The sequence below is a fragment of the Lampris incognitus genome, chromosome 4 (genome assembly GCF_029633865.1).
Source record: "Lampris incognitus isolate fLamInc1 chromosome 4, fLamInc1.hap2, whole genome shotgun sequence".
Taxonomy (NCBI): domain Eukaryota; kingdom Metazoa; phylum Chordata; class Actinopteri; order Lampriformes; family Lampridae; genus Lampris; species Lampris incognitus.
In genome coordinates, this window is record NC_079214.1 from 74671580 (window position 1) to 74793475 (window position 121896).

Consider the following 121896-nt stretch of genomic DNA (forward strand, 5'->3'; position numbering starts at 1 on the left):
GCTAGCCCGGGACCCGCCCCTCCAGCTCCGCCACCCTCAGCGCCATCAACTTCGGCTAAGGAACCATGGGTTGCCCCGCCCGATAAGTATGATGGAGATTTTGGACTTTGTCGCCCTTTTTTGATGCAGTGTGAGATTGTGTTTAACCAGCAGCCCCAGTCATATTCCCCGGATGGAGCCAAAGTCGCTTACATCATGGGTCTTCTCCGGGGAAGCGCTCTGGATTGGGCTACAGCGGTGTGGGAGATGCGGGCCTCCACTTCCTCATCCTACGCTGAGTTCACCACTGCTTTTCGCCAGGTTTTTGATCATCCCGTGCGGTGAAAGGACGCTTCAAAAAGACTGATCCCTCTCCGCCAGGGTTCCCGCAGCGTCGCTGACTACTCAGTTGAGTTCCGTACGCTAAGACTGATCTCTCTCCGCCAGGGTTCCCGCAACGTCGCTGACTACCCAGTTGAGTTCCGTACGCTATCAGTGGAGAGCGGATGGAACAACGAGTCCCTCCAGGCCGGGTTTTCCAACGGTCTAAGCGAATCCATAAAGGACGAATTGGTTTCCTACCCCGAGCCTGGAGGGTTGGAGGAATTGGTTACCCTGGTCATTCGTGTGGACAACCGTCTCCGGGAGCGGAGGAGAGAGAGGACGCGCCGCTCTCCTGGTCACAACAACTTTCCACGGGCCACACCTCCAAACTCTGGGGGCCGAGCTCGCTCGACTGAAGCTGACGTCCTCCGAGAAAGCCCGAGGCGTGACTCTTCCCCAGCTTCGGAGCCGATGTAACTCGGCCGCTTCCGGCTCAACCCGGAGGAGCGTCAACGCCGCATCACCGAGATCAGCTGCTTGTATTGCGGTCAGCCTGGTCACTTTCTCGCCTCCTGCCCTCACCGTCCGTCAAAACTAGCAGGCTCACGAGGGAGGGGGAGGATCCTCGTGAGCCCAACTGTCTGCCCTCTGTCTCCTCGTCCACGTACCCAGTTGCAAGCTACCATCAGTTTTAAAGGTCAGTCCACTAAACGTTTGGCTTTAATTGACTATGGAGCTGATGAAAGCTTTTTGGATGCAAGTGTTGTGAAGCAGTTAGGTCTTGCCACTGTGAGTCTGGACCAGCCTCTTGAAGCTAATGCCCTGGATGGACGTCTCCTGGCCCGGATAACCTCTAAGACCGAGCCTGTGCGCCTCCTGTTGCCGGGAAACCATCAAGAGGAGTTAAGTTTTTTTGTTATCAATTCTCCATTTGTTCCCATTATACTTGGTCATCCCTGGCTGGTTAAGCATAGTCCCCATATTGATTGGTCATCGGCCAGAATTTCAAGTTGGAGTCCCGTCTGTCATGCCATATGCCTCCAGTCTGCTCTGCCTCAGTCTGTCCCCTGTCAGGTGTCAAGCCCTGGCTCCAGGAATGCTAAGCCCGATGCTCTGTCTCGTGTGCATGGGAAGGAGTCTGAGCCCAAGCTCCAACCTGACACCATCGTTCCCTCCACCTGTGTGGTTGCGGCTGCGGCTGTCACCTGGAACATTGAAAGGGAGGTCATGGCAGCACAAAATGGCCCAGTCTTGAGTGGCCAAATATTCACGAATACCTCATCGACACACAAAGTCTTTATTCTCGGGAGAACTTGAAAGCGTACACGTCTCTGGATGCATACAACTATGTTACAAGCGGTCATGTCCAGGACATACTATTTCATGATTACAAAGTTGAAAACTTTGTAGGTCTGAGGACTGAGGTGCTGCCTAGCCAAAGACAGGGCAAGAATACGGAGATGTACAAGGTCTGGGTTATTGTGAAAAAGAGAAACAACTGTATTCTGACTGCGAACTGCACCTGTATGGCTCGGTATGTATTTTAAATTAATTTACTAAATACCCTTAGCTTTCCGTTACTGTGCAAAGTGCAAGAACCATTTCCACTACGAATGTGCAAAAATCAAAAGAAAGGTTGTGGATTGGTATTATGAACTGTAAATTATGTACAGTAGTTTGGATAATTGTATGCCCGCCTGGCCAGCAGGTGGAGCCATGGAGACACCAATCTCAGTAATATGAGGCGCATATATGACGTCATCATGCAGCGCAGGCGATTCAGAACGGCGCAAAGAAACGAAGCACATGGTTGCATGGAGTTGAGCTCCCGAAAAATACAAGAGTTAATTAAATGCAATAAAGTGGAAACGGTTAATTTAAATGCGATAAAGTCGAAACGTTGTAGAACCAGCTTCATCACAGCTCAGTACTGCACGTGTACACCCAGTGTATGGTCCCATAGCCGTGGTCAGCATCTCGTCATTCGGCACGCGGTTGTTCAGCAAGCTGTGTGTACAGCTAGCCGTGTATCAGTCAACCAAACGACCAGCTTATGTTAGCTCATGTACAGTTTGGAAACAGCTAATGTTAGCTTGTGTACAGGAGGAAATACATTGGCAACGAACATTTGTGTCATCTCGTCATTTATGGGTGGCGTTCACAACGCCACTAAATCTCAACAATTGCGACAGATAGTAAATCTGTGTCAGTCCAAACGTTTGTAGTTCAAACGTTTACAGTTCAACAGCGACCAAAGTTTATCTGCCATTTTCACAATGTCCGCGGAGGTTCCGCAGCTGAAGGCAAGCCGTAGAGGTATGCGAGGTTTGTGTTGTGACTTCTCTTATGCACGCTATTGTAGTGTTACTATTCGTGGGTTACTAACTTAATCACTAATATATATAAGTACACGGAGACGAAGATGCGGCACAAGTCTGATCTTTACTGACGGAGACATCACACACTACTAGGCTCGACCAGTGTATTACAGAACTCAGTAGTGGTGACAGTCCAACACAATCGAGCACCGAGTGCTCGATCCAATACACCACATTCCTCTTTTCCAACTGAGATGTGGCCTACTCATCAGTTGCTTCAACAGTAGACCCTTTACCGAACCATTAACACTATGGCATTAACACTGAACAAGTATTTTCTACTTGCATACTTCAATGATTAATACAGCATGTTTTTTTAAATGACAGATGACTCACATTAAACAACATAAACCATTTCCTTTTCACATTCTGGTGGTTAGCATGTAAACATTTTGAACATTCAGCAATCTTGCAACATTTCAGGTTAAACACACCTTGTACTCTTTGTTTCACCTTCTTTTTTTCTTTTTTTTTCTTAATAAACACTTGAATGATCACACAAAAGAACCCTGAGGTTAGTCATTGTATCTGGCAGGGCGCCTAACTGCTCTGCCGCACTTTGTGTAGCATGTGGGTGTACTGCCTGTAGTCACCGGAGGAGGGTCGTGTGGTGGCTGGTCATGTTGTGGTGAGTCAACTGGCACAGGCGCTTGTGAGGGTGAGGGTTGTACCTCTGAGTCAAAATGTTCATCACTGTCCGTGTCTCTGAATAGGCTCGGATGTATCTTCCTCAGATGTCGCCTGTTCCTTCTTTGCATCCTCCCAGCCGGTGTCTGCACAGTGTAGGACCGTGGTTCATCTCGCTGTCGGACGACAACGGCAGGCTCCCAGCCGCGCCGTGATTGCATGTGTACTGTGTCTCCTGGGGTCAACACTGGCAGGGGCTTTGCACACTGGTCGTGACGTTGTTTTTGGCGGAACTGCAGGTTCCGGATCTTGCTGTGAATGTGCTGTGGGACTGATTGTGTCAGCACAGCACTGGAGCACGGAAGTGTGCTTCGTAGAACTCTCCCCATCAACATTTGTGCAGGTGATACGTCCAGTCCTGTCACCGGTGTGTTCCTCAGTGACAGCAGCACCAGATGTGGGTCAGTGCCGGTCTGCATTGCCTTCTTCAGCGCATGTTTCACTGTCTTTATGGCTCTCTCAGCCATGCCATTTGAAGAGGGAAAACCTGGGCTGGAGCGTGTGAGCTTGAACTCCCATGAAGCTGCAAATGACTTCATCTCATAGCTGGCAAATGGGACATGGTCACTCACTATCTCCCTAGGAATCCCGTGTCTGGCAAACACAGACTTCATCTTCTGGATTACTGTGTATGCTGTTTTGCCAGATATGTTGAGCACTTCAGGATATTTGGTTAGGTAATCAACTAACAACAGGTATGACTGACCGTGTAGCTCGAAGATGTCAGCTCCGACTTTCATCCATGGCAGTTCTGGGACCTGATACGGCATAAGTGGCTCAGCCTGCTGTTTGGGCTGTAGCTGCTGGCATTGCACGCACTTTTCCACCATTGCCTCTATATCTCGTGCCATGCCAGGCCAGTAGAGAGACTTTCTTGCTCTGGCTTTTGTGCGCTGCACTCATTGGTGTGCAAGATGCAGCTTCTCCAAAATCGTGCTCCTGAAGCTCTGGGGTATGATGATTTTGTCTCCGACCAAGACAATGTCATCTTCCATGCTTATAATGTCCTTTACTGCCCAATAGGCGTGTAGTTTTCTGTCCAAACTTTTCTTTTTCATGGGCCAGCCTTTCTTGTGTTTCCCACACACAGCCTGCAGCACGCTATCTGCTGCCGTTGCTTTCTTTAATTGGCTGAGTGTTTCCTCGCTCAAGGCATCTGTGGCATCTGTGGCATCCAAGGCATACACAACTCTCTCATCACAAGGGTTTTCATCAATATGGTCACCTTCTCTGCTAGCTGTAGCGCGTGAGAGTGTGTCGGCAATGTACATGTGCTTGCCTGGTGTGTATGTTACACTCAGATCATACCTCTGCAGTTGTAAAAGCATACCTTGCAGCCGCGCAGGTGCTTTGCTCAGCGGCTTGCGCATGATGACCTCCAGAGGCTTATGATCGGACTGGACAGTTACTGATCTGCCGTAGACATACTGGTGGAATCTCTTAGCAGCAAACACTATAGCGAGCAACTCTTTCTCTATCTGTGCGTACCTCTTTTCTGTGTCGGTGAGCGCTCGTGAGGCATAGCACACTGGGCGGTCGTCCTGCATCAGACAGGCTCCAAGTCCATCCTTTGAGGAGTCTGCTTGTAGAGTGAGAGGCTGCTTGTGATCGTAGTATCTCAGCACAGGGGCTTGTGTGAGGGTGGTCTTTAGTGCCTTTAGCGCTGAGCTGTGGTGCGGGCACCATTGCCACGCTACATCCTTCTTGAGCAGCTGTCTGAGGGGTGCCGTGAGTGAGTCTTCGTTTGGTATGTATTGCGCTAGGAATTTTGTCATTCCCAGCAGACGTTGGAGACTTTGTTTGTCTTCCGGGGTTGGCATGTTGACAATCGCTTTGATCTTTGTGTCGTCAGCTCTCTGTCCTGCTGCCGTGATGACGTGTCCCATGTACTTTACAGTATCAACTTTAAACTGGATCTTGTCCCTGTTAAATTTCACATGTGCGGTCTTTGGCTCTCTCCATTACTTTCTGCAGGATTTCATCGTGTTCCCGCTCTGATGACGCTGCGATGATCATGTCGTCTGCTATAATGTACACACCTGGGATATCGCCGAAGGTCTCACAGTTCTTTTGTTGAACCACTTCGCTGGCCGATTTGATCCCGAACGGGAGTCTGAGGAAGCGGAACCGGCCCCACGGCGTGTTGAAGGTGCATAGCTTAGACGACGGCTCATCTAGCTTGATCTGCCAGTATCCATCCTTTTCATCTAGGATGGAGAAGATGGATTTTCCTGATAGCCTGCTGCGCACGTCTTCCGGTGTAGGAATGGAGTAGTGTTGACGCTTGACTGCCTCATTCAGGTTGCAAGGATCCAAACATACCCTTAGCGCACCATTTTTTTTCTTTGTGGCAACAAGACTGTTCACCCATTCTGTAGGTTCATTGACAGGAGTTATGACTTTCCTGTTCTGCAAGTCTGTGAGTGTCTCTCTTAGTGAGTCCATGATGGAGAGTGGTACGTTCCTGCACGCGTGAATCACAGGCGTGACGCTGGGGTCAATGTGTATGTGATGAACTCCAGGAAATTCGCCTAATCCTGTGAAGACCTCCGCATACCTCTGCAGCAGCTCCTCTTTGGTGGCCGGAGGTTTTGCTGGTTGTGGGGACTCCACTGCAAGCGCCTCGACTCTTCTCACCAGCTGCAGCTCTTCACACGCATCTTCACCCAGGATTGGCTTGCCAGCTTGGCTAGACACATGGAAGTCCAATATAGCCGTATGCTTAGACGTGCGGCAATCTAGAGATGCAACACCATCTGAGGGTAGTCGTGCACCACCAAAAGCAATCAGCACAGTCTTTGTGGGCCGTAACTGAACGGGACCTGGTAGCTGCCGGAATACGCGCATAGGAAGCACATTTGCATCGGCGCCTGTGTCCAACTTGAAGTTAATTGCTACGCCTCTGACCGTGGCTGTTTCACGCCATACAGTGCCTTTAGCTTGGTGGGCTGCTTTGTTTTTGGATTTTCCAATCATGCCTATATATAAGGAATCAATTTCACTTTCTAGATTATGCACTGTCTTTGTCTTGTAATTGCCGCTTTTTTCAGTGCTTGATTTACACACCTTTGAAAAATGATTGTTCTTACCACATTTGTGGCACACTGCACCATAAGCTGGGCATTGACGGGGCTCATGTTTATTTCCACACTTGTGGCAGAGAGTTGTTGCTACATGCCTCTTGCTGCTCGTTTTGTTCTTGTTCCAGCTGCCCGTGCGCGTTTGCCCTGTTGCTTTCTTCAATGCCTCCACTGAGGCGTCTTGGACAACATGTGACGTCTGCATCGCTTGTATTTGTGACTTAGCGAGCTCGGCTGATCTATATATCTCTACGGCCCTGCGCAAAGTAAGCTCATTATCACGTAACAGTCTTTCTTTCAAACGGGCATCATTTATGCTGAACACTAATTTATCCCTTATCATGTCATCTTCATGTCTGCCAAACTCACAGTCTTTGCTCTTCTGGCGCAGCTCTGTGATGAATCTGTCCACCGATATTCCTGCTGACATCGTGTGCGACCAGAATTGATGGCGTTCGAACACGACGTTCTTCCGACGGCTGCAGTAGTCCTTGGAGGCTTTCAGAACGTCCTCCATCGATTCGTCGTCTCCTTCTGGGATGATGGTGAGTGTGTTATACACTTCTAGCGCCTCCTCGCCGATGGTGTGAAGCAGAATGGCTATTTTAACCGTCTCTTCCTTATCCAACGCACCTGAAGCGATCATGTACAGCTGGAAACGCTGTTCCCATCTCCTCCAGTTTTCTGCGACATTCCCGGTAAGTATCAGCGGTGGTGGCGGCTTGAACTGTTCCATATTTGTGCGCAGGCTAGCACTTGTTAGCTAGCTGCCTCAGCTACCAGCGAACTCGTTGAAGTCCCGCCCTCGAATTATACCGTAACTCCGTCTTCTGACACCATGTTGTGACTTCTCTTATGTACACTATTGTAGTGTTACTATTCGTGGGTTACTAACTTAATCACTAATATATATAAGTACACGGAGACGAGGATGCGGCACAAGTCTGATCTTTACTGACGGAGACATCACACACTACTAGGCTCGACCAGTGTATTACAGAACTCAGTAGTGGTGACAGTCCAACACAATCGAGCACCGAGTGCTCGATCCAATACACCACAGTTTGCTAACCAAGAGGATAAAGGAAATGAATGAATCAGAAGATGATGTCCAGCGGTTACAGAATAGTCTGGATGCCGTGTTAGAAGCTTATGCGAAATTGCAAAGTATTCAAGACCAAATATGTGAACTTTTAAATGAAGAAGATGAGATTGAAGAGCAGCAGGCCTACTTTCAAGGTATAGACCGTGAAGTCCGTGAGCTCAGAGTGAGGACGGAGGAAAAAATAAAGAAACTGAACGAAGGAAAGGTTGTCCCATTCCAGTTCCTAGCTGATGACGTCAGGCCTGAAGATTCTGCGAGCCAGGCCGGTCGCAGCAGTGCAGGAGGTTCGCGGGTATCAAGCTGCAGTGGAGCAGCTAGTTCAAGAGCATCAGGAAGAGCCGCATCCTTGTCTGTCATCGCAGAATCCCTGCAAGAGCGTCAACGTCTGGAGAGGGAGGAGCTGCATATTCCCCAACAGAAGGAGGAGCTGGAGCTGAGGACCCAGTTGGCTGCGGCGCAGGCGGAGATGGCTGCCACAGGGGGGAGCTGGGTGTCAAGCGTCCGATCGAGCAAGGAACAGCAACGGACTTTAACAAACATGGACCGCAAAAAGAACGGCACAATGAATGCTGATGCAGAAGAGTTTTGTCCTCGACCTGCAGCTGTCAAGACTGTTGAGTCTTTACAAGATGTTGCTGAGGCTGTCCGTTTTGGGCAGCAACAGATGTTAAATGTTGTACATGTAATGTCCATAGACGCCTTGTCTTACTGACATAAGAATAATTCAAGAATGAGCCGACTTCGTAGGTTCTTAACTGTGTAGCTTTTACTAGCGTTCGTTCAACATACAACCTTCATAACAAGAGTGTCTAACTTCCTGTATACGTCACACGCACTGCATGTACACCCGTGAGTAGGTCAAGTTAAACACGTGACAGGACCTTCAAAATAATAACCATCTTTCATTCATTACATCTCCCCCTCTAAGATGATTTTCTAAACATTTCTCTGAACATTTACTGCCAACAATTTTAACCTGTATATCACCCCCCTTTTCACAAAAAAATAAAAAATCCCCCACAGTACACAAGTCCATACGCCTCACAAATCCAGCCGGATTGCTGGCTTGCTCACCCTGCCAGAGCGAGTAACATATGGTGTGGAAGTTGGCATTTCTGCTGCTCGGGACTCATCCGTGTTTCCATTCTCCGCTGGAGTGACATGGTCAGGATCCCTGCTGACAAAGGTGAGTGTTTTGGGTGTGGCCAACAGGTGGCGCCTGTTCCTTCTGTAATGTTCACCTTGAGCTGTCTCCACTATGTAGGATCTGGGAGTGGAGCTCTGACTGTGAACAACTGCTGGCATTGTCCATGTTTTCTGTCCATCAAGTTTGGTGAGTACTGCGTCACCCGAGTTCAGTGGGCGCAGTGTCCGCACGCCGTTCCTGCGGTTGTAGTAGAAAGCCTGCCTTGATTTGGCTGCGGCATCAGCGGTTTTGATCAGTTCCTCTTTAGGCCAGGCCGGTTTCAGGTTATGCTGCAATGTGGGTAAGGTGGTTCTGATTCTCCTACCCATGAGCAATTCCACTGGACTGGCTTCAGTGGAAGAAGAGGGTGTAGCTCTATATATCAACAGGGCGAGGAGAGGGTCTTCCTGTCTTAATATGCTTTTGGCTATCTGAACAGCCCTCTCTGCCTGTCCATTACTCTGGGGGTAGTGTGGGCTTGAAGTCACATGGATGAAATCATAATCCTCACTGAACCTCCTCATCTCTTCTGAAACTAGCTGTGGCCCATTATCACTAACTACAATTTCAGGGATACCAAAACGTGCAAATGTAGCCTTCAGCCTAGCTACAACCTGACTGCTAATAGTTGTTGGTAGATTTAGGATCTCCAAAAACCTGGAATAATAGTCAGACACTATCAAGTAGTTTTGCTTTTTGTACTCACACAGGTCTATGCCAACTTTCTGCCATGGTCTGGATGGGAGCTCACTTGTCATTAAAGGCTCATTTCTCTGTGTGTTCTTGTGTTCTCTGCATAATTGACATTGCTGTATCTTTGTTGTAATGTGCTCTGTCATTTTGGGCCACCACACTGACTGGCTAGCTCTCTCTCTGCACTTAACTATCCCCTGGTGCCCGTCGTGTATTCTGTCTAAGATAACCTCCCTCATCTCTGTGGGAATGACGATACGACTGCCTCTGATGACTAAACCATCTACCTCAGATAACTCCCCTCTCACCTGATAAAAGTCTCTGACTGTCTCCGGCACTTTATCGACATACTCAGGCCAGCCGTGTCTGATGAAGCCCAACACTGTCTGGAGCTGCAGATCCCCATCCGTGCTCTGTTTTATCTCCTGCATCCTTTGAGGTGTGGCAGGCACCTGGCACATGATGGCATCGATGTGTGCCGCAACATCATCATGAGAAGCACCATCTCCGTAGCGCTGCTCTGGGCCTCTGGAGAGTGCGTCAGCCACAGCTAAAGTTTTGCCTGGTGCGTATTCAGCCACTGCATTGAAACGCATCAGCCTCATTAACAGTCTCTGGCACCTAATGGGCACATTATCCAAGTCTTTGCTGTTCATGAGAGGCACTAGTGGTTTATGATCGGTGACAAGTCTGAAATTGTCAAGCCCAAACAAGTACTTCTCGAACCTTTCACATGCCCAGACGCTGGCTAAGCACTCTTTCTCGATCTGTGCGTACCTTGTCTCTGCGTCACTCAGCCGTCGGGAGCAGTAGGCCACGGGCTTCCAGTGTTCCCCGTGCTGCTGGAGCAGAACGCCCCCCAGCCCGTAGCCGCTGGCATCTGCTGACACCACCGTAGCCTTAGTGACGTCATAAAAGGTGAGTACCGGGGCGGTGGCGAGTGCTGCTTTAAGGTCTTGGAATGCTGTGTTTTGTGCAGGTCCCCACAGCCACTCTGTCGTTGCTTTAAGCAGTCCATAAAGCGGCTGACCTACAGTGGACAGCTCTGGGACGTATTTTGCCAAATAGTTCACTATCCCGAGGAACCTCTTGAGTTCCGTCACGTTCTGGGGCTGAGGAAAGTTCTCTATTCCGGCCACTTTGTCCGGGTCAGGTCTGATGCCTGCCTCGTCGATGATGTGACTAAGGAAGCGGACTTGTTTCTGTTTGAACTTGCATTTCGCTTGGTTCAGTTTGAGACCTGCTGTTTCAATGACCCCCAGCGCCTCTGCTAGGCGCCGGTCATGGATTTCCTCAGTCTCTCCATGTATAAGGATGTCATCCATGTACACCTCTGTGCCCTCTAGCCCGGTCAGAGTTTCCGCCATCTTTCTCTGGAAAATCTCTGGAGCACTCGTTATACCAAATGTAAGGCGGCAGAAAGCATACCTCCCAAATGGGGTGATGAAAGTGCTGAGCCCCCTGCTGTCTTCATGCAAGGGGATCTGGTAAAACCCACTTGCTGCATCCAACGTTGTGAAGAACTTTGACCCTGCGAGCCTTGGCATTATTTCCTCCATAGTGGGCAGCACGTATTTCTCACGTTTCACCGCTCGATTCAGCCTCCTGAGGTCAGCGCAGCAGCGAACCTCTTTCTTGTTCGGTTTCAGCACCGGCACCATAGCGGCGCACCATTCTGTGGGCTGAGTCACTTTTTCAATAATGCCCTCATTTCCCATGCGCTGCAGTTCTTTCTTAACCAGTGGTACAAGTGGCAGCGGTATCCGTCTGGCTGTATGCACCACGTATGGCTGGGCATCCTCCACCAGAGCTATTTTCACTGGGTCTGTTTTCAGCAGTCCACTTGAACCGAAAACTCCACTGACTTCATCCATCCGCTTCACTAGACCCATCTCCACTGCATCTGGACGACTCAGCAGACAGCTCCCTCTCCCCTTGATCACATACACTGGAAAGGAGTATTGTTTCTCCTTGTAGTTGGTTGTGGCTTGAAACTGTCCTATGCAGCTGATGTTTCCACCTGGGCTTATGAAGCATGTGTCAGGAGGTCCCAGTTTTATGTTTGGATTCAGCTTTTTAAATGTCCCTTGGTTGATAACAGTAGCGTCAGCCCCCGTGTCAAGTTTAAAGGTTATTGGTACATCACTTATTGTTAAACTAACAGTCCAATCTTCCTGACTGCTCTCTTTGCCAACTTCTCCCAGAAAGTACAACTGTTTAACCTCTTTAGTGACTTCTCTCACCGCTTTAGAGTGACATACACGCTCCCAATGTCCCTTTTTATGACACTGTTGCACTTACTGTTCGTTGCAGGACACTTCCGCTCATCGGTGTGCTGCGTCTTGCCGCACCTCCCGCATTCATCTACTTTGTTGGTTGCAGGTCTGCTGCCACCATGACGCTGTCCGCCCTTTTTCTTTTGGCGTCCGTCCCGCCGTCGGACAACATTGACGTTAGCCAGCTGGGCCTCTGGTTGGTTAGCTTGGAGGCTGCGCTGCTTTGTTATTGCCTCCGCCTGGCGCACTTGTTCAATGACTTTCACCAGAGTAAGGTCCGCTGTGAGCTGGAACTGACGGGAGAGCACTTTGTATTTTATGCCCACTACCAGACGATCTCTGATATGTTCATCCCTCTTGTCCCCAAACTCACAGTGTTCAGACAGCTCATACAATGTCCGGATGTACATCTCCGCTGTTTCTCCTGGCTGCTGGCTACGTTGATAGAAGCACGCCCTCTCATGTATGATGTTACGGCGGGGAATAAAGTAGTCGTCGAACTTTTTCAGTACGATATCATAGTCCACTTTATCACCCTCCGCGGCGAAGTCAAACGAGCTGAATATCTTTTCAGCCTCGCCTCCCATTGCATAAATCAGCGAACTCACTTGAATCTCCCCGTCGTCTTTATCCAGCTTTGTCGCGAGCCTGAAGCGCGAAACCGTTGTTTCCACTCCGGCCATTCAACGGGGCAGTCAAACTTGCAGTCAAACTTGAATTCACTCGGCGGATTAAACTTCGGCATGACCGCTCGTGTTCAGATACACAGACTATTCTGACACCATGTAATGTCCGTAGACGCCTTGTCTTACTGACATAAGAATAATTCAAGAATGAGCCGACTTCGTAGGTTCTTAACTGTGTAGCTTTTACTAGCGTTCGTTCAACATACAACCTTCATAACAAGAGTGTCTAACTTCCTGTATACGTCACACGCACTGCACGTACACCCGTGAGTAGGTCAAGTTAAACACGTGACAGGACCTTCAAAATAATAACCATCTTTCATTCATTACAGTACAGTTACCTAAACCAGAGCTTATTTGTTTCGATGGGGATCCATTGAAGTATTGGGTTTTTATCAAGGCTTTTGACAGTAGGGTGACTGCAGTAGATGATGCTGCCAAACTCATGCTCTTGATTCAGTATTGTTCAGGTAAAGCCAAAGCCCTCATAGAGCTTTGTGTGTGTTTAGAAAATGGGTATTCACGGGCAAGGGAATTACTGAAACAGCGATTTGGAGATGACTATACAATTTCACAAGCCTGGGTTAGGAAGGTAGCAGAGGGCCAACAGATTGGACCCAAGGATGCATTTAAGTTACAGGAGCTGGCAGATGATTTAAGCTGTTGCGTTGATACTCTTAGCACTATGGGTTATGTGGCTGAGATAAGTACCCAGAGGGTGATGGTGCAAATTATATCAAGGTTACCCATGTACCTTAGAACCAGATGGTTGAGAGAGGTTCAAAATCTAAGATCTAGGGGTGGTAAGCCACCAGATGTGTTAAATTTAGCTAAATTTCTAGAGAATGCAGCAGGAGAAGCCAATGACCCAGTCTGTAGTGTACTGTATGATAAGCCAAGCAGGCAACAGGGCAGTGCCTTCATGACAGTAGGTCATTCTAATCAGTCTCAGTCAGGTAGTTTGTCAGTCACAGCAGATCGCTCACGGGAGTTTGAGCCTGGTGGTTCCTCTGTGGGTCGTTCAGGTCAAGCAGGTAGGCCGGCTGTAACAGCTAACAAGAGCTGTGAATTGTGTATGAATGGCAACCACAGTCTGTTTGGTTGTGGCAAGTTCAAGGATATGACTCCACAAAGTATGAAGAAATATGTACTTAACAAATGCTTATGTTTTAATTGTCTCAGGACAGGTCATGTGTCATCCAGCTGTACGTTGGATAGGCGTTGTACTGTAGATGGTTGTTCCCAAAAACACACAACGTTCTTGCATATGCCTGAGTCACAAAGGAAGCCAGACTCAGAGTCTGAGAGTACAGATGTTACCATTAAGGCGGGGTGTAATGCAGTCGGTGGAGGCAAATCCAGACTAGCTTTGCCTATTGCACCCGTAAGAGTCAGAGCGCCTGGTAGCAGCCGAACATTTTGCACTTATGCTCTTTTAGACAATGGGTCTACCTCAACGTTTTGCACAGACGGTCTAGTAGAGAGACTGGGGGTGAGAGGAGAAGTTGAAACTTTGATCCTAAATACTGTTGATAGGCCTAATACAATTGATACAAGGGTGGTTACTTTTGAAACATCTGCTGTTAACCATGATGGGTTTTATGTGCTGAATCCTGTGTACACCAGGTCTGCTATCCCTTGTGACAAGACTCACATCGCCACGGAGGCTGATGTGGAGAGATTCCCCCATCTGAAAGGGTTACGTCTACCAGATGTGAGAAGTGATCTGATCAGGTTATGATTCTTATTGGGCAAGACAACGCCGAATTGATGATACCATTGGAGGTCAGGCAAGGAACGGGTCCTGTCATGCCGAACGCTGTTAAAACCAGATTAGGTTGGGCTTTGAATGGGCCACTTTCGCCAGGTACAGGTATGTCATTGTCATCCAATTTTGTAGACTGTCACTTAGAGGACCAGTTGGAAAAGTTCTGGAAGGTTGAGGGTTGGGAACAGCTGAATGGTCCAGAGAAGTCGTTATCATTAGAGGATGAACGTACATTGTGTTTGTGGAAGGGTACCATTACTCAGGATATGGATAGCCATTATGTGCTGCCGGTTCCATTCAGGGGTCAGCCCAGTTTTCCAGATAGCCGTCTTCTTGCTGAGAGAAGACTTCAGTCGCTCCGTAAGAGGTTAGTAAAGGATCATGGACTTAGGGATGAGTATGTGAAGATTATGGCCGCATTGTTCAGGAACGGTCATGCAGAGGAGGTATCAGAGCGTGATGCTGTTGAAGGCTCAGTGTGGTACTTGCCGCACCATCCAGTTGTTTCTCCAAAGAAAGTGAGAGTAGTATTTGACTGTGCAGCACAGGTTAATGATGTTTCGCTGAATAAGCATGTCATGTAAGGCCCAGATGTTACCAATGATTTAGCTAGTGTTCTCCTCAGATTCAGACTTGGACCAATAGCAGTACAGGGGGACATAGAAGCTATGTTTTACCAGGTCAAAGTTTGTCGCAGCGACAGAGATGTTCTCCGGTTTCTTTGGTGTAGGGACGGGGACCTGAATGATGATGTGGTAGTCTATCGCATGATGGCACATCTATTTGTTGGTACTTGGTCACCTGCTTGTTGTGGGTTTGTGCTGCGTCATGTTGCCGACCAGGGTAGTGCCAAATATGGTAGTTTGGCTGTAGAGACAGTGTGGAGTACAAAATGTACTCCATATGCACTCCGTATGTACTCTGTAGTTTTCCACTTCTCTGTGTGTATGAAACTTCTCACTCACTGCAGACACACATAGCCATTGTTCTCATGCGTACCTTCCATGGGGCCACATAGCAACTGTTATCATGCTTGCCTCCCCGTTGCCGCATCCCAGAAACGTCCTGGTACAGCAAAAGACAAGTGCAACAGACTTAGACACTCACGAGGCACAGAACGTGATTAACGTAGATGTTTCCTTCATTCCTTTGTAAGATTACACCTTAGTTGATGCAGGAAACAGTGTATGACGCGACAGACTGTTCTATAAAAAACCACTATCTCCAGCTCAGAGGCAGAGCATATCCTCACAGACGAACCTCTGTGTGGCCTTATGTCTCTCCATCTGCAGATGCATTAAAGATTCTCTGTTTGCTTTAATATTTGTCCGATGATTATTCTCCCGAGAGGTTGCTGGGGCAAGAGCCCATTAGAAGGATAAAGGAAAATCCACAACAATTTGGTGTCAGAAGTGGGATCTCACGTCGCCTGCCAAACGGACAACCGGCTGACTGATCATCTCGGGACAAGGACATAGTCACCGATCTCCCAATAACCTCACCAGGTTTGAGAAGAAGAAAGGGAGAGGCGGGGGGTCCGTTTGATCGGTGTCGCTGAGATCCCTCAGCAAAACCCTGGGAGATTCATCGCACCGGTAAGCAGAATTCTTTAAAGGATAAAATGATCATTTAAAACGCGTACTATTGAAACCAGATGAGGTCGTGCACTGACAATTAAGCGGCTGCTCACCCTCGGTCTCGCACTTATAGAAGTGATCATTTGGTAGGATTGAGTGAATTTTGAGAAGAAAAAAAGAAGGGAAACAAGGGAAGTAAACTGCCCCCGATAGATATGGAGGATCCGATCTATCAGATAATGATAAGGAAACATGGTGAAGACTCGGTAAAATATGTTTTAGACTGGATACAGGATCATGGGTTTCCTGTTGAAGGAACCTTCAGCAAGAATAAATTAATGAAAGTCCGACAGTCCATGGAAAAGGGAAAAGCGAAGGTCTTAGAAAGGAAAAAGATTCCTACAACATGGTTAGAGTATACGACAGAGCAAGAAAGAAATTTGGGAATGTGGGAGAAAGAGTGTGAAAGTAGGGAAAGAAAAAAACTACAGAGGACTATGACGCGCAGCGACGACTCAGACAAAGACAGAGATACGACAGCTCACGTATCAACCAAAGACCCGTTCTCACACACCTCTCCTATTCCATCTCTGACACCCACCTCTCCTAATCCATCTCTCTCACACACCTCTCCTAATCCATCTCTCTCACACACCTCTCCTAATCCATCTCTCTCACACACCTCTCGTAATCCATCTCTCTCACACACCTCTCCTAATCCATCTCTGACACCCATCCCTCCGCCATACTCACATGGCAGCCAGCCTCTCTCTCTCCTTCTGTCTTCCTTATATCCGCAGCTCACAGTGATGTCTCCGGGACACCCCTCTGACGACTCCGGGTGCGTCCAGCAACCTGTCCAACAACGCGGCGCCATGAGACCGATCCTGGGACCACCACCGACACCCCAACCGCCACCAATTCTCTCTCCCCCGTCCACGGTGAGGGGCCAATGGGAAACTCACCTCTGCAAACATTTCCTGGCCGGCCTGCAGGACGGAGTTAGGAAAGCCATAGAAACACACTGCGTAGGATACGGCAAGAGACGACTGGAAGACTTGCTGAGACATGCTGATCATGCCCACGGTCAAATGCAGAAAAAGGCAGAAGAACAGAAGGCAAGGCAGGCTCAGGACAAACATCGCACCTCTCTCTCTCGTCCATGGTGCTGCAGCGGCTTCACCCCACCAACCTGGGCAACAGGGCAGACCCGAGGACCGTTCACGACGTCAGAACAAGTGGCAACACGCCCAGCCCAGCGGCCCCAAACCGGGTGACGACTGCTGCTTCACATGTGGCCAGTCCGGTCACTGGGCTAAAGACTGTCCACTCCGTCAAGGGCATCAACCAAAGGCGCGGAAGAGGCAGAGGATGGGGTCAGAGCAGACCACAAGGCGGAACGGGACGGAGCAACGGACCTCACAACCAGTGGGCCCCACGGGGAGGCTCATACTGGGGTTCGGACTGACGGGCGACACGGGAGGAGGAGGAGGGGGTCCTAGACACATCTGCTGCCACATCAGGTCGTATGAATGCACAGACACAACCACATGCACTGATTAGCAATGAAGACTCTACTTTGCTGTTAGCTTCCCCAGTTGGACAGTATTGTAGCGAAGTTGCTACCCCGTCAGAATTGTGCCAATTGTCCTGTTTTACCCATCAGGCACTGCGTGCAGATTGTCAGTTGTTATTAAATGTTTTGTAAGTGTTTTATGTGGTTTTATGTGTTTATGTGATTACTATTTGTTGTGGTGTAATTGCAGTTGTCATTCTGTTGTGTTGTGTAACCTTGGAACTGAAACCCTGAACAACTTTGTTGTTCGAGTTTATGACACCCATGTATTGTGTCACATTTCAGTAAGTTCTTGTTTCTGTGTGAGTTCAATAAAGGGGCTGCAACGATACCTTTGTCGTTGCTTCTACGTTCGCCACGCTGGTATCAGAAGTGGGATTGCGGCCAATACCCACAAATCGAAGATGGCAACGTCAAGAAGAAGCTTCGATGTAGAATTCCGGCAGATTGAGGACTTCATCGAGTGTCTGGAAAAAGAGCTTTCCCGGGGAGAGAGCATCGCCGCTCGGAAGAAGATGTCCTGCGGAAGAAGGGCGGACGGAGCCAGCGCCCCCAGTCCTTCAGGACCCGACACGGCCGGCCGGTTCAGAGATTCGGAGGCGGCAACTGCCGCCGAGAAGTCGCGGCCTACTCTGATTTCAACAGCCGTCATGCCGCCGCCGGCCGACGCCATGTCATCGCCGGCCGCCGTTGTCTCCACCGCCGTCTCATTGCCAGCGCCGGCCGCCACCCATCCACTATCAACAGCCGCCATGCCGCCGCCAGCCGCCACCATGTCATCGCCAGCCGCCGCCGTCTCCACCGCCGTCTCATCACCGGTGCCGGCCGCCGCCCATCCACTATCAACAGCCGCCATGTCGCCGCCGGCCGCCGCCATTACGTCACCGGTCACCGTCACCACTTCGCTGACCAACGTCACTACAACCCCAGCACCCCCTGCTAATGTGATGCTGCCATCCCCAAGCATCTTCAAGCTCCCACGGTATGCGGGCATCACAGCCCTGGAGCCATACCTAGCTCAAGTGAAACTGGTAGCAAGTCACAACCAGTGGAGCACCCACGACACTGCTGCTCATGTTGCCCTGGCGCTCGAAGGGAAGGCGCTGCAGGTATTGCTCGACCTTATGCCGTCAGAACAGCAGGATTACGAGACACTGGTCGCTGCTTTAGACCGACGCTTTGGTCAACGGGTCTCTACTGACAGCATGCGAGACCGACTGGCCCGCCGGCGCCGCCAAGAGGGCGAGACCCTGGGAACCTATGCAGCAGACGTGCACTTCTTTGCACATCGTGGCTACCCCACCTTTGATCCAGCAGCTCGTGACGAGTTAGCCCCGAGTGCCTTCATCCAGGGGCTCACCCCAGAGAGGTTGAAGGAGCACCTCCGCATCACGGCACCTACAGCCTTCAAGACTGCATTGGAAGAGGCAGAGAGGGTGGAGGCTGTGATGGCCCCACACAACCAACCAAGACCCCGAGTGCGTCAGGCTGAGGTCCACGCAGATGAAGGAGACGTCGAAAGAGGGGTCGTCTGCCAGGCTTGTCCGTCACCACGCCGAAAGCAACCAGGACGACGCCAACCACCCTTCAGACCTTGGTCGCCTCGTGATCCATGCTACCGCTGTGGAGAAGCAGGGCACAAGGCCCGTGACTGCCCTGCCCCTGCACCACGACGCCGTAGCACTCCCCAGTCGGAAAACTAGAATGGGGTGGCACCGCGGGGAGACTGCTACCCAGCCAACCGACCATATCCCCCATTAAGAACTCCTCCCAGATCGGCAAAGTGGGCCTCGCACACGGTCTCTATCTTTGTTGCTCCATTGGTGGACACCGCTGCTGGGCCCTTGTGGACACAGGGTCCACCATCTCCATTGTGCGTCCAGGGGTGCTGCCAGAGACAGAGTGGAGGCCCACCACCTGTAAAATCAGAACTGTGACTGGGGAACTAACCAGCATGCTGGGGAAGAGAGCACTGCAGGTGCGGGCAGGGAAAGTTGCAGCCACCCACGAGTTTTGGTTGGCTGAAATACAAGACCCTTGCATCTGCTCTGGTCGATGTGGTGAGTAATGCCATTCACCTTGGCACAGAGACCCTGGCCCTCCGGCGCCGTCCAGAGAGGAAGGTGGGACGTATCCACATCCAGCCAACTCCACCTGTCACCATGCTGCCGCCGCCGCTCCCACCTCCACTGCCAACCGAGAGGATGACGACACTGCCCAGCCCACCAACAATGACGACGACCCTCATTGAGGCTACCATTCCTCAGACACCCTCGCCGGACACTATTGCTGCCATCCAGGATCTGTATCAGCGGAGCAGTGAAGGGCTGGACCCTCAGCAGACTCAACAGCTGAAAGACCTGCTCCAACAGTTCGCTGAGATTTTCGCTGCACGCGAAGAGGAGTGCACCCAGACCAACCTGGTGCAGCACACAATCGACACTGGTACAACCCCACCCATTAGACTGCGACCCTACCGGTTAGCGCTTGCCAAGCGTGAAGCTGCAGAGCGGATGATTCTAGAGATGGCTGCGGCCGGGGTGATAGAGCCATCCAATAGCCCTTGGGCCGCCCCTGCCATCCTGGTCAAAAAGAAAGATGACACCTGGAGGTTCTGTGTGGACTTTCGTCGGCTGAACAATGCAACTCACAAAGACTCCTACCCCTTGCCCCGCATTGACGACGCTCTGGACCACATCGCAGGGTCACAGTGGTTCAGCTCACTTGACCTACGGAGCGGATACTGGCAGGTGGAGCTGACACCAGAAGCCAGACCCAAGACGGCCTTCACCATCGGTCAGGGACTCTGGCAGTTTCGTGTGATGCCCTTTGGTCTCTGCAATGCTCCCGCCACGTTCGAGAGACTAATGGAGAGGGTGCTGGCTCACATTCCCCGCAACCGGTGCGTGGTTTACCTTGATGACCTTCTGGTTCATGCCGCTGACTTCGAGCTGGCCCTAGAGAACCTCCGTCAGGTCTTCCAAGCCATTCGGGGGGCGGGCCTGCGTTGCACCCCAAGAAATGCAACCTCCTTCGACGTGAGCCCAAGTTTTTGGGCCATGTGGTGGGGGCAGAGGGCGTGGCCCCTGATCCTACTAAGCGGAGGCGGTCGAGAAATGGCCAGTTACGTGAAACGTCAGCGAGGTGCGCAGCTTCACGGGGCTCGTCTCCTACTACCGACGTTTTTTCCGCAACTTTGCCTCCATTGCGAGTCCCCTACACCGTCTCACCGAGAAGGGAAGTAAGTTCCACTGGGACGACAACTGTGCAGCCGCCTTTGCCCGGCTCCGCACTGCCTTGATCACTGCACCCATCCTGGCCCTTCCTGATCCTAAGTGCCGCTTCATCGTGGACACAGACGCCAGCAATGTGGGGCTGGGGGCCGTCCTGTCTCAGGAAGTTGTTGGGGGAGAGAGAGTGGTGGCTTACTACAGTCGTGTCTTGAGCCGCCCTGAACGCAATTACTGCGTTACACGACGCGAGCTCCTGGCGGTGGTCGCGGCGTTCAATCATTTTCGCCCCTATCTCTATGGCCAGACCTTTCTCCTGCGGACGGATCATGCGGCCCTGATCTGGCTGCTCAGCTTTAAGGAGCCCGAAGGCCAGGTGGCTAGGTGGATTGAGGAGCTGCAGAGCTACGACTTCGAGACCCAGCTCCGAGCTGGGCGCCTGCACAGCAATGCAGATGCCCTCTCCCGTCGTCCCTGCAAGGATTGTAGACATTGTGAGCGCCAAGAGGAGCGAGACAGAGCAATCCTCCAAGTGTCCACCACGCGGCAGGTTGAGCCAGAGGAGGCGTGGCTGATGGCAATGGACAAGCAGGAGTGTCAAACAGCGCAGGATAGTGATCCCACCCTGGCCAGAGTGGGACAGTGGGTCGACGCCAAGGCACGCCCCCACTGGCAAGCTGTCTCTGCCATGTCGGTGGAGACCAAGGCCTACTTTTCCCAGTGGGCCACCTTGGCCCGGCGTGATGGACTGTTGTACCGGGTCTGGCAAGCACCGGGCCGGGGAAGAAGTGTGTGGCAGTTACTGGTGCCCAAGGACTGGCGCCAACGAGTGCTACGGGCAGCCCACGGCTCGGTGGGGGCGGGTCACTATGGGGTGGCAAAGACGCTGAAAAAACTGCGCCAACGGTTCCACTGGGCCGGATGCAGGCATTACACTAAACTTTTTGTGCACTGTTGTGATGCCTGCACTGCCAAGAAAGGACCAACCAGACGCTCCCATGCCCCTCTACAACAATATCAGGTGGGGGCCCCCATGGAAGAGGTCGGTGTGGACGTTCTTGGTCCATTTCCCACCACAGACAACAGAAACCGGTACGTCCTTGTGGCCATGGACTACTTTACCAAATGGCCTGAGGCGTATGCGGTCCCAGACCAGAGCGCTGCCACTAGAGCCGAGCGGCTGGTGTGTGAGATTTTCTGTCCGTTCGGTGTGCCCGAAGAAATACACAGCGATCAGGGGCGGAACTTCGAGGCACAGGTATTCGCTGAGATGTGTCAACGCATGGGGGTGAGGAAGACCAGGACAACGCCCCTCCACCCCCAGAGCGACGGACTGGTGGAGAGGTTCAATCGAACGCTCACCACACAACTCGCTATTGTCACCTCACGGCACCAGCGAGACTGGGACTGTCATCTACCCCTGGTCCTGTGGGCGTACCGGTCAGCAGTACAAGAAAGTACTGGGTGTACACCGGCCGCGCTCATGTTCGGGAGAGAACTGCGGAACCCTGTGGACTTAGCCTTTGGCACGCCCCCGGGTACTGACCTTCCCAAGATACCCGGTTTCGAGTACCTGCGGGACCTCCAACAACGTCTGGCCGAGGCACATGAGTTTGCTCGGCAGCATCAGGAACAGGCAGGTGCAAAACAAAAGCGGGCATATGACACTCGTTGTCAGGGCCGCTCCTTCACCCCAGGAGCAAAGGTGTGGGTCTTCAACCCAACCCGGAAGAGAGGAGTCTCCCCCAAGCTCGCCAGCCAGTGGGTGGGGCCCTGTGAGGTGTTGGAGCAGCTTTCGGATGTTGTGTACCGGGTGAAACTGTGTGTCCGGGGGCGGGTGGTAGTTCTGCACCGGGACAGTTTGGCACCTTACCGCCCCTTGGCTGAAGAACCTGTAGATCAGTTTAGCCCACCCGGGACGGTCCCTCCTACACCCACAAGCCCTACCAACCGGACAGACAGTGGGGAACAGGGACCCGTGCCCCCGCGGCGGCGGAGACGGCTTCCCCTTCGCTATAGGGACTTTGTTGTCGGCTGAGGACAGGCGACACGCTGGAGGGGGTAATGTAGCGAAGTTGCTACCACGTCAGAATTGTGCCAATTGTCCTGTTTTACCCATCAGGCACTGCGTGCAGATTGTCAGTTATTCAATGTTTTGTAAGTGTTTTATGTGGTTTTATGTGTTTATGTGATTACTATTTGTTGTGGTGTAATTGCAGTTGTCATTCTGTTGTGTTGTGTAACCTTGTAACTGAAACCCTGAACAACTTTGTTGTTCGAGTTGATGACCGCCATGTATTGTGTCACATTTCGGTGAGTTCTTGTTTCTGTGTGAGTTCAATAAAGGGGCTGCAAAGTTAGGTTCGTCGTTGCTTCTACGTTCGCCACAGTATGTATCTCATGAGCTAGCTTTCCTAAAACTGCCAATATTAACCTTGCGTCTTGCAAATGCTGAGCTGCCTTTCTTGTTAGACACGGGAGCCACACGAACGGTGGTGAGAACCGCCGATTGCCCGTCCACGGTAACACGGAGCAGCCAAACGGTCTTCTCCACTGTTGCGAGTGGTACGTGTGTCGCGGAGCCATTATCCGTTCCTGTGCGCCTCGCTTGCCTGGATGACAGCTCATCAACAAAATTGCCTGTTTTGATTTCTGATAACGGCCCATTTCATTTGCTGGGTAGAGATGGCATGATCCAACTGGGTATTTCTGTTGTTTCCACCTCATCCGGGCTGCACATCACTTCGTTACCAGCAGCGAATATTTTTCTGCATACACATAACCCCGCCCTCCCTCTACGGGTTTACATGTGGGCTCTTACCGCCTCCCAATACACACAGTGGCTCTGCTCCCTTGCTCACGCACGCACAACAGGGGACGCATCGACCTACATGACAGCAGACAACCTACACTGCACCGCTCATGTCACCCTCACATTCGACTCGAACTCCGAACAGCGCTGGCGCACCCAGGGAGAACTAAAGCAGGGGATTGAATTACGACATTTCTATTGGTCATCAGAATGGGGTTTCCTCACGTGTACATTAGACACCGACCAAACTGCGCTGTTTTCGGTTGACGACTCGGTTCCGCACGTCTCCTTGGTAGAACCACGGGGTTCCCAGTGGAAAGATACGGGTCCACGCGCGCGACAAGCTTCTCTGGCATCAGATTGGCTTCCCGCCGACTCTTCACGCGACTGGTCCCCCTCACTAAATTTATATCGGGTAGACCTCAGCGCCACCGTTGCGGTGATTCCACGAATTTTGGCTCTTTCCTCCACCTCACCGTCACTGACTGAGGTCCATACACTGGCACACACACACACTGCACTTGCTCCGGAGCTTCACAACATCCCCTCCCATCTTTGGGCTGACGGGAAATATGATGTAGGTCTATACGTAATTGTGAGCCCGTCATCATTATTCCGAAATCCGACTTCCGACCCCACCAACCTCAGTACCCTTTGAAACCGGAAGCAGTTAACGGTATCCCCCCTGTATTCAATGCCTTGCGTGACGAGGGCATAATTGTCCCTTGCCCCACCTCCCCGGTTTCCACTCCCATCTTTCCCGTGAAGAAGGTACGCCAACCCGGACAGCCCACTGAATGGAGGTTCTTTCAAGACCTTCAGGCAGTAAATGCAGCTGTCAGGGCCCGCACGCCCTGCGTCCCCAATCCCTACACCCTTATGTCTCAGGTTCCCCCTTCTGCACGGTGGTTTACCGTTGTGGACCTTGCCAACGCTTTCTTCAGCGTCCCTTTGCATCCTGACAGCCAACTCTGGTTTGCGTTCCTATTTGACGGTCGGCTTTACACATGGATACGGCTGTGTCAGGGCTATTGTGAAAGCCCCACGATCTACAACGGTGCGCTTCGAGACAGCCTTAGCACACTTACGCTGACGCCCGGCTCAACCTCCTGCTTTGTGCCCCCACCAAAACGCAGTGCAGCCGTGACTCGGTCTCTCTCGTACGCCATCTGGCCCAAGAAGGTCACAAAGCTAGTCTCTCCAAACTCCAATTTTGTCAACAACACGTCACTGTCCTCGGACACTCGGTCACGCCGGAAGGACGCCAAATTGCGCCCTCCCGTGCACAAGTCATTGCCTCCCTTCCACGCCCACACACAAAAAAACCAAAAAAAAGATGATGTCCTTCTTAGGCATGGTTTCCTACTGTCGCTTGTTCGTTCCGGCATTTGCAACCTTTGACAAACCCCTTCGGGCCCTCATTGACTCTCATGCACCCGCCTCACGGGTCCTCTTGTGGACCCCAGAGGCAACTAAAGCCTTGAGGGACTGAAAATCCAGCTCCAAATTGCACCATCTCTTGGCTATCCGGACCCCGCTCAACCGTTCACTCAAACTGTGGATGAGCGCAACGGCTGCATGATCTCCGTCCTCCTGCAGTCTCATGGGGGCAAACTGCGCCCTGTGGCTTACTTCACCGCCGAACTTGACCCGGTAGCGGCTGGCTTGCCTCGCTGCCTTCGAGCCGTAGCTGCTGCTGAAAAGGCTGTGATGGCCTCGCGAGACATCGTGGGGTACTCCGACATTACTCTCCTGGTTCCCCACGTGGTCTCGCTCCTCCTACTTGAACAGAAAACGTCACGCCTGTCCGCAGCCTGGTGGCTACATTATAACACGGTGCTCCTTGACATGCCCAACATCACTGTCATACGCTGCACTGTCCTTAACCCCGCCACCCTTCTTCCCTCACCAGACAATGGTGAACCACACAACTGCGTTGCAGCTGTCTCTGCTTGTTTGTTCACCTCAGCCTGATCTCAGCTCCACTCCTCTTGCCAAACCTGACGTTGTCCTTTTTGTGGATGGGTCGGCTTTCCGCTGTCTTATCACCGGCCAATGTCAGGTTGTTTGGGCCGTTTGCTCTGCCTCCACTTGCCTTGCTTCCAGCTCGTTGCCCTCTCACCTCTCTGCACAGGCTGCTGAACTCACGGCCCTCTCTGCGGGCTGCGAGCTGGCGGCTGGCCAGTCTGTCACCATCTATACGGATTCACGCTACGCTTTCAGCGTGGTACATGACTTTGGTGCTCTCTGGCAACAGACACAGTTTCTTTCTTCTTCTGGTACTTATGTACATGCGCATGCGACAAAGACACTCCAGAGCAGGGCTTAGTCCTTTTGAGCTCTTCCCCAAACCGCTCTTTACGAGCATGATATGCTACAGTACTGCTGTAATCTCTCCTCTGCTCTCTCCCAAGTCTCTCAACAGGTGACAGCTGCTCTCCCCACCCCAGCTGAGAAGGTTCTCCATTTCTACCTCCCCGGCGACTGGGTCATCATAAGGCGTTTCCGAAGAAAGACCTGGCGATCCAACAGATGGGCAGGTCCATTCCAGGTGTTGTTGACGACGCAGACGGCCGTCAAGGTTGCTGAAAGAGCCACGTGGATACACGCCACCCATTGCAGACCAGTCCCAGCTCCAACAGACGACAGCTCCGTTGCTGACCCCGAAGGAGAGGATGCAGAACCCTCAAACCACTCCAGTTCCCCAGTGGTAGACTCAACAATGAGCCAAGAAGCGAAGTGCTGCATGGGGCCCCTTCAGGCCTAGCCTATGGAGCCCTTGGGACCCCTTCCGGCAGTTATGGGAACAACGACTTGTTTTATACTTGTTTCTTCTTGCCGCATGTTTGACAGTAGTGGGCATCCTCCTAGCCCGGACAATTTCACTACTTTGCACCCCCACCCCTAACATCACCCTGTTCCAGCCAGGACGACAGACCACGTCGTCTGGGTGGGACAAAAACACCCCACGCATCTTCCCCCTCTCCACCACTGCTGTTCCCCTCTCCCCACCCCCCGCAAGGACTCTGAATCCTCCTACACCTCCTCCGATGACAGCGATTCCCCCGTCTAAATGATACTTTATGATGAACACTGGTTAACCCTTTCCATTCCGGTTGTTCTGATGTCCGTTTATCATTCCTGTATATACATTTTATGTGTGCAAAAAAGAATAAGACTGTGTGTTGATTTCCATTCCGTTTATTATTCCTGTATATACATGTTATGTGTGCTGATTTCCATTATTTCTATGTTACCTCTTAGTGTTCAATGATGAACAAAAGGGGGAATTGTGGAGTACAAAATGTACTCCATATGCACTCCGTATGTACTCAGTAGTTTTCCACTTCTCTGTGTGTATGAAACTTCTCACTCACTGAAGACACACATACCCATTTTTTTCATGCATACCTTCCATGGGGCCACATAGCAACTGTTATCATGCTTGCCTCCCCGTTGCCACATCCAGCAAAGATAAGTGCAACAGACTTACAGACGCTCACGAGGCACAGAACGTGATTAACGTAGATGTTTTCCTTCATTCCTTTGTACGATTACACCTTAGTCGATGCAGGAAACATAGTGTATGACGCGACGGACTGTTCTATAAAAAAACCACTATCTCCAGATCAGGGGCAGAGCATATCCTCACAGACGAACCTCTGTGTGGCCTTATGTCTCTCCATCTGCAGATGCATTAAAGATTCTCTGTTTGCTTTAATATTTGTCCGATGATTATTCTCCCCAGAGGTTGCTGGGGCAAGAGCCCATTAAAAGGATAAAGGAAAATCCACAACAACAGTCAAAAGGAATTTCTACGATGACAACTGCCTTGTGGCTGTTGACACAGTTGAGGGTGCTGTACGTCTAGTTCAAGATTTGAAAGGTATGCTTTCAGAAAGCGGCTTTAGAATAGCTAAGTTTGCTACCAACTCCCGGGAAGTTTTGGATTTAATCCCTGTAGAGGACAGGGCTAAGGGTGTTCAGCATCTTGACCTTGATTCAGATGAAGTAGCTTATGAGAATGCCCTAGGACTACTTTGGGAACTGGGCTCAGACACTTTGTCATTTAGTGTACGTACTGGATACAAACCTCACACTAGAAGAGGCATGCTTAGTGGGGTTAGTGCTGCGTTTGACCCTCTTGGATTTGTGACGCCATTTGTGGTCAAGGGATGACTCATAATACAGGAAATAGCGAGATTGGGAATAGGTTGGGATGATCAGCCTCCAGATGCTATTGTCACAGATTGGAAGAATTGGTCAGCTGAGTTACCAGTAATGCAAGGGTTTCGAATTGACAGATGTGTGAAACCTACTAGTGCAATGAAGTTTCAGTTGCATCATTTTGCCGATGCATCAACCAAAGCATATGGTTCTGTCGCTTATTTATGCGTCATGTCGGAGGGCAATAGCATTTATAGTCATTTGCTGATGTCAAGGTCCAGACTTGCTCCGTTGAAGCAGTTAAGTATTCCTAGGTTGGAGTTATCTGCTGCATCTTTGGCAGTAAAGGTAGACAGTATGCTACTAAGGGAACTGTGTATTGAGATTGAGAACTCATATTTTTGGATTGACAGTATGATAGTTTTAGGCTACATCAAAAAACCCCAGAAGTGGTATCACACCTTTGTTGCAAACAGGGTTTCGGCCATTCAGGCAGGTTCCAGGCCTGATCAGTGGCGCCATGTGGTTTCTAACGATAACCCAGCAGATATCGTTTCTCGTGGTATAACACTGCAGTCCCTCATTGACAGCAGTATGTGGAAGAAGGGACCATGGTTTCTGGCTAAGCCTGTAGAGCACTGGCCTATGTCAGATGTTAAGTAAATCCAAATGATCCTGAGGTCAAACAGTCACCACAAGTCAGTCTGAGTGTTGCTAGTGACATTGTTCAGGACTTCATTTTGTATCACTCGTCATGGTTTCAACTCAAGAGGAGAGTTACTTTGCTTTTAAGAGTCAAGGCTTGGCTAAGATTCAAGGTTTCAGGTGGCGATGTGCCTGATATCTCCCTGCCAGTTAATTCTCAGGAGATGGTAAAGGTAGAGCTTGCCATAATTTGCTTTGTTCAGAAGAAAGAATTTCCATTGTACTTTGGGAAAGAGTTGCCACAGAGAGGCATGCTAGCTTCTCTCAATCCTTGTTGTCTCTGATGATGACCTATTGGTGGTCAGTGGAAGGATATCACGGAGGGAGTTTGAGGAGACAATGAAGCATCCTCTTATCCTGCCGAAACAACATCACATTGTGGATTTAACAGTGCGTGAAGTTCACCAGACTCATTGTCATGTGGGCCAGGAACATGTATTAGCAATGGTCAGACAGAAATTTTGAGTAATTAGTGGTAGGCAAGCAGTTAAAAGGGTCCTCAGACAATGTGTTACATGTAGAAGGTGGAGTTCCAAGGTAGTTACACAGCGCATGGCAGATCTACCCAAATGCAGATTGGAGGCCACCTATCCGCCATTTAGTGGCGTGGGGATAGATTTCTTTGGTCCACTGACGGTGAAACGTGGCAGAAGTTGTTTCAGTAGGCTATCTTATAAAGAATGACACACACACGAGTTGCTCAGTGCAGCCAAGTATATTCAAAGTGATGTAACATGTTCCTGAGCGCGGGTCATGTGTATCTAAGGTAAACTAGTGGATAGCCGATGGCATCGATCTATCTAGACCCGTAACATCCTCCTTTTCCAAGTATAAACACATACACATGAAGTTAGTGCAAAATAAAATTACTTTCATATACGAACAACCAATAACAGTGCAACAGCAGTAAATCTCTTCATATCCCACACCAGTGTAATAACCACAGTAGCGTATGATAACATTTCTCCTCTTTTCCCCCTCTCTCCCACATAGCAACCATCAACATTATTCAGATTACATAGTGAGTTTCAGCGGAGGTTTAGACAGCCGTCCAACCCTTGTGTAAGTGTGTCCATCCGAACGCGGAGCGCCAACAGGAGTAGATGGCGCCTTGGGCATGGACCTGATGGGGCTCGGCTCGAACACAGCCTGAGGGGTCTCAATGACAGTTTCTGTAGCTGGATCCCCGTCCGGTGTGTGTGCCGCAGCGGGTTCAACAGGATCGTGCGCGGCTCGTGCAGCTGGCTCAGCCACTCTGAGATCGATCCTGTTACGACGGTACAGGGAGCCATCAATGTCCACAAGATAAGACCTCGGCGCAACCCTGCGGAGACAAGTTCCGACTCTCCAGCGGCCGGTGTTATCACCTGGCAGGGGCTTCATCCGTACGACTTCCCCAATTTCAAGTGCCGGCAATTCACGGGCAGATCTGTCATAGAAGGATTTGGCGAGTTGCTTCCTGTGGCGCAGCTTTTCAGTGACGCCCACGACAACAGCTGGTTCCAGGAGCTTGCTTGCCGCCGGGATGGACGTCTTCAACCGGCGGGACATGAGGCGTTGTGCTGGGCTGCTGCCCATGTTTTCCGTAGGTGTATTCCTCCAGTGAAGCACGGCTTTCCAGGGGTCTTCACCATCATGCGCGGCCTTACGCAGAAGATTTTTTACAATCTTCACGGCCGACTCGGCCTTGCCATTCGCTTTCGGGTGTCTGGGAGAGGAGGTCACGTGCTTAAATTCCCACTCAGAAGCGAACCGTGTGAACTGAGGTGTGAACTGAGGGCCGTTGTCTGTAATAACCTTCTCTGGCTGACCATGTCGGGCGAACTGTGCCTTACATCGCTTGATGACTGTCTCTGCAGACATGTCGGGTAGAAGCTCAATCTCCCAAAAATCGGAATAGTGGTCGACTATTAGGAGATAGTCTTTCTGTCTGAAGTTGAATAGGTCCATGCTCAAGACCTGCCATGGCCTGGTTGGTACTTCGTGAGAGAGCATGGTCTCCTTTTGCTGATTGTGGGCGTACACATTGCAGGTCGAGCAGCTGCTTACAAAGTCCTTTATCTCTGACTGCATGTTGGGCCAGTACAATGTCTCTTGAGCGTGTCGGTAGCATGCATCACCCCCTATGTGACTTGAATGTATGCGCGTCAACATTTCTGGGCGGAGTGACTTTGGGATGATGACTTTTTGCCCCCGGAACAGAACTCCGTTCTGCACACTGATTTCATCCCTGAAGGGCCAGTACTCCCTAGCGATGAGGGGCGCTTCCTCCTTTACATCTGGCCAGCCCACGAGAACAGTGTTCTTCAGTGCCTGTAAGCATTCATCTCTGTCGGTGTGTCGTCTGATCTGTTCCAGCCGCTGGTTAGTCACATTCAGGTACTCTGCCTGGTTCACGTGCTGTATGTCTTCCTGCTCTTGTTGCAGAGAGCAGATAGCGTGTCGCTGATATGCAGTCCCTCTGCCGGAGCATCCAGCCGTAGCTCTGCTGAGCGTGTCGCTTATGAACATCTCTGGGCCTGGTTTGTAGATTACCCTCAGGTCGTAGTTCTGCAGAGTCATGAGCATGCTCTGGAGTCTCTTGGGCGCATTGAGAAGTGGCTTGCTGAAAATAGAGATCAGAGGCTTATGGTCCGTCTCTGCTGTGATTGGGTCGCGGCCATATAGGTAATGGTGAAACCTCTGGCAGGCGAAGACGATACTGAGACACTCCTTCTCAATTTGTGCATAGTTTTTTTAGGCTGGGGTAAGAGCCCTCGAGGCAAATGCGATGGGCTGACCTTCCTGCATGAGACAACAACCGAGACCGCTCTGGCTGGCGTCGCTCTGGATTGCGATTGGCTTAGTTACATCATAGTAGCGCAGGACGGGCATGGCTGTCGCCAGCGCCTTAAGCTCATGAACCGCCGCCTCGTGCTTAGGCAGCCAGTGCCAGGGTGTGTCCTTGTCCAACAGGCGTCGCAACGGCTCGCAGACAGTAGATAGATGAGGCATGAACTTGGCTAAATAGTTAGCGAAGCCAATGAGACGCTGCACGCCCTTGGCATCTGTTGGGTTCGGCATGTCAATAATGGCTCTCACCTTCTCTGGATCGGGCTTCAGTCCAGCAGATGAGAGAATGTGGCCATGAAACTGTACCTCAGCCACCTTGAACTGCAACTTCTTCAGGCCGAGGCGAAGCTTGACCTCGCGGCAGCGTTCCATCAACGCCACAAGCTTGACGTCGTGGTCGTCCCCAGCCTCCTTGTCTGTGTCCCCGCAGCCGACGACCAGGATATCGTCTGCAATGGGCTCAACGCCCTTCAGACCGGCGAGGAGCTCGTGCTGCTTGCGCTGATATACCTCGGGCGCCACCGATACTCCAAATGGTAGCTTGAGCCACCGCTTCCTCCCCGAGGGGGTCCAGAACGTGGTCATGAGGCTACTCTCATAGTCCAGTTTGCATTGCAGGAATGCATCCCGAGCGTCCACTAACGTGAAGACTCTGGCCTTGGGCAATTTATACAAAATGTCCTCCAAGGTAGGCATGATGTAGTGAGAGCGCTTTAGGGCTTTGTTCAATGGTTTAGGGTCAATGCATATTCTCAGCTTCTCCGGTTTTTTAACAATCACCATGTTGCTGATCCAATCTGTAGGATCTGTGACAGGCGCAAGGTGGCCGTCAGCCTCGTACTTGTCCAGCTGGGCTTTGACTGCTGCTTTCATTGCGATTGGGACATTGCGAGGGGCACTCTGTACTGCAGCAACACTGGGATCAAGGTCAAAATGGACCTCCCCAGGCACGGATTCCACAGGGGAGTTGAACACGTCACTGTATCTGTTGATAAGCTGTTCTTTAGTTAGGGCTCCTGGTTGTGTGTGTTCCATTTTGAGCACAACCTCTGGAATTGTGAAATGCATGAGCCCTAAGCGTTCACAGGTGGAGCCTGACAGAAGAGGATGTTGGCTGGTCCTCACTATTTCGAATGAGAGCTTGTGTGTTTGGCCTCTCACAGTACAGTCAGTCTCAAAGGTGCCCATAGAGCTCAGTGTTTCCCCCGAATACAGCTTCAGTCTGGTGTCACTTGGGCGGAGAGGTGTGTTTGGGGCCAGCCTTTTCTTGTCTTGAAAGCCCATTACATTGCAGGTGGCTCCAGAGTCCAGCTGACATTGTTGTGGCTTGTCGTGGAGTTTCAGAGTCACAAACCACTTCTTTCCTTTGGTGTGCACTGCGCCGATTGACTCAAACATGTACAGATCATCTGCATCATTACTATGCTCTGGGGGTTCTTCTGTGTATTCCACACAGTTTACCTTGCCCTCAGCATGCCCCTTTTTGCTCTTTAAGCACACTTTAGAAAAGTGATTAAGTGTCCCACATGACCTACATTGTTTCCCGAAGGCCGGGCAATGCTCTCTGCCCCTTGAATGCGAGCTGCCACAATATTTGCAATTGCCTGCATCTCCTGCTGTTCTGGGTGGATTGCTCTGTTTCCATTGGTTTTGTCTGGGTTGCCTAGCAACGGCATGCACTGCCTCCGGCTGCGGTGTTGTTGCAAACTCCATTGCTCTCATACGGATGTCAGTTTGCTCTGCTGCGCGACACATGTCAATAGCTGTGACCATGTTCAAATCCTTCTCTCTCAACAGCCTGCGCCTAACGGCCTCGCTTGCAACTCCCAGGACTATCTTATCACGGATCATTTCATCTTTCAACTGTCCATACTCACAGGTTGCTGCCCTCTCTCTCAGTCTCGTCACAAAGGTATCAAACGATTCTCCTTCCTCCTGCTTGCAACTCCCGAAAATGTACCTCTCGTATATTGTGTTTTTTGCTGGCTTGAAGTATTTCCCCAACTCTCTCAATATGGCGTCAGGATCCTCTTGATCATCTTCTGAGAGGTTCAGATTGTGGCGGTAAATATGCCTGCATTCACTTCCCATCACACTTCTTAGAGCAGCCGCTTGTATTTTCTTGTCGTTGCCAAGTATGCCCGTGACGAGGACGTAGTCTTCATATTCGGCCCGAAAAATGTCCCAATTGACACTCCAATCGCCTGTGAAGCTCATCGGGGACGGTGGTGGAATATTCACGTTAGCTGCCATTGTATGTGATGCTATCGGCGCCGGTAATGCTAGCGTTAGCTCCTCTGTGACAACGTCTTCAGCAGAAGTACTTTGCTCTGAATCGGAATCCTCCGACATGTGACCTACTCAGGCCTACAAACTTAAACATGCGAGCTAGTAAAATAAGAAATAAGCTCTCCGACTTCTGGCACCATGTTTCAGTAGGCTATCTTATAAAGAATGACACACACACGAGTTGCTCAGTGCAGCCAAGTGTAATGTCCGTAGACGCCTTGTCTTACTGACATAAGAATAATTCAAGAACGAGCCGACTTCGTAGGTTCTTAACTGTGTAGCTTTTACTAGCGTTCATCCGACATACAACCTTCATAACATGCGCTTCTCACTTCCTGTATACGTCACGCGCACTGCACGTACACCCGTGAGTAGGTCAAGTTAAACACGTGACCTTTCATTCATTACATCTCCCCCTCTAAGATGATTTTCTAACCTGTATATCACCCCCCTTTTCACAAAAAAAATAAAAAATCCCCCACAGTACACAAGTCCATACGCCTCACAAATCCAGCCGGATTGCTGGCTTGCTCACCCTGCCAGAGCGAGTAACATATGGTGTGGAAGTTGGCCTTTCTGCTGCTCGGGACTCATCCATGTTTCCATTCTCCCCTGGAGTGACATGGTCAGGATCCCTGCTGACAAAGGTGAGTGTTTTAGGTGTGGCCAACAGGTGGCGCCTGTTCCTTCTGTAATGTTCACCTTGAGCTGTCTCCACTATGTAGGATCTGGGAGTGGAGCTCTGACTGTGAACAACTGCTGGCATTGTCCATGTTTTCTGTCCATCAGGTTTGGTGAGTACTGCGTCACCCGAGTTCAGTGGGCGCAGTGTCCGCACGCCGTTCCTGCGGTTGTAGTAGAAAGCCTGCCTCGATTTGGCTGCGGCGTCAGCGGTTTTGATCAGTTCCTCTTTAGGCCAGGCCGGTTTCAGGTTATGCTGCAATGTGGGTAAGGTGGTTCTGAGTCTCCTACCCATGAGCAATTCCGCTGGACTGGCTCCAGTGGAAGAAGAGGGTGTAGCTCTGTATGTCAACAGGGCGAGGAGAGGGTCTTCCTGCCTTAATATGCTTTTGGCTATCTGAACAGCCCTCTCTGCCTGTCCATTACTCTGGGGGTAGTGTGGGCTTGAAGTCACATGGATGAAATCATAATCCTCACTGAACCTCCTCATCTCTTCTGAAACTAGCTGAGGCCCATTATCACTAACTACAATTTCAGGGATACCAAAACGTGCAAATGTAGCCTTCAGCCTAGCTACAACCTGACTGCTAGTAGTTGTTGGTAGATTTAGGATCTCCAAAAACCTGGAATAATAGTCAGACACTATCAAGTAGTTTTGCTTTTTGTACTCACACAGGTCTATGCCAACTTTCTGCCATGGTCTGGATGGGAGCTCACTTGACATTAAAGGCTCTTTTCTCTGTGTGTTCTTGTGTTCTCTGCAGAATTGACATTGCTGTATCTTTGTTGTAATGTGCTCTGTCATTTTGGGCCACCACACTGACTGGCTAGCTCTCTCTCTGCACTTAGCTATCCCCTGGTGCCCGTCGTGTATTCTGTCTAAGATCACCTCCCTCATCTCTGTGGGAATGACGATACGACTGCCTCTGATGACTAAACCATCTACCTCAGATAACTCCCCTCTCACCTGATAAAAGTCTCTGACTGTCTCCGGCACTTTATCGACATACTCAGGCCAGCCGTGTCTGATGAAGCCCAACACTGTCTGGAGCTGCAGATCCCCATCCGTGCTCTGTTTTATCTCCTGCATCCTTTGAGGTGTGGCAGGCACCTGGCACACGATGGCATCAATGTGCGCTGCAACATCATCATGAGAAGCACCATCTCCGTAGCACTGCTCTGGGCCTCTGGAGAGTGCATCAGCCACAGCTAAAGTTTTGCCTGGTGCGTATTCAGCCACTGCATTGAAACGCATCAGCCTCATTAACAGTCTCTGGCACCTAATGGGCACATTATCCAAGTCTTTGCTGTTCATGAGGGGCACTAGTGGTTTATGATCGGTGACAAGTCTGAAATTGTCAAGCCCAAACAAGTACTTCTCGAACCTTTCACATGCCCAGACGCTGGCTAAGCACTCTTTCTCGATCTGTGCGTACCTTGTCTCTGCGTCACTCAGCCGTCGGGAGCAGTAGGCCACGGGCTTCCAGTGTTCCCCGTGCTGCTGGAGCAGAACGCCTCCCAGCCCGTAGCTGCTGGCATCTGCTGACACCACCGTAGCCTTAGTGACGTCGTAAAAGGTGAGTACCGGGGCGGTGGCGAGTGCTGCTTTAAGGTCTTGGAATGCTGTGTTCTGTGCAGGTCCCCACAGCCACTCTGTCGTTGCTTTAAGCAGTCCATAAAGCGGCTGACCTACAGTGGACAGCTCTGGGACGTATTTTGCCAAATAGTTCACCATCCCGAGGAACCTCTTGAGTTCCGTCACGTTCTGGGGCTGAGGAAAGTTCTCTATTCCGGCCACTTTGTCCGGGTCAGGTCTGATGCCTGCCTCGTTGATGATATGACCAAGGAAGCGGACTTGTTTCTGTTTGAACTTGCATTTCGCTTGGTTCAGTTTGAGACCTGCTGTTTCAATGACCCCCAGCGCCTCTGCTAGGCGCCGGTCATGGATTTCCTCAGTCTCTCCATGTATAAGGATGTCATCCATGTACACCTCTGTGCCCTCTAGCCCGGTCAGAGTTTCCGCCATCTTTCTCTGGAAAATCTCTGGAGCACTCGTTATACCAAATGGAAGGCGGCAGAAAGCATACCTCCGAAATGGGGTGATGAAAGTGGTGAGCCCCCTGCTGTCTTCATGCAAGGGGATCTGGTAAAACCCACTTGCTGCATCCAACGTTGTGAAGAACTTTGACCCTGCGAGCCTTGGCATTATTTCCTCCATAGTGGGCAGCACGTATTTCTCACGTTTCACTGCTCGATTCAGCCTCCTGAGGTCAGCGCAGCAGCGAACCTCTTTCTTGTTCGGTTTCCGCACCGGCACCATAGCGGCGCACCATTCTGTGGGCTGAGTCACTTTTTCAATAATGCCCTCATTTTCCATGCGCTGCAGTTCTTTCTTAACCAGTGGTACAAGTGGCAGCGGTATCCGTCTGGCTGTATGCACCGCGTATGGCTGGGCACCCTCCACCAGAGCTATTTTCACTGGGTCTGTTTTCAGCAGTCCACTTGAACCGAAAACTCCACTGACCTCATTCATCCGCTTCACTAGACCCATCTCCACTGCCTCTGGACGACTCAGCAGACAGCTGCCTCTCCCCTTGATCACATACACTGGAAAGGAGTATTGTTTCTCCTTGTAGTTGGTTGTGGCTTGAAACTGTCCTATGCAGCTGATGTTTCCACCTGGGCTTATGAAGCATGTGTCAGGAGGTCCCAGTTTTATGTTTGGCTTCAGCTTTTTAAATGTCCCTTGGTTGATAACAGTAGCGTCAGCCCCCGTGTCAATTTTAAAGGTTATTGGTACATCACTTATTGTTAAACTAACAGTCCAATCTTCCTGACTGCTCTCTTTGCCAACTTCTCCCAGAAAGTACAGCTGTTTAACCTCTTCAGTGACTTCTCTCACCGCTTTAGAGTGACATACACGCTCCCAATGTCCCTTTTTATGACACTTGTTGCACTTACTGTTCGTTGCAGGACACTTCCGCTCATCGGTGTGCTGCGTCTTGCCGCACCTCCCGCATTCATCTACTTTGTTGGTTGCAGGTCTGCTGCAACCATGACGCTGTCCGCCCTTTTTGTTTTGGCGTTCGTCCCGCCATCGGACAACATTGACGTTAGCCAGCTGGGCCTCTGGTTGGTTAACTTGGAGGCTGAGCTGCTTTGTTATTGCCTCCGCCTGGCGCACTTGTTCAATGACTTTCACCAGAGTAAGGTCCGCTGTGAGCTGGAACTGACGGGAGAGCACTTTGTCTTTTATGCCCACTACCAGACGATCTCTGATATGTTCATCCCTCTTGTCCCCAAACTCACAGTGTTCAGACAGCTCATACAATTTCCGGATGTACATCTCCGCTGTCTCTCCTGGCTGCTGGCTACGTTGATAGAAGCACGCCCTCTCATGTATGATGTTACGGCGGGGAATAAAGTAGTCGTCGAACTTTTTCGGTACGATATCATAGTCCACTTTATCACCCTCCGCCGCGAAGTCAAACGAGCTGAATATCTTTTCAGCCTCGCTGCCCATTGCATAAATCAGCGAACTCACTTGAATCTCCCCGTCGTCTTTATCCAGCTTTGTCGCGAGCCTGAAGCGCGAAAACCGTTGTCTCCACTCCGGCCATTCAACGGGGCAGTCAAACTTGAATTCACTCGGCGGATTAAACTTCGGCATGACCGCTCGTGTTCCGATACACAGACTATTCTGACACCATGTAATGTCCGTAGACGCCTTGTCTTACTGACATAAGAATAATTCAAGAACGAGCCGACTTCGTAGGTTCTTAACTGTGTAGCTTTTACTAGCGTTCATCCGACATACAACCTTCATAACATGCGCTTCTCACTTCCTGTATACGTCACGCGCACTGCACGTACACCCGTGAGTAGGTCAAGTTAAACACGTGACCTTTCATTCATTACACCAAGTATATTCAAAGTGATGTAACATGTTCCTGAGCGCGGGTCATGTGTATCTAAGGTAAACTAGTGGATAGCCGATGGCATCGATCTATCTAGACCCGTAACAGAAGTGTTTTGAAAAGATACAGGTGTTTGTTTACCTGCATGACGGTCAGGGCCGTCCACCACGAAATTAGTCACTCACTTGACACGGATTCCTTTATTCACTGTTTGCACCGATCCGTGGCTCGTAGAGGTTGTCCAAAGGACATTTACTGTGATAATGGGACCAATTGTGTAGGGGCTGAAAGACAGCTGAAGGGATTACTTGCGGGTTTGGATCAGAATAGAATTCAGGGAATGTTGCTCACCAAGGGGGTGGACTGGCATTTTAACCCACCTCATGCCCCTCATATGGGAGGTGCCTGGGAGCGTTTAGTTCGGTCGGCAAAAAAGGTGTTGCGCCCCATGCTTTCAGAAGAAATAATGGATGAAGAGGCCCTTACTACCCTAATGTGCAGTGTTGAGTCTATGATAAACAGTAGACCACTCACTACTCCTTCAGATGATGTGTCTGATTCGGAGCCGCTTACCCCGAATCATTTACTTCGCCCAGGTACTTGTTCATTTGCTTACCCAGAGAAGGAGTTTGATCACAAGGATCTCTATGTCAGACGCAGATGGCGTCAAGTTCAGTATCACGCAGACATTTTCTGGCGAAGATGGACCAGAGAGTATCTCCCAATGTTGCAAGCTAGGGCAAAGTGGCACAAATTGCAAAGGGGTACCGCAGTTGGAGATGTTGTTTTACTAGCTGAAGAAACTCCAAGGGGAGAATGGCCTTTAGCGAGAGTAACAGAGATTTACCAAGGGGCAGGTGGGCATGTGCGCAAAGTCAAGGTTAGGACAAAGTCCACAGAACTTATCCGGCCTATTACAAGGTTGTACTTGTTGGAGGAGGCAAATTAGGATCTTCCTGTATTGATCTTTTGCAACAGAAAACTGTACCATTGATATTTTCAAGTAGTTTGAATTTTGTTTAAAAAGAAAAAAAGGGTCTTTATTACAAAAACTGATGTCAATTCTTATTTGGCTGTTAAAAGGAGGTTTTTTGCTTTGTTTTTTGTTTTTGTAAATATGTGACGTTTTGATATGTCTTGGAAATCCTAAGGCAATGATGCATTGGTTGCTTTATATTAATGTGCTGTATGTTACTTAATTTTTGTATAAAGGTCCCTTTACGGCCCTTTAGGGGGGAGTGTAAGTTATGTACAGTAGTTTGGATAATTGTATGCCCGCCTGGCCAGAAGGTGGAGCCATGGAGGCACCAATCTCAGTAATATGAGGCGCATAGATGACGTCATTATGCAGCGCAGGCGATTCAGAACGGTGCAAAGAAACGAAGCACATGGTTGCATGGAGTTGAGCTACCGAAAAATACAAGAGTTAATTAAATGCAATAAAGTGGAAACGGTTAATTTAAATGCGATAAAGTGGAAACGTTGTTGAACCAGCTTCATCACAGCTTCATCACAGCTCATTTCAGCTCCATCACAGCTCAGTACTGCATCTGTACAGCACGTGTACAGCCAGTGTATGGTCCCACAGCCGTGGTCAGCATTTCGTCATTCGGCACGCTGTTGTTCAGCAAGCTGTGTGTACAGCTAGCCGTGTATCAGTCAACCAAACGACCAGCTTATGTTAGTTCATGTACAGTTTGGAAATAGCTAATGTTAGTTTGTGTACAAGAGGAAATACATTGTCAACGAACATTTGTGTCATCTCGTCATTTATGGGCTGCGTTCACAACGCCACTAAATCTCAACAATTGCGACAGATAGTAAATCTGTGTCAGTCCAAACATTTGTAGTTCAAACGTTTACATGAACATTGCAAAAAACGAGGTCAAAAAGATGTACTGTGAAACAAATAATTTAATGCAGTTGTAGAGCCGAAGTAACGGAGAAGACCGTAGGTTCACACTTTAGCCGTGTAGGCAACTTTCTTTAATCCACGGTAAATCAGCGAGACAAACAAAACCCCCAGCTCGACTGAGCGGAGGTGGCAAGAAAAACCAGAAAACTGGCTGGACAACCATAACTTAACCCTGCGTTAACCTGCCAGGGCAACCATGACTTAACCCTTAGTTCCTGGGTTGAATTCTGTCCCCAATACGTGTCCACCACATGAGCCCCCCCAGAATTCGCCCTAGTAATCGAAGTCAGGCAGGCGCGGGTGGACGATAGGCCGTCCGCGGCGGCTCCGGATAACAGGGGCCGGAGTGTCTGTGGGAGGCATTGACGCGGGCCTGTGGAGGTCGGCCTGAGGAGCAGAAGAGGCAGCTCGGGCCTCCACGGGGGGAGGAGGCGGAGCCGGGGGACGACCGCGACGAGGAGGTTGGGCTAACTCCAACGGCTGCGTCAAGTCCAGGTGTGCGGGTTTAACTCGGTCCACTGAAACATGCTCGGCCGTGCCCCCAAAATCCACCACCAGGTGCTTAGTTCCCCGTTCCAGGACGCGGAAGGGGCCGTCATAAGGGGGTTGCAGAGGGGGGCGGTGTGCGTCGTGACGGATGAACACGTAGTCCGCTGACTGCAGACCTGGGGGCACCTGGGACACCGGAGCGCCGTGTTGGGCGGTAGGGACGGGTGTGAAAGCTCTGACCCCGTCCAGCAAGGAGGCTCGTTGGTCCACAGCTGACCAGGGACGCGTTGCATTGGGCATGAAATCGCCTGGGACTCGCAGCGGCGTGCCGTACACCAGCTCCGCAGAGGAGGCTTGTAGGTCTTCCTTCGGGGCGGTCCGCAGGCCCAGCATGACCCATGGGAGCTTGTCAACCCAGTTGCAGTCCTTGAGAGTAGCCCGAAGCGCAGCCTTCATGGACCGGTGGAAGCGCTCACATAGGCCGTTCGCCTGAGGGTGGTAGGCGGTAGTGCGATGAAGCTTGACGCCCAGAGCCTCACCCACAGCATTCCATAGCTCTGAGGTAAACTGTGGCCCACGGTCAGATGAAAGGTCGGAAGGCGTACCGAAACGTGAGACCCACGACCCAATAAAAGCCCGGGCCACATCAGCAGACGTCGTGGATGCCAGGGGAACAGCTTCAGGCCAGCGCGTAGTCCTGTCCACCACAGTGAAGAGGTAGGTGAACCCATGGGAGGGGGGTAGGGGACCAACCAGGTCGACGTGGACATGGTCAAATCGTCTCTCCGGCACTGCGAAGCGTTCCAGGGGCGCCTTAATGTGGCGGTGTATCTTAGCCCGCTGACAGGCAACACACGAGTCGGCCCACGCTTTCACGTCTCTCTTAAGTCCCTCCCACACAAACTTAGCAGAGGTCAGGCGCACGGATGGCTTACCGCCTGGATGAGAGAGGCCGTGCACAGCTTCAAATACGGGGCGTCTCCAGCTGTGCGGGACGATGGGCCTGGGCTGTCCTGTGGAGACGTCACACAGGAGGGTGACACCTGTGTCGCTGAAAGGAACGTCCTGCAGGCGGAGCCCCGTGTCGGAGGCCCGGAGATGGAGGATGCTCGGGTCCGTGGCCTGGTCCGCAGCCATCTGTGCATAGTCAAGGCCTAGGTGGACCGCTCCAATCACTGCCCTAGACAGGCAGTCAGCTACCTGGTTAGACTTACCAGCGACGTGCTGGATGTCGGTAGTGAATTCCGAAATGTAGGAGAGTTGTCGCTGCTGGCGAGCGGACCATGGCTCGGCCGTCTTGGACATGGCAAACGTGAGGGGCTTGTGGTCCACGTACGCAGTAAACTCGCGGCCCTCTAGCAGGAAACGGAAATGCCGGACGGCGAGCCAGAGACCGAGGAGTTCCCTGTCAAAAGTACTATACTTGCGCTCTCGGGGTGTAAGCTGGCGACTGAAAAAGGCCAAAGGCTGCCAAGCCCCCCCCACCCACTGTTCGTGAACCGCACCAACAGCATAGTCCGATGCATCCGTGGTTATGGAAATAGGCGCTGTAGGTGAAGGATGCGCTAGCAGGGTAGCCTGGGAGAGCGCAGCTTTAGTCTCGGTGAACGCACGGTCCCGCTCTGCTGTCCAGTCGACCGCCTGGTTGGGGGACATGCCTTTCAGCGCCTCGTACAGTGGCCGGATGATAAAGGCGGCTCGAGGAATGAAGCGGTGGTAGAATGTCACCATCCCGATGAACTCCCTGAGCGCACGAGCTGTTTGGGGGCGCGGAAAGGCCGCCACCGCTTCCACCTTTGAGGGCAGGGGGACTGCCCCGTCCCCAGTGATGCGGTGCCCGAGGAAATCAATGGCTGTCAGCCCGAACCGGCACTTCGCCGGGTTGACGATCAGCCCATGCTGGCTGAGGCGTGTGAAGAGGGCATGAAGATGGGACAGGTGTTCTTCCTCGGAGGCGCTGGCGATGAGTATGTCGTCCAAATAGACGAAGATGAAATCAAGGCCACGGAGCACTGAATCCATCAGCCGCTGAAAGGACTGGGCCGCGTTTTTGAGTCCAAATGGCATTCGTAGGAATTCAAATAGGCCGAATGGGGTTGTCACCGCTGTCTTGGGGATGTCTGAGGGGTGCACGGGAACTTGATGATAACCACGGACCAGGTCGACTTTTGAGAAGACGCATTTGCCAGACAGGTTTGCAGAAAAGTCCTGGATATGCGGGACAGGATAGCGGTCAGGCGTGGTGGCGTCATTTAGTCGGCGGTAGTCCCCGCATGGGCGCCAACCTCCATCAGGCTTAGCGACGATGTGGAGTGGGGACGCCCACGGGCTGTCAGAGCGGCGGATGATCCCCATGCGTTCCAGGTGCTCGAACTCAGACTTGGCAATGGCGAGTTTGGCGGGGTCGAGACGCCTGGCTCTGGCGTAGACCGGGGGCCCCTTCGTAGCAATGTGATGCTCCACCCCATGCTTAGCGGTGGGTGCAGAGAAGGTAGGCTGGGTGAGGTCAGGGAACTCAGCGAGGAGGCGGGTGAACTTGTCTGCCTCTGAGAGAGAGTTGGCTAGACCTGCATAGGCCGCTTCCCTCCGCGTACATGCGAAGGAGGAGAAGGTTAAGGCATCGACCAGACGGCTGTTCTGAATGTCCACTAGCAAACCGTAAGCGCACAAAAAATCAGCTCCGAGGAGGGGAAGCGTTACATTGGCCATGACGAACTCCCACGTGAAACGTTGTCCACCAAAACACAGTTCTACAGACCGCACGCCGTAGGTGTGGATAGGGCTGCCGTCAGCCGTCGCCAACTGGGGGCCCCGCTCCCCGCCCATGATGTCGACGTCAGTAGCAGGGAGCACGCTTCTCTGCGCGCCCGTGTCACAAAGAAATCGCCGACCGGAGATGGTGTCGAGGATGAAGAGTAGCCTGCTCGTATCGCCAACACTCATGGCCACTACTGAGTGTTGGCCCTCTCGTTTCCCGTCGGCCTGTAGTTGCAGGGGGAACGGCACCGTTTAGCTTTCGCACCAAATCGAGCGTGGTACATACAGAGTCCAGAGGGCTTGTAGCGGTCTGATGCTGTGGCGCCACCGTCGGGCCACGCCCGCGATGTCGGCGGGGGGCCAGCGAAGGTAGGAGCCAGCACCCCGGCATGGGAGGAACGTTGTGTAGCGACGAAGAATCGGTCAGCCTCCTTTGCCAGCTCACGGGGATCAGTGATGGTGGAGTTAGCGAGCGCAGTCTGGACGTGGGGCGGCATGTTGCGCAGAAACAGCTCCATAAACAGGAAACATGGCTTTTCTTGACCCAGTAGGTTTAACATCCTGCTCATTAGCTCCGATGGTTTGCCATCTCCCAAGCCCTGAATTGCGAAGAGGTGACGTGCTCTCTCCGTTGCTGACAGTTCAAAAGTTTCAAGGAGGAGATGTTTAAGTGCGGCGTATTTACCATCGGCCGGTGGGTTGGTTATGAAACCGCTTATCCTGGAAGCCGTATCGCACCCCAGCGCTGCCACTACGTAGTAGTACCTGGTCTCGTCTGCTGTTATGTCTCTGAGCGCGAACTGTGCCTCAGCCTGCGCGAACCATGTAGCCGCGGAAGACTCCCAAAACTCCGGCAGTTTAATTGCAACGGCGTTCGTAGCCATAATGTGTGTGGTTTCAGAAAACTTATCCGAAAACCGACGTCGGGTCACCAGTGTAGAGCCGAAGTAACGGAGAAGACCGTAGGTTCACACTTTAGCCGTGTAGGCAACTTTCTTTAATCCACGGTAAATCAGCGAGACAAACAAAACCCCCAGCTCGACTGAGCGGAGGTGGCAAGAAAAACCAGAAAACTGGCTGGACAACCATAACTTAACCCTGCGTTAACCTGCCAGGGCAACCATGACTTAACCCTTAGTTCCTGGGTTGAATTCTGTCCCCAATACGTGTCCACCACACAGTAATAAATTGGCATTGCCTGTAGTTGTATCTTACATTAAAACAATTGAATGTTGAAATAATCTCAATAATATTTTTTACAATAAGTGTGCATCTTGTTAAAAAAATGATTACCTCATGTCACTGCTGCTGTACCTGCACATAAACGTATGACTAATAAAAACCTTGAACCTTGAAATTTATCTTTGACTCTACATATTGGAAAATGCAGATTATAATTTAATGGATCCTTTATCAAAACATTGTCACGTTATTTTCTAGGGACTATACATTTACAAAGGGTTGTTAATGCTGCATATATGTAGCCGGGTGGGGATTGATTTCTAAAGTAAAAAACCACCAGAGGGCGCTGTGCTTTGTGGAGCCTCCCCCAGCGCGAGCTAGAAAAGCAGAGATTAAACAGGAAGTTCCGTTTTTTTCGTTCCCTTCCTCAAGTCCTCTGGAGTGATCGGCTGTGTTTCTAAGAGCTTGTAAAAGAGATTGATTGTTGGAGCGTTTTCATGTGTAAAGGATAGCCAAGCAGAGTTAGGCATCCATCACACCATGTGGGGGAGGACCATGTAAAACGCTAGTTTATTGTGCAGTTATTTTATTTGGTTATTTTCTTTCATTTGATTAGGCACTTGTATGCTAGGTAGTTTCCACCGGCTAGTTGCACAAGAGATTAGGCATTTTATAGGCTAAGAGCCTGAGATTTCTGTTGAGCAGTATCATTGTGAAAACTCTAAATTGATTGTCATTTTTCAAAATTATAAAATTGATCGCAATAAAGAACCCTGTTTTTTTTACGTTGTCTTGGGATATTTAATTTTACCAGGCTACATGTTTTGGTACCAGGAGTGGGGTTTCATTTTTGGAGTTTCCTGATAGTTTGAGAATTAGCTAGATAGGCTAGGTTTTTTTTTAGCACATAAACAACTGCAGCGGTCGTATGTTGGTGAGGATCCCAGACCGTGAGACCTTCCTGGAATGGCGGTGGAGAACCAGTGACCAGATTTCAGGGATCCAGGCAACACTGAGAACGTGAAGGAAGAAGACCCATCACCTCTAATCAAGTCTACAAGACTGTCAAGACTGTCAAGGGACTGAGTTGAGCTAAGAGACCTTTCACCATGTCAGAGGGAGGTAACGACGGCTGGGCGGAAGAGGAGGAGGTGGAAGAGACTGATACTATTGAACAATTGCAGGCCAAGCTCTCTGATCTGAGTAAACAACATGATAAGGCTATGGAAGCGATCGCCGCTTTAGGTCCGGCCTCAAGTAGGTCATATGTATATGTGCCTAGAGAGCGCCAGATCCAGCCTTTTAGTGGGGATCCAGGCAAAGATGGCTGCTCAGTTGATGAGTTCATTGAAGAGGTAGATCGTGTAGTCAGGGCCAGAGGTCAGAGTCCTCGGGACAGCAGTTGATTTCATTCAATCTCTCCTAAGAGGGTCTGCGTTAGAGGAGATCAGACTACGCACAGACGAAGAGCCTAAAGACCCTAACGAGTTGTTTACTTTGCTCCGGGAGGCTTACGCAGAGAAACGCAGTGCAGCCCGACTGTTACTAGCTTTTTATGGTCGCCGACAAAGGGAGGATGAGACGTTTCAGGAGTACGCACATGCACTCTCCCAGGTCCTACGGTTAGCCCTGAAGCAGAGAGCAGATACAGTGTCAAATGCTAAGATAGCAGTCAGGGACCAATTCATTGAGGGTGTGCGAGATTCCTCTCTTAGAAGGGAGATACGCAGAATGATTAGGGAGAAGCCCCAGTCCACTCTGTTAGACGTACGTGAGGAGGCCATTGCTTGGGCTCTTGAAGAGAAACCTAGTGACGCTAAGGTTGCTAAGAGCAGGCAGGTAATGTGTGACAGTACGGAGAGAGCGGGTCTGTGCTCTGGTAACTCACAAGAAAAGCAAGCCGCTACTCTGGAGGACATTGCTAAGGTGGTTTTGGAGCAGAGCAGAGCTATAGCGGCGCTAACTATCGCACTGAAAGAGGGCCTCGCCCTCAAGGAGAGACAACCCAGAGACAAGGGTAGGAAGCCTAGACTAAAGCCCCAGTTTACAGAGGCTGGGAAGCCCATTTGCTTCAGATGTAAAGGGGTGGGACATATTGCAAGGGAGTGTACATAGCGCAAACCAGAAAGCCGGCATATTACCACAAGCGCATCCACACAGGGAAACTAGCGACCTCGGAGGCCAAGAGCCGGGCCGTCCGAGGTGAGACTGAAGGCTCTAAAACTCTTGATCATGAAAAGTTTATTGAGCGGGCAGCAGGTGAGTGTCGGGAGGTTGTAGTACAGATTGGTGGAGTGCCAGTTAAGTGCCTGTTAGATACAGGGAGCCAGGTTAGCACCATTTCTGAGTCCTTCTTCAGAGCATCTACTAGGGAAGGAGGAGGATGTCATTCCCACAGCCAAGTGGCTCACGTTGACTGCAGCAAACTCGTTACCGATCCCCTACATAGGTTATGTGGAACTGGATATGGAGGCTATGGGGTTAACCATACCCGAGTGTGGCTTCTTAGTTGTTAAAGACCCAGAGAAGTCAACGACGGGGGGAAAAGAGTCAAAATCATCACAAGAAAAGAGTTTTCAAGAGCAGGTGCCAGGTCTTATTGCAGTGTTTCTCAACCCAGTCCTCAAGGAACCCCTATCCTGCATATTATCTTTGCAATCCTGAATAGGTACCTGTTTGTAGTTATTCAACCAATCAGCAATAAATTTTGTCAGATTTTGCACACCTTGCATAATTAAGTGCTGCGAGATGATTGGTCGAGTAAGTACAAGCAGGGCTACCTATGCAGGGTTACAATGAAAATCTGCAGGATAGGGGTTCCTTGAGGACTGGGTTGAGAAACACTGTCTTATTGGTATGAATCTAATAAAGAGATGCAAGCAGTTGGTTACGGCAGAGTTTGACACAAGCCTTGGAGGGGAATTAGATCTAGACTGGAGAAAAGTATTCCAGAGAGTACAGACGTGTGAGGTAGTAGAAAAGATGTCTGCAGTCAGGATAAGAGGCAGAGATGCAGCACACATACCAACTTGGTCGGTTGCTACAGTTTATGCAAAAGGCAGCAAAGTAGCATCTGATGGCAGCACTTATGTGTTGGAGCCGAAAAAGACACCCTTGCCGGGTGATCTTGTTGTTGTGTCCACCTTAGTAGAGGCCACTGAAGTGTTCCCAGTGCAGGTGGTGAATTTTTGTGTTGATAATCACCAGACAGAAGTGCACTTTCAGCATATCTCTGCTGATCAGGAAGAAGTGAGGGTCGATCAGCAAGAGGGACAGACAGACAATGACATTCAGTCCATACTGGACCAGCTACACATGGGTGGCACAGAGGAAGAGGAGGCCAAGTTAGCTGTACTACTTTCTCATTATGCAGAGGTGTTTGCCTTTCAGGATGAAGACCTAGGTTACACCGACCGAGTCAACACGAGATCCACCTGGTGGATGATGTCCCTGTAGCGCAGCCCTACCGCAGTATACCCCCCACACAGTATAATGAGGTTAGGGAGCACATAACCAAACTTCTGAAGAAGGGTGTCATCCAGGAAAGCACTAGTGCTTATGTCTCTCCAGTGGTTCTGGTTAGAAAGGCTGATGGTAGCCTACGGCTATGTGTAGATTATAGGACATTAAACTCCAAAACCCGACGTGATGCGTTCCCATTCCCCCGCATCGATGAGTGTTTCGATGCCCTACATGATGCCAAGTTCTTTTCCCCTATAGATCTTGCTAGCGGGTATCACCAGGTAGCGGTACACGAGGATGATAGGCCTAAGACAGCATTTACAATCCTCTTTGGGCTGTACGAGTACTCTCGTCTGCCTTTTGGAGTTTGCAACGGGCCAGCCACGTTCCAACAGCTTATGCAGGTGACAATGAGTGACTTGGTGTTGCAAACTACGCTTGTATATTTAGACGACATCTTGGTGTACTCTGAGACTTTTGATGAGCATCTAGTGAGACTGGAGAAAGTCCTGCAGAGATTGAGGGAGACTGGACTCAAGGTCAAGGTTCAGAAATGTCACTTTCTGCAGTCAGAAGTTCGGTTCCTTGGTCACCAGATATCAGCTGAGGGAATAGGGACTGACCCTGATAAGATAGCTGCGGTGAAACAGTGGAGGTCTCCAGTACCGTAAAGGACTTGAGGTCCTTCCTAGGCTTCTGTAGTTATTATTGGAAGTTCATAGAGGGGTTTTCTCAACTGGCAGGGCCCCTACATGATGTGGTCAATTCGTGTCTCAGGAGCACCAGTCCATCCCGGTCTAAACAGCTGTTTGGAAGTTTATGGACCACAGAGTGACAGGAAGCTTTTGAATTACTGAAAGAGAAGCTCACCTGTGCACCGCTGTTAGGTTATGCTGATTTCTCTCTTCCTTTCACTGTTGAGACAGATGCCAGTAGTTTAGAATTAGGCGCAGTCCTATATCAGCAGCAGGGTGAGAAGTAAAGAGTGATAGCTTATGCCAGTAGGAGACTGCGTAATGCTGTGAAAAATGACAGAAACTACAGCAGTATGAAATTGGAACTGCTTGCCCTTAAGTGGGCCGTTTCCAAGAAGTTCTGGGGTTACCTGTTAGGTTCGAAGTTCACAGTCATAACGGACAACTACCCCTTATGCCACCTGAGTACTGCGAGGTTAGGAGCCATTGAACAACGCTGGGTAGCTCAGTTAGCGATTTTTGACTTTGAGGTCATATACCGCCCAGGTCGCTGTAACACCGCTGCTGATGCCCTGTCTAGGCATCCGTTAGCAGGGGAGCCCCAGCCAGACGTAGACGACCTAAAGTATGATGATTGCATAGCTATTTGCAATTTTAGGAAGGGAACAGCTCTAGGCCCAGAGTTAGGGACTGCAGGAGCCAAGTGTTGTAGCATAAGACAGGTTCGAGCCTCAGAGGCCAAGCAGGGTACTGACGGGAGGGATGAACAGGGTAATACCCCTACCTTGCCCGGGTACTCCAAGGAAGAGCTACAGCAGTTCCAGAGCACAGATCCCACACTCAGTACATTTAGACAGTTCTGGGACAGGAAAGAAAAGCCCATCTATAGGGAGAGAACCAGGTTAGCCAAGCCTGTGGTGTCCTTACTTAGACAGTGGTGCTGGATCAAGGAGATAGATGGCTTACTCTATCGTGTGGTGGATGATGCTCATTTGGGCGAATGTGGTCAACTACTGTTACCTACCTGTTTTGAAGAACCAGTCCTGGACAGCGTGCATGATCATCGCATGGGGCATCAGGGAATAGAAAGAACACAGAACCTTCTGAAACAGAGGTGTTTCTGGGTGGGGATGTATGACGATGTAGAACAGTGGGTTAAGAACTGTCAGAGATGTGTCCTCACCAAGATGCCACAGCCCAAGATACACGCCCTTAGAAAGTCATTTATAGCCACGCGACCCCTGGATGTAGTTGCTGTAGACTTCACCATCTTAGAGCCTGCCTCAGATGGTCGAGAAAATGTTTTAGTGGTGACAGATGTGTTCACGAAGTTCACTCAAGCATACCCTACTCGTGATCAGAGAGCAGACACCACAGCCAAGATTCTCCTCAGAGAGTGGGTCATGAGGTACGGTGTGCCTAAGAGATTGCATTCAGATCAGGGGAGAAATTTTGAGAGTGAAGTAATTGCAGAGTTGTGCAAACTGTACGGTGTAAAGAAAACCCGCACAACACCTCATCACCCCCAGGGGAATGCGCAATGTGAGAGATACAACAGAACTCTGCATGATTTATTTCGTACTCTACCGGCAGAGAAAAAACGCCGTTGGCCTGAGTACTTAGCAGAGGTAGTTCATGCCTACAACGTGACACCTCATTCGACTACTGGCTATACGCCATACTATCTACTTTTCGGGGTCCATCCGCACCTCCCAGTAGATGCTCTGTTAGGGCAGGAGCAAGTGCATGATCGGAAACATGATTGGTTAGTGGTGCATCGAGAGCGGTTGAATGAAGCGCATGCTAGAGCAAAGGAGTACGCTAAACAGAAGGCAGCAGAAAGGATCGAGCTAGACAAACACAAGGTGTACTGTCCCCCAATTGAGGTCGGTCAGTTGGTGTATCTTCGTCACAGACCACAGGGCAGGAATAAGATACAAGATGCATGGAGTACTACTGTTCATAGAGTGGTGGAGATCCAAGGTACTACGCATGCTGTGGAGCCTATGGAGGGTGGTCCGGTTAAGAAGGTCCATAGAGCTGATCTTAGGCCATGTGTAGGTCCTGTGCCTGCCCCCAGGAGGGAGAGCCCTCGTGCCCCTGTAGTGACACCTGTCCAGGCTCCATCTGAGGCTGTCCCAGTCTACATAGACACTGAGTATGTACACTACCGTTCAAAAGTTTGGGATCACCCAAACAATTTTGTGTTTTCCATGAAAAGTCACACTTATTCACCACCATATGTTGTGAAATGAATAGAAAATAGAGTCAAGACATTGACAAGGTTAGAAATAATGATTTGTATTTGAAATAAGATTTTTTTTACATCAAACTTTGCTTTCGTCAAAGAATCCTCCATTTGCAGCAATTACAGCATTGCAGACCTTTGGCATTCTAGCTGTTAATTTGTTGAGGTAATCTGGAGAAATTGCACCCCACGCTTCCAGAAGCAGCTCCCACAAGTTGGATTGGTTGGATGGGCACTTCTTGCGTACCATACGGTCAAGCTGCTCCCACAACAGCTCAATGGGGTTCAGATCTGGTGACTGCGCTGGCCACTCCATTACCGATAGAATACCAGCTGCCTGCTTCTGCTCTAAATAGTTCTTGCACAATTTGGAGGTGTGTTTAGGGTCATTGTCCTGTTGTAGGATGAAATTGGCTCCAATCAAGCGCTGTCCACTGGGTATGGCATGGCGTTGCAAAATGGAGTGATAGCCTTCCTTATTCAGAATCCCTTTTACCCTGTACAAATCTCCCACCTTACCAGCACCAAAGCAACCCCAGACCATCACATTACCTCCACCATGCTTAACAGATGGCGTCAGGCATTCTTCCAGCATCTTTTCATTTGTTCTGCATCTCACAAACGTTCTTCTTTGTGACCTCAAACTTGGATTCATCCGTCCACAACACTTTTTTCCAGTCTTCCTCTGTCCAATGTCTGTGTTCTTTTGCCCATCTTAATCTTTTTCTTTTATTGGTCAGTCTCAGATATGGCTTTTTCTTTGCCACTCTGCCCTGAAGCCCAGAATCCCGCAGCCGCCTCTTCACTGTAGATGTCGACACTGGTGTTTTGCGGGTACTATTTAATGAAGATGCCAGTTGGGGACCTGTGAGGCGTCTGTTTCTCAAACTAGAGACTCTAATGTACTTATCTTCTTGCTCAGTTGTGCAACGCGGCCCCCCACTTCTTTTTCTACTCTGGTTAGAGCCTGTTTGTGCTGTCCTCTGAAGGGAGTAGTACACACCAGTGTAGGAAATCTTCAATTTCTTAGCAATTTCTCGCATGGAATAGCCTTCATTTCTAAGAACAAGAATAGACTGTCGAGTTTCAGATGAAAGTTCTCTTTTTCTGGCCATTTCGAGCGTTTAATTGACACCACAAATGTGATGCTCCAGAAACTCAATCTGCTCAAAGGAAGGTCAGTTTTGTAGCTTCTGTAACGAGCTAAACTGTTTTCGGATGTGTGAACATGATTGCACAAGGGTTTTCTAATCATCAATTAGCCTTCTGAGCCAATGAGCAAACACATTGTACCATTAGAACACTGGAGTGATAGTTGCTTGAAATGGGCCTCTATACACCTATGTAGATATTGCACCAAAAACCAGACATTTGCAGCTAGAATAGTCATTTACCACATTAGCAATGTATAGAGTGTATTTCTTTAAAGTTAAGACTAGTTTAAAGTTATCTTCATTGAACAGTACAGTGCTTTTCCTTCAAAAATATGGACATTTCAATGTGATCCCAAACTTTTGAACGGTAGTGTAGTTCTGGAGGAAGTCCCTTGTCCAAGCTTGGGTCAGGAGTATGTAGATCTGGAGGAAGTCCCTTGTCCAAGCTTGGGTCAGGGGGTAAGTAGAGAGAGAGATTAGATTACTGATGATCAGGACAGAGGGGACGCAGCATCTAGATATGATCCTGAGCTGGTGGAGGTAGAACCTTCTGGTAGGGAATCAGAGTTAGAGACACCTGTTTCTATGGCTGATGTACGGGCACCTGTCCCTGCACCACGTAGAACTCTAAGAGCAAATGCAGGGGTATATTCAAACCCCCACCATGTCCCTATGTCAACATGTAATTCTATTTCACTCAGTCCTGATGTGCTGTCCCAGTTGCTAACGAGTATGGGTGCTGTATTCTTCAGGGAAGCAGTGAAGGAAGTGAAAGCTACGAATTAAGTCACTGAGGACGTTGACTTTTTAGCAGGGGAGTGTGTAGCCGGGTGGGGATTGATTTCTAAAGTAAAAAACCACCAGAGGGCGCTGTGCTTTGTGGAGCCTCCCCCAGCGCGAGCTAGAACAGCAGAGATTAAACCGGAAGTTCCGTTTTTTTCGTTCCCTTCCTCAAGTCCTCTGGAGTAATCGGCTGTGTTTCTAAGAGCTTGTAAAATAGATTTATTGTTGGATCGTTTCCATGTGTAAAGGATATCCAAGCAGAGTTAGGCATCCATCACACCATGTGGGGGAGGACCATGTAAAACGCTATACTTGTGAGTGTTAGCTAGGCTAATCAGATGTTGTGTTTGGTGGCAACTTTGTGCTTTTCATTTGTTTTATTTATTTTCGTGTAACAGGGAGGACCCTGCAGTTGTTTATTGTGCAGTTATTTTATTTGGTTATTTTCTTTCATTTGATTAGGCACTTGTATGCTAGGTAGTTTCCACTGGCTAGCTGCACAAGAGATTAGGCATATTTTATAGGCTAAGAGCCTGAGATTTCTGTTGAGCAGTATCATTGTTGAAACTCTAAATTTCTTAATGTAATTTTTCTAAATCATAAAATTGATCGGAATAAAGAACCCTGGTTTTTTATGTTGTCTTGGGATATTTAATTTTACCAGGCTACATATACAATCACCAAGTCATCTAAGAGGTTAGGGTGTGTGAGTGGAATAACAGTTGTCAGAATTTTGAAATTCTTCCATCTACCTAATACTTTCAATGTGTATTCTCACATTAGACAAACGCGTTGATGTCTCCACTTGTTGATCAGAGAGCTGCTTTTTACCTTTGGTAAAGTGAGGGATTCTAAGGGTGGCACTGCATACGGCAAGCTCATCTCTGATGGTAAAACCACGATCTGCTAGGATCTCATTTACTTCTACATCATAAAATCCAGACTCAACTGTAAGTTGTTTATCAGAAACACGCCCACCCCAACCTGTGGACAGAAAAGTAATGGCTCCTGCAGATGACATGCCAACTAAATACTAACAGTGTTGTGGCTCTTATAATTCGAATATGTTTGGGCTCTGGAGGTTAGATTCGTGGGTCTGTTAATAAAAATTTCAGTGCAGTCAATAATGCATCTGCAATGTGTGTATTTAGCTTTAAAACATTTTGGCATATTCCTTAATATTGCTTGCTTGCTTGGCCACTTGATGCGAGGTTTCAAAACCTGAGACATAACAGGGAGCCAACTTCTCATAATTTTAGAGATGTCACATTCGGTAATCTTAAATCTGAATGCAATATCCTTGTTGCTGAGCCTTAATTGGAGTTTCATCAGGATAGCCCATAGATGGTACTCCAGGGTCAGAGAGCAACGCACAACCTCTACACTGTCTTTAACTGTTTGGAGCAACCGCTCAAAAAAGACACTGGTCAGACCTGTGAAAAACAGAACCTGTGCTGCATTGCATTTGATAGAGCTAAAGGAAAACTGTGTGTTCCTGAATGTTGCTTTTAGTTGTTCATTCTCGGCTTTGAGTTTGTTGATGTCCACATGCAGGTTGTCACATTCGGTAGAAAGTTGGCTGTACTTCTGTCTGAGGTCATCATGGAGAGCCTTCAGGACCTGGCTTATGAAAAAGAAATTAGATATACAGACAAATAGAAATTTCACAGTCCTATTTTTCATATCTGGGAAACGGCTACTCTCTGGGTGATCATTCAGACTGTGCCTAACAGAATCATGGCCAAATACTTTTTCACAACAAATATATGAACAGGACAACCTGATTAATCCTGGTAGTGACTGTCCTACTGTACAATAGTTAAGATGTTAGAAGTTCTTACCAGTGCAAGGACCAGCACCAGGCTCTATTCCGCAATCATTTGGGGGGAGGGAAGCGTGTGGATTCTGATGCAGACTCATCAACTACTTCTGTGGACTGATGTCCATTGTCTGGCCATCTGTGGGGGGTTTCATCCCTTCTTCTTTTTCTCTTATATCTAATACACACAGAAGACAGCAAGCAGTTCGTACAAAACAGTTAATTGACTCAGTTGAACACAGGTTTATCACATCCTCAGTTCAAGTCAGTGGAAATCACAGCACGCCTCAAAGGGCTTCATGAGATAATGTAGACATAACAGAAACTATCTGGCCTAACAGATCATCCTTACAAAAATATAGCTACATTAAATTACTCACCATTTCTTCTCTGCACTTCGAGTCATGCTATGTCGAGTCATGCTGGGTGATCACAGTGAACAACAAATCACAAGGAAGTTACCATATTTACCTCTCATGTTTTGCATCGCCTTTGTTGGGCTGGATTGAGTAGGAGAAGACAGACGGGAAAAAGTCAGGACTATCGAAGTCCTCAGATGCCTCTCCTGTACAAATAAAGTGTATTCTTGTGGCTTACAGTAACTGTTAAAGTGTGTTGTTTCCTTCTACTAATGAGACTTTACAACTCGTTTCAGCCCCACTGGGCTATAAACTTTAATAATAACTTCGGCACGTAAGGTTATACATCATGCTCGGTCCGTTATTCAAGGTGCAACAACATAAACGACCTCTGTGGAAACAAGGAACTAAACAATGGTTCCTAACAATAGTTCCTATTGTTACATCCTTTCTCTTTTCAGAGTTTCTTCTTTTTTAGAACCTTTAATAGATTTTTTTAATTGTCTATCGCTGTAAACAATAAAATATAAACAAAACTCTTTGCTACTAACAGTGCTGGAATATCAACATTCAAAATGTTTTTCATATTAAAAATGACATATATTTATCAGTTACTTATAGCTACTAATGAAAATGATCATTATCAACTACTGTGTATCAAAGTGCTATGGCTTCTCTTCACAGTTTAACATAACCAATGTTTAAATGAATACCTGAACTTGCAGATAACCAGGTGAACAAGAACGTATGTACACAACATTTGTGATTCACTTTTTTTTTTCATCCATGCCCCCCCCCCCCCCCCCCCCAAAGTCCATTAGTGCTACAGATCCATTCATCTGTGTGAGGTCACAAAGTCTTTGTATCGCTGCGGCTGCACCACAGAGTGTCCCGATCTGGTGGTAACAGGGTTGGCCCTGTCACCAGTGTCCTTGGTTAGGTGTCCTGCTAAGACACTGTGAGAAGGAACACTATCTGAACGTCCGGGTTCAACACTCTGGCTGACTGGGGCTGCTGATCTCCATGTCCATAGTGTCAGTGAAGATTGCTCCTGGTGCATGCCTGAGGTGTCTACGATTTCTCCTGATGACACCACCCGTGTGCAGTTGGACCTCATAGGATCTCCTGTCAACCGGCCTCAGCACCTTGCCCACTCTCCAGCCAGTGTGGGGTGCGAGAGGCTGAACTCTCACACATTCACCTGGGGCAAGCATGTCCAAGTCTTTAGCCGACCTGTCGTAGTATGCCCTCTGACGTTGTTGGTTATTTTGTAAATCCTGTTTCACCTGCACAACTTTCGGCTGTAACAGGCTTGCCTTGGTTGGCAGTAGTGTTTTGGTACGGCGACTGAGCAGCCGCTGTGCTGTTGTGGTATCAGTACCCTGTGATGGTGTGTTGCGGTGGTCCAGAAGGGCAAGATAAGGATCCTGTCCAGCAGCCTTGGCTTTGAGCAAGAGTCTTTTTGCTGTCTTAACGGCTGACTCAGCTTTGCCATTGCTTTGCGGGTAACCTGGTGATGAGGTTTTATGTTGAAATCCCCACAGTCGACTGAACTTTTGGAATTCTTGTGACGAATACTGTGGGTCATTGTCCGAGATTACAATATCTGGGATACCTTGGCGGGCAAAATGAGCTTTCAGCTTCTGTATCACTGTTGGTTGACTTGATATCTGCCAGGTAATCTATTTCCCAAAAATTTGAGAAAAAATCAACAATTATGAGGTAGTCTTTGTTTTCAAACATGAACAGATCCATGCCCACCTTTGCCCACGGCCTGCTTGGCACATCATGTGACATTAGTGTTTCTTTTTGTTGCTTAATGTCCATTGATCTGCAGATGTCACACTTTGCTATATATGATTTTATTTGGTCGTTCATGCCCTGCCAAAAGACACACTCCCTAGCCCTCCGTAGGCATCATTCCACACCCAGATGTGATGCATGTAGGCGGCAAGTGATGTCTTTCCTCAATGCATCAGGGATGACAGCGTGCTCACTCCTGAACACTATTCCATCTTGGTGGCTTAACTCCTCTTGGAATGAGAGGTAGAGCTTGATTTCCCTTGGTGTTTTTGACTTATCGTCAGGCCATCCTTGTTGCATCATTTTGATGAGAAGCTGCAGTGTTTCATCCTCTTTTGTGGCAGATTGTATATCATGTAGCCTGTCTGCTGCGATAGGTAAGTGTTGTGCCATGTTGACAGTCTCTAGTTCTGCATCCGGTGCACTCTCAGGAAGATAAGCTCTGCTCAGAGTGTTTGCTAGCAGCATGTCTCTACCTGGCACATATACTACATCTAGATCATACTTTTGTATGCGCAGCATCATTCCCTGTAGCCTTTTGGGTGCACTCAGTAGAGGTTTTCTCACTATTGTTTCCAACGGCTTGTGATCACTTTGCACCATCACTTTTCGGCCGTATGTGTACTGGTGAAATCTTTCCATGCTAAAAACCATTGCTAAGAACTCCTTTTCTATTTGTGCATACCCACGCTCTGTTTGAGTGAGTGCTCTGCTTGCAAATGCTATTGGCTTACCCATCTGCGCCTAAGCCTGTGTCTGAAGCATCACACTGCACTGTGAGTTCCTCATCTGGGTTGTAATATTTCAGTACTGGGACCTTTGCTATAGTCTCTTTCAATTTGAGGAAAGCCTCCTCGTGCTGTGCTGTCCAGTTCCACTCCCTGTTTTTGTGTGTCAAATCTCTCAACACTATGCACTGGTCTGAGAGGTGGGGACAAAACTTGGCTAGATAATTTACCATACCTAGCAGCCTTTGTACTCCTTTCACATCAGTCGGTGCCGGCATCTTCTCAACGGCAAGCACTTTCTCTGGATCCGCCCTGAGTCCATCAGCCGTCAGGCGGTGTCCAATGTATGTGGTCTCCTTTTGTCTCAGCTTGAATTTGTCTTTGTTCAGCTTGATGTTCTTTTGTCTGCATCTTTCAAGAAACAGTCTCAGTTTTCCATCATGGTCACGCTCAGCTTCCTCCTGTGTTTCCCCTTGGCCTGTGATCAGTACATCGTCAGCTATAATGTACAAGCCTGGTACACCGTCCAGCGCTTGTGTGAGCTTTCTCTGAAAGATTTCTGGGGCCGGACTTATCCCCATTGGCATCCTCAGCCACCTGTAACGTCCGAATGGAGTGACGAATGTTGTTAAATAGTTGGACTCCTCCTCCAGCTGCACATGCCAGAATCAACTCTTGACATCACACACTGTGAACACTTTTGCTTTTGACAAGTCCGGTAAAATGTCCTCAATCGTTGGCAGTGGGAAGTGACTGCGCTTTAGAGCTTTGTTCAAAGGCTTGGGATCGATACACACTCTTGGTTTCCCACTTGGTTTCTGTACCACCACGATTGCACTGATCCAATCTGTACTGCATTCCACAGGTGTTATGATCCCTCTTTGCTGTAGGTCCTGTAGCTCGTCCTTCAGTGGTTTCATCATGGTGACTGGGACCCGCCTCTTTGGCAGCTGTACTGGTTTCACTGTGCTATCCACCTCTATTTTGTATTTTCCCTCGAGGCAGCCATCGCCAATAAACATATCAGCATACTCATCTTTAATTTGTCCCATTGTCCATTGTCCTGTTGTTGATTCTGTTGTGACAATACTGTCTATTGTCATGATGTTTTCATATTGCACTTTTATCAATTTCATGGCCTCACTGGCTCTCCTACCCAGCAGAGGCACTGTACCGACTGCATTCACCACATGGAACTCTAAGCGATATAGCTTGTTGTTTCTCGGGTTTATTATTTTCGCTTTACATTTTCCCAGTAATTTTAATTTGGTTTTATTGTACATTACTAGTACACTCTTCGTGTGTTCTGGCATCTGGATTCAGCAGGTTAATTGGGATGATATTGCAACTGGCACCACAGTCTATTTGGAATTTGACCATGTCCTCACCTAGAAGCATGCCAGCATAGAGAAGCTGAGTTTTCTTCATTTTCTCAGTTTCTTTTACATCCTCTACAGTCTCTGTATGCACATCTTTCCCTGTGTCAGTCTCTACTGCATCTACAGTTTTTGTCTCAGTTTCAGTGACACAGTTGATAATATCTTCATATTCATCACTCTCAGATTCAGTTGTTATTTTACTCACATATTTCTTTTTCCTTAGTTCCGGTTTTGCTCTGCGTTTTGCTGCAAAGTGGTTCTCTCTTCCACACTTTGTGCACTTCTTCCCAAATGTTCCGCACTTTTGTTTATTTTTCTCATGCGTTTTTCCACAATATCTGCACTCCACAGTGTTGCTCGTCTGTTTCCGATACTGTGCTCCTTGCACAGCATGTACCTCTTCCACCATCGATCCCGAGATGGTTCTCACATTGTCCTTTGAGAGCTCAGCGGCTCTGCACAGCTGCAAACATGTGTCCAGTGTCAAGTTTTTCTGTCGGAGCAGTCTTTCTCTTATGATTGTGTTGTTACCTCCACGCACAATCCGATCCCGAATGAGCGAATCTCTCACTGTCCCAAAGTTGCATGTTTTGCCAACACTCAGTTCCATGACATAACGGTCTATATTTTCACTGGTGCCCTGGTTTCTTGTAAAAAAACGATAACGTTCCACAGTCTCGTTAACGCTGGGGTCGCAGTGATCATCAAACTTGTTGATAACGTCATCTAACGTCCATGCATCCTTCGGTGTGTCGCCCAGTAACGTGTCCATAAGTTCCCTGCCGCTCTCCCCGACAAGATAGCTGAACAGTTTCACCTTCAGTTTCTCATCGGCGTCAGCCATGGCCAAATACAGAGCAAACTCGTCCCTCCAGGCCTTCCATGTCTTCGAAATGTTGCTTGAGTCCAGACATAACGTTTGCGGTGGTTTTAGCCCATCCATGTCACACGGCAGTCTCACACTAGCAGCTAATGCTAACATATATACTGAATGTTGTTCAGTAACACTAACTGCTCTCCCGCTCCTAGAAAACTTTTCCGCACCAAACTTCAAACCGAGTCGTCCGCCGCTGCCACCATGTTAAAGTGTGTTGTTTCCTTCTACTAATGAGACTTTACAACTCGTTTCAACCCCACTGGGCTATAAACTTTAATAATAACTTCGGCACGTAAGGTTATACATCATGCTCGGTCCGTTATTCAAGGTGCAACAACATAAACGACCTCTGTGGAAACAAGGAACTAAACAATGGTTCCTAACAATAGTTCCTATTGTTACAGTAACGTTAACACACCAAAACAGGTCATTGGCCTGCCATTACTACGTTAACAGCTACTAGCAACACAACTTTAGCAAAACTGAACCAAGGTACTGTAGCGAAGTTGCTACCCCGTCAGAATTGTGCCAATTGTCCTGTTTTACCCATCAGGCACTGCGTGCAGATTGTCAGTTGTTATTAAATGTTTTGTAAGTGTTTTATGTGGTTTTGTGTGTTTATGTGATTACTATTTGTTGTTGTGTAATTGTAGTTGTCATTCTGTTGTGTTGTGTAACCTTGGAACTGAAACCCTGAACAATTTTGTTGTTCGAGTAGATGACCACCATGTATTGTGTCACATTTCTGTAAATTCTTGTTTCTGTGTGAGTTCAATAAAGGGGCTGCAAAGTTACCTTTGACGTTGCTTCTACGTTCGCCACACTGGTGTCAGAATTGGGATTGCAGCCATTGCCAACAAATCGAAGATGGCAACGTCAAGAAGAAGCTTCGATGTAGAGCTCCGGGAGACTGAGGACTTCATCGAGTGTCTGGAAAAATAGCTTTCCCGGGGAGAGAGCATCGCCGCTCGGAAGATGTCCCGCGGAGGAAGGGCGGACGGAGCCAGCGCCCCCCGTCCTTCAGGACCCGACACGGCCGGCCGGTTCAGCGATTCGGAGGCGGCAACTGCCGCCGAAAAGTCGCGGCCTACTCTGATTTCAACAGCCGTCATGCCGCCGCCGGCCACCACCCACCCACTACCAACAGCCGTCATTCCGCCGCCGGCCGACGCCATGTTATCGCCGGCCGCCGTTGTCTCCACCGCCGTCTCATTGTCGGCGCCGGCCGCCACCCATCCACTATCAACAGTTGCCATGCCGCCAGGCGCCACCATGTCATCGCCAGCCGCCGCCGTCTTCACCGCCGTCTCATCACCGGTGCCGGCCGCCGCCCATCCACTATCAACAGCCGCCATGTCGCCGCCGGCCGCCGCCATTACGTCACCGGTCACCGTCACCACTTCGCTGACCAACGTCACTACAACCCCAGCACCCCCTGCTAATGTGATGCTGCCATCCCCAAGCATCTTCAAGCTCCCACGGTATGCGGGCATCACAGCCCTGGAGCCATACCTAGCTGAAGTGAAACTGGTAGCAAGTCACAACCAGTGGAGCACCCAAGACACTGCTGCTCATGTTGCCCTGGCGCTCGAAGGGAATGCGCTGCAGGTATTGCTCGACCTTATGCCGTCAGAACAGCAGGATTACGAGACACTGGCCGCTGCTTTAGACCGACGCTTTGGTCAACGGGTCTCTACTGACAACATGCGAGACCGACTGGCCCGCCGGCGCCGCCAAGAGGGCGAGGCCCTGGGAACCTATGCAGCAGACGTGCACTTATTTGCACATCGTGGCTACCCCACCTTTGATCCAGCAGCTCGTGACGAGTTAGCCCTGAGTGCCTTCATCCAGGGGCTCACCCCAGAGAGGTTGAAGGAGCACCTCCGCATCACGGCACCTACAGCCTTCAAGACTGCATTGGAAGAGGCAGAGAGGGTGGAGGCTGTGATGGCCCCACACAACCAACCAAGACCCCGAGTGCGTCAGGCTGGGGTCCACGCAGATGAAGGAGACGTCGAAAGAGGGGTCGTCTGCCAGGCTTGTCCGTCACCACGCCGAAAGCAACCAGGACGACGCCAACCACCCTTCAGACCTTGGTCGCCTCGTGATCCATGCTACCGCTGTGGAGAAGCAGGGCACAAGGCCCGTGACTGCCCTGCCCCTGCACCACGACGCCGTAGCACTCCCCAGTCGGAAAACTAGAATGGGGTGGCACCGCGGGGAGACTGCTACCCAGCCAACCGACCATATCCCCATTAAGAACTCTTCCCAGATCGGCAAAGTGGGCCACACACACGGTCTCTATCTTTGTTGCTCCATTGGTGGACACCGCTGCTGGGCCCTTGTGGACACAGGGTCCACCATCTCCATTGTGCGTCCAGGGGTGCTGCCAGAGACAGAGTGGAGGCCCACCACCTGTAAAATCAGAACTGTGACTGGGGAACTAACCAGCATGCTGGGGAAGAGAGCACTGCAGGTGCGGGCAGGGAAAGTTGCAGCCACCCACGAGTTTTGGTTGGCTGAAATACAAGACCCTTGCATCATCGGGCTGGATTTGCTGACTCGCTGGGGGGCTCTGGTTGATGTGTCGGGTAATGCCATTCACCTTGGCACAGAGACCCTTGCCCTCCGGCGCCGTCCAGAGAGGAAGGTGGGACGTATCCACATCCAGCCAACTCCACCTGTCACCATGCCGCCGCCGCCGCCCCCACCTCCACTGCCAACCGAGGGGATGACGACACTGCCCAGCCTACCGACCAAAAATGACGACGACCCTCATTGAGGCTACCATTTCTCAGACACCCTCGCCGGACACTGTTGCCGCCATCCAGGAGCTGTATCAGCGGAGCAGTGAAGGGCTGGACCCTCAGCATACTCAACAGCTGAAAGATCTGCTCCAACAGTTTGCTGAGATTTTCGCTGCACGCGAAGAGGAGTGCACCCAGACCAACCTGGTGCAGCACACAATCGACACTGGTACAACCCCACCCATTAGACTGCGACCCTACCGGTTAGCGCTTGCCAAGCGTGAAGCTGCAGAGCGGATGATTCTAGAGATGGCTGCGGCCGGGGTGATAGAGCCATCCAATAGCCCTTGGGCCGCCCCTGCCATCCTGGTCAAAAAGAAAGATGACACCTGGAGGTTCTGTGTGGACTTTCGTCGGCTGAACAATGCAACTCGCAAAGACTCCTACCCCTTGCCCCGCATTGACGACGCTCTGGACCACATCGCAGGGTCACAGTGGTTCAGCTCACTTGACCTACGGAGCGGTTACTGGCAGGTGGAGCTGACACCAGAAGCCAGACCCAAGACGGCCTTCACCATCGGTCAGGGACTCTGGCAGTTTCGTGTGATGCCCTTTGGTCTCTGCAATGCCCCCGCCACGTTCGAGAGACTAATGGAGAGGGTGCTGGCTCACATTCCCCGCAACCGGTGCGTGGTTTACCTTGACGACCTTCTGGTTCATGCCGCTGACTTCGAGCTGGCCCTAGAGAACCTCCGTCAGGTCTTCCAAGCCATTCGGGGGGCGGGCCTGCGCCTGCACCCCAAGAAATGCAACCTCCTTCGACGTGAAACCAAGTTTTTGGGCCATGTGGTGGGGGCAGAGGGCGTGGCCCCTGATCCTACTAAGGCGGAGGCGGTCGAGAAATGGCCAGTTCGGCGAAACGTCAGCGAGGTGCGCAGCTTCACGGGGCTCGTCTCCTACTACCGACGTTTTGTCCGCAACTTTGCCTCCATTGCCAGTCCCCTACACCGTCTCACCGAGAAGGGACGGGAGTTCCACTGGGATGACAACTGTGCAGCGGCCTTTGCCCGGCTCCGCACCGCCTTGATAACTGCACCCATCCTGGCCCTTCCTGATCCTAAGTGCAGCTTCATCGTGGACACAGACGCCAGCAATGTGGGGCTGGGGGCCGTCCTGTCTCAGGAAGTTGCTGGGGGAGAGAGAGTGGTGGCTTACTACAGTCGTGTCTTGAGCCGCCCTGAACGCAATTACTGCGTTACAAGACGCGAGCTCCTGGCGGTGGTCGCGGCGTTCAATCATTTTCGCCCCTATCTCTATGGCCAGACCTTTCTCCTGCGGACGGATCATGCGGCCCTGGTCTGGCTGCTCAGCTTTAAGGAGCCCGAAGGCCAGGTGGCTAGGTGGATTGAGGAGCTGCAGAGCTATGACTTCAAGACCCAGCACCGAGCTGGGCGCCTGCACAGCAATGTAGATGCCCTCTCCCGTCGTCCCTGCAAGGATTGTAGACATTGTGAGCGCCAAGAGGAGCGAGACAGAGCAATCCTCCAAGTGTCCACCACGCGGGAGGTTGAGCCAGAGGAGGCGTGGCTGATGGCAATGGACAAGCAGGAGTGGCAAACAGCGCAGGATAGTGATCCCACCCTGGCCAGGGTGGGACAGTGGGTCGACGCCAAGGCACGCCCCCACTGGCAAGCTGTCTCTGCCATGTCGGTGGAGACCAAGGCCTACTTTTCCCAGTGGGCCACCTTGGCCCGGCGTGATGGACTGTTGTACCGGGTCTGGCAAGCACCGGGCCGGGGAAGAAGTGTGTGGCAGTTACTGGTGCCCAAGGACCGGCGCCAACGAGTGCTACGGGCAGCCCACGGCTCGGTGGGGGCAGGTCACTATGGGATGGCAAAGACACTGAACAAACTGCGCCAACGGTTCTACTGGGCCGGATGCAGGCATGACACTGAACTTTTTGTGCACTGTCGTGATGCCTGCACTGCCAAGAAAGGACCAACCAGACGCTCCCGCGCCCCTCTACAACAATATCAGGTGGGGGGCCCCATGGAACGGGTCGGTGTGGACTTTCTTGGCCCATTTCCCACCACAGACAACGGAAACCGGTATGTCCTTGTGGCCATGGACTATTTTACCAAATGGCCTGAGGCGTATGCGGTCCCAGACCAGAGCGCTGCCACTACAGCCAAGCGGCTGGTGTGTGAGATGTTCTGTCCGTTCGGTGCGCCCGAAGAAATACACAGCGATCAGGGGCGGAACTTCGAGGCACAGGTATTCGCTGAGGTGTGTCAACGCATGGGGGTGAGGAAGACCAGGACAACGCCCCTCCAACCCCAGAGCGGCGGACTGGTTGAGAGGTTCAATCGAACGCTCACAACACAACTCGCTATTGTCACCTCACGGCACCAGCGAGACTGGGACTGTCATCTACCCCTGGTCCTGTGGGCGTACCGGTCGGCAGTACAAGAAAGTACTGGGTGTACACCGGCCGCGCTCATGTTCGGGAGAGAACTGTGGACCCCTGTGGACTTAGCCTTTGGCACGCCCCCGGGTACTGACCTTCCCAAGATACCCGATTTCGAGTACCTGCGGGACCTCCAACAACGTCTGGCCGAGGCACATGAGTTTGCTCGGCAGCATCAGGAACAGGCAGGTGCAAAACAAAAGCGGGCATATGACACTCGTTGTCAGGGCCGCTCCTTCACCCCAGGAGCAAAGGTGTGGGTCTTCAACCCAACCCGGAAGAGAGGAGTCTCCCCCAAGCTCGCCAGCCAGTGGGTGGGGCCCTGTGAGGTGTTGGAGCAGCTTTCGGATGTTGTGTACCGGGTGAAACTGTGTGTCCGGGGGCGGGTGGTAGTTCTGCACCGGGACCGTTTGGCACCTTACCGCCCCTTGGCTGAAGAACCTGCAGATTAGTTTAGCCACACATTGTCTCACATTTCTGTAAGTTCTTGTTTCTGTGTGAGTTCAATAAAGGGGCTGCAAAGTTACCTTTGTCGTTGCTTCTACGTTCGCCACAGTACGTTAGCTTCTAAGCTAGTTCAACTCAAACTTCAACATAATTACTCTGTTGCTTGCAAACATTGTTAGTTATATATGTGTAGCCGGGTGGTAAATCTGTTAAATATGTTAAATGATTTTCCACTTAAATTTAGTATAGTTTAACTGTTAATATATGTAATTGTTACACTGTCAAGCCATGTAAAATGTCATTTGATGTATTTAAATTGTGAGGCAGATTGTGAGTGTATTTTTATAGTTTTGGTTGTCATTGCATGTTTTGACCAGTAAGTGGCAGTGGCGGACTTTTATTGTAACTCCGTGCAAGTTATCCAAGTGCATCTTGGGTATTCTTTCTTTTTTTTCTTGTGTGGAGCGCCTGAAGATTGCGGTGTGACAGTGCTCTGACTCCGTAGTAAGTAAGGACGCTACTGGAGTTGATGTTCGGTGATTTTGGGCGCGAGCCGTCGACCGCTGTTCGCCATTGCAGGCATGACAAGGTAACTGACAGAGTGAGAAGTTGCGCGATCTTCAGGAAGTTCCACATGTCTTTGTTAAACCCTGTTTAACGTACATAGTCCACTGCCGTATTTTGCACCGTATTTTGTATTTATTATTTCCCTTTTTAAAATCTTTTCTGTTAAACTTGCCACATCTGTGAACATTTATGAGCTGTTTGCTCGAAAGACACAGGAATGTATGCACTCAGTAAAACGATCTGCATTCGAAGGTTCAAACAATAAAATTAAAGCTACAAGAACCCCGGAAGTAATTGTGTCCTGTGTGGTATCTAATTCCACGGGCTACATATGCATAGGACTCAATACGTTGTTCTAAGTTAAAACGAGCGATGTAACGTTATGCTGATTAGCCTGTTAGCTGAGGCCTAACGTTAACTTACCTGTTTTGAAGTGATCACTGCAAATGCGGGCATTTTCAGTTAGCTCCTCGCTCCAGTCGCTTCCTCTGATTGCTTGCAACCAAAGACGTCTCCGGTTAGCCTTAAAAGGGGTGCGAGTTGACGGAATTCGGTAAAACTTGAGTGCTTTGTTTGTCAAAACGATTCTGGCAACCGACTGCACAACACGACACGATAATGCCGGCCGCTTCCTTGCTGCAGCCGACATGCGCAGTAGAACCTGCGTGACGTTAGAGTGATGTAGACTGATAATTCCCCCGATGAAAGGACCCAAAGGGGGTTTGTCTAATATGGGGACGTCTGAAGCCGGATTTGACGCAGAGATCTGCCGGATGTTGATCCATGGCACGTGCGACTGGTGTGATCTGTTTAACGTTAGCTAGCCACCATGGATGGCATTCAAGATCAGGAGGATATTCAACGTTTCAAATCTAAAATAGATTTAGAAAAGAATATAAATGAATTCGAAGAAAGAACTATGACTAAATTAGTTGTGTATCATAAAGACAAGGCGTTTGGTCAGGACGGTGAGTTGTGCTAACGTTAATTGTAGCTAACGTAGCTAACCTTATCCCACGTTATCGAACGATAGGCTAATGCGACCATAATCCATCGTTCAAGAAACTGTAATTTGACGATACATTTAATAACGTTAACGTTATTTATGTGAGACGAGTAACGTTATGCCTAGCTTGCCGCAAGTAATGTTAGTTAACGTAGCTAACGTGTGGCGGACACTAGGGGCTATGCCTCTCACCCAGCAGGACTGTGAGCTGGGGGCGTGGTTTACGTTCCCGGGCTCGCCGGGGCAGGGTTGTTCCTGCTGCAGTTGGTTTTTGGAGTTGAGGAATAAACATCAAACTCGCCTTGGTCTCGTGTGTTTTTCCTCATTCCTGCCACATTGGTGACCCCGAATTGAACATGTTTGGAGCGGAAGATGTGTGTGAATCCACTTCGGCCACGCCGCCCCAACTCTCACAGCTCTCGCCGTTCTCGCCGCGGCTGTGAAACTCCCAGATTTCTGGCAGAGCGACCCGGCCTCGTGGTTCCAGCATGTCGAGGCGCTGTTCTACCTGCGTGGAATCTCCGCGGACGACTCCAGATACTATCTGGTCGTCGCTGCGCTGGATCAGCAGTCCACACGCCGGGCCATGCAGCTGTTGCGCGCCCCTCCGCAACACGATAAATACGTCGCCCTCAAACATCTTCTGCTCCGAAGGTACAGCCTATCTAACGCAGAGAGGGCAGATAGAATCCTTTCCCTATCCGGTTTGGGCGACGGGACGGCTGTGGATCTCATGGACAATATGCTGTCGCTGCTAGGCTCAGACGAAGGTGGGTTCCTTTTCCCGCACGTTTTCCTGCGCCAGCTCCCGTCTCCTGTGCGCGCGGCTTTGGCTAACTCCCCGTGTCTGGCCGCTGGTGACTGCCGAGGTTTGGCTGAGGAGGCCGATCGGGTCCTACTGGCTACCAGACGGTTCTCTGTGCAGTGTGGCATCGGAGCCTCTGCAGCCGACGTCGGAGGACGCGGACCCGGCAGTGGTGGCTGGAGTGACTGCCGGAGACGGCGCGGGAGAGGCCTCTGTTTCTTCCACCAGCGGTTCGGCGGCAAGGCGAGGCGCTGCGTCCCTCCGTGCACGTTTGAGGCGGCGGGAAACTCCAGGGCCAGCGCTCAGTAGCAGCTGTGGGCGCTGGCGGACGTAGTGAGCTGTGTTTCGGTAGGCTATCTTATAAAGAATGACACAGACACGAGTTGCTCAGTGCAGCCAAGTATAATCAAAGTGTCGTAACATGTTCCTGAGCGCGGGTCATGTGTATCTAAGGTAAACTAGTGGATAGCCGATGGCATCGATCTATCTAGACCCGTAACATCCTCCTTTTCCAAGTATAAACACATACACATGAAGTTAGTGCAAAATAAAATTACTTTCATATACGAACAACCAATAACAGTGCAACAGCAGTAAATCTCTTCATATCCCATACCAGTGTAATAGCCACAGTAGCGTATGATAACATTTCTCCTCTTTTCCCCCTCTCTCCCACATGGCAACCATCAACATTATTCAGATTACATAGTGAGTTTCAGTGGAGGTTTAGACAGCCGTCCAACCCTTGTGTAAGTGTGTCCATCCGAACGCGGAGCACCAACAGGAGTAGATGGCGCCTTGGGCATGGACCTGATGGGGCTCGGCTCGAACACAGCCTGAGGGGTCTCAATGACAGTTTCTGTAGCTGGATCCCCGTCCGGTGTGTGTGCCGCAGCGGGTTCAACAGCATCGTGCGCGGCTCGTGCAGCTGGCTCAGCCACTCTGAGATCGATCCTGTTACGACGGTACAGGGAGCCATCAATGTCCACAAGATAAGACCTCGACGCAACCCTGCGGAGACAAGTTCCGACTCTCCAGCGGCCAGTGTTATCACCTGGCAGGGGCTTCATCCGTACGACTTCCCCAATTTCAAGTACCGGCAATTCACGGGCAGATCTGTCATAGAAGGATTTGGCGAGTTGCTTCCTGTGGCGCAGCTTTTCAGTGACGCCCACGACAACAGCTGGTTCCAGGAGCTTGCTTGCCGCCGGGACGGACGTCTTCAACCGGCGGGACATGAGGCGTTGTGCTGGGCTGCTGCCCATGTTTTCCGTAGGTGTATTCCTCCAGTGAAGCACGGCTTTCCAGGGGTCTTCACCATCATGCGCGGCCTTACGCAGAAGATTTTTTACAATCTTCACGGCCGACTCGGCCTTGCCATTCGCTTTCGGGTGTCTGGGAGAGGAGGTCACGTGCTCAAATTCCCACTCAGAAGCGAACCGTGTGAACTGAGCTGTGAACTGAGGGCCGTTGTCTGTAATAACCTTCTCTGGCTGACCATGTCGGGCGAACTGTGCCTTACATCGCTTGATGACTGCCTCTGCAGACATGTCGGGTAGAAGCTCAATCTCCCAAAAATCGGAATAGTGGTCGACTATTAGGAGATAGTCTTTCTGTCTGAAGCTGAATAGGTCCATGCTCAAGACCTGCCATGGCCTGGTTGGTACTTCGTGAGAGAGCATGGTCTCCTTTTGCTGATTGTGGGCGTACACATTGCAGGTCGAGCAGCTGCTTACAAAGTCCTTTATCTCTGACTGCATGTTGGGCCAGTACAATGTCTCTTGAGCGTGTCGGTAGCATGCATCACCCCCTATGTGACTTGAATGTATGCGCGTCAACATTTCTGGGCGGAGTGACTTTGGGATGATGACTTTTTGCCCCGGAACAGAACTCCGTTCTGCACACTGATTTCATCCCTGAAGGGCCAGTACTCCCTAGCGATGAGGGGCGCTTCCTCCTTTACATCTGGCCAGCCCACGAGAACAGTGTTCTTCAGTGCCTGTAAGCATTCATCTCTGTCGGTGTGTCGTCTGATCTGTTCCAGCCGCTGGTTAGTCACATTCAGGTACTCTGCCTGGTTCACGTGCTGTATGTCTTCCTGCTCTTGTTGCAGAGAGCAGATAGCGTGTCGCTGATATGCAGTCCCTCTGCCGGAGCATCCAGCCGTAGCTCTGCTGAGCGTGTCGCTTATGAACATCTCTGGGCCTGGTTTGTAGATTACCCTCAGGTCGTAGTTCTGCAGAGTCATGAGCATGCTCTGGAGTCTCTTGGGCGCATTGAGAAGTGGCTTGCTGAAAATAGAGATCAGAGGCTTATGGTCCGTCTCTGCTGTGATTGGGTCGCGGCCATATAGGTAATGGTGAAACCTCTGGCAGGCGAAGACGATACTGAGACACTCCTTCTCAATTTGTGCATAGTTTTTTTCGGTGGGGGTAACAGCCCTCGAGGCAAATGCGATGGGCTGACCTTCCTGCATGAGACAACATCCGAGACCGCTCTGGCTGGCGTCGCTCTGGATTGCGATTGGCTTAGTTACATCATAGTAGCGCAGGACGGGCATGGCTGTCGCCAGCGCCTTAAGCTCATGAACCGCCGCCTCGTGCTTAGGCAGCCAGTGTCAGGGTGTGTCCTTGTCCAACAGGCGTCGCAACGGCTCGCAGACAGTAGATAGATGAGGCATGAACTTGGCTAAATAGTTAGCGAAGCCAATGAGACGCTGCACGCCCTTGGCATCTGTTGGGTTCGGCATGTCAATAATGGCTCTCACCTTCTCTGGATCGGGCTTCAGTCCAGCAGATGAGAGAATGTGGCCATGAAACTGCACCTCAGCCACCTTGAACTTCAACTTCTTCAGGCCGAGGCGAAGCTTGACCTCGCGGCAGCGTTCCATCATCGCCGCAAGCTTGACGTCGTGGTCGTCCCCAGCCTCCTTGTCTGTGTCCCCGCAGCCGACGACCAGGATATCGTCTGCAATGGGCTCAACGCCCTTCAGACCGGCGAGGAGCTTGTGCTGCTTGCGCTGATATACCTCGGGCGCCACCGATACTCCAAATGGTAACTTGAGCCACCGCTTCCTACCCCAGGGGGTCCAGAACGTGGTCATGAGGCTACTCTCATAGTCCAGTTTGCATTGCAGGAATGCATCCCGAGCGTCCACCAACGTGAAAACTCTGGCCTTGGGCAATTTATACAAAATGTCCTCCAAGGTAGGCATGATGTAGTGAGAGCGCTTTAGGGCTTTGTTCAATGGTTTAGGGTCAATGCATATTCTCAGCTTCTCCGGTTTTTTAACAATCACCATGTTGCTGATCCAATCTGTAGGATCTGTGACAGGCGCAAGGTGGCCGTCAGCCTCGTACTTGTCCAGCTGGGCTTTGACTGCTGCTTTCATTGCGATTGGGACATTGCGAGGGGCACTCTGTACTGCAGCAACACTAGGATCAAGGTCAAAATGGACCTCCCAGGCACGGATTCCACAGGGGAGTTGAACACGTCACTGTATCTGTTGATAAGCTGTTCTTTAGTTAGGGCTCCTGGTTGTGTGTGTTCCATTTTGAGCACAACCTCTGGAATTGTGAAATGCATGAGCCCTAAGCGTTCACAGGTGGAGCCTGACAGAAGAGGATGTTGGCTGGTCCTCACTATTTTGAATGAGAGCTTGTGTGTTTGGCCTCTCACAGTACAGTCAGTCTCAAAGGTGCCCATAGAGCTCAGTGTTTCCCCCGAATACAGCTTCAGTCTGGTGTCACTCGGGCGGAGAGGTGTGTTTTGGGCCAGCCTTTTCTTGTCTTGAAAGCCCATTACATTGCAGGTGGCTCCAGAGTCCAGCTGACATTGTTGTGGCTTGTCGTGGAGTTTCAGAGTCACAAACCACTTCTTTCCTTTGGTGTGCACTGCGCCGATTGACTCAAACATGTACAGATCATCTGCATCATTACTATGCTCTGGGGGTTCTTCTGTGTATTCCACACAGTTTACCTTGCCCTCAGCATGCCCCTTTTTGCTCTTTAAGCACACTTTAGAAAAGTGATTAAGTGTCCCACATGACCTACATTGTTTCCCGAAGGCCGGGCAATGCTCTCTGCCCCTTGAATGCGAGCTGCCACAATATTTGCAATTGCCTGCATCTCCTGCTGTTCTGGATGGATTGCTCTGTTTCCATTGGTTTTGTCTGGGTTGCCTAGCAACGGCATGCACTGCCTCCGGCTGCGGTGTTGTTGCAAACTCCATTGCTCTCATACGGATGTCAGTTTGCTCTGCTGCGCGACACATGTCAATAGCTGTGACCATGTTCAAATCCTTCTCTCTCAACAGCCTGCGCCTAACGGCCTCGCTTGCAACTCCCAGGACTATCTTATCACGGATCATTTCATCTTTCAACTGTCCATACTCACAGGTTGCTGCCCTCTCTCTCAGTCTCGTCACAAAGGTATCAAACGATTCTCCTTCCTCCTGCTTGCAACTCCCGAAAATGTACCTCTCGTATATTGTGTTTTTTTGCTGGCTTGAAGTATTTCACCAACTCTCTCAGTATGGCGTCAGGATCCCCTTGATCATCTTCTGAGAGGTTCAGATTGTGGCGGTAAATATGCCTGCATTCACTTCCCATCACACTCCTTAGAGTAGCCGCTTGTATTTTCTTGTCCTTGCCAAGTATGCCCGTGACGAGGACGTAGTCTTCATATTCGGCCCGAAAAATGTCCCAATTGACACTCCAATCGCCTGTGAAGCTCATCGGGGACGGTGGTGGAATATTCACGTTAGCTGCCATTGCATGTGATGCTATCGGCGCCGGTAATGCTAGCGTTAGCTCCTCTGTGACAACGTCTTCAGCAGAAGTACTTTGCTCTGAATCGGAATCCTCCGACATGTGACCTACTCAGGCCTACAAACTTAAACATGCGAGCTAGTAAAATAAGAAATAAGTTCTCCGACTTCTGGCACCATGTTTCGGTAGGCTATCTTATAAAGAATGACACACACACGAGTTGCTCAGTGCAGCCAAGTATAATCAAAGTGTCGTAACATGTTCCTGAGCGCGGGTCATGTGTATCTAAGGTAAACTAGTGGATAGCCGATGGCATCGATCTATCTAGACCCGTAACAAGCTGCTCTTCATTAAGGACACGATGTCAGGAAGACGGTTTCTGGTGGACTCAGGCTCGCAAAAGAGCCTACTCCCTCCTGCTAAGACAGACAGGTCGGCCGAAGGTGGCGGCCCACAGTTACGTGCGGCTAACGGTTCGTCCATTGCGACGTTTGGCACAAGGTTGGTGACTGTTTGCTTCCACGGGCGCCATTTTGAGTGGGACTTTGTAGTGGCCGCCATTACTGTTCCTATTATCGGCGCGGATTTTCTGTGCGCTAATGGTCTGCTGGTTGATGTTGCAAACCGCCGTTTAATTAATGCTGTGTCTTTCGCCACTGTTCCGTGCGAGACAGGGGGAGCCGGGCCGTTAACACACGCTAACTTTTTAGCATTAGGTGATGTTTTTCAGCGCTTGCTGGCGGATTTTCCATCGGTGACTATGTTATGTCTGCACACATCGACAGTGCTGCATTTGATTTGGTGCTGTTCTATTGTGCTGGGATCGATTGGTGATGCCTGCGGGCTCTGGGTTGTTTGATCGGGTCTGCCTTTGATGCTGTGTCAGTCTAAATAAAGAATGCCACGGAGAGGTTGTGTCGAGCGACAGCGCTGTGTCCTGACGTGATTTCTAAATACAATATTGGCGACGAGGATGGCTGATATCTCTCTCCCACCACCTGCCCCCTTCCTGGCATTACCTGGCGAGCCTCCGGTACCATGGACTCGCTGGCTACATAGTTTTGAAAATTACATCATCGCCTCAGGGCTCGACGACGTGAGCCAGCCTAGGAAGACGGCTCTGTTGCCACACTGCTTGGGAGCAGAGGGTCATCGTGTGCTCGGGACTCTGGGGAACGTCACAAGCTTTGACGAAGCTGTGAGACTTATGAGCACCCATTTCGCTGCTCCACAGAGTGCCCTCCTTCGGCGATTTATATTCTGTCAGCGACACCAACTGCCTGGTGAGTCTGTGCGGCAGTACGTAGCTAATTTGCGAGGGCTAGCTAGCTCATGCAAGTTTGGCGCGCTTCAGGACGAGATGGTTCGCGACCAGCTAATCGAACACACCAACAACGCAAAGGTGCGTGAGACTCTCCTGCTGGAAAACGACGATCTGCTGCTGTCCAGAGCAATTACCATCACACTACAGGTTGAGGGAGCAGCTGAGTGTGCTGCTATGCTAAATACACAGCAAGTGGCCACCTCCAGTCAAGCTGCCAACGACTCCTCCCTCTACTCACGTCTGCCCCTCGGGACGCAACCCAGCCAGAGGAGGCGGGCGCCGACTCCACTGGGGACGTCTTGCAACTGCAACGACGGCGTTCTCGGCCCCGCCCTCAACAGTCCTGTGGTAACTGTGGATCTCGGTCTCATGTTTCAAGGGCTCAGAACTGCCCTGCCCGTGGCCAGACATGCCGTAGCTGCGGTAAGCAAAATCACTTTGCCAACGTCTGTCGATCTTCCCCGGCTGGGTCAGAGGGCCACACCCCCCAGTCTTCAACCGCCGTCATTCACAAGGTGAGCTCTGGGCCAGTGTCATTCAAATCATGCACAGTCAACATTAATTATGTGTGCATCCCCCTGCTGTTGGACACCGGTGCAGGTGTGTCTCTCCTGAATGTTGATACCTACAGTCAATTTTTCGGTTCACTGCCACTGTCCGCACCCTCAGCTGTCCTCTGTGGGTATGGTGACTCCAAATTCGATCTGGTTGGCTCTCTCCAAGTGACTGTGCGCTATGGAACCAAGCTGGTGCCCAATGCAGTTTTTCATGTGGCACGCCGTGGGGCCAACCTGATGGGCGTGGACCTGTTCTCCGCTCTGGGGTTCTCCCTCTTAGACACAAGGGGGGCAGCAATCCTGACTGTTGCCACACCTTGGCAGCAGAAGTGGCCATCGCTGTTTATGGGGCTTGGCTGCCTCTCCGCCTTCGCCCATCAACCTCTCCTCAACCCTGCTGTGAAATCTGTCATCCAACCACTGCGCCGCATCCCGTTGGCTCTCCGTGATGGGGTCTCCGCCGAGCTGCAACAACTGCTGGAAGCTGGCATCATTGAACCGGTGGACGCGTCACCTTGGGTCTCAAACCTCGTGGTGGCTAAGAAGAAGTCGGGGGGCCTGCGTGTCTGCGTCGATCTACGTGCAGTAAATAAAGCAGTGGTCCCTGATAAGTATCCACTGCCCACCTCAGAAGAACTCACTGCTCAGTTCTATGGCTCTGAGGTGTTCTCCAAGCTCGACCTCAGACAGGGGTACTTACAGGTGCCCCTCCACCCCAGCAGCCGAAACCTCACAGCCTTTGTGACACATGCAGGAGTGTTTCGCTACACCAGGATGCCTTTCGGTCTCAGCTCCGCCCCTAGCTGCTTCCAGAAAATCATGGTCTCCGTGCTGGCTGGCATACTGGGCGTGGCCATTTATCTGGACGATATAGTGGTACACGGGCCCACCAGTGAAATCCACCACAAGCGCCTCAACATGGTCTTCGCAGCCCTGTCCAAGCACAACCTAACTCTCAATGCTGAGAAATGTGTCCTCTCTGTGCGAGCCATCGAGTTCGTGGGATTACGGCTGTCAGCGAGCGGTGTAACTCCACTACAATCCAACGTGGATGCCAATCAGGCCATCCCTGAGCCCAGCTCGGCCGCCCAGGTCGCCTCCTTCCTGGGTAAGACAAGTTACTACCTGAGGTTTCTTCCCCAGTACTCTGCGACCACAGCCCCCCTGCGCCAGCTGCTGCGTAAGGACGAGCCATGGGTGTGGTCAAAGGCATGCAGTGACGCTGTGCGTGATCTCAAGACTCAACTGACTTCACCACCAGTGTTGGCTCACTTCGACATCTCCAGCTCCACCTTTGTGACCTGTGACGCATCAGCCACAGTGATAGGGGCTGTGCTGTCTCAAACCCAGAACGGTGTGGAGAAGCCCATCGCCTTCGTCTCCCGTGCCCTCAACCTGACGGAGCAGCGGTACTCCGTGGGTGAGCGTGAGGCGTTAGCCTGTATCTGGGCTTGTGAAAGGTGGCACCTCTACCTCTATGGCCGCTCCTTCACCCTCAGGACAGATCACCAGGCCCTGACAGCGCTGCTGTCCACATCTGGGACAGGCCACAAACCCCTGAGGCTGCACCGCTGGTCTGACCGCCTCCGCCAGTACAACTTCAGCCTGCAGTTCACCCCAGGCAGAGACAATGTTGTCGCCGACCTGCTCTCTCGCTCTGTCTCCACCCCAGCTCCACAGACGGACACTGACTGTGTGGAAAAGGACATTGTCCAAATGCTACACACACCCCTCCAGGCCACTGTCTCTCTGCAGGAGCTGAGGGCAGCCTCCGAACAGGACCCTGTCCTCTCCCAGCTCCGCACCTACATCCAGAATGGCTGGCCTCACAAGGTCCCAGAGGAGCTGGCTGCATTCGCCCGAGTCAGACAGGAGCTCTCCTGCTGGAACGACACCTGCGTGGCACGTGGGTTTTGCACAGTGGTCCCAGCTGCTCTCCGTGCACGTGTTTTGAATACGACGCATGAAGGCCACCTGGGCATTGTGAAACTGAAACAGCGCTGCCGAGACCTGGTGTGGTGGCCGGGGATAGACAGAGATATTGAAGCTCTGGTGAAGGACTGTTCTGCCTGCCTTGTGAGTGGCAAGACTGGCCACCAGGCTCCCCCACCCCTGCAACCTCTCGCCTGGCCCTCTCAGCCCTGGGAACACCTGCAGTTGGACATTTGTGGTGAGATCCATGGAGTTCCCCACCACCAACGCTTCATGGTGGTTGCCTACGATCTACACTCAAAATGGCCTGAACTCACCACTTCCGGCACCGTGACCTCACAGATCATCATCGACTTCCTGGACTCTCTTTTCTCTCGCTGGGGCCTCCCAAAGACCATCACCACTGACAACGGCCCTCAGCTGGTCTCTGCTGAGTTCACTGCTTATCTCGAAAGCAAGGGCATCCATCATATACACACTGCGTACTACCACCCCCAGGCCAATGGCGGCGTTGAACGTTTTCACCAGTCACTGAAGAATGGCCTCAGAGCACACATGGCCCAAGGGTGCTCTTTCACGCAGGCCATCCGTCACACTCTGCTGCACTATCGGGCCACACAGCACTCGACCACAGGCGTCTCCCCAGCCTCTCTCATGCTAGGCCGGGAACTGTGCATGCCCCTTGACAGAGTCCGCCCCTCCACACCTCAGGCACCTTCCCTCTGGGGTCAGAGCCTCAGTCACTCGTCAGCAGACGCGGATGAAGCAACGGTTTGACCAGTCAAAACGAACCAGGGTGCCAGACAACAATGTGTCAGACTGGGTCAGGGTCCGCAGGCCCCACAGGGACAATAAAATGGCTTCATACTGGTCCTCTCCTCTCCAAGTCACCCGTCAGCTGGGCCCAGCCACTTACCTCCTCAGCGATGGCACTCGGTGGCACTCCAGTCGTCTACGGAAGGTGTCAGCTCCGCCACACACAGCTGTTGACACAACCTTAGCCATTCCCTCAGTATGGCGAGACGCCCCGGGGCTTCATGCAACTCCTACATGGGCCCCAGACATTCCCGGGCCTCAGCTTCCCCTGCCTTCTCCCTCCCCACCTCGGCCTGCCCAGCCTCAGGCCGCCCCGCGACCTGTTCACACACGTTAACGCCCTGGCCACCTAGAGGACTTTGTGTCAACCTTTCATGTTTGAAATCCTGCCGGGGCGGGGGGGGGGATGTTATGTCTGCATACATCGACAGTGCTGCATTTGATTTGGTGATGTTCTATTGTGCTGGGATCGATTGGTGATGCCTGCGGGCTCTGGGTTGATTGATCGGGTCTGCCTGTGATGCCGTGTCAGTCTAAATAAAGAATGCAACGTAGCGGTTGTGTCGAGCGACAGCGCTGTGTCCTGACGTGATTTCTAAATACAATACTGTCATTAACCCCTGTGGCAGTGTTTGTTTTTCTTCCCTGCATTAAATCGCTCTCCGGGTTATCCCGGTGCTCTGTTGTCTCTCTGTCCTTTTAGGTTTTGCTACACTGGCCTCTGCTCTTTATTCGTGAAACGTAACAAATAAGGTGATAAGTAAGCAAGTAAAACTTTAACCGTCCATTCTGTAGGGTCAAGTAAAGAACGGAACAGAATGAAACAGAGGTGAGAAGTAGGGGTTTGGGGTTAAGGCTCATACAAACTGATTTTGAATATTTTAATGTATGATGTATTACCATGTGAGCAGGTAGCTAGCTTGCAAGCAAGCATTGAATACAACTTTAGCTAATAGTCACATTTAGTTCATCTAGTTCTTCCAGTAATTGCAATAACATTGACCAGTGGCACGTTAAAATAAGGTTGTTAGCTAGATAACATTTACGATAGCTCATCTGGTGTAATATATTTATGTATTACTATGTTAATACTATTATAGGACAGATTATGAATAATGTACCTTATGGATACTCCAGAGCCAGGGCCCTCTTCAAGCAAGGCAGTCAGAGAAGACAGCAGAGGTAAAGAGGCAGAGGCAGAAGAAGAGGCAAAGGACAGTGACAACAGCACAGATGAGGAGGAAGAGGTTCCATGATGAGACCTCCGAAAAAACAGGTCAGGAGGACAGGCCAGAAACAACATGTCATAACACTGTGTTTTTCACTGCCATGGTACAAACAATAAGTGACTTGGACACTCGATTCCAAACCACAGCAAATATTGTCGAAGAATCTGCGGCCATACTTAAAGTTGGGCAGTTGAGTGACAGTAATATTGCTTCTGTGTGGCAGCCACTGATAATGAAGTACACAAAGGACCTCATACCTCGGTTTGAGAGTGAAATCAGGCATCTTAATGCAACATTTTCTGACACTTTCCCCTCTGACTGTACCTCTCTTGCACTCCTGAATGCAATCTATAAAATGCAATTCCAGAGCATTTTTGGGGGGTTTTGCATTGCTCTTAGGATTTTTTTTGCACTCTCCTGGTTACCGTTGCCGGCGAAGAAAGGGTATTTAGCAAACTGAAACTGATCAAGAGCTATCCGAGATCAACAATGTCTCAGGAGATGTGGAACAACCTTGCAATACTGTCAGTCGAAAGCAAGTTGGCTTTATCACTTAACTTCAGGGATTTAATTCACGATTTTACTCGCAAGAAGGCGCGACGTTTGGCTTTTGGCATTTAAGTCATGGGCGGGGAGAATAAAGTTTAGTTTCACAGCTATAGGCCTACAGTAACAACTGCCCCGGCGTTGTTACATTGTAATAGCCTACGTCTTGCCCGTTGCTGATTACATTGTAAACTAGAAATAAACTAGGCCAGGAATAGACGATTTCGGAGAACGTAAAGTAGGCTAAAGCTTTATAAGTCAAACGTATTTCCTCACCTTTGACACTTTGGATTAGTATTTCCAAGACCATGCAGTCAAGAGCTGTATGGTAAACCAACAGCCATGGACTCTACATAGTTTTATAGTAGTGCTTCTGTTATTTAGATAAAAAATACCACCCCATTGAATTTATATTTTTACTTTTTGTATGATTGTACTTTTTGTCTTTGTGCTCAAATCTTCATTTAATTTAATAAGTTGATCAATGTTGAGGTTTCTTTTTTTTACTGGATTGTTAATTACTGTATTTACTGTATTTTATTAAATTTACAAAAGATAGCCTTCAGTGGATTTCTTGCAGTGCATCAATCGATGCACTGCAGCTATCGATGAAATAGTTCTTCAACCAACATCAAATTCAACTGGGTTTTCTAGGTTGATGGGTGAATTAGGTGGGTGGGTGGGTGGGGGGGGCAATATTATATTCTTTCATGGGGACCAGAATCTCTAGCGGCGCCCCTGCATACAACTGTTTGGCAGGGTTAGTTTACCAACTGCGCATGCGCAGTAGAGGACAGCCCCGAGCGTTATCGGGACAGAATGTCAACAGCGTTTAGCGAGGAGTCTACTACAGCTCTGTTGAACAATGCCTGATGTCACATAATAATAGTAATCGTACTAATCATAATCATTACGGCCAGTGTCTCGGTAGCTGAAGAGTAGCTGAAGCTGACGTGAGGAAGCGCAGGATGTTGGTTTGTCTTTGAGCTCGGACTGCTGCTTTCCATGTATTACAAAGAGAAGTTGTGCCGCCGAGCTGTCGGGCCGCTGAGGAAGTCTGTCCACCTACCGACGAGTCGCTGACAGAACAAAGACTATGTCGGCAACTAAAACAAAGAAAGTGAAAATGGCTACCAAATCCTGCCCCGACTGCGACCAACAGGTGAGGAAACAGAAAGACGCTGTGTTGTGTGCGGTGAGCGACTCACGGTAGTCCAGCTTGATTTGTTTCTAACAATATGGCTGCATTAATACACGGAGCGCTGCGCTCCGTGAGACTCTCCGCCAGCCGGGAGTCGCGGACGATCCCGTCCCCTCACCCCGTTTAGCTTTAATATCAGTACACTCACGCTAACTGCATGACGGGATTTACGTGTTTCTACCCACAGTAGGTGACTGATGCAGGGTGACGGTGTTTCCATGGTTCTTATTTAACGTGGTCCTGCCCTGGCAGTGTCGCTGTGCTAGTCTTCCATCATCCACACACAATGATTGTTATGGAGTCAGAGTCAACAACTGTTCCCTCACACCTAATTTACGGCAATCTCATCCTAGGCCTGTGTAAGAAATTAATTATATATGAAAATTAATATGAATATTCCCTAATATGAAATTAAAACGAATTAATTTTCTGTCTTTATTTACTAACTCGAAGAAACGTCATAACGTGTGTTAGTGAAACGTCAAGATCACGTTTTTTGTTTTTGTTTCTTTAATTTCCTTTGGTTATGGACTCCTACCCACTAGAATGATTTGGATTTTCGACCACTTTTTGCCAAATATTTTTTATTATTATTTTTATTTATTTATTTAAAAACATTTTTTTTAACTTATATTGACAGCTAGTAGCTACCTGGGTCCGTGTAAATTGTGGCAGATCACGTCTAAAATGCCTCAGTCGGGGTCACGCATAAATACCCAGATGGTTTACCAAGACAAGCAGGACCGTTTTCACAAGACACCCAGGAACATGTCCAACGTTGATCATTAAATCCTGCAGAACACACGAACCCGGTGTGGGCGGAGGAAAGTCAGAGTTTAGCAGATTTCAAAGTAAGAGCTCTAGCATAAACTTTATAACCCTTTACCATATCAAATAAAATATGTCTGTTTTAATTCTATGTTTATCTCACACAACAACAAAGTTGTTAAAACGAACAATCTGTTGCAAATTTAAGTTTTCCTTTTAAGTATTTCTGTGAACAACCCACTTGGCTGTGTTTATAACGCAATGCTGTGACTGCAAACTTTCCCCATCCTCTGTGAATAGTATACATGGACGCTGCAACTCTAGTTCAGTGACTCTAGTTCAGCTACCATCCTGTCGGTTTCACTCCAACCCTAATTTAACACACCTGATTCTACTGATTACCTACTTACCAAGGCCTTGATTAATTGTATCAGATGTGTTAAATTAGGGATGGAGTGAAAACCAGCAGGATAGTAGCTCTCACTGGTTTTGGTCGTTATGCCACTGTAATAAGGGTGCGGATACCTGCAGTCAGTTGAGACTGAAGAAGTCACTTAGATGAGTGATGAAACGTTTCTCCCAATAAATGGTGTCCACATGAACTGATTAAAGTTTCTGTGACTTGCTTTTTTAATGTTCATTGAACACTGTTAATTTATAGTTATCAAAAGAGTTCTCAAATGCCAAACCGTATGGCCACCACATGCAGAAATGTACGAGCATCAACTGCCACCTCAACAAGAAGTTAGCAAATCTCCTATGCAGTTGGTCCAAGTGTCAGCAAACATTGTACACAAGATCAATATGGACGCTGAGGTCATGCACAGTTAATGGAGTATTGGAGCCTCATGGTGGCGTTATAATAGAAAAAAACCTTCAAATGACCCCTGCTCCTAAATTCTTTGTCTTTCTTAAACCAGCTTTGATTTTTGCCACTACAGTTAACTGATTTTTAGAAGCATTTTGAATACACTGTAAATTCTAAAAGTAAAGTTTACTTAAAACATTTTTTAGGAAACTGATTACCTTGGGAAAAGTAAGTAAATGAACTTAATTGGGTCAAGTTATGTGAAATGATTTTATGTGAAATGATTTCACATAACTTGACACAATTAAATTAATTTACTTACTTTTCCCAAGGTATTCCGTTTCCTATTTTTTAAGTAAACTTAACTTGTTAGAATTTACAGTGTAGGCCACACAAAACATTCACTAGAGGTCAAGGCTGTCTATGACCTGTTCCACTTGGCACCTGCTTTTTGCTGCTTGCAGCTATAATTATAATCCAGCCATCCATTATCCAAACTGCTTATCCTGCTCTCAGAGTCTCGGGATGCTGGAGCCTATCCCAGCAGTCACTGGGAGGCAGGTGTGGAGACACCCTGGACAAGCTGCAAGACCATCACAGGATCTGATATGTATTTTATCTGATATTTATGAAACCAAATTTAAGCATCTTGTGGAAGTGATCAGTTGTAGGCCGAACTTTAGAGCTACCAATAGGTGAAATATGAATTGGAATTAGACACCTTGTTGACAATTTTGACGACCAACGCTTTGGACGATATGTGGTCACATTTTTGATTACATTAGATGTTTGGTTCTATAGATTATTAGGTACTTAGTTGCACATTTCACCACCACCAGTGGTAGCAATGATTATTATATTATTGTGATTCCCACATTTAGGAGAGGAGAGCTTGGGAGCAATATAGCAGGGTAGGGACACGGTCTCAATGTTATAGACCAAGCTGTTAGTCTGATAATCTAAAGAAATTCCCTGACTAAACATATTAACTAAACTAGTTGATGCCACATCCACACTAGATTTAAACCTAGCAGGCTCTCTAATCACCTGCAACCCGCTAAATGATAAATTCCTAAGTTTTGTCTAGCAATATAGATATAATAATAATAATAATAATAATAACAACAATAATAATAATAATTATTTTTATTATTTTATTATGTCTCGTGTCATGGGTGTGTGATCGGGGCTTGTCCATCCCCATCCCCTGATTGGTGTTTCAGTTCATCTGTGCCCGTGTGCCTGAGTGACCCTGATTGCCCGGTTTCACTCAATTGTTTCCTTCTCTGATTGGCTGTGCAGTTCCTGCGCACCTGCACCCAATCTCCTTCCCCTTTCTCCAATTGGCTGTCCAGTTCCTGCCCTGTCCTGCGCACCTGCACCCAATCTCCTTTCCCCTTTCTCCGATTGGCTGTACGGTTTCTGCCCTGTCCTGTGCCCAATCACCCTGACTGGCTCCCCTGGGTATATGTGCCCCGTGGTTTCTCGGGCTCTTTGTCGGTTCGTCTCACATTCCCAGAGACCCTAGCCGCTTTTCCACCAGTGGAACTATCCGAACCTTTAGGGGGCCGGCAGCTTTGCTCGTGTTTCCACTAGAGGAACTGTCCCTGACCGGAACTCTTACTAGGACTTTTATGGGAACGTCTGTAGTCCCTGCTCTGGTGTAAGTACTTCTGAGCGGTCCTGAAAACCTGCTGGGCGGGGCTCGACGCTGATTGATTGAACGTCGGAAGCAACCAGACTAATACTTCGGTGTTTAACAAGCGCCATTTTTATAAGCCAGCAAACCAACCTGTGTGGTAGCAAGCACAACACTAGAGAATTTCAATCAAACGAAATGGAGAAATCAGCCGAAAAATGGACAGATGAGGAGGTGCAGGCTTTGTTGGCTTACTACGCCACCGACGAGGTTCAGCGGGGGTCTCATGAGCCCGGTGGTTCCTACATCGCTATGGAAACACGACACTCAAGGGGGCCGACTACGGGGTAGTTCCACTTGTAGTTCGCGCCAGCCTGGGAGTTCGTGTAGTTCTTCCTATAGAAAATCGCCTACTCACAGAGACTCTTGGTTGCCAGATCACCACGTCATTTTGTGAACTTTCTCGCTGTCTGTACCTGCCGTATGTTCCTGCTGTTTGTAAGTGTTTGTGTTATTAAAGCTTTGTTAAGCCCAGCCTATCCTTGCTGTCTGTATTTGGGTCCTCTCCTGCTCTTGTCATGACAGAATGAACCGACCAAATATGGACCCAGCAGATCTGCTCAGCCTGCCATATATGTGTGAGGATTTTGTTGTGTCAAGGGACACTTTCCTCAATGAAGAGCCAGGCTTCTTTTAGCTTCTCACCGTACTGTGGAAGCAGGACCCTGACTTAGCCCAAGATGTGGCTTTCTTCAGGTGGAAATTCCAGCAGAATCCGGTTCCTCCTAAGCCCAGCACCCCCAGGTCTCAGCTGACCAGCGCCCCCAAGTCTCAGCTGCCCAACACCCCCGAGTCTCAGCTGCCCAGCGTCCTCAAGTCTCAGCTGCCCAGAGCCCAAGCTGCCCAGCACCCCCGAGCCTAAGCTGCCCAGTGCCCCCGAGTCTAAGCTGCCCAGCACTCCCGAGTCTCATCCGCCCAGTGCCTTCCCGTTCCAGAATGGGCAGTCTGTTTCCGAGCCGTCGGCCGTCTTTGTCGATGTGCGGTCTGTTCCTGAGCTGTCGGCCACCCCGGCCGGTATGTGGCCTGTTTCTGAGCCGTCGGCTGTCTTTGCCAACGTGCGGTGTGTTCCTGGGCCGTCAGCCACCCCGACCGACGTGTCATCCGTTCCTTAGCCTTAGCTCATGGTCCATTCATTTGGGACATCTGGAATCTGTCCCTTGGGGGTGGGGGGGTCCTGTCATGGGTGTGTGATCTGGGTCATTGGGGCTCGCTCATCCCCATCCCCAGATTGGTGTTTCAGTTCACCTGTGCCCATGTGCCTGAGTCACCCTGATTGCCCGGCTTCACTCACTTGTTCCCTTTTCCGACTGGCTGTCTGTTTCCTGCGCACCTGCGCCCAATCTCCCTGATTTGGCCCCCTGGGTCTATATGCCTCGTGGTTTCTTGGGCTCTTTGTCGGTTCGTCTCACACATTCACAGAGACTCTTGGTCGCCAGATCGCCACGTCATTTTGTCAGCTTTCCCGCTGTCTGAACCTACCATCTTTTCCTGCTGTTTGTAAGTGTTTGTGTTATTAAAGCTTTGTTCAAGCCCAGCTTGTCCTTGCTGTCTGCATTTGGGTCCTCTCCTGCTCTTGCCGTGACATCTTGTTGCCCAAAAATACTATTTGTAAGAGCTAAAATATGCTGTAGAACAAGGAATCATATGTGTGTTTTCTGGCAAAAATAAAGGAAATGTACATCCCTATAAAACACAAAGAAATTATAACTTTTTTTTTGGTTAGTCAGGTTACTGTTTAAGTTCAAATGTAACGTATTAGTTGTAAACTTGAAGTTAAGTTGAAAACTCTGGGGAGTATTTTTCCTGGATTGTTGCAGTTGCATTGGAGGCAGGAATATCCAGAGAGCACTTACTTTGAAAACAATTTACTTATGACCTTACCTTTCTCTGGCCACCTTGGGTTTTTATGTTTTGAACCAATTTTATGATCAGACTTGGAGATGGAAATATTCATGACGGTCTGTTGATTTTTTCATATGCCAATTGCCCTGCTTGTCCTGGTGAACAGTTTGGGGGGTTATTGTGACGGCCATTGCAAGACTTGACACAGGATTTAATCTGCCACTTTATACACTGACCTTGCCTTTCATTTGAGAGAATCTTACTCAATACTGAAATATCTTACAACGCTGAAATATTATGATGGCAAACAATGTAGTTTTAAAGTGTATTCTATATTCTTTCATAGGTTTGCATCAAATGGTTCTTTGTCTATTATGGTTTATGTACTGTCACTCATGTGTATGATTTCCTCACCCTGTTTTTTAAAATATTTTCTTTAGATTCCAGTTGCTTGCAAGTCTTGCCCTTGTGGCTTTGTGTTCATTAGCAGAAAGCTTCTCAATGCCAAGTTGAATGAGAGGACTTCTCCAGCTACAGCAGGTACAAACACACAGCCGAAAATGCATTTTGTCAGAATAGGTATTTCTAACTAGCATTTAAAGGACCTTCCCAGTAGCTAGTTTAAGTTGAGCACCACCTCTATAGATTTTTAAATACTGCCTCATTTGTGTATGTCAGAGGGTATGTTCGCTTATGTTCACTGCACATCTACGGTGAACATACGTGAATCTAAGCTTCATTTGCAAAGGAATGTAAACTTTTATTCATTCAGGCAAAAAACAAATTTCAATTGCACAGTCCAGGGTAACACTTTACAATAAGAGTATATTCATTAAAATTAGTTAATGATTTTTATGCATGCTCAATAATCCAGGTAAGAAAATCGCAAAAAGTTGAATTAGTTCATCTGGACACAACGTTATTGAGAGAGAAACGTTTCATCACTCATCTAAGTGACCTCTTCAGTCTCAACTGACTGCAGGTGTCCCCACCCTGATAAACAATACAGTGGCATAACGACCGAAAACAACGATCGTTTTCTTATGCAGATTGCCGTGACCATTAATTAGAGTTACAATGGCCATGTTTACTATTCACAGAGGATTTGGGAATAGTCGCAATCACAGCATTGTAAGATGGCGACAGATGTACTCTTAGCAACCCCTTCCCCAACACAATACGGACAGTTGAAAGCCAAGCAGAAAATAAGTTCGACCCATCGCTGCACGCCAGGGACATCGGCAGACAATGGAACGGCGCCCTCAATGGCAGACAGAGGGACAGACACGCCGAGGCAAATCCCGCTAGTGGAACTGATCACAGCCACAGAATCAGTGATCCATAAAAAGCGACATTACGGACCCGGAAGTGGAGCAACTGCAGACGAAAGTGTCATCCTGCCCCAGCAATGCGTAGGCGCCGCCATCCAACATCAGTAGAGATAAGAGGAATGCTCTCACGACTCTCAGTAAGGACAATAACATCATCCTTCTGGCAGACAAAGGCAGATGCACTGTTGTATTAAGCCCAACAGACTATCATGAAAGTTATGATATTACTTATTGACGTGAATACTTATGAGCCCCTGAAATGAGATCCAGGCAGTGGTTACAAGAAAAGGTGATAGATTGTCTGAAGCTGTTAGAACAGGACAGTTTTATGGACAAAATTTAGTACCACAGACTATACCCAGGGGACACTACACCTAGTCTGTATGGTTTACCTAAGATACATAAACAGGATGTTGTTACACCAACCACCTGCATGTCTTCTCTCACCACATCCATAAACCTCCTCATTGGCCTTCCTCTTTTCCTCTTTCCTAGCAGCTCCATATTCAGTATCCTTCTCCCAATATACACAGCATCTCTCCTCTACACATGTCCAAGACATCTCAATCTTGCCTCTCTTGCTATTCTTAACCTGTTGGTAGGCAGTAATGAACATCACATTCTATGGATTTTGTGGATAAGGTAAGGGACATCATTATGGAGAGGGATGAAACAATGGTCTCTTATGATGTTAAGTCTCTCATCACGTGCATTCCTGTTGTTGAAGTAGTGGAGGTAGTCCGCATGAAATTACAAAACAACCCACCCTTAGCAATACACCACCCTGAACACTGACCAAGTGTGTCTGCTCCTGAAGCTGTCTTCAGTCCATGTACTTCACATGCAGGAGGCAGTACTATATGCAGAATCATGGGTGTTTTATGGGTTCCCCAGTCTTACCTATAGTGGTCAACTTGTATATAGTATGGTGGAGAGATCGGAATGCATCAACACGTTTGCGTCAGTGTTTGGCACGATGCCTCTGAAAGTAGTGGAGCACACCGCGCTGACCCGGTGCTCTACAAGGACGACTTCTCGGGGAAGTCGTCCTCAGGAGAATTTTCAACAAACACCGCATCCCGGTATACTTCAAACTCAGCAACACACTCCGACAAAGACTGGTTCATCCCAAAGACCGTGTACCACACACCCAAAAAAAGCAATCTGGTGTATGCTGTACAATGCAATGAGGATTGCACTGACCTATACATAGGAGAAACCAAACAACCACTACACAAACGGATGGCCCAACACAGAAGGCCAAACTCCTCAAGACAAGACTCAGCAGTCTATCTACACCTAAAGGAGAAGACACACTCCTTCGAGGACAGCAGTGTACACATTTTGGACAGAGAAGATAGAATGGTTTGAAAGAGGGGTGAAGGAAGCCATCTATGCGAAACTGGAAAAGCCATCCCTCAACAGAGGAGGAGGTCTGCGACACCACCTATCTCCCACTTGCAATGCCGTCCTTTCATCTCTACCCAGGAGACTCAAGAAGCCTAGCCTCCAAGAACAACAGTCGCTCACTAACGGCTCCAACGACTCTCATGACCACTGAATAATGAAGTCGAAACAAACACCCCCAACGACCGTCGCTGCTAATCAAATGCAAATCCATAGCTCCGATGGCGACGGGCGCGGTTGGACATCAGAGCACAGGAGAGCCACGCATATCAATAGCTCCGATAACGACGGGCGCGGCCAAACATCGGTACACAAAAGAGCCATGGACATCTATAGCTCTGACAACGACTCCAAAGAGGATGAATTCTGAGTCTCATCACCAGCCAGTCAGACTAGCTTGGTCTAGTCAGAAAGGCACGAACTGAGGAAGCCTCTTGGATGAGAGGCGAAACGTCTTCACGGATATATACCAAGTCCAGTTGCACTTGATTCAACTCCATTGGATAACCATGACCTGGATGAATGAGAACACTCACCGACATCTTCCCCGAGAAGCTCAAGAGCTTCCCCAACAGCGGCAGTCCATGACCGGCCCGAAACAGATCTGCCCCCCCCCCTTGCCACATCTAAATGAACCGCCCGCCCCTCATCTTCACTTGGTTATCTTTTCATAATTTAGCAACAACCCCCCAACCCACCCCCCCACACACACACTTGGGTTCAACAGATGAGGTGATAAATGATCAGTGATTTTAAAGTTTAACCGTGATCTAGATAAACGGAGTATAAATTAGCGTTGTCTCGATGGAGCAGTTCGAGAAGATGGAGCTTCAGAGGGAAGGATGTCTGTGTGTGTCAGGACTGACCAAAACGGGGGGAAATTCATAGTTACTGAAGGCAGTTGCTGTCAGCGGCGGTCCTACTTCTTTACAATTCCGTAGTATCAGGCAGTGTGATTTGATTAAAGCGAGTACGTGGCGTACGTCCACTCGTTTGGTTTAACAATGGGCACCAACACAAACCACCTGGAAACATTCAGAGGCTTCCACATTCTTTATTGTTACATGAATTGGACTGATATCCCTGCCGTTTGGCAGGCGGAGAGAGCGATCGGAGCGTTGTGGTTTGGGAGCTGGACGCCCTGCGGGGCTTGGGAATCATAAGTGACAGCAGTGCTGCTTTACCACAGTTTAAGAGCTGACCGGGCGACGAGTCGCTTACCTGGACGTACTGCGTGTTATAGAACATTAGCATTTGTTGAAACAGCCATCGTCATTTATAAAGTCCCAAGTGGGATTGTTTTTTCTATCTTAATTTTTATTTGCCTCTTGGAATGGAAAAGATGAACTCGCTAAAGTTGAACTGTTCTTTTCCTGTACACGTGCTGCTGCAACAGGAAAACGAGTCAGTCTGTGCCATAAATTACACAAGTGACTTGTGACAGTAGCACGTGATACTTCATCAGTATGGTAGGATGTAAAGTAACCCACTGCTAAGAGATGCTACATACACACACATCCATCTGTCTCGTTTGTGTTAGTACACATTTTCTGACAGGCGGTGCCAGCTGAGCTAATGAAACGTGTAATTGTACTTCGTCGGACACCGGGTGGACCTTTTCATTCGGAGCTGTTACGCCCCGTAGTGGCCAGAGGACCAAGGCGCAACATTTACCACAAGAGAACAAACCAAATGTGGGTGCAGCCTCACAAAACCACAACTTAAGCAAGATGAACCACAACGTGAGCAGAAAGAACCACAACTTAAGAAATATTTATTTAATACAAAAAAACAGCAACATGGGGACATAGGGCGCTAATCAGTGGCACCAAATAAACTATAAACTGAAAAGAAAACCCCTCCCCCCTTAACAGGCGTCAAGCGCCCCTAAATACATAGGTTGGTGCCCACCGCTAAACCAATGAAGAATAACAAACAAACTACGTGTAAAGTAAATGTAGACCCCAGGGTGTCTAAACTTACCAACTTACCCAAATGTCCCCTATGACATTAAACAAGAAAAGAAACAAAGAAAAACTAACCAACAAACAAACATAGGTTGATCAGAGGTAAACTAACTCAGTCTTAATCAAAAACAAGACAAACACAAAACCCAACCAACCGCTCGCCTCCTGATACTGCCACTACCCAGGAGAACGAGGGGGAACAATGGAAAAGCTAGGACTATATATAGGAGGAGGAGCAGGGCGTGGCTAATTAGTGATACGGAGCAGGTGTGTTGATAGACAGTGGATCCAAGCTGCAGCTTCAGTAAGAAAGGGAATTATGGGGACACTAGGGGGAGACAAAACCACAACACACCAGGACAGAGCGACACATCCATACAACATGCAGGCCTGCATACATTAAACACAAAAACAATACGGGACGTAACAGAGGCATTTCAAAAGGCACTCGGACACTACAGGCTGTTTATTGAAAATGAGTGCCGAGCTGTTCGGCTTTATTTAATAATTTGTGCATATGAGTTGCACAACAGTGTGGGTTTTTTTTTAATCGGTGTATGAGTTGCACAACAGTGTGGGTGTAGAGCCGAAGGAACGGAGAAGACCGTAGGTTCACACTTTAGCCGTGTAGGCAACTTTCTTTAATCCACGGTAAATCAGAGAGACAACCAAACCACAGCTCGACTGAGCGGAGGTGGCAAGAATAACCAGAAAACTGGCTGGACAACCATAACTTAACCCTGCGTTAACCTGCCAGGGCAACCATGACTTAACCCTTAGTTCCTGGGTTGAATTCTGTCCCCAATACGTGTCCACCACATGAGCCCCCCCAGAATTCGCCCTAGTAATCGACGTCAGGCAGGTGCGGGGGGACGACAGGCCGTCCGCGGCGGCTCCGGATAACAGGGGCCGGAGTGTCTCTGGGAGGCATTGACGCGGGCCTGTGGAGGTCGGCCTGAGGAGCAGAAGAGGCAGCTCAGGCCTCCACGGGGGGAGGAGGCGGAGCCGGGGGACGACCGCGACGAGGAGGTTGGGCTAACTCCAACGGCTGCGTCAAGTCCAGGTGTGCGGGTTTAACTCGGTCCACTGACACATGCTCGGCCGTGCCCCCAAAATCCACCACCAGGTGCTTAGTTCCCCGTTCCAGGACGCGGAAGGGGCCGTCATAAGGGGGTTGCAGAGGGGGGCGGTGTGCGTCGTGACGGATGAACACGTAGTCCGCTGACTGCAGACCTGGGGGCACCTGGGACACCGGAGCGCTGTGTTGGGCGGTAGGGACGGGTGTGAAAGCTCTGACCCCGTCCAGCAAGGAGGCTCGTTGGTCCACAGCTGACCAGGGACGCGTTGCATTGGGCATGAAATCGCCTGGGACTCGCAGCGGCGTGCCGTACACCAGCTCCGCAGAGGAGGCTTGTAGGTCTTCCTTCGGGGCGGTCCGCAGGCCCAGCATGACCCATGGGAGCTTGTCGACCCAGTTGCAGTCCTTGAGAGTAGCCCGAAGCGCAGCCTTCATGGACCGGTGGAAGCGCTCACATAGGCCATTCGCCTGAGGGTGGTAGGCGGTAGTGCGATGAAGCTTGACGCCCAGAGCCTCACCCACAGCATTCCATAGCTCTGAGGTAAACTGTGGCCCGCGGTCAGATGAAAGGTCGGAAGGCGTACCGAAACGTGAGACCCACGACCCAATAAAAGCCCGGGCCACATCAGCAGACGTCGTGGATGCCAGGGGAACAGCTTCAGGCCAGCACGTAGTCCTGTCCACCACAGTGAAGAGGTAGGTGAACCCATGGGAGGGGGGTAGGGGACCAACCAGGTTGACGTGGACATGGTCAAATCGTCTCTCCGGCACTGCGAAGCGTTCCAGGGGCGCCTTAATGTGGCGGTGTATCTTAGCCCGCTGACAGGCAACACACGAGTCGGCCCACGCTTTCACGTCTCTCTTAAGTCCCTCCCACACAAACTTAGCAGAGGTCAGGCGCACGGATGGCTTACCGCCTGGATGAGAGAGGCCGTGCACAGCTTCAAATACGGGGCGTCTCCAGCTGTGCGGGACGATGGGCCTGGGCTGTCCTGTGGAGACGTCACACAGGAGGGTGACACCTGTGTCGCTGAAAGGAACATCCTGCAGGCGGAGCCCCATGTCGGAGGCCCGGAGACGGAGGATGCTCGGGTCCGTGGCCTGGTCAGCAGCCATCTGTGCATAGTCAAGGCCTAGGTGGACCGCTCCAATCACTGCCCTAGAGAGGCAGTCAGCTACCTGGTTAGACTTACCAGCGACGTGCTGGATGTCGGTAGTGAATTCCGAAATGTAGGAGAGTTGTCGCTGCTGGCGAGCGGACCATGGCTCGGCCGTCTTGGACATGGCAAACGTGAGGGGCTTGTGGTCCACGTATGCAGTAAACTCGCGGCCCTCTAGCAGGAAACGGAAATGCCGGACGGCGAGCCAGAGACCGAGGAGTTCCCTGTCAAAAGTACTATACTTGCGCTCTCGGGGTGTAAGCTGGCGACTGAAAAAGGCCAAAGGCTGCCAAGCCCCCCCCACCCACTGTTCGTGAACCGCACCAACAGCATAGTCCGATGCATCCGTGGTTATGGAAATAGGCGCTGTAGGTGAAGGATGCGCTAGCAGGGTAGCCTGGGAGAGCGCAGCTTTAGTCTCGGTGAACGCACGGTCCCGCTCTGCTGTCCAGTCGACCGCCTGGTTGGGGGACATGCCTTTCAGCGCCTCGTACAGTGGCCGGATGATAAAGGCGGCTCGGGGAATGAAGCGGTGGTAGAATGTCACCATCCCGATGAACTCCCTGAGCGCACGAGCTGTTTGGGGGCGCGGAAAGGCCGCCACCGCTTCCACCTTTGAGGGCAGGGGGACTGCCCCGTCCCCAGTGATGCGGTGCCCGAGGAAATCAATGGCTGTCAGCCCGAACCGGCACTTCGCCGGGTTGACGATCAGCCCATGCTGGCTGAGGCGTGTGAAGAGGGCATGAAGATGGGACAGGTGTTCTTCCTCGGAGGCGCTGGCGATGAGTATGTCGTCCAAATAGACGAAGATGAAAGGAAGGCCATGGAGCACTGAATCCATCAGCCGCTGAAAGGACTGGGCCGCGTTTTTGAGTCCAAATGGCATTCGTAGGAATTCAAATAGGCCGAATGGGGTAGTCACCGCTGTCTTGGGGATGTCTGAGGGGTGCAGGGGAACTTGATGATAACCACGGACCAGGTCGACTTTTGAGAAGACGCATTTGCCAGACAGGTTTGCAGAAAAGTCCTGGATATGCGGGACAGGATAGCGGTCGGGCGTGGTGGCGTCATTTAGTCGGCGGTAGTCCCCGCATGGGCGCCAACCTCCATCAGGCTTAACGACGATGTGGAGTGGGGACGCCCACGGGCTGTCAGAGCGGCGGATGATCCCCATGCGTTCCAGGTGCTCGAACTCAGACTTGGCAATGGCGAGTTTGGCGGGGTCGAGACACCTGGCTCTGGCGTAGACCGGGGGCCCTTCGTAGCAATGTAATGCTCCACCCCATGCTTAGCGGTGGGTGCAGAGAAGGTAGGCTGGGTGAGGTCAGGGAACTCAGCGAGGAGGCGGTTGAACTTGTCTGCCTCTGAGAGAGAGTTGGCTAGACCTGCATAGGCCGCTTCCCTCCGCGTACATGCGAAGGAGGAGAAGGTTAAGGCGTCGACCAGACGGCTGTTCTGAATGTCCACTAGCAAACCGTAAGCGCACAAAAAATCAGCTCCGAGGAGGGGAAGCGTTACATTGGCCATGACGAACTCCCACGTGAAACGTTGTCCACCAAAACACAGTTCTACAGACCGCACGCCGTAGGTGTGGATAGGGCTGCCGTCAGCCGTCGCCAACTGGGGGCCCCGCTCCCCGCCCATGATGTCGACGTCAGTAGCAGGGAGCACGCTTCTCTGTGCGCCCGTGTCACAAAGAAATCGCCGACCGGAGATGGTGTCGAGGATGAAGAGTAGCCTGCTCGTATCGCCAACACTCATGGCCACTACTGAGTGTTGGCCCTCTCGTTTCCCGTCGGCCTGTAGTTGCAGGGGGAACGGCACCGTTTAGCTTTCGCACCAAATCGAGCGTGGTACATACAGAGTCCAGAGGGCTTGTAGCGGTCTGATGCTGTGGCGCCACCGTCGGGCCACGCCCGCGATGTCGGCGGGGGGCCAGTGAAGGTAGGAGCCAGCACCCCGGCATGGGAGGAACGTTGTGTAGCGACGAAGAATCGGTCAGCCTCGTTTGCCAGCTCACGGGGATCAGTGATGGTGGAGTTAGCGAGCGCAGTCTGGACGTGGGGCGGCATGTTGCGCAGAAACAGCTCCATAAACAGGAAACATGGCTTTTCTTGACCCAGTAGGTTTAACATCCTGCTCATTAGCTCCGATGGTTTGCCATCTCCCAAGCCCTGAATTGCGAAGAGACGACGTGCTCTCTCCGTTGTTGACAGTTCAAAAGTTTCAAGGAGGAGATGTTTAAGTGCGGCGTATTTACCATCGGCCGGTGGGTTGGTTATGAAACCGCTTATCCTGGAAGCCGTAGCGCCCCCCAGCGCTGCCACTACGTAGTAGTACCTGGTCTCGTCTGCTGTTATGTCTCTGAGCGCGAACTGTGCCTCAGCCTGCGCGAACCATGTAGCCGCGGAAGACTCCCAAAACTCCGGCAGTTTAATTGCAACGGCGTTCGTAGCCATAATGTGTGTGGTTTCAGAAAACTTATCCGAAAACCGACGTCGGGGTCACCAGTGTAGAGCCGAAGGAACGGAGAAGACCGTAGGTTCACACTTTAGCCGTGTAGGCAACTTTCTTTAATCCACGGTAAATCAGAGAGACAACCAAACCACAGCTCGACTGAGCGGAGGTGGCAAGAATAACCAGAAAACTGGCTGGACAACCATAACTTAACCCTGCGTTAACCTGCCAGGGCAACCATGACTTAACCCTTAGTTCCTGGGTTGAATTCTGTCCCCAATACGTGTCCACCACATGGGTTTTTTTTTAATCGGTGTGTTGAGAACACATCAAAAGTGACGAGTCCACGTCAGAAGAACGACGCTACGTACAGTGGGGAGAACAACTATTTGATACACTGCCGATTTTGCAGGTTTTCCTACTTACAAAGCATGTAGAGGTCTGTAATTTTTTATCATAGGTACAGTTCAACTGTGAGAGACGGAATCTAAAACAAAAATCCAGAAAATCACATCGTATGATTTTTGAATAATTAATTTGCATTTTATTGCATGAAATAAGTATTTGATCACCTACCAACCAGTAAGAATTCTGGCTCTCATAGACCTGTTAGTTTTTCTTTAAGAATCCCTCCTGTTCGCCACTCATTACCTGTATTAACTGCACCTGTTTGAACTCATTACCTTTATAAAAGACACCTGTCCACACACTCAATCAATCAGACTCCAACCTCTCCACAATGGCCAAGACCAAAGACCTGTCTAAGGACATCAGGGACAAAATTGTAGACCTGCACAAGGCTGGGATGGGCTACAGGACAATAGGCAAGCAGCTTGGTGCGAAGGCAACAACTGTTGGCACAATTATTAGAAAATGGAAGAAGTTCAAGATTACGGTCAATCTCCCTTGGTCTGGGGCTCCATGCAAGATCTCACCTCGTGGGGCATCAATGATCATGAGAAAGGTGAGGGATCAGCCCAGAACTACACGGCAGGACCTGGTCAATGACCTGAAGAGAGCTGGGACCACAGTCTCAAAGAAAACCATTAGTAACACATGACGCCGTCATGGATTAAAATCCTGTAGCGCATGCAAGGTGCCCCTGCTCAAGCCAGCGCATGTCCAGGCCCGTCTGAAGTTTGCCAATGACCATCTGGATGATCCAGAGGAGGAATGGGAGAAGGTCATGTGGTCTGATGAGACCAAAATAGAGCTTTTTGGTATAAACTTTACTCGCCGTGTTTGGAGGAAGAAGAAGGACGAGTACAACCCCAAGAACATCATCCCAACCGTGAAGCATGGAGGTGGAAACATCATTCTTTGGGGATGCTTTTCTGCAAAGGGGACAGGACGACTGCACCGTATTGAGGGGAGGATGGATGGGGCCATGTATCGCGAGATCTTGGCCAACAACCTCCTTCCCTCAATAAGAGCATTGAAGATGGGTCGTGGCTGGGTCTTCCAGCATGACAACGACCTGAAACACACAGCCAGGGCAACTAAGGAGTGGCTCCGTAAGAAGCATCTCAAGGTCATGGATTGGCCTAGCCAGTCTCCAGACCTGAACCCAATAGAAAATCTTTGGAGGGAGATGAAAGTCCGTGTTGCCCAGCGTCAGCCCCGAAATCTGAAGGATCTGGAGAAGATCTGTATGGAGGAGTGGGCCAAAATCCCTGCTGCAGTGTGTGCAAACTTGGTCAAGAACTACAGGAAATGTCTGATATCTGTAATTGCAAACAAATGTTTCTTTACCAAATATTAAGTTCTGTTTTTCTGATGTATCAAATACTTATGTCATGCAATAAAAAGCAAATTAATTACTTAAAAATCATACAATGTGATTTTCTGGATTTTTGTTTTAGATTCCGTCCCTCACAGTTGAAGTGTACCTATGATAAAAATTACAGACCTCTACATGCTTTGTAAGTGGGAAAACGTGCAAAATCGGCAGTGTATCAAATACTTGTTCTCCCCACTGTATAAGTGAACTGATGTATGTGGACCCAGTAGTCCTTATCCGTGTAAAGCAGGGATGGGCAACATGGTCCGGAGGGGTCTGCTGTGGGTGCAGGTCATTGTTCCAGCCAAGCAGTTACACACCTGATTCTATAGCTCAACCAATAGTCTGCTAAGGACCTTGATTTGTAGACTCGGGTGTGTGGCTCCTTGGTTGGAACGGAGGCCTGCACCCACATCGGACCTTTCTGGACCATGTCGCCTATCCCTGGTGTAAAGTGTTGTCTGCCAGTATCCTCCTCTCATTGTTCTGTTTGTCTGAGCTATGTAGGCCATTACACACAAGCCCTAAAATAACTTTAAGATGTTAATACTGCTTTGTGATATTTTCTTGACAAGTCTTTTACTTTCATAAGCTGTATAGTAAGTGATGAGACTCTTTGGAAATGATAAGGTAAACGACATCAGATCTTCCTTTTCTCACCACCCAGTTAGTGCTGCTTGCACTATCCCACCCTCTGCACCCTCCCTCACCTCTCCACGTCCCACCCTATCCCACCTCGCGCCCCTCTTCCCCGCCGAGGTCCTCAACCTCATCACATCACGCCCCACCACATGCTCCCTTGACCCGGTCCCCTCCCCTCTTCTTCAGTCTATAGCACCTGAACTCCTTCCCTTTCTAAACCATCTCATCAACACCGCCCTCCAGGCAGGATGCTTTCCATCTACCTTCAAGACTGCTAGAGTCACCCCCCTTCTCAAGAAACCATCACTTAACCCCTCTGACGTTAAAAACTACAGACAGATTTCCCTTCTACCTTTTCTATCCAAAACTTTCAGACGTGCTGTCTTCAACCAACTTTCTTTGTACCTCCACCAGAACAACCTCCTGGACCCCAACCAGTCTGGGTTCAGGGTGGGTCACTCGACAGAGACAGCCCTCCTTGCAGTGACAGAATCGCTGCACTCTGCGAGAGCAAACTCTCTCTCCTCTGTCCTGATACTCATGGACCTGTCAGCTGCGTTCGACACAGTGAACCACCAGATCAACCTCTCTACCCTCGAGGGACTGGGTGTCACATGCTCTGCACTCTCAATGTTTGCATCCTACCTGACAGGTCACTCCTACCATTTGACATGGAGAGGTCTGTGTCGGAGCCTCGCAGACTGACTACAGGCATTCTACAGGGTTCGGTTCTGGGTCCTCTCCTTTTTTCTCTGTACACGACATCCCTGGGTCCTGTTATTCACTCGCATGACTTCTCTTACCGTTGTTATGCCGATGACAACCAGATGATCTTGTCCTTTCCTTCCTCTTACACACAAGCAGAGACATGCATTGCTCCGTGCTTGACTGACATCTCAGAGTGGATGGCAACACACCACCTGAAGCTCAATCTGGACAAGACAGAGCTGATGTTCCTCCCGGGGAAAGGTTGCCTGCACCGAGACCTGGCCATCACCATTGACAACACCATGGTGACGCCAACTCGGACTGCGAGGAATCTGGGTGTTATCCTTAACGACCAACTGTAGTTTGCTGCAAACGTTGCATCAGTTGCTCGCTCCTGCAGATTTCTCCTCTATAACATCAGGAGGATTCGCCCATTCTTCACCAAAGAGACAGCACAGGTGCTCATCCAGGCTCTGATCATTACTCGGCTGGACTACGGCAACTCCCTCCTTGCTGGCACCCCGGCGTCGGCCATCAAACCTCTGGGGCTTGTTCAGAAAGCTGCAGCTCGTCTGGTGTTCAACCGCCCTAAATTCTCCCACACAACTCCCCTTCTCATGTCCCTACACTGGCTCCCAGTAGCTGCTCGCATCCAGTTTAAGACTTTTGCTTTTATTTCTATTTATTATCTTATCTTTTACATCTGTTTGTTTCTGTTTTTCTTGTTTCTATTTTCATGTTATCTTGTATCTTATTAGTTTTTAGTTTTTCTCTCTACTAGAGTGTAAGTGTCTGTAGTAGGACCCAATTTCCCCTCGGGGATGAATTAAGTATTCTGATTCTGATTTTTGACTCTCATCATCCACTGGAGCACAAAGTATGAGTCATCAGGACACTGTACCACCGAGCTGACAGTGTCCCCATTAACACAGCGGCTGGGTAAGTGGAGAAATCCCACATTAAACAGGCGCTGGTTAAGTGTGGTTATCCTAACTGGGCTTTTGTCGAAGCCAAGAAGATGCCCAAACAGTTCACCAGCCAATCGAAGAGAGGAGAAGGACAACAACTGCCTAAGCATAAACTAGTGATGAGTCCATATGTGTCGGGAGTGTTAGAACAGTTGAGATGCGTGTTTTCCAAACATTGCATCTCAGTTGCTTTCAAATCCCAAAACATGCTGCGCCAGAAATTGGTCCACTCCAAGGATCAGGTCCCCTTGCACAAACTGAGCAATATAGTGTACAATGTTAAGTGCCGGGATGATTGCTGTGAATTTTACATTGGGGAAATCAAACAGGCCATGTTCAAAGCCTCTATTGCAGATAGGGCAGGCAGGATTTGTGGTCATAAGGTCATTGGTGCCTGTCGAGGTGACAACCTAGGAACCCGTTGGTGGACACTGGCAGTGAGGGAAGCAGTTATGCTGAAAGAGAAGAAGAAGGTAGAAGAAGAAGTTGGATGCTTTTCGGACTTGGGTGGCCCAGGGGTCTTCTGAAGCAGCAGACAAGTACCGGAAGGCCAGAAGGGCTGCGGCTTCAGCAGTCACAGAAGCAAAAACTCGGGTGTGAGAGGAGTTCGGCGAGGCTATGAAGGAGGACTTTCAATTGGCCTCAAGGAAGTTCTGGCAAACCATCCAACGACCCAAGAAGGGGAAGTAGGGCTTGACTCATGATTTGTTCAGCCGGGGAAGGGAACTGCTGACCCAGACTGGGGATGTTGTTAGGTGGTGGAAAGAATGCTTTGAGGAGCTCCTGAAGCCAGCTAACATATTCTCAGTGGAGGAAGTAGAGTCTGAAGACTCGGGGGACTCCCCACCCATATCCATGGCAGAGGTCTCTGAGGTTGTTAAGAAGCTTCTTGGTGGCAAGGCGCTGGTTGTGAATAGATTCGCCCTGAGATGCTGAAGGCTCTCGACATTGTTGTGCTGTCGTGACTTACATGCCTCTTTAGTGTCACGTGGAGGTCAGGGACAGTACCTGTGGAGTGGCAGACTGGGGTGGTGGTTCCCATATTTAAAAAAGGGGGCTAGAGAGTGTGCTCCAATTATCGGGGCATCACACTGCTGAGCCTCCCTGGGAAAGTCTACTCTAGGGTGCTGGAAAGGAGGCTCCAAGCAAATGCTGAACCTCAGATCCAGGAGGAACAATGCGGATTCCATCCTGGCCATGGAACAACGGACCAACTCTTTACCCTTGCGGAAGTGCTGAGGAGAGGCATGGGAGTTTGACCAGCCAGTCTACATATGTTTTGTGGACTTGGAGAAGGCTTACGACCATGTAGCCCAGGGCGCTTGGGGTACCGCGGGAGTATGGGGTACCGGGGTAGTTGCTACAAGCCATCCGGTCCTTGTAGAACCAAACTGAGAGCTGTGTCAGCATTCTTGGCACAAAGTCAAACATGTTTTCGGTGGGTGTTGGACTCTGCCAAGGTGGTCTCTTGTCTCCAATTCTGTTTGTGATATTCATGGACAGCATCTGAAGGCGCAGCCAAGGTGAGGAGTGTGTCCATTTTGGGAACCTCAGAATTGCATCTCTGCTCTTCGCAGATGATGTGGTTTTGTTGTCTTCATTATAACGCGACCTCCATGCGCACTGGGCAGTTTACAGTTGATTGTGAAATGGCTGGGATGAGAGTCAGCACCTCCAAGTCTGAGAGCATGGTTCTCGACCGGAAAATTGTGGATTGCTCCCTCCGGGTTGGGGATGAGTTGTTGCCTCAAGTAAAGTAGTTCAAGTATCTCGGGGTCTTGTTCATGAGTGAGGGTAGGATGGAGCGGGAGATTGACAGGCGGATTGGTGCAGCATCAGCAGTAATACGGACATTGTACCGGACCGTTGTGGTGAAGAGGGAGCTGAGCCGGAAGGCAAAGCTCTCAATTGACCAGTCAATCGTCGTTCCAACCCTCACCTATGGTCATGAGTTTTACCCAAAAGGGTAAGATCGCGGATTCAAGCGGCTGAAATGAGTTTCCTCCATAGGGTGTCTGAGCTCAGCCTTAGGGACAGGGTGAGGAGCTCGGACATCCGGACAGAGCTAGGAGTGGAGCCGCTGCTCCTCCGCGTAGAAAGGAGCCAGTTGAGGTGGTTCGGGCATCTGATTAGGATGGCTCCTGGGCGCCTTCTTTTGGAGGTTTTCCGGGCACAGCCAACTGGGAGGAGACCCAGGGGTAGACCCAGAACTCGCTGGAGGGACTACATGTCCAATCTGGTCTTGGAACGCCTTGGGATCCCCCAGGAGGTGCTGGTGGGCATTGCTGGGAAGAGGGACGTCTGCAGTGCCCTACTCAGCTTGCTGCCACCGCAACCCGACCCCGAAGAAGTGGCTGATGATGAGATGAGATGAATAAAAAGATTTTTCTTCTTCTTCTTTTTATCATTATCAACCACAAAAAAAAGTTCGACACTCATTTTCATGGACATTGGCGAAAATACAGATGAGACACCAATACTTTGGAAATATTGATCTTTATAAATGCCTAACATATAAGTAAAAAAAATGCACCACAAGAACAATGTTGGTGTAGCTAAGGGATTCACTGAAAAAGCCCTTATTTACATGCATAGATTATTATTTATAATACAAGTTCTGCGGTGTGCTTATCAATTTTGCTTTGGTATTAGACACAGTGAGATTTTGGCCGCTCCCAAAATGCTAATCTTAATCTTAACCATTACAAACCTATATCTGAAATTAACAATCGCCAATCTAATACCTAAGGTTATTACTAAGGTTTGTACTTTTTATACCTAAATTCAACCATATCTAACTGCTGTATCTTGGCCAAAATAGCATGTTTTAAGAGCAGGGTCACAATCTCACAGGTCGTAAATTTTGGTTTAGCACAGCTTCTCTTCAAACCAGTAAATCAAAATATTAGTAATTACACATTATTGTTTAATATATAGTATGGCAATCGAAATGGCCACATTGATGATTGAGGGACAAATCCGTTCAAACGGCTTTTATAAGCAACAAGTCTATGAAAATAGCTTGTAAAATCCCTAAATGACTGATAGAAGTGATACAACTGGTTTTGTTCGTTTTTGTTTTTCATCGTCTATTTTTTTAATTAGTTTTACAAAGCATTGTGTGATTTCTTTAAGAGACTGGGACTTCTTTGTCTGAATCAGAAAAAATAAGTCAAATAAGGGTAACCAAACATGTGGGGTCCTTTAGGGGTCAGTTCTTGGATCCCTGCTATTTATTTGTTATATGCTGCCTCTTGCTTTAGTCCATACAGAAGCACAATATCAGCTCCCATACCTTAGCTATGCTGGTGATTCACAGCCATGCATTTCACTGTCACCTGAGTCACATCAATATGCTGATCAATGGCATAGATGACATAAACCACTGGATTTCCCAAAACTTGTCAATCTGAACAAAAATAAAACAGAAGGAAAAAATCATGGGGCATCCAGGTAGCATAGTGGTCTGTTCTGTTGCCTACCAACATGGGGATTGCCAGTTCGAATCCCCTGTTACCTCTAATTTGGTCAGGCGTCCCTACAGACACAATTGGCCGTGTCTGCGGGTGGGAGCCAGATGTGGGTATGTGTCCTGGTCGCTACACTAGCGCCTTCTCTGGTCGGTTGGAGGGGAGGGAGAACTGGAGGGAATAGCGTGATCCTCCCACGCGCTACGTCCCCCTGATGAAACTCCTCACTGTCAGGTGAAAAGAAGAGGCTGATGACTCCACATGTATGGGAGGAGACATGAGGTAGTCTGCAGCCCTGCCTGGATCAGCAGAGGGGGTCGCGCAGCGACTGGGATGGCTTGGAAGAGTGGAGTAATTGGCCAAATACAATTGGGGAGAAAAAAGGGGAAAACATTTTTTTTAAAAAAGGGGAAAAAATCATAGGGACAAAATAAGACAAAGAGAAGTCACTGCATGTTTAGTCTCACTATCGATTAAAACAGTGATGAGGTTAGAAACATTGGAGTAATTCTAGATTGAAATCTGAACTTCTAAAGCCATATTAACTGAATTATACTTTAGATGGTAGAAGGTAATGCCAAGTAAATTTTTTTTTATCACTTTCAGACTCTGAAAAGCTTGTTTCTGCCTTTGTCACTAGATTATTATAATGCCTTTTTATTTGGTCTACCCAATAACACCTTAAATTGGCTCCAGTTATCCAAAATAACTCTGATAAAAACCAAACTCACCAATAAAAACTGAACGCATTAGACGTGTTCTTTAGTCATTGCACTGGCTTCCTGTACAATAAAAGATTGATTTAAAATTGTATCACTTCTCTAAGGCATTACATTTCACTGTTCCCCTCCTCGTTTCCCAAATGCTCATTAATACAAACAGATCAAGCCTCTTAGGGCATCCATTGTTCACTTTTTGGTTGTCCCAAAGATCAAACCAATATCTGGTGCATTAGCTTTCCTACATCATGCTCCCAGATATTGAAACAGTTGATTTGACGTGTACCACAAGTCTTTCCTCTTTCAAGAGTAACCTCAAAACCTTTCTTTTCTCCAGAGCCTTTGATTAAAATGTTTTCATTATTTTTTTGTTTGTTTTATTATTGCTAAAACTGCTTAATTTCCAGCTGTTTTATTTTGTTATTGTTTTACTGGCATTTTATATGAATTTCTATTTTATAATTTTGTGTGGATTTTTAACCTATACTTTTGTGAAACACATTGAGTTGCCTGTGCATGAAAATGTGCCATATGAATGAAGTTTGACTTGACTTATGCATCTAAGTATATTTTGCTTTGTTTTACAGAATGTCTGCAATTGTGCCCCCTTTTATCTCTTAGACAAGCTTGACCTGAAGCGGAGGAGAACAGAAAGGATTCGCCGAGACCGGGTTGACTCTCCCTTGACGAATGACATGGAGAACAGGAGACGATCCCGGTCCAACAGTCAATCAGATCCTATCCGGAGAGGGCGAGGCAGACCTAAAACAGTGGGGCTTAAGAAGCAGGAAGAGGAGAAAGGTAATGGGAAGGCTGTTTCACTTATGTTGTAACTCAGACTGTGCAAATACATCTGTTGATTCTTCTGGACACATCCTCAGGGATGTTTCTCAAACCATCGGGTGTTTCGGGTCTTCCAATTGTATACACCCTCCTACATGTGATTGAGCTTAGGTTGATGAGACACCAGCTTGTTTCCAGATGGCTAGCTAGCTACTTTGGCCCCCATGGCTCTCCTCTCTTGAGCCACAGCCATCTTGAGGCTCTTTCTGCCACTTTGGGCATCCAACATAGACACAGTCATCAAAAAGGCCCAGCAGATGATATACTTTCTCTGCCAGTTCAAGAAATTCTACCTGCCTCAGGAACTGCTGATTCAGTTCAACACTGTGAACATTCTGTCCTCTGCACATCCATCACTGTTTGTTTGGTTCGGCCACCAAACAGGACAGGGACAGACTGCAACAGACAGTTAGCACTGCGGAGAAAATCATTGGTGCCAACATGCCCTCCATTCAGGACTCTAGACTCAGGAAACAAGCAGCAGACCCAACAAAACCTGTTCCAACTCCTCCTCTCTGTCAGGCACTACAGAGCACTGTAACCCACAACAACCAGATATAAAAACAGTTTCTTTCTGCAGGCTGTCATTCAAGTGAACGATTAACACTGTCAATAAATCCAACCATTTTGTATATACTATACTGTACTGTGCATTGTACATATACTGGTACACTCTGTAATGTCCATCTACCTCATGCATGTATGTAAATAACCTGCTACCATCTATTTCAGCATCTCTGATATATTCTCTGCACCACTGCACTTTATCACCTCTTATTTCGCCTGTATAAGTCAATCCTTGTAGATATACCTGAAGATTGTTGTGTTGTTATTCTATGTTAATTACACAGAGAGCCACAAAATCCGAGTCAAATTCCATGTAGTGCAAACCTACATGGCCAATAAACATGATTCTGATTCTGATTTGATGGTGTTCCAGGTGGCTCTTTTCTTCCTCCCCCCCTCGATGCCCAAAGTACTGAAGCCTCTGGACAGGGATCGGGTTGCAAAGCCCCTGAATCTGACCTCTATTGAGAGAGACCTTGCTTTCGAACTGGCTTGCTGACAGTCAGTGACCAGTCCCTTGTACTTGGCAAGCTTGTTTTCAAAGGCTCATCCCAAGCGGTCTTCCCTGGGGACCATTAGTTCCAGTAAGACTGTAGGAGAACAATGTCTGGTCTCAAGGTGGTGGTCATCATGTGGTTGGGAACTTCAGTTGCCGCTTGACTTCCTCTAACAGATGCCAGTCCCTCGCAGAGGTCAGGATAACCTGATTGTGCCTCCATCGGTATTATCCATCCCCCAGTGCCTTTGAACAGCAGCTCAGGATGTGTTCCAGGGCTACACGTTTGGAGCACAGTGGACATGCTGTTGTGTACACCTTGCCCCACCTGTGGAGGCTTGATGGATTGGGAAGCACATCATACACTGCCTGGGTGAGGAATTTTATCCGGTGTTGGTCAGCTTTATACAGCTCAGCCCATGTCACCTTCGTCTTGAATGTGTTCTCCCATCTCGTGCAGAAACCTTGTTGACTCAATCCCACCATCCTGCAGGATCTCTCCTCCTTGACTGCTGCTCTAACTTCCTCTTGGACTAGGCAACGCTTTTCCTTCGCTTTGATGGTGTTGATCTGGGGAGTTGAAAAGGATCCCAATCCAGCTCTGTCTAGAGCCACCACTCCCACCGTCCTGTTGTGATGCAGCCTCAATTCTGCTTGAGTCGTCCGGTGGTGTGATGAGTGGGTAGGAGGAAGAGTTTAGAGCCCCCTGCCAATTGTTCAATAACTCAATAAATCAACAGTTCTTTTGTATCGACATTGCGTATTTTTTTCAGTTGGAAACAAATATTATTCTGGTAGTATATTGTTTTGCTACTACGTCTTTTTGAGTACTACATTATAACTATGCACTATGCCAACTACACATGTTAAGGGCGCTAACACGATGGCTAACACCGACCAAGTTATATCCACCACCTCTGACAAATACTGTTGTCAGTGCTGTTGAATCACTTCAAGCTGATATGTTAACTTCACGGAAAGAGGACAGATGTGCTTCTGTGGATGCTACTAGACACTTTGGCAACATCACGGAGGTCCAAAATTGCATCAGTACGGACCGAACTGCATGGCAACTTAACATCAGTCAGATCCGATGCTAGGGGTCTATCTAGCCACGTGACAGAATTGAAAAAGGGGCCAAATCACTGGTCAGATGAGGCTACATTCATGGACCGCAAGTTACAAGGTCTCACTTTCCGATCCGATAAGTGTGAGGATTTAGAGGGGAGGTCATGCAGGAACAATTTGAGAATTATTGGGTACATGTAGGCATGGAGGGACTATGTCCAACTGACTTAATTCTGGCCTGCTCAAAGATGTTTTGCAAAAAGAAGAAAGACCTGGAAGAAAGATCTAGAGGGAGGCCACATCCCTTCATTGTTTGTGTACACTATTTTAGTGTCAAGGAGGACATTATGCAACGCGTAAGACAAGCGGGTCCACTTCTCTACAATGTCAAATCAAATCAAATCAATTTTATTTGTATAGCCCAATCTCACAAATTACAAATTTGCCTCAGTGGGCTTAACAGCAACACAACATCCTGTCCTTAGACCCTCTCATCGGATAAGGAACAACTCCCTAAAAAAAAAAAACCCCTTTAACAGGGAGAAAAAAATAGGAAGAAACCTCAGGGAGAGCAACAGAGGAGGGATCTCTCTTCCAAGACGGACAGCGTGCAATGGATATTGTGTTCACGCAATTTACATAATACAACATTGAAAGAGGATAACAGAATTATAATGGACATAAAATTTATGAAGAACATGATGCACAGGATGCCATGCAGTGTCCATATGCCAACGGAACAGTCCAAGACCCAAGCCACGCAACTAGCATCATCATGTAAATAAAGAAAAACTTAGGAAGGGCAGGCAGCATCCAAATGGCGACCACCATCACCACGGAGACCTGGGAGGAGAACCGACTGCACATGCACGCAAGAGAGACTCACATGACACCATTCACACACAGAAAAAGAGAAAGGAAAAGACATCATTCAGAGAGAGAGAAAAGACATGTTAGAGAAGAGAACAGTTTGCAATAGTTATTAGCCATAATCAATTAAGTCATCAATTAGTCATAATCTATACTCCGTAATCTATACTCAATAATCTCGTCGGCAGAAACAGTGGTTGGTAAATTCATTGAGACAGAAAACCAACCCACCATCCAGTACAGGTTGTGAAGCACTCAACTTAAAGGCAACTAATTGTAAGCTAAGGCAAAAAGATGAGTTTTAAGTCTGGATTTAAAGGACTCAACAGACTCTGATAGTCTGATGGCAGCAGGCAGGTTATTCCACAACAATGGAGCCTGATAGGAAAAGGCAATGGCCGAAGATTTCTACTAATCCCGGTCTACGCCGCTGCTGGTGCTAAAAAGACAGCGGCATTCGGCAAAGACAAGAAACTGCTCTGAAATTGCCAGGGTGTAAAATATGGCCTGCTTCTCCCTGCGCAATTTATGATTACAAACAATGGCAATCAGTCCGTGTTCAATACTCAGTTTGTCGCCACATAATGCTGTTCCTAATGTTAACGCTAGCTACTGTAATATGCAAGCTGCTATCGTCTGACAGGACTAGAAATATCATTCACCTTGCGCGCCTGTGAGCTCCGGGCTCATGCTGTTTATGCGTGAGCTGTTTCATGCACCAAGTTCGTTCAATCGTGCACTGTATGAGCAACGAAGGCTGATATTTTACTACAAATCTTACTCATGCTGAACCATCAATGCTGATATTTTATTGGAAAAAAAGTCACCCGCCAAAGTGTCTGGTGGCTTCTGAAACTTACACGCCAAATGAAAATTCTACCCGCATTTGGCGCTTGGCTGATGTTAATTTCCGACCATGGTATATACAAAATGGTTGGATTTATTTGACAGTGTTAAGCGTTCATTTCAATGACAACCCGAGGAAAGAAACTTTTTATATCTGGTTGTTTTGGGGTACAGTTCTCTGTAGTGTCTGCCAGAGGGGAGGAGTTGGAACAGGTTGTGAACAGGGTGTGATGGGTCTGCAGTGATGTTGCCTGCCCGTTTCCTGACTCTGGAGGTGTATAAGTCCTGAATGGAGGGCAGGTTGGCACCAATGATTTTCTCTGCAGACCTAACTGTCCATTGTAGTCTGCCCCTGTCCTGTTTGGTGGCCAAACCAAACCAGACAGTGATGGATGGGCAGAGGAAAGACTGGATTATTGTACTTTAGAACTGAATCAAGAGTTCCTGAGGCAGGCTGAATTTCTTGAGCTGGCGGAGAAAATACATCCTCTGCTGGGCCTTTTTGATGATTGTGTCTATTTTGGATGCCCCCCTTAGGTCCTGGGAGACTGTGGAACCCTGAAATCTGTAGGTTTTCACCACAGACAGCACGCTGTTGAGTATGGTGAGGGGGTGCAATGTTGGGGAACTCCTCCTGAAGTCCACTGTCATCTCCACTGTTTTAGGTGACGAAAGTGTGTGAGTTTAAATACTTGGGGTCAAGTGTTCAAAGTAACGGGGAGTGCAGAAGAGAGGTGAAGAAGAGAGTGCAGGCAGGGTGGAATGGGTGGAGAAGAGTGTCAGGAGTGATTTGCGACAGAAGGTTACCAGCGAGAGTTAGAGTGAAGGTTTACAAGATTGTTGTGAGACCAGCTATGTTATATGGTTTGGAGACAGTGGCACTGACGAAAAGACAGGAGGCGTAACTTAAGGTGGCAGAGTTGAACATGCTAAGATTTTCAGTGGAAGTGGCGAAGAAGGACAGGATTAGGAAAGAGTATATTAGAGGGACAGCTCAGGTTGGACGGTTTGGAGACAAAGCAAGAGAGACAAGATTGAGATGGTTTTGACATGTGTGGAGGAGAGATGTTGGTTATATTGGGAGAAGGATGCTGAATATGGAGCTGCCAGGGAAGAGGAAAAGAGGAAGGCCAAAGAGGAGGTTTATGGATGTGGTGAGGTGATCAACTTCCAGTCTATAATGCAGACTAGTCACCATCCCAGATCAGGTCAGTGATGGTTGTGTCGTCTGCAAACTTCAGGAGTTTAACAGACGGGTCATCTGAGGGGCATGCAGTCATTTGTGAAGAGAGAGAAAAGTTTGGGAGAGCACACATCCCGGGGGGGGGGGGCACCACCACCAGTGCTGATTATCTGGGTGCTGAATGTGATTTTCCCCGGCCTCACCAGCTGCCTCCTGTCTGTCAGGAAGTTTTTAATCCACTGGCAGATAGTGGCTTGTACAGTGAGCCAGGTGAGTTTTGAGTGGAGGATATCTGGGATGATGGTGTTGAACACTGAGCTGAAGTCCACAAACAGCGCCCTTGCGTATGTCCCTGGGGAGTTGAGGTGTTGGAAGACGTAGTGCAATCCAATGTTGACTGCAACTTCCACTGATCTGTTTGCTGGGTAGGCAAACTTCAGGGGGTCAAGCAGGGGGCATGTGATTTTCATCAGGTGGGCCAACACCAGTCTTTTGAAGGATTTCATGACCACAGACGTTAGGGCAATGGGCCTATAGTCATTTAATCCTATGATACGGGGTTTCTTGGGGACTGGGATGATAGTGGAGCTCCTGAAACAGGAGGGAACTTCACACAGCTCCAGTGATCTGTTGAAGATCAGTGTGAAAATGGGGGCCAGCTGTTCAGCACAGAATTTCAGACAGGTCGGTGACACGCCATCCAGGCCCAGTGCCTTCCTGGTCTTCTGTCTCTGGAAGAGCTGGCGCACCCCTAAACACAGATCCTGAGTGCGGGTGGCAGTTTGGTAGGGAGGGGAGAGTGGATGGCAGGGAGTGCAGTTGGTTGTGTATTGTGGCTAGAGAGGGTGCGGGGGGTGAAAGTTTGCTGCAGTAAAACCCACTTAGGTTGTCAGCCAGTTGATGGTTCCCTGCAGTGTGGAGGAAGATCTCGTGTAGTTGTTAATGTCTTTCAAACCACTCCAGAATGATGATGGGTCGTTGGAAGAAAACCTGTTTTTCAGCTTTTCAGATTAACACATTTTTGCCACTTTGAGCTCCTATGTTGGGTGTATTTCTGGCCTTTTTATACCGGATCTTATCTCCAATCCTGTAGGCTTCTTCTTTGGCCTGACAAAGCTGCCTGAGTTTAGCTGTGAACCAGGGCTCATTGTTATTAAAGGTACAGAATGTTTCGGTGGGCACACACTTGTCCTCACAAAAGCTGATGTAAGATGTCATAGTATCAGTAAATTCGTCCAGGTCTGTAGATGCACCCTCAAAAACAATCCAGTCAGTGCAGTCGAGGTGGGCCAGGAGCTCCAGTTTTGACTCATTGGTCCATTTCCTCACAGTTTTAACCACAGGCTTTTGAGATTTTAGTTTATGTCTGTAGGTTGGGATAAGATGAATCAGACAGTGATCAGAGAGGCCCAGGGCTGCATGGAGGACAGAGAGATAGGCATCCATTAATATTGTGTAGCAATGATCCAGAGTGTTTTTGTCTCTGGTGGCACTTTTACCATGCTGTCTGTAGTTTGGCAGTTCATGGCGGAGGTTTTCTCTGTTAAAATCCCCAAGGATAATGAGTAGGGAGTCTGGATATTTGCGCTCCATGTTTGTAATTTCATCAGCCAGGTGTTTTAACACCTCTTTAACACATGCCTTGGGTGAGATATAGACACCGAACAGAATAAATGATGAGAATTCCTGCGGTGAATAGAATGGTTTACAGTCAATGAAATTGGTCTCTTACTGAGGGCTGCATGATTTCTTCGACACTGTGACATCCATACACCAACCTTCGTTTATGTAGAAGCATATGCCGCCACCCTGGTTTTTCTTTTGTCCCCCCCCCCCCCCCCCCAATAGCTCTGTTTTGCAGTCTGCCCAGAGGAGTTGAAACGGCGGCAGATGGTGTGTACTGTCCATTACATGCTCATTTAGCCAGGTTTCCGGGAGACACAGGGCAGCAGATCTGGAAAAGTCTGAGTTTTTTTTTCCATTTAGGAGTAGCAGTTCGTCCATCTCGTTGGCCAGAGAGCAGACATTCGCCATGTGGATTGATGGGAGCGTGGTTCCAAATCCCCACTGTCGCAGTTTAACAAGTGCTCCAGCCTGCTTCCCCCATTGTTGGTTTCGCATAGTCCACACAGGGCTGTACCTCAGCAAGGCTTTTGTTAAAATGTTCAATTAAAGCCAGTAAAATAAAGTCTGTTCAGTTTGTCCAGTGACCAGTTGGAGACTTAAAAGTTCTTCCCTGAGTGGGCACTGGAAACTAAACAAAGAAACAAAAACAGAAAAAGTACAAGAGAGCACAGAACCATGGCAACCATCCACAGCACCATCTTGATGATGTATAAATAAAATTGCACGTTACCTGGCTGATGCTAGACAAGCTACCACTGCCTGAATACACTGGAACTGTCATTTTCTTGTTCTCCCCCTAAAATGGTTCACCAGTTTTCCCAAGTGCTGACATATTTTTATTTTTTATATGTCCACTTGGTAGGACTAATTTTTTGCTTTTTTAAGGCTATGCAATAGCATGCATGCCCCTATTGGGGTTGGGTGGGGGTAGGGAAAGAGGGATCTGGGGAGGTGGGGAGGTAGGTGGCAGGATGTGGGTATTATGGTGTTTTTGTACCCCCTCTCTCCAACTTTGTTAATAGATGTACATATCCATTATCTCCTACAGTGACATACAATAAAAAGACATGCATGTTAGGGTTAATACTCCTGTCTGTGCCCCTGACTGAGGCATAGCAAGGCAAACTTGAGTTAGTCCCCAGGCACTGCACGGCAGCTGCCCACTGCTCCTAGCTAGGATGGGTTAAATGCAGAGGAAGAATTTTCCCAAGGGGATCAATAAAGTAATAGAATAAAATAAATGAAAATACAATGTCACTAACATCTGGACCAGGGAGTGGTATGAGTGGATCAGTCAACTGTACCAACTGGAATGTGAAAGGCCTCAACCTGCCTGTGAAAAGGATAAAGGTCCTGACTCATCTTAAACACCTCAACACTCAGATTGCATTTCTCCAGGAAATGCACCTTCACGACTCAGACCAAGTTCAGCTTCGCTATTGGGTAGGCCAGTTGTTCCACTTGAAATTTCAATTAAGTCCCGAGGAGCCACTATACTGATTAATAAAACTATCCCATTTTCAGTCTCAAAGGTTGATGAAGATTCAAGGGGTGATTAGATAATTGACTCTGGTCGGATGTATAATAGCCTGGTTATTCTAGCCAACATATACACTTCAAATTGGGATGATTCGTGATTCTGTGAAGTTTTTTTTTTTATCCTGCTTACCTGATGTCATTACACAGTCTTATCCTTGGTGGGGAACATGCAGAGTGGCAAGTCTGTGGGGCCAGGCGGTTTCGTAACCAAATTTTATAGGAAATGTTCAAAGCGTCTTTCCCCACTATTGGCCAAAATGTTTGGCAACTCATTCAGCTCTCACTCTCTCCCTCCATCGTTATGTTAGGCCTCAATTTCTATATTGCTCAAGAAGGGTAAGAACCCACGTGATTGTGCATCTGACGGTCCTATCTCACTACTTAATACTGATGTGAAGATACTGGATAAGACCTTAGCTCACCGTTTAGAGACAGTACTTCCAGTTATAATTTCCCCAGACCAGATTGGATTTGTCAAAAACCGGCACTCTTTTTTAAACTTCGTTGTTTTTTTAACAACGATGTTTAAAACGAAGTTTTGGAGGTTTACCGGGCACAGCCAACTGGGAGGAGACCCCAGGGTAGACCCAGAATGCACTGGAGGGACTACATGTCCAATCAGGCCTGGGACCACCTTGGGATCCCCCAGGAGGCGCTGGAGGGCGTTGCTGGGGAGAGGGACGTCTGGAGTGCCCTACTTAGCTTGCTGCCACCACAATCTGACCCCGGAGAAGCGGCTGAAGATGAGATGAGATGCGATGAGATGAGATGAGATGAGTTTTTTTTTTTTTACATTCTAAGCCTTCTCAGACCCCAGACGTGGTGGTATCATTTGATGTGGAAGAGGCTTTCGACTGGGTGGAGTGAGACTACCTTTTTTTTACTTTGCAAAAATTTGGTTTCGATGATAATTTTATATCCTGGGTCAGATTATTGCACTCGTCCCCAAAGGCCTCAATAAATACAAATGATAGAATCTCTTCCTCTTTCTAAATCTGCATCTCTAACATCTTGACATTATTGAAAGAGTTTGGATTTTTTTTTCAGATATAAACTTAATTTACATAAAATGAACTAATTCCAATTAACTCCATGGCAGACAAATTTCCGCTTATTTCCTTTCCGTTCAAGATTTCACCTGAAAAAATGTAGTCATTGTTGTAAAGCATAGATATAATAAAATGTAAGTTTCTAACTCTGATAAACTGTACTAAACTTGATCTGGAATGCTGGTCTGGACTCCCCCTATCTCCTGCAGGTCGTATTAATGCAGTTAAAATTAATATCTTGCCCACATTTTTATACCTCTTTCAATCTATACCAGTTTATATTAAAAATACATTATTCTCTTTGCTAGATTAGTGTCCTGCACGGGTCCGTTTTTTGAGACCCGCCCCCGCAACGTGCAATGCCGTACCCGCCCAGCAACCCGCACATATAAACCATTACTTCCGCGACCCGACCTGAAACCCGACCCATGTAGGCCTTGTAGTGGTTATGGGGCTACATAATTCCCCTTATTGAGCTAGTAGGAACATTAGTTTATAGCTGCTGTTTCCTCGGTTCGGGTTTACAGTGACACACTTCCGCTGCGCGGGTGTGGGTACTGGTGCAAAAGCCCTGGCTTCCTCCTGCAGCGCAGTCCGTTGGCATCTGGCGGACCAGGGAGCTGTGGCGATGGGAAGGAAATCCCCCGGGACCCGAAGTGGCTGTCCGTAGACCAGTTCGGCGGATGAGGACTGGAGGTCCTCCTTGGGAGCCGTCCTGAGCCCAGGCATGACCCAAGGCAGTTTGTCGTCCTTGAGGGTAGCCCGCAATGCGGCCTTCATCGAGCGATGGAACCTCTCGACCAATCCATTCGCCTGAGGGTGATACGCTGTGGTGCGATGGAGCCTCACCCCTAAACCCGCGGCGATCTCCTTCCAGAGCGCTGACGTGAATTGCGGCCCTCTGTCCAAGGAGAGGTCAGATGGGGTGCCAAAGCGGGTGACCCAGGTTCCGATGAACGCTCGGGCAACCTCAGGCGCTGTCGTGGACGAAAGCGGGACGGCCTCTGGCCATCACGTGGTCCTGTCGACCATGGTGAGCAGGTATGTGAAACCACGGGAGGGGAGTAGGGGGCCTACCAGGTCCACATTCACATGGTCGAACCTCCTCTCAGGTACCGTGAAAGGTATCAGGGGCGCTTTGACGTGCCGGAGCACTTTGGAGCGTTGGCACTCCACACAGGTGTCAGCCCAGTCCCTCACATCCTTTCTGAGTCCATGCCAGACAAACTTTGCCGCCACCAACCTCTGTGAAGGCTTTCTGCCAGGGTGAGACAGCCCATGGACTGCGTCGAAGACCCGTCGCCTCCAAGCAGTCGGAACGTGCAATGCCGTACCCGCCCAGCAACCAGCACATATACGGAACGACTGGTCGGGGCTGACCCGTAGAGACGTCGCACAGGAGCGTGGCGCCGGCGTCGTCGAAAGCCACATCCTCCAACTGCAGCCCTGTGTCGGCGGTCCTGCATGCCTGCACTCCTGGGTCGGCGGCCTGGTCAGCCGCCATCTGACTGTAGTCGAGTCCCAAATGGGCGGCACCAGCGATGGCCCGGGAGAGACAGTCAGCGACCGGGTTGGACTTCCCAGCGACATGCCTCACGTCGGTGGTAAACTGAGATGTAGGCCAACTGTCGCTGCTGGCGGGCTGACCACGGCTCTGCCACCTTGGCCATCGCGAACACCAGCGGTTTGTGATCAACGAAAGCCGTGAACTGACGGCCCTCCAGTAGGAAACGAAAGTGCCTAACAGCGAGGAAAAGGCCAAGCAGCTCACGATCAAAGGTGCTGTATTTGCACTGTGTCAGGTTCAACGGCCGCTGAAGAAGGCAAGCGGCTGCCACGCACCGCTCACCCACTGCTCGTAAACCGCGCCGACAGCGTAGTCCGAAGCATCCGTCGTGATGGCAATGGGCGCTCCAGACACAGGGTGTGCCAGCATCGTCGCGTCAGCCAGGGCGGCCTTCACATCCTTAAAAGCCGTGTCCCTCTCTGCAGACCAGTCCACAGCGTGTTTGGGGGCTGTGCCCTTCAGAGCCTCATATAGGGGGCGGAGGAGATCGGCAGCCCGGGGGATAAACCGGTGGTAGAAGGACACCATGCCAATGAACTCCCGGAGGGACTGGGCCGTGTGTGGGCGTGGAAAGTCTGTGACGGCATCCACCTTAGATGGAAGGGGGGCCGCCCCGTCCTTGGTGACCCGGTGGCCCAGGAAGTCGATGGTGCTCAGACCAAACTGGCATTTGGCCGGGTTAACTATCAACCCGTGCAGGCTGAGTCTCTCGAAAAGGGCTCTGAGGTGGGACAAGTGCTCGGACACGGAGGTGCTAGCGACCAGGATGTCATCCAGGTACACAAAGAGGAAAGGTAGGTCCCGCAACACTGAGTCCATGAGGCGTTGGAAGGACTGCGCGGCGTTCTTAAGCCCAAACGGCATGCGTAGGAACTCGAACAGTCCGAACGGAGTTGTCACAGCCGTTTTGGGGACATCAGCGGGATGGACGGGCACCTGGTGGTATCCACGGACGAGGTCCACCTTGGAAAAGATCACTTTCCCAGCCAGGTGGGTGGAGAAATCTTGGATATGAGGGACCGGGTAGCGGTCCGGTGTTGTTGCGTCATTGAGCCGACGGTAGTCACCACATGGACGCCACCCACCGCCAGGCTTAGGCACTATGTGGAGGGGTGAAGCCCAAGGGCTGCTGGAGCGACGGATGATGCCGAGGCGCTCCATGTTCTCAAACTCCGCCTTGGCGACAGAGAGCTTGGTCGGGTCGAGGCGCCGAGCTCAGGCGTGCACCGGCGAGCCGGTGGTGACGATGTGGTGCTCAACCCCATGTTTGGTTGTAGATGACGAGAATGTGGGCTGAGTGAGGTCAGGGAACTCGGAGAGAAGATGGAGAAACACGTCCTCATTGGAGAACATGCTGGACAGCCTGACGGAGCCTGTATCGCTGAGTGCACACGCGTGTGAAGCGAAGGTGACGGCGTCAATCAGGCGTCGATTCCTGACGTCCACCAGCAGCCCATGAGCACAAAGAAAATCTGCACCGAGGAGGGGAAATGCCACGTCGGCGGTGACAAAATCCCAGCTGAATCGCTGTCCGTTAAAACACATGTCAATGTGCCTCGTGCCTTACGTATGGATAGAGCTGCCGTTAGCAGCTTCCATGGGAGGGCCGTGAGCGCCCGACAGGGCGTTCACACTCGATGCAGGTACGACACTCCTCTGCGCCCCAGTGTCGCATAGGAAACGCCGCCCCGAGATGGAGTCTCGCAGGAAAAGTAGCCTGTTGTCCTCCACGCCGACGCCCATGGCCACTAGTGAGCGCCGGCCTTGGCGTTTCCTGACGAGCTGAAATTGCACGGGGAGGTGCACTTTTTCGCCTTGGCCCCGAACTTTGCATGGTAAAAGCACAGGCCGGGCTCCTGTCGCCGACCGGGGGTTGCCGCGGCGACCAGCATGGAGTCACCAGGTGGTGGCGTGTGGGGGTGGGCAGGGGTGAGCGCGGACGCGCAGTGCTGCTGTTGGCTGGCCAGGAAGAACTTGTCAGCTTCTTCAGCTAGCTTGCGGCAATCGGTGTTAGCCAAAGCGGTCCGCACCTGAGCAGGCAGTTGTCGCAGAAATAGTTGTACAAAGAGGAAATCAGGTGTGTGCGCCGGTCCCAGCAGATTCAGCATTTTGTCCATGAGCTCGGATGGCTTGCTGTCACCCAAGCCTTGCAGAGAAAAGAGACGGTGGGCCCTCTCGGCGTCGGAAAGTTCAAAAATCTTCAAGAGGTGGTCTTTGAGCCCCTTGTATTTGTCTGCCGCCGGAGGATTTGTAAGGAGACTCACCACTCTAGTTGCAGTCGAACATCCGAGCGCCGATACCACGTAGCAGTATTTAGTAGCATCATCCGTTATTTTGCGGATAGCAAACCGCGCTTCCGCCTGGGCGAACCATGTCGTTGCCGATGACTCCCAGAACTCTGGCAATTTGAGAGAAACCGCGTTGATTTCGTCAACCATGTTCGTTCGAAAGATTGTCTCTGATAACTACCAAGAGACAAACGTCGGGGTCACCAGTGTAGAGGAGCTCAAGCAGGAGTCGTGACAACTTTCTCTTTCGGCTACACAACGTGCACCATTTATTCCTTCCACCATTAAAACAACAACCAAAAAACCCGCGCAGCGGAAGTGTGTCACTGTAAACCCGAACCGAGGAGAGAATGGATCTGCTGAGGCCACTGTTGCTTCTGCTGAAGCGGAAGGGAACGGAGCATATTCCCCATCGTGCGATTAAACCGCTCTGTCCCGCAATGTAACCAGGTTAAAATTAATGTTTTTATTTTATTTTGTTTGAGTATGAAATATCACCAAATCCTGTCTGTGTGCTATTATTTGTGTTTACTACATCTTATTTTATGTCATTATTTACTTTTATGTATGTTTTCCAACGACCGTCATATACGTGTACTGTCGCTTTAAGAGAGAGGTCTTGTGGGTACACGGAAGAGGGAACGCGGGAGAGGCCATTTTTGTTTTGTGGGAGGAGTCTCAAGCAGCAATCGAGCCGAGACACACGTGTTTCTTACCGTGGGACAGTTTTGCTGGTTGAGGAGAACGTAACCTTGAGTATCCCTGTAAGAAGATACTGCAAGCTGTGGGATAAAATACTTGTTTATCCTTTCTTACATCGGAGTCCCATGGACGGTTTCTATTTCTAACGCACACGAGTGGAGTCCGGGCAGTGGTTGAACTTCGACCCCCACGTCCGTAAGAAACACCGCTCCCGCTGGAGGACTGGACGGTTGTCGAAGGGTTTGAAACCAAAATAAATGGCAAGGTGGGCCAAATAGAGTCCTGTGTGTCCCCGCTCCTTCCTTGATCATGATGATGATGATGATGATGAGAGACTGAGGGCCCCCCACAACACCTGGGGCCCCACCCAACTAGAACACAACGCAGAGCTAATGATGAGAGTGACGGGCATGCAGCAGGCTGACCAGCACAGAACAGCATAGGACTGCCCCCGTTACATAAAGTACTGATTAGTTGTTGTTGCACCGGTGGGAACATTGGCAAGGCAGCTTTCAATGTGCTTCTTCTGTGACGACGTACCGAGTTTGCGGCTATCGTAACTTTTCGGCACTTTTTACAAGCAGCGAACCCATTGACTTGGATATTTTCACCATCTATGAGTACAACAAAAGCCCCCAAGACACTGGACTTCGCTCTTGGAGAAGAATTGTCGGCAAGCTGATATTCTCCACTAGCTATTTTTGCCTTCAGCTCATCCGCCATTTCAATTTCGAGCGTGCTGCAGCAGTTTAAACGCTTCCGGGCTAACGACCGCCGACAGTCGGGTATGATTGATGATGTGAGAGATTAAAAAAAAAACAACACATTGTAGTGGTTATAGGGATACATAATTCCCCTTATTGAGCTAGTTGGAACGTTGGTTTACAGCTGCTGTTTTCTCGGTTCGGGTTCACTGTGATACACTTCCGCTGCGCGGGTTTTTGTTGTAATGGTGGAAGGAATAAATGGTGCACGTTGTGTAGCCGAAAGAGAAAGTTGTCACGACTCCTGCTTGAGCTCCTCTACAACATAGTAAATACTATTTTAAAATGTTATTATCCCACACCCGCGACCCGCCCACACGTTCCTTTGTTTTACCCGCACCCGAACCCGCAAATAAAAACAAGACAAACTATCACCCGCTAACGACATTTTTGCGGGTCACCCGCCGGTACCCGAACCAATGCAGGACTCTACGCTAGATACCAGATTTATTTCATCATTTCTTTGGAATGGAAAAATGCCTCGGGATACGCAAAACTGTCCTTCAGAAACCCCATGAAGCTGGTGTAATGGCCTTACCAAACTTTCGTTTTTATTACTGGCCCTGTAATGTAAGAGAACGGTGCTTCTGGCAGCCTCAGGCACCGTAATCCCATGTTGGTTAGCCTGTCTCTCACATGTCTGCACTCGCTTCTCTGCTCCGCACTCCCTTGGGCTCACCCTATACCCACATTTACTGATAACCCAGTCATATGTGAGTCTGTTAAGATTTTGAAACAATTTAGACAGGCTTTCAACTTTAAAGATCTCCCTATTGGTACCCTATTACAAAAAAAAATTAGTCTTTTGTCCCTCTATTTCTGATGGAGCCTTTGAGTTTGGAGACTCAATGGAATATTCACTTTGGAGGACCTATTTATTGATGGCGCTTTTGCAACTTTCGATCAGCTGTCTGAAATGTTTAATTCACCTTCAAGTCACTTTTTTAGATATTTGCAGATTCATGATTTTACTCAATCTAAAATTAATCGTTTTCCAGTTCTGCCTGCAAAGATCCAATTGGACCACAGTCTCGAAGTCAATCCTGCTGAAAAAGGGTGTATCAGTAAATTGTATTATACATTAATACTTTTGGCCAAATGTTACTTGTGATTATGGAAATGTCCATTCCAGAGGAAACTTGGGATCTAGTAATAAAGAGGATACACTCCACAAGACATGGCATAATCCAGTTCAAAGTAGTGTGCCACCTTCATTAGTGCAAAGATAAACTGGCTAAAATTAACCCAGATTTAGACCCAGCATGTGACAGGTGCAAAAAAAAGCCACTGCCAGTCTCTTACATATGTTCTGGTCCTTCCCGAAACTAACTTAGTACTGGTGTTCCATTTTTGAGGCCTTGGCCGCTGTATTACGTTTCCCACTTGAACCTTCTCCTCTGAGTGCCATCTTTGGGGTCGTTCGGTGCACATTTAAATGCTACTCAGGCAAATATGTTGGCCTAAACCACTCTATTAGCTAGGAGATTGATACTGTTCTAATGGAAAGAGGCTTCCCCTTCTACTTTTGCACATTTGGTTGCAGAGGTTATACAGTCATTGAAAAAAATCAGATGAAAGGCTCTATTTCCAATTTCCACTCGACATGGAAGCCTTTTTTTTAACTTTGTGGAGGAATTAGATGCTTGGTTGGTGGCTGGGGTTGGTGGGCTTGCAATCTAGTTCCCAGCCCTTTCTCTTCTATTCTCCCTTTTGCATATTTATTTACGTACTTTGTAGTTAATTTTTCCCCTTTTCTTTTGTTCATTTAATGTATACTTGCTACGGCTTTACTTTGTTAGTTTTTGTTATGGTTTAATTTAATTCATGTTATTTCAGGTGACATGCAGGTGCGGTGGGAGTGTGGTGGGAGATTTTGTATGGGTCTGTGAGGAGGATGGGTGGGTAGTGTGTGTGTGGGGGGGTGTAGTTGTGGGTGTGTTTGAAAATTGAAAATAAACCGTGTCTAAAAAAAAAACTGGGAGATGATGCGGATTTTGCCTATCTGCTTCGAATAGCACGATTCTCCCACGCACTACATCCCCCTGGCAAAACTCCTCACTGTCAGGTGAAAAGAGGCGGCTGGTGAATCCACATGTATCAGAGGAGATATGTGGTAGTCTGCAGCCCTCCCCAGATCGGCAGAGGGGGTGGAGCAGCGACCAGGGCGGCTCAGAAGAATGGGTTAATTGGCCAAGTACAATTGGGGAGGAAAAAATGGGGGGGTCCCCCCCAAAAAAGGGGTGTGATATAAAGTAAGTAGTAGTAGTAGTAGTAGTAGCGGTAGTAGTAGCGGTAGTAGTAGTAGTGTTATCAGTTCATCTAGGTCCTCCCATATGCAATGATTGACACCATGGCATTGTTAAAGATTTAAATTTAGGTGTTTTAATGCATTGATAATAAAATTAATGGACTAAAATACCATAAACAGAAATTTAAAATAATCTTGACTAATTAGTCGTGTTTTTGTCTTCACAGAGAAACAAGAGAAGGATGTGGACATCTACGCTAATCTTTCTGATGAGAAGGCGTTTGTGTTCTCTGTAGCCTTGGCTGAGATCAACCGCAAGATCATCGGTCAGCGGCTCATCTTGTAGATGAAGACCACAGTGCCTGGGACACAGCACACACACAGGAGTTATCACTGGGAAGCTTCCAGCTGCTCGGACAAAATCACGTGGACAACCAAAGAGAGTGGTACTTGGTGGAGTTAAACTTTGACCTGGATGTTGATGATGATGACGATGATATTAGGTTTGGGTAATTTAGCACCAGAAGTCTTGGTTGTTGTCACTGATTTGACAACAGCGATTCCTGATTCAACATCTGCATCCTGTTCATCTTGTTCAGTGCACATTCAGACCAGCATAACCTTTCATTGATGAAGGCGTTCGTGCGGTGTGTTTCGTAAAGTGGTGTCAGGGAAAGGGGTGATGATGTCATTTCCTTCCATCATTACATGAGTAAGTTAGCATGGTCCTTGACATTATTCAGAGCTAAAATGATGCACAACTGTTTAAAATAGACAGAATTTGTTGGACAGACTTATTCTAAGAAACATCTTTGGTCACATTTGAAAATCTTGGATTGGATTTTCCAGTTAAAACCGTCTTGCGTCCATGTTTATTCCAGTCTGATTGAAGTGCGATGCTGTTGGAGCCAGTGTGGTCTGTGTGGATGCACTTTGTAAGACATAACGTCATGGAATCTTTTAATATTCACCCTGAAACTATGAAGGGGGTAATGCTATGAATAGCTCCCTAACTGTCCCTTAAATTATGTGTTATGTCACACAGATATCATACAGACTGTTCTGCTGCACCATGGTAAAAGTAACAGGGCATATTGAAAGTAACAAGGGCAATAAAGATTTGCTATTTTGTGTGGAAAATGTGCTGTTGTTATTATAATGTGCATAGTATATGGTTGTCGCCCACACTACAAGTAATTTGATTGGAACCTCTGGTGATTTGTTACTGCCTCACCCTGCATTCAGATGTATCACTACAAAACGACAAGTGTCAGATTCCGATTCCGATTCAGTCAACTTTATTTATCCCCGAAGAGCAGTTCAGTTCCACAATGTACCCAAACCATACACAACTCACAGACAAGCAGCAATCAGCAGTATGTCAGAGGCAATAGACACATCAGTACATGGGCAAGAGATGCACGCT

General features: G+C 49.4%; 1 protein-coding gene and 1 long non-coding RNA gene across 2 annotated transcripts; one reads left to right on the forward strand and one right to left on the reverse strand.

Annotated features, from left to right (window-relative positions):
• Positions 1–53996: 53996 nt before the first annotated feature.
• LOC130111088 (uncharacterized) lies at positions 53997–55043 on the reverse strand. The gene is made up of 3 exons (XR_008810141.1): positions 54924–55043; positions 54475–54630; positions 53997–54253 (listed from the first exon to the last, which is right to left on the reverse strand). It is a non-coding gene; the product is annotated as an uncharacterized LOC130111088 (long non-coding RNA).
• Positions 55044–79609: 24566 nt separating this feature from the next.
• On the forward strand, positions 79610–121610 carry c4h16orf87 (chromosome 4 C16orf87 homolog). The gene is made up of 4 exons (XM_056278937.1): positions 79610–79971; positions 85568–85667; positions 103436–103615; positions 120698–121610. Exons 1-4 carry the CDS (start codon positions 79906–79908, stop codon positions 120814–120816), a joined length of 465 nt encoding a protein of 154 aa, XP_056134912.1. The 5' UTR covers positions 79610–79905; the 3' UTR covers positions 120817–121610.
• The last annotated feature ends 286 nt before the right edge of the window (positions 121611–121896 follow it).

Bases quoted from the DNA above. Each gene is read 5' to 3' on its own strand.
- c4h16orf87 (XM_056278937.1), top strand. From the start codon at position 79,906: ATGTCGGCAACTAAAACAAAGAAAGTGAAAATGGCTACCAAATCCTGC. The intron at 79,972-85,567 runs GTGAGGAAACAG...TATTTTCTTTAG, and splicing joins GCCCCGACTGCGACCAACAG to ATTCCAGTTGCTTGCAAGTC. The intron at 103,616-120,697 runs GTAATGGGAAGG...TTGTCTTCACAG, and splicing joins GAAGCAGGAAGAGGAGAAAG to AGAAACAAGAGAAGGATGTG.